This window comes from Erpetoichthys calabaricus, chromosome 6, assembly GCF_900747795.2.
Source record: "Erpetoichthys calabaricus chromosome 6, fErpCal1.3, whole genome shotgun sequence".
Classification (NCBI taxonomy): Eukaryota; Metazoa; Chordata; class Cladistia; order Polypteriformes; family Polypteridae; genus Erpetoichthys; species Erpetoichthys calabaricus.
This window is the reverse complement of record NC_041399.2, coordinates 186595932-186740110: the sequence shown is the minus strand read 5'-3', so window position 1 is coordinate 186740110 and position 144179 is coordinate 186595932. Positions and strand designations below refer to the sequence as shown.

Below are 144179 nucleotides of genomic sequence, written 5' to 3'. Positions count from 1 at the left end.
ACCTTGGGGGGTGGGCACTTGTGAGGTGACCCATGCCTACAATAACGCCAGAGAAGCCCATGAGACATGAAGTAAGGTGATTTATTTATAATGAAAAACAATACACAAGGTTAGGTGCAGTAGAAGGAGCAAGAAAACATAGAATGTGACAAAAATAATAAAACCTAAATTTATTTTGGCCTGACTATCACAAATAAAAGTTTCTGGATAATCCATCTTTCTGACCCTGTCAGGTCCACTTTTCCACTCTAAGAGCTAAGCAATATGTTCCTTTTCACCTCTCTTTATTTTTCCCAGGCCCCTTCTGCAGGGAAGATGTAATACAGATACTGGAGTTACCTGTGTTTATATAGACACTAGGTCAGGTACAGCATTGGAAAACCTTTACGTGAGATATCTTAGGTGCAAAAAATTAGACTTCTCTAGGCTAAGATTCATTTAGCAAGAGAGGAGAACAATGCATGGTCAAGATCTTTTGACAAGAATACTGTCCAACAGTCTTTTGAAGATTTTGGTGAGTTTTCCATGCAATGTGGGTCTGTAGTCAGGTTGTCTGGGCCAGTCAGAAGGATGTACATAGTCCTCATATCTGGTCATAAAACTCTTGTCTCTATTTAAACCATGTTGTAATGTGTTACCTTTTAGCATGAGTTTAACTTCCCATTCTTTTCTCTCTTGCTGTGTTTTGAAGTTGCCCATATGCATTGTGACTTTAAAGTCTTTCTCACAGTGTTCATGGCTGTTGAAGTGGGCTCCTAATGAAGCAGAGATTTCAGTACTTACAAAGGGACTCTCATATTGCCCTGCAAAGCCAATTGACAAAATTAGACTCTGCAGTGATATGGAAGAACTCTTCAGAAAACTCAGACTCAGCATTTGACATGAACTACTTTTCACTACATTGGAGAAATTTGGGTTTGGCCCGAACATTTGTGCATGGATCAAACTACTGTATACCAATCCAGAAGCTTCAGTTTGTATTAACAACATTAATAATTCAGACTACTTTAAACTAGAATGTGGTACCAGACAAGGATGCCCCTTGTCACCACTGCTATTTGCAATCGCCATTGAGCCACTGGCGGTTCACTGTCGAAATGCTTATAAGATAAAGGGGATTATCAGAGAAGGATTTGAACAGAAAATTTCTTTATATGCAGATGATATGGTACTGTATATATCAGACCTACAAAATACTGTGCCTGCAGTCCAAACAGCAGTAACAGAATTTCAAAAGATTTCTGGTCTCAGAATTAATTTGAATAAAAGTGTGCTCTTTCCAGTGAATTCTCAAGCACACAATATTATATTGGACACCTTCCCTTGTATCATCGCAGATCAGTTTAAATATCTAGGGGTAAATGTCAAAACAAAGCATAAAGCTCTTTATCAACAAAATTTTGGCGTTTGTATGGAAAAAATTAAGCAAGACTTACATAGATGGTCAACCCTTCATCTCACTTTAGCTGGAAGAATTAACATTGTTCAGATGAATAACCTCCCTAAGCTTCTCTTTTTATTTCAAAACATTCCAATATACATCAATAAATCATTTTTTAAGAAATTAGATTCAACCATAACCTCATTTATTTGGAATTCAAAACATTCACGTATCCAAAGAGCGACCCTACAAAGACCTAAAGTGGAAAGCTGCATGGCTCTACCTAACTTTCAATTTTATTACTGGGCAGCAAACATACAAACTATAAAAACCTGGACATGAACATACACAGGCTTGGTCCGCAATAGAAATAAAATCCTGCAGTACTTCTTTATATTCTTTGCTTTGTACCCCAATAAATGCAAGTTATCGCCAATATACTAAGAACCCAATTGTGCTTCACTCAATCAGAATATAGAACCAATGTAGGAGGTATTTTAAGCTTTTATCTATGGCACCTCTGCACGAGAAGCACCTTTTTCCACCCTCGCAAACATATGCAGTTTTTAATGTCTGGAAAACATTTGAGTTTAAATCACTTAGAGATCTGTACATAGACAACTTCTTTGCATCCTACGAACAATTACATTCAAAATGTAACTTTCCAGCAATACATTTCTTTCACTACCTCCAAATCAGAAACTTTGTTAAACAGAACCTGCCCAGTTTTCTTCACTTCCCACCTCCCTTTATGCTGGAAAAAATATTGCTCAGTCTCGATGACTCAGGCAGCATTTCTGCAATATATAAAACCATTTTACAGTCCCTCCCTTTCAAAGATTCAAGAAGACAATGGGAAAAGGATCTCTCACTCAATATCTCAGAAAAGGAGTGGAAGGTAGCAATGCAGAGAATTCACTCAAGCTCCATATGTGCAAAGCATACAATTATTCAACTCAAAATTATATATCGAGCACATCTGTCTTGTTTAAAATTGTCCAAAATGTTTCCAGGGCAAGATCTAACCTGTGAACACTGCAATCAAGTTCCAGCCTCACTAGGTCACATGTTTTGGGCCTGCACCAAATTAACATCATTCGGGACCAAAATTTTTGAATGCCTATCAGACAGCTTTAGTGTTGCGGTCCCTCTTAACCCATTAACAGCTGTATTTGGTGTGCTTCCAGATGGACTTGAAGTGGAGAAGGACAAAAAAACTGTAATTGCCTTTACTACACTATTGGCATGTAGACTTATCTTGCTCAACTGGATGAATCCCAACTCTCCTATTCTAAGTCAGTGGGTAACTGATGTTATATACTATTTGAAACTGGAAAAAATCAAATTTGTACTTAGAGGATCTGTACAAAACCTTTTCAAAACCTGGCAGGATCTAATCAATAACATTTTAGAATAAGCTTTTAAAGCACAGAGGAAGCAGATTCTCTCCCCTTTTCTTTTTCTTCTCCATCTTTATTCACTTATTAATTCATCAATCTACTTATTTTTACTAGGTTTAATTTTTACTCTGCCGGCCATGCTCCCTTTCTCAGGGGTGGGGGTTGATTTGTTTTCGATCCTATTTTTGTAAAAATTGATCTATTTGTATTGAATGTTGTATGATTTCAATAAAATCAATAAAATTTAAAAAAAAAAAGAAAACAGTGACACACAGGAACCAAAAATAAGCTGTTACAACAGAAGGGTTCTGAGTTGCCTCGAAAGCTTACATGCTATATTAGACACGGTGGAAAACTGTATGCTATCTTCCACTGGCAAACATAGCTAATAGTCCATGCTAGCAATAATGCTATTTCCTAACTGGCTTAATTATCTTGCCTGAAAAACGGGTCTGAGTTGCCTCAAAAGCTTACGTATTGTAATCTTTTAAGTTAGCCAATAAAAGGTGTCATTTTGCTTGATTTCTCATTACATCCATAATGGCTAACACGGTACAACACCCTTTTTCTCTCTGTCTAAAACAGCATTGATCTTTCTGATGAGGCCCTGCTTTTCACTCATTTCCAGACAGTCCTGTGGTCTTTACAAGTTTGGTTTCCAAAATACATTGAGAGTCACTTCTGATTTGATGTACAACCAGGTCAGAGACATCCATATTAAAATTCTAGGTTTTCTTTTCAGAGTTCTCAAAGTATCCCTGCAGTTTCTTGCCCCAAAAGGTTAGGCAGCCCTATAGGACCCTTAACATAGGTAGCCATCTTGTACTGTCCCCAATTATCCAGGAGGGAAATGTTTGATGTCTTGTCCTTCACTACCAACTGCCCTTCCATTCATACACCGCAGAACCAGGGGGTTTCACCCAGTCCAATTGCTGGGCAATTTATGGCTTATAGTGATGCGCTCGCGATTCTTGCGAAATTGAGTCTGCAGGGAAACTTATAATTTCACTTTGAAACAACAATTAGTAAGCTGTGCCGTTTCTTGACAAGTCAAATTTGTGCAGTTCATTCAGGAACAAAGGTGTTTAATATACGAGGGGGGACCCAAAAATAATGAGAATGTTTTTCTGGAGGCTGGAGGAGCATTAGTTCCAAGATTTGCCGCTTGGTGAATTTCCCATTGGGATTAATAAAGTATCTATCTATCTATCTATCTATCTATCTATCTATCTATCTATCTATCTATCTATCTATCTATCTATCTATCTATCTATCTATCTATCTATCTATCTATCTATCTATCTATCTATCTATCTATCTATCTATCTATCTATCTACTAGACTGCACTCTGCATCATTTGGCAAAGCGGCTTCCTTGAAGTGCTCAAGCAAGTGTGTGATGCAGTGCGGAGAAAGCAACCCAAATTGTGGCGATCAGGCAAGTGGCATCTGTACCATGACAACGCTAACGGCTACACAGCATTAAGTGTGCAGCAATTTCTCTTAAAAAACTAGATGACAATGGTTTCCTACTCCTCCTACTCCCCGGAGCTTTCACTGTGCGATTTTTTCTTGTTTCCAAGAATGAAGAGGGACCTTAAAGAAAAAGCTTTTTCAGGATGTAGAGGAGATCAAGAAACAAACAATGGAGACACTGAAAGCTATCACTTTGCAAGAGGTTCAGAACAGTTTTGAACATTGGAACAAGCGGTGGGACAAGTGTTTTGTGTCTCAGGGAGAGTATTTTGAGGGTGATTAAGTTTTGGAAATGTTCTGAGAAATATACCACTTTTTTTTTTTAATTCTTGTCATTTTTGGGTCCCCCCTCGTATATAACCTTCCCTCCCCAACAACCCCCAATATATTCATCACACCTGCAAACTTGTGGCAATGCCAGCAGTGGTACTACTGTTCCCATTATGTGAATTTCCCCCTGGGATTAATAAAGTATCTATCTTATGTGAATTTCCCCCTGGGATTAATAAAGTATCTATCTATCTATCTATCTATCTATCTATCTATCTATCTATCTATCTATCTATCTATCTATCTATCTATCTATCTATCTATCTATCTATCTATCTATCTATCTATCTATCTATCTATCTATCTATTAGGTGGAAGAAGTGCGCTGCGGCAGATTTATAATACTTCATGGCCTGTTTACTGGCACCTTTACATTGTGCATTTTGAATCATTGGATCAACCATTTTAACTTCAACTTTAGCACTGATTGGTTCACTCATGTTTTACTTTAACATTCTTCTTATTTAAAAATATTCTAGAGTGTGAAATTCATCTTCCTCCAATGATCAATATAGGTTTTAGAGTAGCAAAGGTGGGCAAAGCTGTTGTGTTTTTTTTTTCCTGTAAAAGGCTGAATTTGTTTTTCACTATACATAAAGTTTTTCATTATGAACAAACAACTCAACATTTGGTTTGTCTGTTTCTGAACACCGCTTCAGCAGTCTTATGTTTCATTTCGATTCTGGTTCATAAAGTTAAGCCATGTAGAAATCTTCTTTCTAGTTTCCTCCTGGTAGTATTAAAGTTAAAAGGAAAGCCCAATATGACAATGCTGATGAGTGCCAAATTCAATTTATTTTTATGTTACAAACAGATGGACTTTTTCCACAATAACTTGGGATGCAGAAAACACATACAGTATAACTTGAATAAAGATGTATAGTAGATATTCATGGCCTACTATTTGTTTGCAGGAGGCATTAAGTTAAAATGTTGATAAATTAGATTTTGTTTTGGAGCACAACTTGTGTCATGCTAATCAGAATTGGATTTTTGTATTCTAGAAATGTTAAACTGTATAAATACTCCCTTTCAATCATTTTTACTCTTTTTCAGATTCATTTATTTGTTCGCTCTTTTATGACATAGTGTATCCCACTCTCTTAGCTTGTAGCATGTGATGTGACCAGTGATGAACGTAGGCCCGTTCACACGGTGTCTTAGCCTTTTGCAAGTCTGAGGTATTACATACATGGACAAATGTGTTGGTACAACTCTTTCAAAAAAAGAAGGACTTACAATTGTCTCTGGTGTAACTTCAAAACTGACTAAAGTAATTGGTAACCGTCATTGTTTATTCCGTATTTAACAAAAACAAACTTTACAGTTTTGATTCAACAGAATATTAAGGGCAGAGTGGTGGCTCTGAGGCTAAGGATCTATGCTGGTATCCAGAAGGTTGCCGGTTCGAATCCCCGTCACTGCTGAGGCCTTGAGTAAGACCCTTAACCTGTAATTGCTCCAGGGGCACTGTACAATGGCTGACCCTGTGCTCTGACCCCAAGGGGTATGTGAAAACTAACAAATTCGTAATACAAGAAATTGTATAAGGTGAAATAAAGAACAAAAAAAAATATTTCAAATATAAACACAAATGAAGATGGCATGGACAAAAATTGCAGGATCTTTAACCTAATATTTGCTTACACATCCTTTAGAGTCAATCACTGTAAACAAGTGATTCCTATAGCTCTCCATGAAACTTCAGATCCTGTCAACAGGTAGTTTGGCCCACTCTTCCTAGGAAAACTGCTCCAGCTGTGCCAGGTTTGAAGGGGGTCTTCTCCAGACTGCATATGCCAGTTCTTTCCATAGAGATGTTTGATAGATTTCAAATCAGGGCTCATAGAAGGCCATTTCAGAATAGTCCAGAGTTTTGTGCTTAGCCATTCTTAGGTGCTTTTAGCTGTGTGTTTTGAGTCATTATCACGTTGGAGGATTCATGTCCTGCAACTGAAATGGAGCTTTCTGACACTGGGCAGTACATTTTGCTCCAGAATGTCTTCATAATCAAGAGATTCGTTCCCTGCACAGATTCAAGGCACCCCATGCCAGACATAGCAAAGCAACCCCAAAACCTTAACGAAGCATCTCCCATGTTTCACAGTAGGTATGGTGTTCCTATGGGCGTAGAGCTGATGTGACTTGCCAAAAAGCTTCGAAAGACATTCTCCCAGAAGCACTGTGGCTTATCAATATGCATTTTAGCAAATTCCAGTGTGGCCTTTTTATGTTTTTCTTTCAATAGTATAGTCCCCCTGGGTCTTCTTCCATTGAGCTCATTGTCATCACTCAAAAACGACAGCAGGTGTGATCAGACACTGCTGGACCAGACCTTGGAGCTCAGCTTTTATCTCTTTGGGAGTTGTCCTTGGCTTTTTGTCTACCATTCTCACTATCCTTCTGCCCATTGGCCATTCTGGGGTCGATATTCCTCTTGCTGCCACATCCATGGAGGTTGGCTATGGTCTTAGGGACCTAAAACTTCTTAATAATATTTGTAACCCATTTTCCCAGGAAAATCAGGCTGTTTGCAGATGGTTTTATATCCTTTGCTTTTAACATCCTTATCTATAATGTTCTTTGTGATATCCTCAGACAACTCTCTCCTTTGCTTTCTCTGTTCCATATTCAGTGTGAGACACACGAAGATACCAAACAGCAGAGTGACTACAATGGTTGAATACATTTTTGATACTAATGAAAGAAAACAGCTAGTTTGTAAAATCACTCAAATCCAATTATTTATGATCTTTTCTAGGAGTACCAGCAAATGTGCCTAGGCCATTATAGAATATCTTTGTAGAATGATTAGTACTTTTATCTTTTTTCACACTTGCTTTACTTTACTCAATGACATATCAAAAGCATGCAGGTATACAGGGGACAATTACTTTTCATTTAATTACTTTTCAGGAGGCATGCAGCACTTTTTCAGTAAGCTATAAGAGTACCAACAAATTTATCTACATCTATAAAATGGTTCTTTCTTCAGAATAAATCAAGACTACAAAATAAATACTAAATAACAGACCATTTAGGATTGTGAGTGTATAGTGAAATAGAAACATTCTTCCATTAGTGATGCTATGGCTACTAGTACAGCTGAAATCCTGGCTTACTCACTGTCTTGGTGAAGTATGGACTTGCATATTTTTTTTTCCCTCTGGTTACTCCAGTTTTCTTCCCACATCTATTATTATGATACAGGGATTTTGAACTTTTCACGTATCATTTTTGTACATATTTTGCAATATATTACAATTATTATTTTTATTATTATTATTTGTTTTCCCTATAGCATTTGTATTTTTCTTGGGTGCTACCATTTTGGTATTACTGTCATGGACAATGCTGGCAAAGTATTTCATACCTCAAATTTGTGTACATTGTTGTACCCATTCCAACACATTTCTGTTCTTGATTTACTGTATATCCCATTATTTATTTACTTTGATATATTCAGCATTTAACAGTATTGTTACCGAGAGTAGCAAACATGAGTAGAATTCCAGTGCACTGACTGTAGTACAGAATTTAAGGTAAATAAAAGCTGAGCACACTTCTTTTAGCAGAACATTCTCTCATGTCAGTTTTGTGAAAAGGGTATATTTTTGAGCCATTTTCTCCTTTAAACATGTCCACTTTTAACTGAATACAGGGAGGATTGCTTTACTTTGATAGAATGAGGCAGGGAGTACAATTCTGAAAAAAGTGATTTTTTTAGCAGCAGTTATATTTAAAGAAAATTTACAGACCTCTGCTCCTTCTCTCTCCAGTCCTGGATTAATCTGAGGACGACACAGTGGCACAGTGGTTAGCTTACTGCTCCCGCTCTGATCCCTAATCCATAATGCTGTCTGTAGCAGTGTGCACATTCTCCCTTTGTCCTTATGGGGTTCTATGCCAGCTACTTGGAAATTCCTGACTTAACCTTGTTATGGACTGGCATTCTGTCCAGGACTGGCTCTTGTCTAGCCTTTGATGCTACCTGATAGGTCACGAACATGTAACAGACTCAGAAGATGGACAGATGTGTTTATCTCAAGAACTGAAATGCTTTATTAGCTAGGTAAGGTTGCAGAAAAATATGAGATGTGTATCAATAGTATGAGCTGCAAACATATCAGTAACAGCTGATATGTCACTCTTTGTATTTTCATCTTGCTCTCTTGACAACAGTGCCAAACTAGGCAGCCTTTCTTGAGTTATACGTGTACAGAGAAAAATAAAAGAAATAATTTTAATCCACCAAAAATGATATCTCAACTGTCACCCCAGTCACTGGTATTGTTAGAATTATTCTGTAAGCGACATTCATGTATTCATCCGCTCTGTTTGCACAGCATCAACTACACTGCAGCTATTGGCGCTGTCATTGTCAGTTTCTTTAGTTCCTCAGAGAGTTCTGTTCTGTCAGAAATACAAGTTATCTGATCAATCTAGCAAAGTTAGTGTAGGCTGACACGATTCATTGTAAAATGTTTAATGTTATACAAAACCAACAAAAAAGTCTGAAAACAAGTTTAGTATATTGATCAAATCTTACTTGAATGAGCTATGTGCCAATATCCCAATGTCTTCTGTGGTTGTTTGCATCCTTTCTTAACTCACTGCATTTGTGTAAAATACTGCATCAGTCAATGCCGTAGATACAAGTTGTAATGCTTTGTTTTATTTTATTTTATTCTGTTCTGTTTTGCAAGGTATTTTTAATAACATAATACCGTAGCTTACTGACAATTTCTCCCTAAATACTGTGTCTACTTTCCTGTTTGAAGAATATAAAGAATGCTTAAATTGTGTTAAAATAAGCACAGGCTAGTGCTGCCGCTTCATGGATTCAACAAATCTCTTACCTGGTCATGTGGATTTTGTATGTTTTCCTTGCGTCTGTTTCGATTTTTGCCCAGGTACGCCACTTTTCCTCTCAAGTTCCATAAGATTTGCAGGTTAGGTTAGTTGGCAACACCTTGTCATTTAGAATTGACTTTAAAGTACTGCTTATGGTTTACAAAGCCTTAAATAATCTCGTACCATCCTATGTCTCAGAATGCCTTTCACCTTACACTTTAAATCATAACCTTAGATCATTAAATTAAAGGTCTGCTTATAATTCCAAGAGCTAAACTTAAAAGAAGTGGTGAGGTAGCCTTCTGCTGTTATGCGCCTAAAATCTGGAATAGCTTACCAATAGAAATTGGAGCACTTTAAAAAAACTACTAAAATCCCATTACTTAACTCATAGCTTCATTTTAGTGTAACCCTGATGTTTTGTTTATGCATTTAATTATACTTTTTTATCATGGCTCTAAAATCTGTACTAACCCCTACTTTCTCTGCTGTTCTCTTTATGGTTTTATCGCCACCACCACCTAATCAGAGCACCATGCAGTCCCTACATTGCTGGATTGAAGGCCAGAGGTCCACATGACCATCATCATCTAATTCTTCTATGTGAAGCCTGAAAACCATGAGGACTGATTGAGATCATTTATGCTAGATAGAATGCATAGAGGGGGCTGGATGGTCTTGTGGCCTAGGTACCCCTGCAGATTTTGTTTTTTTTTTGTTTTTGTTTTTTCTGTCCTCCCTGGCCATCGGACTTTACTTTATTCTTTAGTAATTGGTATTGCCTAATTTTTATATATCTTTCTTCATCTTGTAAAGCACTTTGAGCTACATCATTTCTATGAAAACATGCTATAGAAATAAATGTTGTTGTTGTTGTCCAGCAGGGAGTGCTAGTTCCTCAGGTGGACCAGGCTCAGTGCTGGGAATTACACAGTGGAAAGGTTGCACCACTTATAGTGCCAAAGCCACAACAGCAATAAAATAACCACAACAGCAACAATACCATTTAATCATGACACAAATAAAACGTTTACACTTAGCTTGTATTTAAGAATCTTTCAGCATACAAATCCATAAACAGGCTCAGTCAGGAGACCAAATCTAAAAGTCTCCAGAAATGAATGCAGTAGTCGCATGAGGTGCTCTGGGTGCTCCTGTTTCTTCTCCAGGTTTTGTAGGATTGTGCAGAAGTTTGGAGTGTGGAAGGTTACAGAGAGTTGCAGTTCTGATGTCCCAGGGGTTGAACAGGTCAGCAGCTGTGGTGCTCCAGTGTACCGAGGGTCCAACGGTTATGCAGTTTGCATGCCAGGCTGTAGTAACAAGTTTTTTTGTAGCATTAGGATACTATTGTTTAGATACAATAAATCAATTCATGTTTAACTAGGAGTTTTTTGCTGCCGCCTTTTTGTCCTTCTCCTGGTAGAGCTAAAGAAACGCTTTCTCATGGATTTATACAGCACAAGAATGAAAACAAAACCAAGTAATGCTTAACAAAAAGGAAAAGTATATATGAGCAGGTTATTTATATAAGTGCAAATCTTATTAAATACACAGATCACAGTGACTCACTGAAAATCCGTCATCTTCACAGCTGCCTACACATTAAATTGGCCTTGTGTGACTACAGCTAGGGGGGATTTGGTGGTCTGCATGACGGGGCTCTGCAGTGAAGTACACACAGTGTAGCCAAGATGGGCACAGGCCCTTTATAATCTTGAACTGGATTAATCAGATTTAAGACTAGGATGCCATCCATTATGTAATACTGTACCTTTTACTTTGAATACTATCTTAAAGTGCTTAACAATTCAAATAAATTTTGATGCTCAGTATTTTATATACAGTACACTATCTCATAGTGACTAACACTACAAAAAGTTTATTAAGAAATAGCACTCACTCCTTTATATTGTGGAGTTTGTGTAGGGCTATGTCAGCGTGCATCAGCAAATGAAAAAAAGTTGTGACACCTTGAATTTTTAGCCTTTTTTTTTTACAAAAAGCAAAAGTTGGTAAAATAGTGTGCCTTGTTTATGTGGTTTAACACTTACCAAGCAGTGATCACTAAAGGCAGCATAGTGTAGTAGCTAACTTTATATTACAAGGTTTCTGGTTCAATTTTTGCTTTTACTTCAGTTTTTGGCTTTAACTTTCATGTTTGGTCATGGAGTCAAATATTTGTTGTTAAGTCAAGTTCAGATTCTGAATCTGTGATGTTCAAAACATAGGGAAAGTTTGGTTTTAGTATGGTGTCTTCCTGTGTGTGTGTCTGCGGAAAATGTCATGTGATTTTCACGTCTTAAAATTAGAGTTTTCATTAGAAAAATTATGCTTTTTTGCATTAAGTAGAGCACTTGAATGTCTAAATCCCAGCATAGACAGAACGATCATTTTCTGAAATAAATCTCCTTAACACTGTTTTTCAGGTGGCGCAGTGGCAGTGCTGCTGCTTTGCAGTAAGGAGACTGTGGAAGATTGTGGGTTCGGTTCCTCCCTGTGTGGATAGCGCTTTGAGTACTGAGAAAAGCGCTATATAAATGTAATGAATTATTATTATTATTATTATTATATATATATATATATATACAACAATAACTTCCAAAAAAACAATCCCATTTTGTTCAAACAAGCTGTGTTGTGTTTGTCCGATTACAGGTGCCAGGCCTGTTGTGTGTTTTCCAGTACTTAGCCCCATATCCTTCAAAATAAGTTTGATCTATATTTAAAAATAACTGTCGTCGGAATTGATTAATTCAACTGACATATTTGCAGCCTGCTCTGTTTTGTCTTGGGACCAGGCCTGTTGATTTGCAAAATTTCTGAGTGAACAGTTTGGAGATCCATAGTTTCATATAATATATATGTACACAAACACACAAAATTATAAATGAAGATAGAGGACATATTGTACTTCTGTGCCACCAGTTAACCATGCAGGGTGTACTGATATCCACTGGATGTTTTAAAACATTGGAACTTAAAGAGGATTCTTCCAGTTTCCACAATGGAGTCCTCTTTCAAAACAAAAAAATGAGCAAGTGCAGACTCATTTCTGTGCTTCATGCCACTTCTGTCATTACAAAATCCTTACCTGCTGTGCAGCCTGTTCGCAAACATTGTGATTGTTTCTTAAATTGCTTTGCAAAGCAAAGGGTATTTTAATTTTCTATGTAGTAATTTGAATAGTGATCACATTCAGTAAGTGCTTCATGATGCCAACAAATGCCGATCATTTTCATAAAGACCACCATTGCAAAGTACTTAAATAACAAATCATGATCTGTTTACTGTATTTAATGTGTTTCATAATGTACTTTCAAAGTGCTTTACAGTTCCAAACAAAAAGAGCCTTGTATACGCTGCAGTGCTGCATTGCATCCTGGTAGAGCATCTGTTCAGTTCAGCACCTCAAAGCAGTAAAGAGGGTGGTGAAGTCAGCAGCACAGAATGTTATTGGTGCCCATTGCTGGTGTTAAATTGGCTTCCCTAGGATAGAAGTGGTTTGGTAATGAAATAACAGAACAAAGGAGTTGATGGGAAGTGCAGAACTGGTAAATTCAGCCTTTTTAAAGACTGATAATCTGGATTGTCAGTTCAAGGATCTGAAAATGTGTGAGTTTTGACCACAATCAGCATAACTGAGTTCATCTTAAAAGTTACAAGAGAGATCGAGATTGGTTGATTCTTTCTGAATAAGGAGATGATGATGTGACTATTCAGAATTTATTTTCCCAAACCTTATGTTCTGGGTCAAATTATTGTTTTGTTCCCCATATACTGCCTTGGCTCTGCAGATGCCGTTTCAACTGTTTCCTGCTTCTGATCCAGAGATGCTGCTTCATTGATGGCTCTAAATCTACACTTCCAGAGTTGCTGTCTTAACAGACCGTTCTAGATTTGCTGCCAAATTCTGTGTCTATGACTTCAGTTCCTGCTATTTATGTACAGTGCATGATGCTCTCACCAGACAACAGCAGAAAGACTCCTGGCTCTTCTGACAATGCTATAGAAACTGCTTTTGCCTTTGATAATGGCAGCAGGTCTTGTCCAACTGATTTCGGTTTTCTGCACAGTCTGTTTCAGATACCCTCATCTGTATTTTACACACTTTACTGTGATTTGACTCTCTGCTTCCATTCTTACTGTTCTTTTAAATGATGGATATACCGTACACCTGATTATTTTTTATTGAAATAAATTTTGGTTTCTTGCTTTTCTTTTGTTACAGCTTTTCTTTTTAACTTTTCCTAAATCGCCCATTCTAATCCATTTTATAAATTCATCGTTTGTAACCTGCCAACTTAAGGAGGGGGCCAGTTCACTAATCTTTCTTGGAGCTGGCAGGAGTCAGTGTAGCTGTGTGAGGACAAGCAGTCAGCATGCTGTAAATGTTTGGTGAATCAGTGTGAGTCTGACATTTCCTTGTAGTTCATCAGTAAATGAACCATGGTAATTCCAGTGGTTATTCAAATTCTGGCCTTTTCTTTTGTTATTCCTTTTAAACTCTCATATTATGTGCACATAACTTTTATGATACGATGTGGTATAAACAAAGCTATTTATTGAATGAACTGTTTCAACACGCAGTGATGTTGCACTGGTTTGACATCAGCTCATTAGCAGCATAACTCCAGGGTCCGTCTCAACATCTTACATCTTTTGATTTTGTACCATGATGTTTTCATGTGAGCAGTGTCTTCACACATAATTGTACTGACTGCTCTGGGTGGCAACACTTCGGGATTTAAAAGGGAATCAGTAGAAGTTCCAATGGCCAAATAATGCAAGTTCAGTGTTATGTGAATTTTAGGGTACACTAACTGTGTTACCCGTTTTGGCTTGGGAAATTTCGAGTGACAATGGGCCTCACTGATAGTGCTGTCGGTTATTCAGGTACAGTGGACCCTTGACTTACGAACTCAATTCATTCGTGAGGGCTGGTTGTAACTCAAGTTGGTTGTAAGTCAAGACTATTTTTCCCATTAAAAATAATGGAAATGCCCTTAATGTGTTCCGAACCACCCACAGCAACACTTAACTTTTTTTAATAGAAAAGGTTTGTATAATGTGTATAATTTACCAAAAACACCAATAATTTATCTAATGTACTAACCAAAAAGTTATAAAAAGTGCCTAGCCTACCAGAAACAACAATTTCATACTGTACTCACCATTTAAGTTGACATCTTTAGCTTGCAGGAAGGAAGGAGGAGGAGAATGAAATGGAAGGTGGTTGTTTGGAAGGAGTTTCCTTATACAAATCTTTTCTTTGTAAAATTGTCGAGATGGTTGATTTCGACATGCTGTACATATTAGCAAGATCGGTCACACAAACGCCATTCTCATATTTCCACACAATTTCCTTCTTCGTTTCGATTGTGATCGTTTTCTTTACCTTCGTTACCTTCGCTTCCTTCCTTAGCAATTATCGAAATAAATTATATAAATCACTACACTGACCGAAATTACGTCCACAAACACATGTATCTGGGCTCCGACTGACACTTACAAACATTCTCGGCTGTTTGTTTACAGTCGCAAAAGCAGATACATGTGACTGCATTCGGGTCGTAATGCAAGATGTTGGTCGTAATTCAAAACAAAAATTTTGGTCGTAAAGCAAGTTGTTCGCATGTCAGGCCGGTCGTATATCAAGGGTCAACTGTATATCAGAAGTATTATGTAAATAACTAAGTGCTTATCTTTTTTCTTTTTTTTTTTAACTAAACGCTAATATTATTGGCAGGCGGTGTGTTGTAGTGGATAAGGCTTTGGACCTAGAACTTCAAACCCTGAGGTTGTGGGTTCAAATCCTGGTACTGGCACTGGGTGGTCATGAGGATGTCACTTCACCTGTCTGTGCTCCAGATGTAACAACAAAGGAAATGTATAAAATGTTGCAAGTCCCCTTGGATAAAGGTGTCAGTCAAATAATAACTAATAATATTATTATTAGGTTACTGCAGCTGCTTAATCTTGATCATGCTAAATACAATTGTCCAGGAGTAAAACATTCCTGCATTAGACCAATTCCTGCTTTTTTCTGCTTTTCCCAGTGACTTGGCCTTTGTTAATGTTCATTGCAAAACACAATTTTACAGGAAAGTGTATTCTTTTGGATTGGAACAGTTAATCAGTAGGAGTAATGTAAAATTGGAGTATATATTATTATCATTATTAGATGTTAACTGTTTTCATTTGTTTACACCGTTCACTCAACCACAGAATTTCATTTTGTGTTTTTTGTCAGTTTTATGTAGTTACCCTCTAAATCCACAGATGCGAATGAATATGCAAAGCATGAAGTGGATATACATAAGTGCCGGTACTGCATGTGTTACACTGATATATTAATGAGAAGAGTGAGAAGTAAGGAACAGTAGCTTTGAGTGTTGCAACATCATTTCTGTGGTGTGAAGTTAGTACATTATCAGTCAAAAGGGATTCAATTTTAATTGATCAAAACCAATATTTTTACCAGAACTTTCCTCCTTCCTTCCACTTCACAGGCCTTGGCTCCAATAACATGCCTTTTTCCTATCTAAGACACCTCCCCTTCTTCTCTTGTTGTCATTCCACCCTATTGGCCAGTGGTGCTGTTCATCTACACGGCTCATCTGCTGGAGACCTTCATGTGTATACACCAGCATACTTCAAACAAGCCACAGAGCGGCTGCTACTCTTTCTCTTCAGGCTGTGTGGCACATTGGCATAGTTTACTCTGTACAATATTATTATGGACGAATAAAAAGAGGCGGGTTGGCTAATTGTCTTTTTTCTGTAATTGCACCAAATTTCAATCAGATCAAGCAAAGCCTTTCTGTGGAATATTGATGTAATCAGTCAGGAGGTAGAGGTTGTTGTGAGGAAAGGGGTGGAGGAGGAAAGAAAGAGAAGAGGAGTGAATAAAGTTAAGGAAGAACTGACAAGATTGCGTGGTCCATTTATTTCAGCAATATATATAACACTTTCTGAGATTTTGGGGTAGTTTTTATATTGTAGGTGGGGTTTACCCTCAAACATTACTATATCAAAATTCCTTTTCTTAGTGCATACCTGCTGGCCTAGATGTACCATCCTGCCAGATTTCAGCTTTTAACTACTGTAAATGGGAAATAGTGTTTTTGTTGAGGAGTCAATTTTACATGATATATATCTAAATTCTGATGCAGTTCAGGTGCCATTTTATTTTTTGCAATAGTCGTTGCCCTTCTGTTAGGGCAGCTGCTTGCCATTGTTAGGTCTGAGATGTGACCCTTGTATAACAACATGACGGGATTGAAAAGGTGGCCAAGAGGTAATTTCCTTATCTAAGCTGCTGATAACAAACCTATTTGCTACAATCTCTTTTTTTATTTAAATAGTTACTTATGGTTTTGGCTTTTGCTCACATTATTTTTGACTATGCAATTTTGACCTCCCGTTTTGGACTCTTTTCTGTCTAGATGTCTCTTTCCCAGTTGCCTCTCAAACTCTTTTCAGTATGCTAACATAACACATTCTGTACCATCACGATAATGATGTCACACACCACACACTCCTTGTTGTCTGGAGTAGATATGGCAAAGCAACTGTTTACAAAAATGAAAGCGGCCAGAAGAAAAAAACACAGTATTGCAGAAGAGCAAGAACATAAATTGGTAAAAACATGTTGAAATTAAAAATAAACGTAACCAATAGATCCCTTGGTGTTCTAAACCCGGAAAATTATACAGTAATCCCTCACTTATCGCGGGAGATAGGTTCCAAGGCTTACCGCGATAACTGAATTTCCGCGAAGTAGGGACACCATATTTATTTAATTATTTAACGTGTATTTGAACGTTTTTAAACCCTCCCTGTATTGTTTACAACCCACCCTTTACTCTGTTAATAACAGGGACAACTGCTAAGCAATATGAAATCGGTAGATAAGTTTACACTTACTGTATAGCGAAGTACACGTAGCTATATATGACGTGATGATGGTGATAAATATGCTGCACAGTAAAAATGATGACGATGAAGGTGATAATCCCCTGAATGCAGTAGCAAGAGCACGTTAATGCTGAATGAGTGAGATGAGAGTTCCTGGTTAATGCAGCACTCCGTCGCTGAGCCAATCAGCAGCACACAGGAACTTAACTGCATGCCCTGATTGGGTAGCTTCTCAGCCATCCTCCAATAGCATCTCTTGTATGAAATCAACTGGGCAAACCAACTGAGGAAGCAAATACCAGAAGTAAAAAGACCCAATGTCCGCAGAAACCCGCGAAGCAGCGAAAAATCCGCGTTATATATTTAGATATGCTTACATATAAAATTCGCGAAGTCGTGAATCCGCAAAAAGTGAACCGCGAAGTAGCGAGGGATTACTGTAGTCAAAAAAGTTAAAACCAAGGAACCGTTTTGAAAAAATTACAATTGCAAGGCATATTCTGAGAGTAGTGATATTTGTCTGCAATGGCTGCTGTTTGGGTTTGTCATTTCTTAAATATGATCATTTCTTGCTGTTGTTTGTATTTAAAAAATCTGATTACATCAATAAAAATGTGGTACATTAATTCCTGAATAGAGGAGGCCCACTATTTCTTTTAGTCAAGTTTAAGGCAAAAACCTGTTCTTTATCTTCTCAGTTGCAGCCACTGAAAAACATACAAACTATCAGTTAAACATTTCAGAAAATGCAACAAAACGTCCACTGCATTTGATCAGCATTTAAAACGTCATCATTTAAAGTGCATGGGCAGGTCATCATCCTTCTTTAAATTGAAGAAGGAGAGCACTCCTATTGTAGAATGTTAGCATAGCAGGTAACATATTTTCCTTCACTGCATGTTCTCCTGCTTTCTGTAGTTTGAATTTTCTCATCTTTCCAAAGACTTTTCTGTTTTGAAGTGTCCCCGATGAATATTTTTCTCTCGTGTAGTGTACCACCTGTCATTCAGGGATGTTTTTTTCCCTTTTCAGTCTGATACAGACAGCATGAAACATTAAATTCTCAGTGTATTCTGCATGTGCCTTTCTTTTTTCTGTATTTCTTTTTGAAGGCTATACTTGGCAAGGCAGAAGGTTTCATCACTGCTCTAGTATCAGTAAGAAAAAAACACATTTTAATGGAGAAGCTTTTTTTACACTGGTGGTCAATATATGCTGTCTTGTTTTTAAAGTTAAATCTTAAAGTTGGTAATAAATTTGCAGTGCTAATGCTAAAACAAATTGAAACACTTCTGTAACTGAAACTTTTTGAAAAATAGTAATCCTGTTGACTTCATCAGGTGGTGAGTTCAAGTGCGCAATGATCTCAGCCTTAGGCGTAATATGAGGAGGGCAGACCTTTGGGAGGAGATCAGACTAGAGACAATGCTCCTCGTGGTACTGGTACCTGTTGAATGGCATGTGCTGCACAATCTTAACTGGGAGAAGCTCAAACCAGAAGTGCAAATACACAATTAAAAAGAGGATCAAGTGGTCATAATTCTAATGCAAGCAATGACTTCAACACCATTACTAAACCCAAAACTCCATATTACACATTTGCACACACCTAAGGGTATGGAGAACACTGCAGGGCCAATTGATCCAATGCAATCAGCCAGAATCAGGCCACCAGTACCTGGCATGAAGACAGTTTCACATACATTTGAGCATATGGTAGAAAATTACAGAAAAATTGTTTAATTAGACAAACTAATTTTATGTTAAATTATTTAAGGTAGTACTTTACTTATTTTGCTCAACATCTTGTGGGGCTGTGCTCCATTTGTCCTTAATGCAAAAAAAAAGCCTAAAGGGTATCTATCTTTTACTAAGTGACCACCATGATATCACAGATAAAACGATCAGACACACAAAGAACATGCCAATGAAAATCTGAAGCACAAAATGATGACCGGTGGCGCGGTGGTTAGCACTGCTGCCTTGCAGTACGGAACCCCGGGTTCGCTTCCCGGGTCCTCCCTGTGTGGAGTTTGCATGTTCTCTGCATGTCTGCATGGGTTTCCTCCAGGCGCTCCGGTTTCCTCCCACAGTCCAAAGACATGCAGCTTAGGTGTATTGGCAATCCTAAATTGTCCCTAGTGTGTGCTTGGTGTGTGTGTGTGTGTGTGTGTGTGTATGTCCTGTGGTGGGTTGGCACCCTGCCCAGGATTGGTTCCTGCCTTGTGCCCTGTGATGGCTAGGATTGGCTCCAGCAGACCCCCGTAACCCTGTAGTTAGGATATAGCAGGTTGGATAATGGATGGATGGATGGATTGGTTGGAGAATGACTGACTGACAAAATGATGACGACCATACAATAAAATACACAAAATAGAGGCGCCTTTGAAAAATAATCTACAACATGGCACTGAGGATGAGGTCACCATCACAATGACACCAAAGCATGAGAGCCATCATCAGATAGATAGATAGATAGATAGATAGATAGATAGATAGATAGATAGATAGATAGATAGATAGATAGATAGATAGATAGATAGATAGATAGATAGATAGATAGATAGATAGATAGATAGATAGATAGATAGATAGATAGATAGATAGATAGATAGATAGATAGATAGATAGATAGATACTTTATTAATCCCAAGGGGAAATTCACATACTCCAGCAGCAGCATACTGATAAAGAACAATATTAAATTAAAGAGTGATAAAAATGCAGGCATACAGACAGACAATAACTTTGTATAATTTTAATGTTTACTCCCCCGGGTGGAATTGAAGAGTCGCATAGTGTGGGGGAGGAACGATCTCCTCAGTCTGTCGGTGGAGCCGGACAGTGACAGCAGTCTGTCGCTGAAGCTGCTCCTCTGTCTGGAGATGACACTGTTTAGTGGATGCAGTGGATTCTCCATGATTGACAGGAGCCTGCTCAGTGCCCGTCGCTCTGCCACAGATGTCAAACTGTCCAGCTCCGTGCCTACAATAGAGCCTGCCTTCCTCACCAGTTTGTCCAGCCGTGAGGCATCCCTCTTCTTAATGCTGCTTCCCCAGCACACCACTGCGTAGAAGAGGGCGCTCGCCACAACCGTCTGATAGAACATCTGCAGCATCTTATTGCAGATGTTGAAGGACGCCAGCTTTCTAAGGAGGTATAACCGGCTCTGTCCTTTCTTACACAGAGCATTAGTATTGACAGTCTAGTCCAATTTATCATCCAGCTGCATTCCCAGGTATTTATAGGTTTTCACCCTCTGCACACAGTCACCTCTGATGATCATGGGGTCCAGGAGGGGCCTGGTCCTCCTAAAATCCACCACCAGCTCCTTGGTTTTGCTGGTGTTCAGTTGTAGGTGGTTTGAGTCGCACCATTTAACAAAGTCCTTGATTAGGTTCCTATACTCCTCTTCCTGCCCATTCCTGATGCAGCCCACGATAGCAGTGTCATCAGCGAACTTTTGCACGTGGTAGGACTCCGAGTTGTATTGGAAGTCTAGTGTATCAGTGTATATAGCAAAGTACACTCTGTGCTCTGTGGCTTCTGCAACACCTTAGTAGCACTTGAAGTACTTTGGACGTGTATTTATGTGTCACTTTTTTATGTGAATGCTGACAGGGCAATTCCATCACAGCTTTAAAGTGACATTGTTATTTTCCAGAGGAGTCCTTTTGTGTGAGCTCCTAGTTTTCTCCAACAATTCTCCTTCAAGGAAGGTACCATGCAGGTCAGGCTGATTGATAATTATAAAATGGCCTGAAAATAGGGAGAAAGTCTTCAGAACAAGGGATTATAACAGCTTTAAGTCAGTCAAAGTCATAAAAATGTGGAGAATTTCTTAACGTTATAGCAAAGATGTTCATTCAACACAGTTATAGAAGGAAATTGTCCTCATATCGTTCACACTGATAGCTTACCTGCTGTAGCTGTCTGTAGTCAGCATGATAGAAATACCTTGATCCTGATGCTGCCGGGATAGGCTGTAGCTCCCCAAATGCCTATTTTAAATATAATATATGAGTAAATCATTTATTTAAAACCTTCAGTGGTAGTAATTTGTATTCTTAACTTGCGGTTGAAAAGAGCCTGTCTGCTCTCTGTCTTGTTAGTATTCTGCTATTAATTAAATAGTAAACCCTGGACACACTGGAAGCTGTTGTAGAAAACAGAATGGAGGCAAAAGTGGATGCCATCATGAAAAATCCCCTCCATTCCCTCCAGGAGGCGCTCTCTTGGAGCAGTTTTAGCCACAGGCTCATTATACGACGGTGTGCTAAGAAGCGGTCAGGCATTTCAATGCTTCCTCCCATTTATTTTTTAATACCATTTTGAAATATCTGAATAATATTTATTTATATTTTTTAATTTACGTATTGATTGATTGGCTGTATTATTTGTCTTGTGAATCTGTATCCTTGTTTTTATGTTTCTGCTGCTGTATGCATGTGAATTTTCCCTTGGGATTAATAAAGTTTATCTAATCTAAACTAATCTTAATAATATTTGTAAGAGCCTTTAAGATAATGTTAATGGTAAATTTTCTTTGATCTGCTTAGCTTGAACTTGAATATAGCTTAACACAGACAATGGAAGATTCAGTTTAACCTCCTATAAGTTATAGAAAATGGAATGTTCACAATCTTAACTCTGTGTGACAGTAGAATAGCCCATAGATTGAAGTCAGACAGTGTGATAAAAGGCGTTATATTGTACCCGACCTGACACAGACTCACACTGAGGCACTTGTAAAACACAAGAAACACTTTATTTTTCTTCACTTGTGGGGCATGTCTTCCCCGTGAACCCCACAGGCAAAACACAGTCCAAATAAGTACACAACAACACCAAACACTCTTCTGGAACCACCACTCCTCCCGTCTAGCTTCATCCTCCACCTCCTGATTCTGGCTCCTGAGTGGTGGTTGCTGGCCCCTTTTATAGCCCACCCGGCTGTTGAGTCGTCCAGGCCGGCTCAGGGACCCATGCAGCACCCCCTGGCGGCCACCCCAGATCCCAACAGGGCTGTGGAGAACTCCATCTCCCATGGAGCCCTGCAGGAAACTGATGCACCATCATCAGCCAGGGAGGCTGCCACCAAGCGTCCCAGGGGATGTACTGAGAAGCCCATGGTTGCTCCCCTGGAACATATGTAGAAGGGGTGTCCCGGCTGGGCATGGGACCCAGCCGCCCGCCACAACAGCTAGAAAGAAAAGTGAATGTTCAGATAGATATTAAAGGTGTATAGTTTTCTGACCGTCTGCTGCATAGAATAACGCATAGAAACCTTAAGAAATGTAACCCAGATACTTCAGCAGAATATCGTAAGTTTCTATTTTTTTGCAAGTACTATCAACTATTTCCTCTATTTTTTATGTGAACTGTTTGCTTTGAATTTCACTAAAATCCTTAAAAATGAAGACAACTGGACTGTGGAGAATGTTTTATACGACGAGTCATACTGGTGTCAAAATATCTACCTGGTAGTTGCACTTGAACTATTTTGAACTTTGGAACCATTTGAAAATCCTCATCAAATGTAGCTACACTATTAATACAAATCAATACAAATCATTTTTCCCTCAAATGTCTTTTACACAGGAGTCGGACTGCAGCACACAGACTCGTGTACAGCATAAATGATAATGAATACGTATGCCATTACTTGTTATTCTCCCACATGTTAGCCTACTCTTTTAAGAAAAAAACATCCACCCATTTTCTAAGTTGCTTGTCCAGTTCAGGGTTGCAGCCTTGCATGCAAATATGAAATATTAAGACATAAAAACAAATGACATTTATGTGGTACTTACTGTAAATAATCATTCATCCGTGTATTTAGTAGATTGCAATGAAACAGTCCGTTGGGGAAATATATAAACAGAACATACGCACAACACACAGGCAGCATTCTGCCACATCGGTCCTAAATCATTTCAGTAAGGCTTTGCTTTGTTACCCTACAAAAGGATTTTCTTTTAATTATCATTACACTTGGTTTTTGCGGGCATCCATTTAAATCTAGTCAATCATCTTGACCAAATTACAACCAGGCAGGCATGTAAGGGCCAAATGGTCTTGTATCACTTTTATCTTTGTTATGTTTCACTTCAGTTTTTATTGCCTAATTGTCAACATCTTCGAGTTTTTATGTGTACTGTGTAGTACAAGGTCTGGATATTTAAGGCCCAGCTGTGTGTTGATTTATGTGACAAAAGGTACAGACAATTTCTCCCCAGTCAAAAATATGTCACAAGTGATTGGGTGAATGAAGAGCTCCTCTGGTCTGATAAAACAGTTTTGAATGCCAAGAACCTTTGGAGTAGCAATTTGTTTTACTCTCAGCTTGGCAAGTACAGCTTGCAGTATTTAGGCTCATCCCCTAAACTGGAGCAGATCCAAGCTTCTGCAGGCCAGCTGGCAGTGAAGTGCTCAATGCACTGTGAACAAATGGCTTATTTGATACCTGCATTGTTATGCTTCTGGTTAAGTGTGGTATTTACGCTGAAGATTTATTTTTAAGAGGAAAGCCATGACCCAGTAATGCAGATAGCTCTAATTCACTTAGTAGACAGTGTTTCAGGTTATATAAAGTATTCTGAGAAACTGAAATCGTAAGAATTTCAAATAAAAGTTTTAATTATTTGAGCTTTGGAGGAGAAGGCCACATATTCATTTTCTATAGTTACGCCACAGAAGACAGAGTAGAATTTTAGGAGTGCATGTTTATTCATCATAGTAAAAAACAGGCAAAAAGAACCAAATGTTAACATAAACATAATGCATTGATTTCAGCATTTTAGATATTCACTGTACATTGGAGTAAGTGTACTGATGCGTCAATGTGCAGTTGCAAAGGAAATAAAGGTAAAGGTCATTTCCATGCTGAAAAGGAAAGAAGGTTAAAGACACAATATTACTTAAGCTTTTTACCGGAAATGTAGAAAACATTTATCAACGATTGTGCTGGTGGAGCCTCTTGCTCCAAACGCCAACTCTAACAATTCATTAATGATTTTACCAATTTCCATCTCTCAGGTTTTCAGTTGACATTTAACCCACAAGTCAGCCTTTTTAAATATCCGTCTTTCTATCAGCTTTCTAGGACTTAAAACATCTGTCTATTGCAAGCCAACTGACTCACACAGTTAGCTTCTCCACAGCCCCTTCCACCCTTGGCGTACTAAAAAAAGTTCAGGTTGGACAAAACTCCTTCCATGCCTGTCATACTAAAAACTCTTTTCCTCTTTTCACAGTTCCATAGACTCCTCTCAAATCGTGAACAGGGTCCTCAATCAAGCCTGGTGTAGATCTCATAACATCCACTCTAAGAGGAACCCCAGCAATGAAACCTGCATCCCACTGGTCCACGCATCCCACTGGTCCTCCCATTCCACCTTAACTCTTTTTCTCCCACAGTTGTTCGAACAAAATTTCAATAGTACTAGGGTGTTGTACCTTGTTAGCCATTATGGATGTAGTGAGAAGTCAAGCAAAATATCTTGCCTGAAGAAGGGGCCCTGAGTTGGCTCAAAAGCTTGCATATTGTAATCTTTCTAGTTAGCCAATAAAAGGTGTCATTTTGCTTGACTTATCACTGTAAACAAAATTTCATAATTTTGTAGCACTGATCCTTCCACGGGAGCCTTTTTTCTTAACCCTTCCTTGATCTCCTCCCGTCAGTCATCATGCAAAGTTTTCATCCACATCTCACTTCACAGAGGAGGGACACATTCCTTACCACTCACTTGGAACTGTAGCAGGGGCCTCTGTGTCACCTGCAAATATGTCACCAACAATACCCTTGCATCTGGTGCCTCTGGTAAATTCAATATTAAACAACATGACTCTTGCCAGCTAAAAAGTATTTGTTACTACGTTTTTCATGGGATGTCTCCAGCCATCTTCATAGGTGTAACAGGAAGACAGCTTGCCGACAATTTCAGGGAGTGCATTCAAGCTGTTAAAATCAAAGAGCTTACAAAGCCTGCTGTAGAACACTTCACATCCCTTCACTGAAGCTACACTGATCGCTCTGTGTTCTTTCACAGTGCTTCAAAGACATTTTATAAAGAAAAACAAACGAAGCTGAGCTCATTCTCAGCCTCATATCACATATTTCTGCAGGTCTTAATAATAAAGTAACTTTTTAATCTCTCCCTTCATCTTCTCTAATTGCAGCCTTTTCTCCTTTCATTTGCCCTGGCGTTGTTCTCTCTCCTTCCCCCTCCTATATATCTTACCTGCTCTTTCCTTTTCCATTCCATATGTGTTGAAGGCTATACATCTGAAACAACTGTGACTTTAACCATACTTCCTTTTCAGCATGGAAATAACCTTCAACCTTTTTTTATTCACTAAACATTACTGCATAGTTCTATTTGTCAGCAGATTGATTACGGCAATCCACAGACACAAATGAGCAGCTATTGAAGTGGGAACCCCTCTAAGTGATAGATTTCAGGTAGGAGACTTTGGGGCCCCCTTGCTAAAATTCCCAGGAGATACTTGTTAGTTAACATATATTTTCTTATAGTACCTAGAGGTTGTGAGAAGTGCCACTATGGAGTGCAGAAAGAAAAAGTAACCATATTCCCGAAAACTAAAAACAAGATGTGCTGGTACTGCTGAGTACCGGCTCATTTTAAAGACTGTTGGTAGGCAGGAAAATCTACCAGTACTTCTAACAGCAAATGTAGAAATGTCAATACAGACCCACTTCAATCACTGCAGATGAGCACATTAATTATCATTTTTGGTTTTGACTGAATCTCAATTCATTTGCCATACTAGTGACTTCCATTTTTTACTTAAAAATGAATCAAAAAAGTTTTGACATCACCAAGTGTGTACTTACTCACCATTTTCAATCATTTTGTGTTTTCATCACTATATATTTCACACTTGTCATTCACTGGTTCATTCATTCATTTATTTTCCACCATTTATCCGAGACTGGGTACTGGAGATAGTCTTAGCAATCAGGTCCATATGTCCCTTTCCCCATCCACACTTGCCAACACATACTGTGGGATCCCAAGGTGTTCCCAGGCATCTAGGAGATATAAGTCTCCCAGTGAGCCCTGGGTCGTTGCTGGGGTCTCCTCCCAGCTGGTTGTGCCCATAAAACCTCCACAGGGAGGCGTCTGGGATGCATCAACGAACCACCTCAGTTGGCTCCTCTCGTTTCAGTGGGTGAGCGCCTCTACTCCAAGCCTCTCCCGGATGTCTGTGCTTCTCACTTTATTTTTGCCCTTTAGAATTAATAACCTCACTGAATGAATACACAAAACCTAATGCATACAGAAAACGCAACACTATACACTGAATTCTGTTCAAAACAAAGTAAGAGAATGAAGTAATAATGCAATTATACATTTTTGCCATTTTTTTCCTTTAAATGACTTTTCAATATAAGCTCTGATTTAATTTTAGGTACCAGGCTATGAATATTCGTAGAAGTGAAACTTGTTTGTAATCTGAGGCCCACTTGTAATTAGTGCATGCTCTTTGTAGCTGGAACAGGTCCTTGTTCATGCCATGGTAATCATCCAATCCTCCTCTCAGTTTTGGTAATTTTTAATTGAATTACTTTGATCTAATTTAAAATTAAAATAAAAACTTAACAAAGTTTGACAGCACTCTCAAGAATTAAAAGTTCAGATTTTCTGAAGAAATTTCATTTGAAATCCTTCCAGAATCCCATATTTTATTCATCATTTTAATTATTTACATATTCGTAATTATTATTTTTTTAATCCAGCACATTCATAAAATGAATGGTTTAAAACAACAATATAAAAAAAAGTCCCTCCATAGTTACTGTACTCAAGCCTCAGCTCTGTGAGGAGAGAAAAAGAAAATATAAGGGAAGAACCAAGAACAGTCCAGTCTAATGATTGGAACACAATCATAAAAACTAAAAGGAAAGGCCAAAAGGATTCGTAGTTACCCACATCAGCAATCATCAACCACCCACCTAATAATAATAATAAATTTTATTTATATTGCACTTTATATTTTAGCAATCCCAAAGTGCTACAGAGTAAAAATAGAATAATAAAATAAAAAAAAAAAAGAACAGAAGAGTCTATAAAATACTTTAACAAAATGACTTTCTAAAAAGATGAGTTTTTAGGTTTCGCTTAAAGGCCTCAGTCGACTGTGGTGCTCTCAGGTAATCAGGGAGGGCATTCCACAGCCTCGGCGCCACCGATGAAAACGCCCTGTCACCCATGCTGCTGAGCTTAGTTCTGGGGACTTGAAGAGTGTTAGTGAGTACAGAGCGGAGGGAACGTAAGGAGTTATGGGGGGTAAGGAGTTCCTGTAGATAAAGAGGGGCATGTCCATAAATGCACTGATGGGTAAGAAGGGAGACCTTGTACTCTATTCTGAATGAAACAGGGAGCCAGTGAAGGGTTTTCAGGATTGGGGTGATGTGATCATACTTTCGCACCCTCATCAGGATCCTGGCAGCGCTGTTCTGAATATACTGGAGTCTCTGGATACTCTTGCCAGGAATCCCAATGAGGAGTGCATTACAGTAATCCAGCCTGGAAGAGACAAAGGCATGGACGAGCTTCTCTGCATCTGCCAGGGTGAGTAATGGGCGGAGTTTGGCGATGTTCTTGAGATGGTAAAAAGATGACTTACAGAGATATTTGATGTGGGTGTCAAAAGTAAGTTGGGAGTCCATTCTAACACCCAAATTAGTAACAGATGTGGAAAGAGGAATATTTTGGCCAGAGAAAGTAATACTGGTGATGGTAGAAGAGCGAAGATGATGTGATGTACCAACTAAGATGGCTTCTGTTTTGGATCTGTTCAACTGAAGAAAATTGAGCCTCATCCATGCCTCTATCTCCTCCAGGCAGGTAGACAATGTAGATGTTGGCAGAGGAGCAGTAGAGGAGGTGGGAGTAGTCCTGAGGTAAAGCTGAGTGTCATCGGCATAGCAATGGAACGATAAACCATGTCTGCCAATGACAGTTCCAAGGGGGAGCATGTAGATAGTAAAAAGGATAGGGCCCAGCACAGAGCCCTGTGGAACACCACAGGCGACGTTGTGGGTGTGGGACTTTGCGCTGCCAAGGGCGACATGCTCAGTTCTGCCAGTCAGGTATGATGTAAACCAATTTAGAACAATTCCTGAGAGTCCAATAGTGTATTGCAGGCGGTGAAGAAGGATGTTATGGTCTATTGTGTCAAAAGCAGCTGTCAGGTCAAGGAGGATAAGTAGTGAAGGTGAACCAGTATCTGCCGTCATCAGAAGATCATTGGTGACCCTGACCAGGGCTGTTTCGGTGCTATGGCCAGGGCGAAAACCAGACTGAAACTTTTCAAACAGATTGTTCAGTTTGAGATGATCGTGAAGTTGTGCTGCAACTATTTTTTCCAGAACTTTGGAGAGAAATGGAAGATTGGAGATGGGCCAATAATTGGAGAGAACTTCAGGATCCAAGGTGGATTTTTTCAGTAGAGGTCTGATGACAGCAGTTTTTAGTGCAGAAGGAATATGGCCAGCCAGGAGGGACTGATTTATTATCCTGGTGATAAGTGGAGAGATGGCAGAAATGTTGGCCCTCAGCAAGGGTGAGGGGAAAGGGTCCAGGGAACTAGTAGACGGTTTCATTTTCCTGATGACATCCTCCACCTCTTCCCGTGTGGCAACAGAGAAAGAGCAAAGAGGATGGACCTAATGACCAGCTGATGAACAGACAGCCACTTCTTAAGATTAGAACTGGGTGACCCATTAATCTTCAATACAAAACATTCAGGATGGACAAAGTTATGGCAAGAAGAATTCCAGAAATTAGAATGAAGACAATCAGAAGATTTCAAGAGTGAGGCCAATGCTAACTTGGCCTCAGTAGCACCCCAGGAGAAACACCTCTACTGAACAAAAAAGAGAAGAAGAGCAGAAATATGTAGTAGGTCACAGATGAAGAATTAGAGATGGTAATCAGTAGAGAGAAGAAAGCAGAACACACCCAAATAAAATGATATGAAATTATCAAATTTTTAATACTTTTTGGGGAAACGTTTCAGGTAAAGTGCCATTTTATAGCTAAAAAGTTGATAGAAATCTACACTTTGTACCTAATACTTGCATGCAAAATTTGCTTGATCTAAGTCAAAGTTATTGTGTTTACTTACAAACACACGCACACAGACACACAGACATAATTCCAAAAATGCTATTTTCGGACACAGGGAGGTCTAAAACATTGAAATTCATCAAAATCTCAAAATCAAATTTTTGGACAATTCCAATATTTTCCCTATACTTATACATGTACGAGAAAGTAAAAATTAATACAACTATAATTGCTGAAGGGAGGAATAAATGATCTTTATTACATTAGTAAAGTCCACACTAAATCCCACTGACCTTAAAGCCCCAGAGAAAGGTCCAGCTTATATGAATACATGAGTGCATCCTCTGTCTGTAGTGAGCTAGAAGAAGTAAAGTTGGGCCTGAATCAGTAATATGAAGAAGGAATCAGATGTTGTTTTGAACACCTGGCAAAAAGACAGGAATTCAAGGGGGGAATCTGAGTCAAAGAGAAATGGCCTGGGAGCTAGAAGGTAAAAAGAAGCCTGCAGAAATGTTATCTAAGCAAAAACAGAAAATCAGTAACTAATAATCTGTCCAAACCAAATCATAAAACTGAAAACAAAGATAAAATTTGGAAAAGTCCTTTCACTAGTTTGCTTTATCTACCCCTAGCTATCATAAGGGCATCCTGACTTGGTTAGAGTATAACAAGTTGCCCAGCTGGGAGGCCATAATCGAAGGATTACCTGGATGGATATGCATCCCAGCCTTGATGGTTCCCAGTTCCAATCCCAGTTGGGTAAAGGCAATAATGGATGGACATAGGGAGGTTGAATATCAGGGTCATTCTCCTTTCATCACACAAAACAAGAGGTGGTGTTGTTCCTCTGACACAAACTCCCAGTTTGGACATCCGCAGGGTTGCGTGGGATTTGTAGTTCAGAAGGGCAACCCCATCCATGGGTGTTGCCAGGGGTTGCTGCTGGGAAAAAAATGCTCAGTGTTTTACCAAACTTCCATATGACCCAGAAGTGCTTCCATAGTGTACTGCCACGGCACCAGAAGTACTCCTGGGTCCATCATAAAAGGAGGTGTCTCAGTTCTCTCATGGAATCTGAGTTGGGAGGAAGCAGGACAACACTTGCTGAAGAGTGGTGAAAAGGAGAATGAGAGAAAGTGAAGAGTTGTTATTGTCTGGTATGCAGAGGAAATAGATGTGTACAGACTTGTTCAAATAAAACTCACTGAATTTGAACCCAGGGCCGTTTTTGTGTTCTTGTGTTTAGGAAATTGGGGCTATGTGTTCTATATATATATATATATATATATATATATATATATATATATATATATATATATATATATATATATATATATATATATATATATATATATATGTTGCATAGTTTACTGTCAAAGAGTACGTGACACGTGTTTTGCCCTCATTTTGGCTCATCAGGCGTACACACTCTACTGCTCCCCTCTCGGGAATCAAACCTCGGACATCAGCGTCAGAGACAAAGCCCCTTTACGCTGCGCCACAGCATCTGGTTCTTTTATTTGACAGCCTGTAGGTCCGGAGTAATTGCATTCATTGCATTCGTAGTCTGAGTCCCGACCTGAATTGTGTGGGTGGTTACCTACCAAGTAATGCTTGTGGTTGGTCTGCCATTCGGAAAATATCTGCCATGGCGCCATCTTCAGTTGCGAGAAGCAGATCATGGAATGTTGCATAGTTTACTATCAAATAATGCAAAGAGTACACAACACGTATTTCGCCCTCATTTCGTTACCTGGTAGGTAACCACCCACACAATTCAGGTCGGGACTCAGACTACGAATGCAATGAATGCAATTACTCCGTACTACTACTCTGTATATATATATTTGGACTTAATAAAGGGGAAGGTGAAGGGTGGATCTGCAAAGGAAAAAAGAAGGTAATGATTCTTACCTCACTGAAAAGAAAAGATAGCAAAAGGCTTGCAACAAAGGTGTATTCAGTGTATATAGAGAAAGAATTTTTGGTATCTTAAGCTGCATGGCCCTCAGCCAATCTTGCTTTCACATTTCTGTTTATGAATGTGGCCTTTGGGCCAGCAAAACGGGAAATATACTTTGTGACTGACTACCTGATTAGTTTTGAAGTAATTTTATGCTTTTTGTTCTGTGCTAGAAGAGTTCTTTGAAATGTATTATTTTGTGAGAACAAATTAATTGACTTCCTGTGAATTTTGTTTTGTGTAATTTGTGATGTATAAAGGAATTATTCAGCAGACAATTTAATCAAAAGCATTTAACGTCTGATCATTTATCTGATAAGTGGGTGGTGGGGTAATCTCTTTTTTGTTAATGGAAAGGAATTCACAGTATTTCTCTATTATAGTCACAATTGGTTTTAACATTATTGAAAACCCTTAGATCTTTAGGCAACAACATTTGTATGTACTTACTTTATAACTGAATTCTGTTCATAAGAGGTATTAACTTCTGGATTTATCTACGAAATATTAATAGATCAGATATCTTGTGCTTGAGCCTTTGATTTATCCATGTCTGTTTACGCTTTTGTTCTGCTATCTTTTGTTTTCTTTGTAGGTTTACAGGCCTCTGCTGGCAAGATACGCACAACTCGAGGAGAAAGTGTTCTTGGAATCGAAGCAATAAATGAGCTCCCTCTGGCCTTCATCACACTTCGTCTTTTCTTTAAACGCTATCGATTAAGAGAATGCTTTCATTTCAAGCTGAATGACAAGCAGCATTAAAGTTAACTCAATTATATAATTTTTCTACAACCTAACAAAGAAAAGCTACAGCTGGCTACTTAATAAACTTCAGTGTATGACATTACCACATTTGGGTTCTTTTAAATTATACATGCAATTTAGGAAGACCCAAGGAGAATTTTTTTCCACAATGGATATGTTACCAGAATTTCTTTTCTTTAGTGTTCCCAGAATAGTTGTGATCTTTTGTGAAAACCTTTTGTAATTCTTACTTTGATGTTTCACAGTCCTGCTGCAGCCTTCGCATGAATTCAGACAAAATCCTGTGGGCCTTGCTCTCTCCTGGCAAACCATTTAGCAAGCAGGTTGGTGACCTAGAAGTCAGACATCCTGTGGATAATAAAAACGAATCCATGGTGAAGATTTTAAGTATGACCTAAGACAGCATCAGTGTTGCCTAGGGTATCAATCTTTCAGAAGATCAAAGCCATCCAAGGTTTTGAAGAAACGTAAACCTGTCACTGGAATCTGTTTGTCTTTCTGATAAAAGTTGCACTTGTCAGTATTGTGAATGTTCAAAACTTTTACAAACAAGTATCTTCTTGGTGTTGTTGAGGAACTTTCAACTTTAATAACAGTGAACACAAAATGCTAGTAAAAAAGGAAGTATGTCTTTACTATTTTGTGTTGAACCTTTCATCAGTTGGCACTGCCCAGCTCTCACACAGCTGACCAATGACATGTCACATGAGCATTTGTGTGATGCCGTAGGCCCAAAGGTATAGTCCTTCATTCTGCACCTTCTATGATCCAGTCCCCTCCTAATTATCCCAAGCTACTACAGACATGTAGCTCACGGGTGTCTGCCCTTCTTGCATTGAAGCTGGTGATGGCCACCATGACAATCAGTTCTCCTTCCTATTGATAAGTGCAGTTGTGGGGGACAAGAGCCTGTGGTAAAGATTTGAAAGCAAGCTAAGACAAAGTAAGGTCTAAAATGCAGTTTATGTTGAGCAAAATGTGTACCGTATATACTCACGTATAAGTCGGGTCTTGAAACCCGAAAAATTGATCATAAAATTAGAATGAGAGAGAGGTTAAGGAACACGCCCTGATACAGAGCATTGCCGCACCCACATAGAAAAAAAAGGCAGTGTGCTCCGTGTTTATTCTCTCAGGTGGGCGTTAGCATATCATAATCTCTTGGACCAATAGCGTGAGTTTTCCACATTCAACTTATATGACCAACTTTATAAAATACCGGAAATTATACAGTAAAATCAAGTCCCGACTTATCCATGGGAAAACTTATCCGCGAGTATATACGGTAAATGCTTTATTTGCCTTATGGTTGGAAATAGCATAACCTGTAACCCAGGAGATGGCGAGTTAAAGGTCTTACATTGGCCTGATAAAAGTAATTAATTGACTACCCACAAAGTTCTTTGGAACATGTGGCATGAAATGGACACTAAAAACAGTCAAGAGGTCAGTAAGATCTCCATGGCAGTGAAGCTGAGGAAGGCACGTTTAGAGGCAACATCTGCGAATTACAAATTTCAAGTGTTGAGAGGGAATGAAGATTGTGTACTTTTGGTGGGCACGTGGGCTCATTGACAGGATGGAAAGGGCAAAGTTGTTGGGTTATGTGGCACAAAAGAAAATGTCCTAAGTTTTTCATTTTTCAAACGAACAAATGCCAAGTTCAATACATTTGAGTTCATTTTTGTATAGCGCTCATCACTGAGTGCAGGCACAGAAGGCTGTGACAAGTTCTTGGGTAAAATGCAAATGTAAACTTTACTAATTATATAATGAGTGTATAAAGAGACAAAGCAGTTTGAAACTAACGAACATATTTGGAGCCCAGCACTGTTTGCGTATTATTTAATTATTGAACTGTGACCAGGTAACATCAGAGGAGAGGAAAACTCCTGACTTTAGCAGGGATTTCTGGAACAAACAGGGATGGAAGGAGTAAAGTATATGTAGAGGGGACTACACAATGATAAGAGGGGAATTCAGGAATGGTCCATATTCATATACTGTTATTTCAGATGTTCTGTCAACTGTGTCAGAGCTTGGAAAATCAAACTGATGCAATGGTCAATGATGTTACTGGAAAGTAGTGATGAATGAAACGATTTTGTACAAGATTGAATTCATAGTGAAATTCAGTGTTTTGAAAAATTCACTAAACAAACTGTGCTTCGCTTCCTATGAGTTGAATGCCATTGACACAAGAAAAAAGTTGTTTATCTCCTGTCCGGGAGCATTTTGGGGCATTATCTGCCTCTAATTTTGTATTTAGATACAGATCTCTAGTTGAAAAAAAATCCAGACTAATTTTTGTCACATGCAGATATTTTGAAGAGTCAGTAAATGTATTTTGTTTTTATAACCATAAGAGGGCTCTCGCTTTGAGAATATGATGACCATCTTCGCAATCACAATCCTAAAGATGCCTCAGAGACAGAAATGGAACCTCAAACTTCACAGCGTGTGAACCCTCATGTGCAAGAATCAAGAAACAGGAAAGGGTGATTGCTATGTAATTAGGGAATCCATTCCCGGACGGGTTTATCCATTCCTGGGAATTCGGGAATCCCGCATTTCATTCCCGGGAATCCTGGGCTCCCGGGGATGACACAGTGCACGGGCATCTCACATGTGAACGGTTTTAGAACGACCGACACTTATTTTTAATAAAACTTCTGCTATATGTTGACACAAATAAAAGACTAACCTTATCTACAGGCAGTTCATGCTGTCATATAAGTACATGTATCTTTAGTTGTGGTAATAAGAGCATTGAAAGCACAACGTCCTCACAGGTGGCGCAGTGGTAGTGCTGCTGCTTTGCAGTAAGGAGACTGTGGAAGATTGTGGGTTCGGTTGCTCCCTTTGTGAATAGCGCCTTTGAGTACTGAGAAAAGCGCTATATAAATAATGAATTATTATTATTATTATTATTAACGTGTCCGGCATGCGGTTGTCCAGGCAAGAGTGCACCTTCATTCAGAAGTACGCCAGCCGCTGTAAAAGCACGCTCTGCCTCCACTGAAGTAGGCGGCACAGTCATCAGATGCTGATACACTTGTTCTAAACAACACCCGTGCTTGCCGTTGCTCTGAAACACCGCCGTTTCAGCTTTTACTGATGCATCCAGTTTCTTGTCATCATTCTGTGTTGGCAAGTTTCTTGGCACAGATAATGCGGATGCAACAGATTGACGCATTGCAATTTCAAGTTGCTGTTCAAAGCTGTTGTCTGATGAAGTGCAAGCTGCAGCAGTGGCGCCACCTTAAATTATTTTCAACTATAACTCTGTTATTTCTTGATCGATTTTTACACTTTTATACACTATACTAGTCATTTAGCCCGTTACAATAACGGGCGCTAGAACAGTAGTGCATAAACATTTGTAGGAACAGTCTATATTAAATGGCAAGTGACTTTGACTTCATTCTGTTTGTTGGTCGTATTTTTCTTTCTTTCAGCCTTTCTTTTGTTGATGTTTACTTGCTGAGCTGACTGTTCTTCGTGGCCTGCCGCCGTGTATTGTGTGTCTTTAATTTTCTGTGACAGTAATACTGTCTTGTACGTCCGTAATATACCTTTAATTTTCTCTGGCGGTAATACAGGTGTGCGCGTCGGTAATATGCCTTTAATCTCCTCTGAGAGTAATACTGGCTTGTATGTGGCTGTAATATGCGTCACTGTATTGTGTACCTTTAATTTCCTCTCCAGTAATACTGGTTTGTATTTCCGTAAAACACCTCTAACTTTCTCTGACAGTAATATCGCGCATCGCACTGTGCCCCGCGCATGCGCATTTCACCAGAAGACACACACACACGGACACCTGGACGCACAAACGGATTTTATTAAAGAGGATATGCCAGCTTGGCCATTGCCGTTTTCCCAGGAATTACAGTTTCATTCCCGGGAATGCAGGAATGAAAAATGTCTGGGAATCCGAGGACGGGAATGGATTCCCTATATGTAATGGCAGGATGGGAAGCAAGTGGCTTTCTATGTAGTGAGTTATCTTGTGAAGAAAACACAGGGATGTGCGTGATTATGTGTTTTCATGTGTCTTCGTGTGGAAAATATGCAACATGTAACATTAAAAAATAATGCAGTGCACCTCCGCAGTGATGGGACCGAGAGGCATAAATGGAATTTATTTTACTGGCATGCAGGCGATTATTTGAATTAAGCAGCTGTGGAAGGAATATGGCTAAACATGAAAGTGCAAATGAGTCTATAGGGAGTAATAATATTCCTTGTCTTCTATGCTAAAAACAATAAAAAAAAACTTTTTTGTTAGTTTTGAAATTCCAAAATTGCCAGCAAAGCGAATTTTAGTGTATTTTGTCGCAAAACTGTATGCGAATCAAAATGTCCCTGTTTTGTTAATCCATCCATCCATCCATCCATTTTCCAAGCTGCTGAATCCGAACACAGGGTCACGGGGGCCAACTGGAGCCAATCCCAGCCAACACAGGGCACAAGGCAGGAACCAATACCGGGCGGGGCGCCAACCCACCACGGGTTTGGTTAATCACTACTTTTAAATAATTAAATAAGAAAGAAAGAAATCAAAACATTCCTGTTTTGTTAATCACTGCTGGTAAAGAAAGAAAGAAAGAAAGAAAGAAAGAAAGAAAGAAAGAAAGAAAGAAAGAAAGAAAGAAAGAAAGAAAGAAAGAAAGAAAGAAAGAAAGAAAGAAAGAAAGAAAGACTTCTCAGACTTTAGTCATGTGGTTTTTGTTGTGTTTAAGTGTGCAGTATACAGTATTGTATGACATGCCATGCTACATGTTAAAGGTATTCCACTATGAGTCTTGTGATTATAATTCTTAACAAATGAAAATCTCTCTTTATCCAGCTTCTGACAGTAGTGGAAGGTCTTTTGTAAATCACTTTTATGCCTAGAGAGTAATTGCTTTTCACCCAAAGTTTATCAGGATTTAGAATTAGGCGCTGTGATCTAACAGGCAAGAATTGTCCTTCAGTCTGCAAGGATGTTAGGTCAGTCTTCACCATGCATTTACTTTGTCACCCAGATGAGTCCCTTAATGCACTAAAGCTGAAATTAAAAAAAATATATAAATCATTTTAACACAATTATATGGAATTTTTGTTTGAATAAAATCAAATAAGTGAAAATGTGCCAAGTATGTGTATACTTTTATTGTGAAAAGGCGCATTGCTTGCTGAGATCTTCTTTCTTATTGACATTATCTTCAAACCCAATTGGCAGTGGGGCCTTTTTTCTTTTTCTCATACTGTTTAAGCACATCTGTGAATAATAAAAGCACAGCTCAAGCGATTTTCATTGATTTCACTATGAGCTAGGAAACCTCATCGGGACCTGAGCTTTTAAGGGTCATGTAATGTTGCCTTTGTAGAAAAGTTAATAATGTGTTCTGGAGGTAAACATAAAAGTCCACTTCCAAATCTTTTATTACTTGACACTCTGGACAAATAAAACTCAAAGTGATTGGTAAGGGAGTAAAAAAAGGCAGTACATTCACACAACACTGTCAAATTAATGGGGTAAATTAATGCACAGCTTACATTTAGTAGAGAATTTGGAAACCAATCTGGCCATTTCAGTATATACATTGCCAGTAACCCACATGGAAGTTTTTTATGTTTTATTGTTATACAACATAGAGTGGATTTCATTGGCTTTTTTGAAATTGATCAACGGAAAGGTCAGGTTGGGGAGCAGACACTGGTCTAGTGTGTTACTGCACCCACATGACGAAAAAACTCGAGATCCTCGTTGGCAACCCCCCAGGCTGACACGTGGTCCAGTCCCACCCTCCAGAAATGACCATCTGTCTGCCACAGCCAGGTATTACGTGGGCGACCCCTTGGCCTGGTCCAGCCACAGTGAGGATCCTGTGAGTCAGATCACCCTTGGGGAATCACTCCACATGGCCATAGGGCCGTAACTGATGCTCCCTCACAATGAAGGTAATGTGCCTCAGTCAGGACTCCATGAGTAACTGTTCCTTCGACACAAAGTCAAACCAATGGTACCCAAAGAATCTGCAAAGAGACACAGTACCAAAGGAGTCCAGTCTACGTCTCAAGTCACTGGATAGCAGCATCCATATCCCGCAACCATATAGCAAGACAGAAAGCACCAGGACGCTAAAGTCTTGGACCTTCGTCTTTTTGCATAGATATCGAGAGCACCACACACCCCTTTCCAGCGACCTAATGAATCCCCCCCCCGCCACCCCCCAATGCTCTCCCAATCCATCTACTAACTTCAAAGGAAGAGTCACTAGAGACATGAATTCCACTGCCGAGGTAAGTAAACCTCTCGACAAGGTCAACATTCTCTCCACAGATAGACACATTGGCTGTGCCCAAGAGGTCATTAAAGGCCTGGATCTTGGTTTTTATCCATGACACTCGCAAGTCCAGACACTCGGACTCCTCGCTCAGTCTCTCGAGTGCCCCGATCAGATCCTCCATTGACTCCGCGAAGATCACAGCATCGACAGTAAAGTTAAGATCAGTGAATCTCTCTCGCCCACAGATGCCCCACAGCCTCTGGACCCCATGACCCTACCCAACACCCAGTCCATGCAAGCATCGAACAGAGTAGGAGCAAAAACACAAACCCTTGACGAACCCCAGAATCAAGTGGGAAAAACGCAGAGGTTCGGCATTTATGTTTTTTTTCCCAGTTGATTAACAGAAAAAGTCTCTTTAATGTCAAAGTGAAAGCATATTGTATCTGCAAAGTGGTCTAAATTAATTACAAAAATAAAACATAACAATGCACCTGAATCATCACTGGTGGAGCCATGTGGTTTTAGAAGTCACAGAATTGGTTTCATGGAGATCACCTGTCTGGGGTTTCCATTGATTGTAGTATAAATGCACCTTATCTGGAACTTCTAGTGAGTCAGTATGGTGGCTTAACTTAAACAATGAAGACAAGCGAACACTCCACTCAACTCCATGAAAAGGTGATTGAAGAGCAAAAAGTGCATCTACAAAATACTGACTTGAGGGGGCTGGACACTTCAGTGATTAGTTACTTTGTGTTTTAGAATTGTAATTCATTTAAACTACTTTGCAATGATCTGTTTTCACTTTGACATTTACATTACATTCTTAACAGACTCTTATCCAAAGCAATTTGCAAAAAAATATTGAGTAAATGTCCATCTGGGAACTGTTTGGTAATAAATGTTAAAGGAAAAGGTTACAAAAGTGATCACCACAAGTCAAGAGCTCAGAACAAAATACAAGAGAGTTACAATTTCTTGCTTACAAAAACCTTACAAAGCCAATACCAGATTGGCAGAAATTCACCAAAGAAACGCTTCTCAAGCACACTGAAGGAGATGAATGGAGATGGTGGACAGCTCGTTCCACATGCTAGGATTCTGGATTGAGACGTAAAACCACGCAGAGGCCTCAGAGTGGGTGAGATGGAGCATCAAGACTTCACAAGTGGCTCTATATACTGTATATAGCTGCTGACCCACGGACAGCTCTGTAGGCAAACATCAAAGATTTGAACTTAATACATGGTGCTACAATGACCCAATGTAGTGATTTGAAAAGAGAAGCAGCATGTGCCCGCTTTGGCTGGTTGAACACCAGACATGACAATTCATTTTTGAATCATCTGCAGTGGCTTAGTGATACATGCCAGTATTCCTGCCAGCAGAGAGTCACCTTAGTCCAGACATGACAAGACCAAAGCCTGGGCCAGGGGTTGTGCTGCCTACTCTTGCTGGATACATTCTGATCTTGCATGAAACAGCAAGATTGAAAGACAGTTGCAACATGGTCAGTGAACAATAGTTGGTCATCATTCACCGCCCCATGGTTGCGTACAGACTTGGCAAGTGTTAGCAGTAATGAATCAAACTGAACAGAGATGAGGTGATGAATACACAGACAAGCTGGAAAAACTAGAAGGACATGCTTGAGATGCTGCACCTTCTTCCAGGTTGAAATATCAGTGAGACATACAGAAAGTCTAGCTGATACCGTGTGGTCCTAGGGAGGGTATGACAGGCAATGCTGTGTATCATTGGCATATGAGAAACCAAAGGACTGGATGATGGCCCTAGTGAGGAGGTGTATAAAGAGAAGAGGAGAGGGCCCAGCACCAATCCTTGGGGCACCCCTGTACTTGTCTGGTACACCCTTGACATCACTCCATGCAGGACACATGGTAAGATCTGCCCAAGAAGTAGGACTCAAACCAGTTGAGGCCAGTCCCAGTCATACCAAGGTCAGTGAGGCTGGCAAAGGAAGACCTGCTGATAGAAGTTTTACTCCATGGTAAAATTGTTAGGATAGGGAAATTGAAAAAATATAAGCAACTTGTGTGTCCAGTCCATGCCAAATTTGTTGATGTGAGAGGAACCACAGCAGGTGGTAAGAATGAAAATAATTTCCTGAATGAGGGTGTAACACTAGATGGTGCTATACCAGCACTTAACCCGACACACAGACACTGATAACATGTTTTAAAAGCACCAAGAAGTTGTTTAATTTCTTTTCTTTAAATAAAGAGTGCCCAAAGCACCTCCACTACAATAAACAAATAAACACAATAATATCTTCTCGGTAGAATCTTCTCGGTACTCAAATGTGGCACTTGGTGCCACGGCCCACCTGCCAAGTTGTTTTGCCTGCATAAGGTAAAGTCATCCCTGATGGAGGATCACAGGAATCGTGGGAAAGAGGGGTCCTTTCATCGGATTGGCTGGCCCAGCGCTGTTTCAGCTGTGGAATGGTCAAATGGGGGAGGCAGCTTGATGGATGAGGTCTCCAGGACTCTAAAATATATCCAAATCTTATTATGTGATATCATCTACTGTTAAATTGTGCTCCGTACTTCTAAAATTTTTATTTTATATTGTATTGAGGATTTGTTCTGTTCTCTCTATTGTATTGTATTGACCCCCCTTCTTTTGACACCCACTGCACGCCCAACCTACCTGGAAAGGGGTCTCTCTTTGAGCTGCCTTTCCCAAGGTTTCTTCCATTTTTCCCTACAAGGTTTTTTTTTTGGGAGTTTTTCCTTGTCTTCTTAGAGAGTCAAGGCTGGGGGGCCGTCAAGAGGCAGGGCCTGTTAAAGCCCATTGCAGCACTTCTTGTGTGATTTTGGGCTATACAAAAATAAATTGTATTGTATTGTAATATTTCATTCTTGAAATCTCTCCTCCACACCTCCCAGCAAGCTCTGTCCTCTACCTCCCAACTCCGGTTCGCTTGCTGGGTCTTCAGTAATCCTTTATATAATCGTTGACCCGGAAGTGCTTCCGCTCTTCTGTCCTCTTGCCTTGCCAGCACTTCCACATCAGATGGAGGACTTGAAGTTTCCTTCAGCCCGGAAGTACTTTGGGGCTTCCAACCCCGTGACTTGGGAGTACTTCTGGGCTATACGGAAAATAAAAATCCCCAGATTTTCCTGCAGCGTCTCCTGGTGGCACCCACGGTACCCAGCAGGGCTGTGATGTAGAACTACAGATCCCATGATGCCCTGAGGGAATCCGGGGCACCACTATGCTGCAGGGAACTCGCTATCTGGTGTCTTGGAGGAGGCAGTGCCCCTCAGTAGCTGCCGTCCCCCATCCTTCTCTTCTTTGGGTGTACCGGTCGGGTTGAGCAGTCGTCGGTCTGCCACAATGGTTAAAGAAACAGGGACATTCTTCAGTGAATGGTGAACTGAAGTAGGACAGGGTGTGGCATCTAAGTTATCTCTGTTTGGGTCACTTGTGCATTATTCATGAGGTGGGGTGGGGGATATGTGATCTCATCTGTGATGTTACTGTTTATTTTATGTTTATTTTAATAAGACACATTTTTGGTCTACAGCTTTTAAAGTGTTAAAAATAACTCATTGTGGCCACACAGGGCAAATTAGAATCTAGAAGATCTCAAGACCAGCTTACTGTATGCTGTTCCCAGTCTTTCAAAGGCAGCTAGCTCACTTTTCTGAGCATGTTAAATATGCCGTATTTGGGAGTGGGGTGGGAAGGGGTTAACCATGTACTTCTTTCTTCCGTACACTGCATTTAGTCCCCCAGTCCCCCGTAAATCTTTCTTTTAAAAAGGTTTTTTTCCTGAGTTAGCAGTTTGTGTCCTCAGTATACTTTAGTGGAGTGGTTCCAAAAGCAATTAAAAAGTCAAGCAGCCTTAATATTTTGTGTTGAATGTCCCTGGTGTTAAAGTGGCAAACTAAGTGCTTATATTCCTAAGTAAATTTGTGCAACTGCCATATGGTGTGATAGCAAATGTGCCCATCAAGCCCGCTGAAGCCTCTTGGAAGAACAGTCTGTACTTCGTAAAGCCTCATGTTCAACTTAGTCAGAAAACACAGAGCCTTCTGTGACTCTGAGGATATTATCATTATTATTGTTATTATTTTGTTTTTACCACACTACAGCAAGTCACAAACTCTCTGGATTCAACTTTTGGACAAGCTGTAGATTTAAATATTTTGGCTGTTAATCAGTGAACTAAGGGTGGCATGGTGGTGCAGTGATAAGCACTGCTGCTTCACAGATTCCACATCCTTGATTCAAATCCTATGTATGATTGTCATCTATGAGGAGTTTGCACTTTCTCCCTGTGTCTGTTTCTCTGGCTACTCCAACTTTCCTCCCACATCCCAAAAATTTTTTTAGTTGGTCTCATACAGTCATGGCCGAAATTATCGGCACCCCTGGAATTTTCCCAGAAAATGCACCATTTCACCCAGAAACGTATTGCAATTACAAATGTTTTTGTATATACTTGTTTATTTCCTTTATGTTCATTAGAACAACACAAAAAAAACAGAGAAAAAAAGGCAAATCTGACATCATGTCACACAGAACTCCAAAAATGGGCCAGACAAAATTATTGGCACCTTTTCAAAATTGTGGGTAAATCGTTTTATTTCAAGCATATGATGGTCATTTGAAATTACCTGTGGCAAGAAACAGGTGCTAGCAATATAGCAGTCACACCTGAAGCCAGTTAAAATGGAGAAAAGTTGACACAACCTTTCTGTTGTGTGTCTGAGTGTGCCACACTAAGCATGGAGAACAGAAAGAAGAGCAGAGAATTGTCTGAGGACTTGAGAACAAAAATTGTGGAAAAGTATCAACAATCTCAAGGCTACAAGTCCATCTCCAGAGATCTTCATGTTCCTTTGTCCACTGTGCGCAACATAATCAAGAAGTTCACAACACATGGCGCTGTAGCTAATCTCCCTGGACGTGGACGGAAGAGAAAATTTGATAAAAGACTGCAACGAAGGATAGTCCGAATGGTGCATAAACAACCCCAATCAACTTCAAAACATATTCAAGCTGTTCTGCAGACTCAGGGTGCAACAGTGTCAGCTCAAACTATCCGTTGACATCTGAACGAAATGAAACGCTATGGCAGGAGAGCCACGAGGACCCCACTGCTGACACAGAAGCATAAAAAAGCCAGACTGGAGTTTGACAAAATGTACTTGAGGAAGCCAAAATCCTTCTGAGCTAACGTCTTGTGGACAGATGAGACCAAGGTAGAGCTTTTTGGTAAAACTCATCATTCTACTGTTTACAGAAAACGGAATGAGGCCTACAAAGAAAAGAACACAGTACCTACAGTCAAACATGGTGGAGGTTCTAAGATGTTTTGGGGATGTTTTGCTGCCTCTCGCACTGGATCCCTTGACTGTGTGCAAGGCATCATGAAATCTGAAGACTACCAAAAGATATTGGGGCGCAATGTAAGGCCCAGTGTCAGAAAGCTGGGTGTGCGTCAGAGGTCATGGGTGTTCCAGCAAGACAATGACCCCAAAACATACCTCTAAAAGCACCCAGAAATGGTTGAAGACAAAGCGCTGGAGAGTTCTGAAGTGGCCAGCAATGAGTCCGGATCTAAATCCGATTGAACACTTATGGAGAGATCTCAAAATTGATGTTGAGAGAAGGCGCCCTTCAAATCTGAGAGACCTTGAGCAGTTTGCAAAAGACGAGTGGTCGGAAATTCCAGTTGAGAGGTGTAACAAGCTTGTTGATGGTTATAGGAAGCGCTTGATTTCAGTTATTTTTTCCAAAGGGCGTGCGACCAAATATTAAGTTGAGGGTGCCAATAATTTTGTCCAGCCCGGTTTTTGAGTTTTGTGTGAAATGATGTCAGATTTGGCTTTTTTTTCTCAGTTTTTTTGTGTTGTTCCAATGCACATAAAGAAAATAAACGTGTATACCAAAACATTTGTAATTGCAACAATTTTCTGGGAAAATTCCTGGGGTGCTGATAATTTCGGCCATGACTGTAGGTGGTTGATTGACTTGATTGGCACTCATCCACTGTTCATTTATACTTCACCTCAGTGCCACTGGGAAAGACTGTAGCCCCCTAGTACTGGCAGCAAACCCATTGCCAAAGTCAGCAGAGCTAGCAATGAGGTTTTTCTTGTCATTGCTGTGTTACTCAGATTTTAAGTGTCAACATTAGACTGTTTTGTAGTTAGGGTTAGGATTGCCTAACATTGTTTGTTAGACATCTGTCTATTATATAAAAAAATGCTGGGATGAGACAAGACTTTTTCAGAGAGGTAATGTCAAGTCCCGCGAGACGAGACTTTGTGCCAAGAGATTTAAACTCGCCCGGGGCTGGAAATAAAAGACAAAAAATAGATGACAGTAGATGACATGAGTAGATGAAGTAGAACGTCGTAAAGAATTCAAAAACGTTGGTGCGATGCACATGCAGAGTAGGTTGAAGATAATGAAAGTACTAAAATTCGGAAGTCTCAAAAAAATGATAGTAAAGATCACATTAGCGCAAACAAATGGAAATTATTACTCGGTGAAATAATGGAACAGCGAAAAGAGATTAAATATATTGTTCGGATTTAAACTTTAAGTTGGAGACTTTTAGATCATCTAATTCGTGTTGCCATCAGGGAAAAGTAGTGTTTCTTCCCAATGAAGAGGCATATCCGCAAGAATTAAAAGATTTGTTGTTTGGTGAAAGTGAAATCCACGTACGCGAGCGGCAGAGACGTGAAGTTGCTGGTGTGTAGCGCAGGCCGGGGGGTTGGTGAGTAAAACGAGAAGGGGACAAAGCCCCTTAGTATTCCATAAAATCGCTATCCATGTATATGCTTTTCAAACACTTTTAACAGTTAAATTAACTCTTATGTTTTTAGCATTCCGATTTTTGCTTGTGTTTTTTTTTTATTTCAATTTTATGATTTGCTTTTTGGGTTTTGTCATTTGTTCGCTCTTATAGTCTTTTGACCACCTGCCCATCCTCTGTCCTTTCTTTGCCATCCATCCTCTCTAGATGTTCACAATAATTCCATCTCACACACTGCACACTGACTAGATGTACCTACAGAAACAGGCACAATTACACATGGGATGTCATCACTAGCTTTCCATTTACAAGCTCTTTGGGCTGCAGTACAGTGTGGTGCCTGTAAACAAAGCCATGTTGGAGTGCAGCACAGGGTGCAACCACTTAAAAAGAGGCAGGAAGGGCTGGTAAAAGACAACACAACAGGGAGATTAGAAAGTAGAGGACGAAAGCGAGACACAATGGCGAAGCCACAAATATCATCCAAAGACCATGCAAAGGGTTAGAACACCAATGGTCACTAAAACATCAAGCACTTGACTAAAAAATGCGAGGTGAAAAAGCTCAAAAATAAGAAAACTCCAACATACAGTAGGACAAACATAGAAATGTGGAGAGGCCTATACACAAATGCCCGTGCGACGCTGTCATCTTTCAGACAGGGCGTCTTCCCTGGCTTACGTTTTCTTCTTTTGTTTATTAGGTTGCATTCTTTTTCTGATGTTTATGTATTTTTTGTTTATTAATTTAATATATGGGTGATGTGTTCTCTTTTGATCCTTGTGTTTTGTGGGAGGAATCCCAAGAAGGACCGCCCTCAGCCTGTATATCTGAACCTGAACGGTGCCAGGTAGTGATGCCAGGCCCTCAGACCACCATCATGAAGTCTGTTTTTGATTGTTTGACCGGAGACATTCACACCAGTGGCCTGCTGGAGATTCATTTTATAGGGCTCTGGCAGTGCTCATCCTGTTCCTTCTTGCCCAAAGGAGCAGATACCGGTCCTGCTGATGGGTTAAGGACCTTTTATGGCCCTGTCCAGCTCTCCTAGAGTAACTTCCTGTCTCCTGGAATCTCCTCCATGCCCTTGAGACTGTCCTGGGAGACCCAGCAAACATTCTGGTAACGGGACGTATTGATGTGCTATCCTGGAGAAGTTGGACTACCTGTGCAACCTCTGTAGGGTCCAGGTATCGACTCATGCTACCAGTAGTGACACTGACCGTAGCCAAATGCAAAACTAGTGAAAAAACAGATGAGGAGGGAAAAATGCTTCCACCTGTTAAGCCATTCCTGTTTTGGGGGTCATCTCATTGTTGCCCCTCTAGTGCACCTGTTGTTAATGTCAATAACACCAAAGCAGCTGAAACTGATTAACAACCCCCTCTGCTACTTAACTGACCAGATCAATAGCCCAGATGTTTCATTGACTTGATGCTATGCTCTGATTAAAAAGTGTTCCTTTAATTTTTTTCAGCATTATACTTGGCTGAGGACACCAATGGGTCAGTGTGTTTTTTAAGGCAGTTCTAGAGAAATCTCTGTAACTAACATTGAACAGAAACTGTCCTTTCGTCATTTCAAAGTGTCATGATTTGGTATCTGCGGTGGGTTGGCACCCTGCCCAGGATTGTTTCCTGCCTTGTGCCCTGTGTTGGCTGGGATTGGCTCCAGCAGACCCCCGTGACCCTGTGTTCAGATTCAGCGGGTTGGAAACTGGATGGATGGATGATTTGGTATGATTTTGGGTCCTTGAAGGCCATCAGTGTTTTTTCCCCTCATTAGGTCCGTTTCTAGCATCGGTAGGACCGTGAGGTGCATAACTGATGCGGTGGGATTAAAGGACGGATATGGGTGTAAATCCTTATCTGATCTGGGGGTACAAAATCTATGAAATACTCAAAGTTTGCGTTTGTACTCTTTTCTCGAGTGAACTTTCAGTTTTGACCCTCTTGTTCTCTCGACCTTGATGATTGTCTCTTCAGTACCATTTAATTTTAGATTTTTTGTTTTGTTTTTTACACGCATCTCCCGGTTTTCGCTCAGTTGTTTATCTGTCAATTCACTGACAGAACAACAAAAATATTATCCAAAGAAATTAGTTTTTTGGAGTTTTTGAAAGCTTGGGAATATGGACATGATGATTGGTCTGTCCAGGTAGTGTTGGCAATGGCAATGGGGTTGTCAGGTGTCTTGATGTTTGTGTATTCTTTATTCCCCTTCTTAGTTTTGAAATCAACAATTTAATCATTTCTGCTTGATCACATTTTACCAATACAGGGTGCTCTGATTCATTGTGTCAAAATTATGCTAATCTTTTGAGGAACCTTTTGTATTTTTTTTTTTGTTGTTGTTTTAATAAAACATTGTTTTTTGGTACATGTGAGGTCTGTAGCACAAAGAAATGTTGCCCAGTACCCTGAAAAAAATAGACTGCATCTGCCACTGCTCACTTTTTACTCTGATATCCCACCTCATCCTCTCCCCTCATGAGTCATACACAACCTTTACAGGCTTATCTGTTTTTTAAACACATGCCAATATGCCACATTTGGGAATTTCAGTCCTTGCTTCTCAAGTATCACTATGGCTGTATTCTTTCTTTTTAGCCAGTTTATTTATCTGAGGCAGGCTGCTGCTGCTAACCACACTCTTTCTTAATCCCATTCCGTAGTTTTGCTGCCTGTCTGATAAGGATATACAGTACACCACAGCTCCTTATGTAAGTATCCCATTCAGTTATTTACATTTGCTTAAACTTCAGTGCTTATGAAAGGTATTCACCCGCTTGAACATTTTCACATTTTATTGTTATACTGTACTAGATGAAATACCCAGCATTGCCCAGGAGGAAAATAAAGTGTTTTTTTTAATTGTTTAAGAAAAATATAATTTAAAAAACCCACAACTTTAAAAATAAAAATAAATTAACAAACAATGAAAACTCACTAATGTGCTTGTCTTGCGGTCTTGTATGCATGTTATCAGCCAGCTAACACTCTTAACCGGCCAACTCAAAAGCAACAGGGGTGCAGTGAGGCTCAAATATAAAGAACGCTGGCAGTCACCTCCAGTTCTCCCTCTGGTGGTCGTTCCGAGTGTCAATTGGATGATAACAGGCATACAAGACCGCAAGATTACCCCCCACCCTACCCAGAAGGGGGTGGGTTAGAGTCGATTTCACCCTACAGTATTTTTAGTCAACCAATGAGGAACATGTGTACCAAGTTTCATGAAAATCGCTCCAGCCGTTCGGAAGTGATGCTGGAACATACATACATACACACACACACACATGCATTGACTTTTATACTGTATATATAGATTCAATCATAATAGATGTAATTTGGCTTTTTGATTCTCATCAATAGAAAAATATACAATATTAAAAATATAAAAAATGTAACATTTTTCAATAATTATTGTGGTCAACATAAACACTTGAAATTGGCTTTGTTTTCTTACCAATTGTTTCTAATTATTTTGAAGTAACATCATGTTGATAACATGTTATGCTCTGGTGATACTGAAGTTTAACGGTGCAGCAGTCCAGTAGAAATGGCAACTTTTAGTGAGGTTGTCTCAGTTTTTATTTTTTTCTAGATATTTATACATAGAAAATCGAAAATTGTATTAGCACTATATTCTAAGTAAAACTATACTTTATCTGCAAAGTGTTGTAGAAATAGGTGTGATGGTTTTCATGTGATGCCAGAAGGGGCAGACAGACAGGCAGAAATTCAATTTTATATTCAGTACACGAGTGACTCTCCATGCCAGTGTTTAGATCTGCACGGTGTACCTGTATGTGCCCAAAAAAGAAGTTTGACTGCATTCTCTTACCATTGTTCACATACTGAAGTGTCAGCAGGCATTTTTCTTGGCATTACACGTGTAATTTGTGAGCATGCCCTTGTCAATCAAACAGATGAAGCTCTGCAGTCTACTTGTGACTTTATCCTGTAGTAAGATAAGTAAATAAATCAAGGCAAATAACATTTGATCTGGCTTTTATATAAGTAACATATAAATGTTTTTTTATGTAAAGACCATCACAAACAGGACTTTGCATGAACGTTGGTAAGCTCTGTTCTGTAAGCCGTGCTGTTTCGTTTGAGGACAGGTGTGGGGCAGACTGACTGACAGGATGACACCGGACCTCTTGCTTCATCCAAACGGTGCCATCTTTCGCCTTTACGCCTGGTGCAGTTGCGTTGTTCTTATGTGTGAGTGGACATTTCTTGCGGGGAGGGCTTCTGTTCTTTTTCTCTGATGTAGAACCCTCGTCCTCATCTGAGTTCATCTCTGTTACAGCACGTCTTTATTTGAAAACTAACAGTGTCAGATCAGGGGGAGTGTGAATGCGACTGAGAGAATAAAACTAAATTAAAATTAAAAAAAAAACGCTAACCTTTACAAGTACCATGCATTTAAACCAGCTGTTGCAGACTCAAATCAAATGTATGTTTTTATTGTATAATAGTAACAATAAGAGCAGCTCACTACTCAAAACGTTTATTTTGGGATGTGTGAAGGCTCGAACTCGTGACCTTTTGAATAGGAGTCAGCAGTTCTTATCACTGTACTACCAAAGAAGTCACGACAACAAGCCACACTAACCCAATTTCTTTTTCTTCAGTTAGAGTCTTGAATAAAAGCACACTTGTTCTGTTATACTTGTACCTTTTGTGAAAGTACTTATTTGATATTTGGATTTCAGTCTTCACACATTATACACTTCATGTCAAAATTTTGTCGTTACTACTAAAACATGTATGTGTTCAACATTTCTTGCATTTCCTGTCATCCTACACCTACATAGATCTTTGTAGACATGGAACACAAATGAAATGCATGTGTTCCAAATAACAATTTATTTTTTAGCCTATACAGCTCTAGGTACCTTGCTCCCTGATAAGCAAGGGTTGAGCGGGGAGAGGTTTTTGCCATTTCTGCAGCGGCAGGGGGATGTTATAGCAGGCTGCTTGCTGCTTGGGCTTATCGACACATTTACAAGACAAAAGACGCTGTCGGAGAGGTGCAAGCAGATTTAAAGTGGGCCGGATTTACGTGTTTTTTCATAAGTTTTGGTAATTGTAGTGTTAAAGAGTGTAAGGTGTGATACAAAAAATAGTTCCACAACTAAGAAAAAGAGTTGGGGACCATCCCCGTATAATGTCCAATGGACAATAAAGGCAAAAAGTCAAAAATTGTGATCAAAGTACTTTACAGTAGTTGGTAAAGGTAGATGACAAAGATGGCGTTTTTATACAGTTGAAAAATGGCTGACAGAAATGAGTGGGCATGAGATGACGTTATAGCTGTCAGACGGAAGTGATGCCATCATTGGGAGTTGGAAGTGGGGTGATGCCGGAAATGACGTCACCGAGGTGGAGCCGGAAGTGACGTCATGTCAAAGGTGCCGGAAGTAGTGTTATGGTGAGGGTGCTGGAAGTGACGTCATCATCAGGAGTCTGAAGTGAAAGTGACGATTGGAAGACATCTTGGGAACCCGGAATTATGGAAGGTGAGTTATATTTCTTCTTTTTGTCTGGCGAAAGAGAGAGAGGGGCGTTAGTACCGTATATCAACTCCTTGTCTTGCAATATTTCACTCACCTCAGGGCTTGTTGACTGCCTCCTAAGCGCATGTGTGTGACAAAGGAATAGTCTTTAGTTATAAACCGGAGGTGAGGGACATAAATGGAATCAGCACCATGCCCATGCAAAGGCTTATATTGAAAAGAGGTACAGATTCAGGAAACTGGCTGTGGTGGAGAAGAAAGAGGATGACAAGAAGACCTTTTTAAGGACTGTATCACTTTAGAAACAACAGGAGAGCCATGAAATGGCATGTAAAGGACACAGCAGTGGCAGATGATGTAGGGATGTCCCTTCCACTTTCAAAGGTGTGTTTAATGTGGATGCAGCAAGCGTCTGTCTAATGCTCTGCATTCTCCAAGGGTTTTGTCAGCATTATTCTCTCTTAGTAATGGAAGCCTGCAGTAAATCTCTCTCTCTCTCAGAAAATCTTTAATTAAAATGCCTAACAAGGCTGAATCATTGCAATCTACAGATAAGTGATCTTCTGTCCCCTGACAAAATTAAATACCACTTTAAACTAGCAGAAATTCCTCTTGGAATCAAGTTAAAGCTGATTGGTGCAGTTGGAAAATAAATCTTAGACCTGCAAATGAGAGGAAGCATACCACTTTACACTTTTCAGATGGAAGGATTCAGCTATGTGATCTCAGGATGATTATGGTGGCCGAATAAACTGGACAAGAAACTAAATCTTTTTCAGATACCCAGTGGATAACATCTATGGGTACTGGACATTAGAGCTTTGCCCAGAAGAAGCTACCCAATATCCTAGTAAAGCACATAGCTTTTGTTCTAGATTGATAAATAAGGACATGCTTCAGATAAAAACATAATTTTTAGATTAACTTAATATCTAATTTCAGGCTACAGAGGCTGGTGCCTATCTCTGCAGGGTCCAAAGTTCAGCAGAACTCCAGTCCATTGTGGAACATAGTTGCCCACACAAATATACACATCCACATGGGGCTAGATTAGACTTGCGAATGAAAGTTAAATATGCATCTTGCTATAGAAGACTGGCCTTCATCATCATCATCATCTATATCATCTGATGCTCATCAGTCCTTTTCCTGCCACCTCATGACTCTCCTGCTCTTAGAGGAACAATCCTTGCATTGCAGAGGCCTTCTCATCACTCCATTTATTCCTCACCACAAGTATTTTATCATGGAAGGGTTTTGTGGTGACCTTATTCTAATTGTTTTATGCAGACCCACAGATATGTCCTCCATCCCAGCTCTTGCTGTAAAGATTGATAGAACATTTCCAGCAACTTGCTGCACACATCAAAAGACCTGAGTCTCCTTGGAAGTACAGTCTGCTCTGGCCATCCTTGTAAAGCGCCAAAATGTTGTCATGCCATTCCAGTTTGCTGTTTATGTGGACGCCCAGGTACTTGTAGCTCTGCATCACTTCCACGTCCTCTCCCTGGATGGTGATTGCATTGCACTGCTGCCCCATGATTGGCTGATTAGATAATTGGATTAGTAAGCAGGTGTACAAGTGTTCCTAATAATTTATCAGGGAGAAGAATTCTCAATTATACTAACACATTTAAAGGTTTTTTAATAATGAAAACTTAAACAAGTAACTTTAACATCATTTAAGTGACAGATATTATTTTAGTTTTCTACTTATTTTGTAATTGTGGCAAAAGTTTGAAAATTGCTTAACAATCAGGTGTGCTCTGGGATTGGGATTACTGTTTTGAAAGTTGGAACATTTTACATTTTTGTTTCCTTCATTAAAAAGTCACTCTTCTTTATTACTTTTTTTGTGTCAGAGCTGTGTGTGACGTGTGATGGAGATTTGCTCAGACTGCTGCACTGCTGGTTGAACAGGCAGGACATTCAGGCAGAAGCCACCAGCACACACATGAATGTTTCTGGCCATTTCAATAGTTATGACTACTGAGGATTGATTTGCTGGCTTTTTGACAAGAGGAAAATACTGAATGCAAAATATACAAGTAGAAGTGACCTCTCTCCCTCAGTCTAAATTTGAAATAGTCAGCTATTCCATAAGTGAAGTCGTACAGAATGTTTACTTATTTTAATTACAGGTGACATGCAAGAGAGTAGATCTGGATGGATTTAATTATCATATTTGTTAATTATTATTATATATACATTAGCTATGGCCTAAAAAAACAACTTAAGTAAAAAAGTACCCTTTTTTGGAGATTTATTTTAGTGACATTATGTCCTGTTTCGGCAAGAAAACAGGATAAAGAACTTCTGAGTAAACCAGGAGAAGTGGGCAAAAAGGCAAAACAAAAGAAAATAAAAATAAACAGAAATGACCGAAACCTAGATGAAAAGCAAAATACAAGCAATGAGTCCAAAACTAGGCAAAACTAGAAGATTAAATACACAATGAATCAAAAGGAAGAGAGGCTTTATCTTCAGATCGGATAAGGCTGAGCTTTTGTGCTGGTTGTGATTCAGTCAAGGTCACAACCCCGGAGACTCCGCCCCTAGAACCGAGGGTCCTGACGATAGTACACAATATGGTCTCTCTTAAAGGAAAAGCATCAGTTTCTAGCCTAAATCATGACACATTATGCATCCATTGTGTGGAATTCAGCAACCCCTTAAACTTCTCCAATGTACACATGCTTTTACCTCCTGCTACTTCTGCACATTCCAGCTGGCACAATTCTGCTTCTTGAACTTGAAATTGTGTTTCAGGTATTGGGACGCGCAGGAGGGCAGAGCCCTTACTGTTGGACTCTTCTCTGCCATCTTGTTCTTTACATGACACTCCAGACATTCTTATGCATGATGACATGTCATTTGGATGTCAGCAAGGCGGGGTAATCCTTAAAACATCTTAGGATGTTCTTCTTCTTCTTTTTTTTTACATTGTTCTTTATGTGTAATTGAAATACTTTTATTGGCCCCAGGCTGTTCCCTTTCATATCCTCATTCTGCTTCAAAGCGTTCATTCCTGATGCACTGCCTCTTCATCCTCAAGTTCTGGCGACAGTTCCCCATTTTCAATTTACAGTGTAGAATATTCATGTCCAATATGCCTATTCCAGTTCTTGAAGAATACATTGGTATGCAGGTTGACATGACTTTCTTATCATGCCCCCTGCTTGATAGTAGTTGCCCTAGATTATAAAACGCACGTTTAATTTTCTGAACCCTCTTTTCCTAGCTGTAATGCTTGGGGGACGGAGACTAATCCTAGAAGCAATGGGAACAATCCAGGAACTAATCATAAAGTACAACTCCACCCAAAAATTATGTTTTTTTTATATATATTACTTACCCCAGGAAGTTTTTAGTCATTGGTTAGAAAAATGTTTAATCTCATGTTTTCATGCAGAGTAAAGATAAAAAAAGTTTCTAATCAAGCAGATGTGTATGGCAACCAACAGTGAACAATAGCAAACAATCTCAGACGCCTGTGAAAAAAATCTCAGGTTAGTCGTGTTTCATAATCCACAACTGAAGTCATCCAGTCGTATGCTCACAACGTTCCAAACATTTGTTTTTTTTTATTAAAATGTTGTTAAACAAACCATCTTTGGATAACGCTCTTGTGATACATGTTGAGATGTGTCCAAGCATTTGAACTGAAGATCCACAGCCCCCTTCATTCATTGGTCAGCCATCCAGCCCAGTTAGAGCTTATTCATTGACTAGCATTGTGTTTCATGTCATATCAATGGTGTAATGTGCACTGAGAAATGGGTACAACTGAAGATTAAAGGTTAATGAAGACATCATTAGGAAGAGAATATGCCTTGTAGTTGTGCATGCTTGAGATGTTTCAAAGAGCAGAAGGTCAGTTCGCTTGTGCAGTTTCATAGCCTACTGCTGCAAATTCCCGAGGTACTCCAGTTGTGGATATCAACAGAAATGTAATGACAGAAGGCAAGTCTACAAGTCAAATGCTCATTCATGTCTTAGCACATTCAGTTTTAGTTCACAAGAATCTATTCTGGAGGTGACTTATTTGATAATATTTTAGGGAAAGTACACATATTTAACTCATTGTGAGCATATGACTAGATGACATTTTTCCATGGATTTTTTGATATAGTTTGCTGTTGTCCAATGTTGGTCGCCATAGACTCCTATTATATCAGAAGCTTTGTTATCTCCTTTCTGCATGAAAACACAAGGTTAAAAATTTTTCTCGGTTATCACTACAAACATCATTAATTTTTGAGTGGAATGTTCTATTAAAAGGGATTCCAATTTGTTATGCTAGACTTTTTACTAACCAATTAGCTTGACATGACCTCTAGAGGTTAGAACCCGATTACTTGGAATTGCAACTCATTACCAAAAATGTAAAACTCTGGAACTTTTATGCCAATAACCCTAACGACTGGTTCAAGAAAGTGTGGATGATGTTTCAGTACACAGGCTAGAAATTGTGCTTTCATTCCACAATACAATCCACATAAGTTTTAATTGCATGGCTCTTTGTGCCATGCTGTTCTTTTGATTTCCCAATTTCATGTTTGATTAGACTTATTAGCCCCTCCTGACTTGTTAGGTGAATAGGTTCAAGGGTCACCAGTAATTTACGCTATCATCATTACACCAATTTGGGAGTTTCCTAAAACAATAATATGAAAAGAACTAGCTGTGGTGACATCTAGTACTGGATGATGGTGCTCCTCATTGTGCTTCCATTGTACTGATTACTGGGGTTAAACTGCTTACTTTCAGAACTTATCTCATGCCTCTTTTTTCTGTTACTTTTTGAGTGATGATAAAAACCAAAAATGGTGTATTTTTTCAATGGGAGACTTGGAAGGGTCTCAAGTGGCAGATGACAGCAAAGATGAGAGCAGCTTCTACTACTTGTTCTAATGACAGAGAACCAGCAGGTGGAATGGCCAAGAGATTATGTGACAGTCTGTAAAGTGTGAGTGGTGTTTAATTCAGACTCTTGGTCATGCTTCACATCAGGAAGAATGAAAGAGCATCTGTTGTGGTTGGAATGCAGGTTTGAGTGAAGTACAGTGAAAAAGAGGAGAGACAGACAGCCTTGGAAATTGTAAAGAAGTGCTAGGGCCATAGTGATTGTGTATGCTGTCAGAAGTAGGGAACACAAAGAAAAGATCACATACTTCTTTTGCTTTCTCATTTGTCAGCCATAGGGGACTTTTATCTAATTCTCTAAATTAATTTAATTTGTTTTCCATTGGTAAGGTCTAGTTTGCCTACAGTGTCCCATCTGTTTCAGTCGTCTCACTGACTTCACACTTAAACCATGCCCTTGTTCCTACTGATGGTAAGCCCATGAGGTGTCTCCATGCAGCATTCTTGATCTGTGCTTGACTGATCCATGTCGGTTGATCTGTCTCCAGGTATTCAGAGGCATACACAACCCTAGATCTTGTTCCAGGTGTGGGTCCTGGTCACCCTGTCCCAAGTAAGATTTGCATAGATGTATTTCAAACCATCATAGAAGTATTATTTTTGGATTCTTCTTTGTCTGACCATTACTTTCAGACCGATTTTCTATGAGTATCCCTGACAGGAACTCAAGATTCCCAGTAGCACAGTCCTAATGATCATTGAGATACATGGGGCCTGCCCCCCACACCAAGGTTACAATCCAAGGACCTGATTTCTCTTGGTTGGCCTGGGGAGTCCCTAAGATTAGTAGAAGATCTTTCCTGACTATTTGATGACCTGGTCCTTTCAGCTTGTGTAAAATGGATACTGTAACCCTCAAAAAGACAAACAGATAGTGATATGAGTCAATATAATTAGGACTTTATGCTGTCTCTTTGCCTAACTGTAACCATTTGTTACATCCAAGATTATAAATCATCTTCTTGAGTCTTTATGCATTTAACATAGGTCTCCAAAGGGTTGTGAACAAAAGGTCTTCAGTGGATCATCCTAACAGATTGGTGTTTTGGACTCTGTAGGTTGAGCAGATGAAGTCCTGCATTGATGCAAATTAAAATAGTTGAACTGCATACACTCTCTGTGGTGGCCTGGCACCCTGCCCGGTGTTTGTTCCTGCCTTGCACCCTGTGTTGGCTGGGATTGGCTCCAGCAGACCCCCGTGAGCCTGTGTTTGAATTTAGCGGGTTGGAAAATGGATGGATGGATGAATGTATACACTCTCTTTGCCCATGTTTTACTAGCGTTTACCTTCCAAGCTCATAAATCATTTTCTTTAGTCTTTATGTGCTTAATATAGGTCTCCGATGGGTGGTGTACAAAAGGTCTTCAGTGGATCATCCTTTGAGACTTATCCTTTGAGCTTTGTAGGCTGAGGTGTGAAGTCTCCTACTGGTATGAATTAATATAATTAGGACTGTATGCGCTCTCTTCACACAGGTTTTTACCAGCACTTACCCTCCAAGCTCGTAAATCATCTTCTTGAGTCTTTAGGCGTTTAATGTAGGTCTCTATTGGTGTGTAACTAAAAGTTTTTTAGTTAGTCATCCTCCGAGATTCATCTTTTGAACTCTGTAGGTTGAGGAGTGAAGTCATGTAATGAAGCTCTGGAGAAGCAGCAACTTAACTTCTGGCATTGGAAATTCTAACTTGTTTCCCTTTTGCTTTCTTCACCAGCCTCAAGATGCGGCGATGCAAACTTTGATCACAAATGTGTATATTATGCTTGTGTTAACGATGAGAGGGAGAATGTGTGTGTGTTATAAACTTTATTCTTTGTGTTTAGTAGTGGCACATTGTCGACATGTATTTGTCCCCAATGTGGATTCACTGTTCAGTGGTAAGTTTCAACCGGCAACTGTGCCAAAATCTTTGATGCGCTCCAGAAAAATCACTTTTTTAATCTTTGCACAAAGATGAATAAATCATTCTTCAGGAAATCCAAGCAGATATTAATCCCCACTTGGGGGATCAGAACATAACTCAATAAGATGTTGCACATACTAAGGAGATCACTGTGGTAATGCTCTAACGTTGTGTAATATGCCAAATGACATCTAGAGCAACCACAAGCATCACCAGCAATCAGACGAGTTAGAGGGTTTGACTGGATTAATGTTACTGTGTGTCCCTAGGCTAACATCTTGCCGTGGTTAGCTGATGAAGTATGAATTCTCTCCGCAGCCTTTGGTCTTTTCTTTGATCTACTAATTGAAGGCAACACTGGCACAGCTGTTCTGCCCCTCCTATGGCTGAATGATATCACTCCAGCTGGCTTACCCTGATTTCACAGGATACCTCACGTCACATACGCAGTATATGCAGATACACCTAATATAAAAGACAGTGGATCAAATTTCCCTACTCATTTTCTTTTCTTTTCTTTTTAGCCATGTAAATTAGACTCTCTTGTTTTCTTACCAGTTAAAAGGGTGAACATAAAACAATACATACTGTAAATAAGAAGAGTGTTTTATAATGAGCTCTTTTCTTTTCTTTTTTTGCCTTCTCTATTAGATCTGACTACATGTCACATATGGCATATGGGATTTTGGACCTCAAGAAATATGATTTTTGTATCTATTTTGTGCTTTATGCAATGTTATCACGGTGCCTTTTTGTTTATGAGTTGGGTATCGACATATTGTTGTTGGTATAAAGGAGACCCCATAATGTTTCTTGACAGATTCTGCTGAATAATTTGTTGGCTGAAATAATAATAATAGTATGTATAATAAAAATCTGATCTATTATAAGCACACCATTTCCTGATTAATTCAGGCAAACACTATTTCAAATTGTCTTGTGCCCCATATCTAGCTCTAGGCATCAGTAGCCTAATGATGATGCATTCAGTGAAATGTCTAACTGTTAGATGAGACTTGGCATTGGCACAGTGTACTTACACAAAGGTGGAAATTGTTTCTCATTTTGTCTTTAGATGTGAAGCTCCAGCTGCTCCAGTCTATCCAAAGCCTGGTGCAGTGGAGGACCCTGAGTTTTGAAAGGTGTTTTATCACACTATAATATCAAATGATTCAACCTACTCTATCGCAGTGATAGATGTTTTAGTGTGGGAAAGGCTTTTGGGGACACCTCTCCTTAAAACAGAAGTCTCCTTTTATTAAATGTATGAATTTTTTTCCTGTAGACTCCCAGTTATATGTTACACCTCTGTCACTTCTCCCATATTTCTACTTACACTTACCAACCCTTAGGGATATTCAGTTCACAGTTGCAATGCATTGGCACCCAGGACTACAATCCACAACTTTCAGGCTTCACCCAGGTATGATCTTTATGGTAGCTTTTTCTTAGGAATGCCTCATTCACTCTCGATTGACCTTGATATTTCAACCAGGGTTCCACCCCTGGCTGGGGTTTAAATTCTGTTTTAATGTTTTTTTTTGTTTATTTTTGTGTTGTCAGTTTAGGTTCTATGTATCTTCTTTAAAATTCAGTGCATTCTGTGGGTTGTCCCTCAAGAGGTGGGGACACCTGCCCATCACCATCAAGGCACTGCCTTCAATCCTATAAAGGCTGAGAAAAACCCACAGTCCCCTGCGGTTCATTCTGAATGTGCTTGTGGTGGTGGTGTGTTTCTCTCGTGATTATTGTTATTGAGCCTTTTTTGATTTACTGGATTTTTGACCTCTGTGCTTTGTTTTTACAAGTATTCTTCATATTCGTGTTTGTCTTGGTCTGCCTTTGTAGTCAAATCCTTATGCCTTTTGTGTCCTGAGGGTATGACGTTAAACTGCATCCGGCCCTGCAGTCCTCCAACTTGTAGGGAAATCATGGGGGTTGGTGGCAGGATTGGCACTCCAGCCACTGTAAAAAAAACTTCACACAGCTCCGAGACGACAGAAAGGACTCCTTTTGCTATCCGCGGGAGTAGCTCTGCTGCAGCGGCCCATAGGAAGGCTGCTTGCATCATGAAGGGGATGGTGGAAAGCCCTCGGGAGCCCCATCCCCAGAAGAATCGAAACTGTTGGAGAGCCAATAGGGTCAGGTCTGTTGGGGATCGAAACTGGTGTGGTGCTGAGGTGTCGCCCATTGCACAGCAGCACTCGGGTCCCAATTTGAGGCAGCCCATGCAGGTGGGCGCATGGAACGTCTTGTCTTTCCAGCAAGATGATCATCTTCCTCTGCTGTCGGAGGAGCTGCGTAAACTCTGCATTTCAGTGGTGCAACTCTCTGAGGTGCGCAGACCGTTGGACTGGCCAGATCTCTGTAGGCGGATACACCTTTTATTGGTCTGGTCACTCTGATGGCTGTCATACTCCGGGAGAAGCTGTTGCTGTAGTGGATTGGCTTCTTCAGATGGTGTCTGATGTCACTCTTTTCAACGAGCGTATTATGAAACTCAGATTACAGCACTCCCTGGGTGCCTTGTCTGTTGTCTCAGTGTATGCTCCGACCGCGGTGAGTGATGTCTCGTCAAGGGAGACATTTTATTCGCAGCTTTGCTCGGTAGTTGATGGGTGCCCACGAGGTGACACTCGTCTGGTCATGGGTGACTTCAATGCAGCCACTGGCACTAACAGGGCTAGCTACGAGGATTGTCTCTGTCCCCATGGGTCTGGTGACTGTGGTGAAAGTAGCTCCATGTTCCTTGACTTTGCAAAAGGTCAGGGGCTGCGAATCGCTGGATCCTGGTTCCAGCGCCAATGAACTGCATCATTGGACTTGGTACTCCAATACTGGTGGTGCGGCGAAGGGGATCAATCACATTCTTGTGGGCAGACGCTGGCGGCTCTTGCAAAACTGCAGGGTCTACAGAAGTGCCCAGTTTGTGAATTCTGACCACAGACTTGTTGTTGCTACTCTTAGGATCTAGCTTAGGTCCAGTAGGTTACCACCTACTAGGAAAATGAGCATGGACTTGGCCAGACTCCAAGATCAGGCTGTTTCTAATGAGTTTGCACGCAGATTGTGTGAGGAACTTGCAGATTTGGGTACGACTGCTGATCCTAATGTGATGTGGGAGACCTTCTGTGACAAGACCCTGAAGGTTGCTGAGGGTTGTGTTGGTGTTTCTAGAAGGAGGTGTTTCATCTCACAGGGCACCCTGGAAATCATCGACAGGAGTCACAGTGCACGGCTCAATGGAAACTCTGGTCTGTACTGGGAACTGAGAAGGATAGCTGCGATGGCCATGAGGACAGATAAAGAGGCATTTGTTAGAGGAATCTGTGAGCAAGTGACACATCACCTGTGGTCTAGCAACCCACGTCCTGCTTACAGAGGAATCAAAGCATTGTGCACATCCGAATCTGTTCCTTGGAGACTCGCACACAGGGCTGCTGATGGAACGGTCCTTACGGTTGACATTGCAGTTGTGACCCGCTGGGCTGGCTACTTTGAGCAGTTGCTCAAAGCTGATCCTCCGGCTAGGACGCTGGATATCTCTGGGTCCACGGTCCTTGAGACTGATCCTCCAATTAACTGTGAACCACCCAATCTCACTGAGATTGCACAGGTGGTGAACCAGCTGAGGGGAGGAAAGGCTGCAGGGATCTGTGGTACCCGGGGTGAACTTCTCCAGGCTGGTGGTAAGGCTGTCCTCCTGGCATTCCAAGCAATCTTTGCTTCTATTTGGGAGACTGGCATCCCAACTGACTGGAAAACTTGTTGTCCCTATCTGGAAAGGGAAGGGTGATCACCTGGATTGCACCAACTACAGGGGGATAACACTGCTCTCGGTGCCACTGACACAACTTGCAAACTATGAGTGAAGGTTGAAGGTGAGTGGAGATTAATCATAAAGAATTCAAAAATGTCTCTTTATTTCATACATCCTACTGTTTTGTTATTCCTTTCTCTCAGAAGGGGTAAACAAGTGATTGTTTGTGACACTTACATAAGCCATGTTTTATTTACAGCACAGCAGAATTCTCCTAATTGTGTCATCTGATGTAACATATTGAAGAGCAAGTTTATGTTGGCATGATAGGCAAAGGCAGCTCCATACCAGCTTTAATGAAGGCAGTCGTTTATACCTCTACAGCGGCCATAAGTAAAATTCTCAAGTACGAAACATTACAGAGCTCCATCCACCAAGGACAAAGATCCAGTGCTTCAGCATGCCCTACCTGGCATTAGGATCAAATGAAACCATGTGCCCATTGACACTGTTTAATGTAATTAATAAGACGATAAATGATTGAAGTGACTTTTTATTTCAAGGAGAAATTGTGTTTGCTTTCATCCTGAATGCATAAAGAGTGTCTTTAATAATTAAAATATTCAGAAAACAGAACAGACTGGAATTGTTTTAGTTCCTACAGGATGGAAGAAATTTGGCAGGATGTCCCTTCACCGAATGTGGTAGCAATGCCTAGGGAGGTCAGCAGAGGTCAGCCTGCCAAGGATGCAGGAACATTTCTCATAGCTGCTCTTACAATTAATTCTTTCTTATTAGGCAACCTACACGATCAGGAAATGCTGCTCTAAGCAAGGCTCTTGAGACTCAGTATAACTGTGAGATTGTGTGTTGGATAGATGGGAATCACACAGTCGCAATGTATTCTGCTGTTGCGTGAAAATAATGCAAACATGCTGTGCAGGAAGTGGTTTCCAAAATGGTACTTGCCTACTTGAACATCATATTCATGCCCTTTGATACATTTACAAAATTATTTATTTGGAAGCATATGTGTGTCAAGTGATGAAATCTAGTTTCATCAATAATTAATAAGGTATCTATCTATCTATCTATCTATCTATCTATCTATCTATCTATCTATCTATCTATCTATCTATCTATCTATCTATCTATCTATCTATCTATCTATCTATCTATCTATCTTCACCACCTGAGGCCACAGGTCCAACACGCCCTCGACCCTCTGCAGTTCGCATACCAGAAGAAGGTGGGAGCGGAAGATGCCATCATCTATATGCTACATCGATCCCTCTCCCACTTGGACAGAGGCAGTGGCGCTGTAAGAATTATGTTTCTAGACTTCTCTAGCGCCTTCAACACCATCCAACCTCTGCTCCTTAGGGACAAGCTGACAGAGATGGGAGTAGATTCATACCTGGTGGCATGGATCGTGGACTATCTTACAAACAGACCTCAGTATGTGCGTCTCGGGAATTGCAGATCTGACATTGTGGTCAGCAACACAGGAGCGCCGCAGGGGACTGTACTTTCTCCGGTCCTGTTCAGCCTATATACATCGGACTTCCAATACAACTCGGAGTCCTGCCACGTGCAAAAGTTTGCTGACGACACTGCTATCGTGGGCTGCATCAGGAGTGGGCAGGAGGAGGAGTATAGAAACCTCATCAAGGACTTTGTTAAATGGTGCGACTTAAACCACCTACAACTGAACACCAGCAAAACCAAGGAACTGGTGGTGGATTTTATGAGACCCAGGCCCCTCATGGACCCCGTGATCATCAGAGGTGACTGTGTGCAGAGGGTGCAGACCTATAAATACCTGGGAGTGCAGCTGGACGATAAATTGGACTGGACTGCCAATACTGATTCTCTGTGCAAAAAAGGACAGAGCCGCCTGTACTTCCTTAGAAGACTGGCATCCTTCAACATCTGCAGTAAGATGCTGCAGATGTTCTATCAGATGGTTGTGGCGAGTGCCCTCTTCTATGCAGTGGTGTGCTGGGGAGGCAGCATTAAGAAGAAGGATGCCTCACGCCTGGACAAACTGGTGAGGAAGGCAGACTCTATTGTTGGCATAGAGCTGGACGGTTTGACATCCGTAGCAGAGCAACGGGCACTCAGCAGGCTCCTATCAATTATGGAGAATCCACTACATCCATTAAACTGTGTCATCTCCAGACAGAGGAGCAGTTTCAGTGACAGACTGAACTACCCCTACTCTCTCTTCTGTTTCCTTTTCCGGTGTCCTGTTGGTGGTGGCGTGCGCCATCACCATCTACCCAAAGCACCATGATGTCCCAACAATGATGGATGGATTAAAAGCCAGAAGTCTGTATGACCATCAGCATCAAGTGACTCCGTGAAAAACCCGAACTACAAAGAGGACTATTTCATTTATGTTAGGTAGAATGCCCAGAGGGGACTGGGCGGTCTCGTGGCCTGGAACCCCTACAGATTTTATTTTTTTCTCCAGCCTTCTGGAGTTTTTTTTTGTTTTTTCTGTCCACCCTGGCCATCGGACCTTACTCCTTTCTATGTTAACTAATGTTGTGTTATTTTAATTTCTTATTTTGTCTTTTATTTTTCTTCTCTTCATTATGTAAAGGACTTTGAGCTACTTTTTGTCTGTTTTTACCTACATTTTGATTACTCTTTAATATTGTTTTTTTTTGCATCAGTATGCTGCTGCTGGAGTATGTGAATTTCCCCTTGGGATTAATAAAGTATCTATCTATCTATCTATCTATCTATCTATCTATCTATCTATCTATCTATCTATCTATCTATCTATCTATCTATCTATCTATCTATCTATCTATCTATCTATCTATCTATCTATCTATCTATCTATCTATCTATCTATCTATCTATCTATCTATCTATCTATTACACCACTCTGCTACTGGGATATGTTATTAGATTGCAATAATGCACTACTTTATACCATGTTACCTCCAACTTTTCTATCTTGTCTTCCTATGGAAGAGATGCCACCTCAGCTGTTATACTGGCACCTCTGCTGAGTCATTTTTGTCCACAGAGATTGGAATAACCTTGCTTTCCCTTGAACTGTAACAAGCCTCTATCTTTGGTTGGACATTCAAGATGCCTCACTGTCAGGTTCAGAACACTCTGCTTCTTGGCTACAGGTGCAGCTTCACCTTCTCTTAACTGTCAAGCCTCGCTCTGTGTTAGCAGTGACATGCTGTGCTCCATTTCTTTAGTTGCATTTCAGTTTCCTCTGACTAGAGTGCAGTCTCTGTGTTCATCAACTGTGAAGCTGCAAAGAGGCTCTGTGAGGGATATGACCTCCCATCACATCTGTACAGCTTTCTTCAATGTCTGCTGGATGCATGTGGATACATTTTTCTATTCTCTTCTTATGTAATGCTTGGTGTGGCCTGTTTCCTGAGTCCTCTGTTAGTGTATTCTTACTACCAGTACACCCCAGCTATATCACAAAACCTATAGCAGTTACAGGGAACCAGAAATCTGAATTATGAATCTGTGTGATTTGGTATTCCAAGAATAATCACTGTCTTTATTCTTGGCTCTCTATTATATTGTTCAATGAACCTTCACATTTTCATGTAATATTCCCAGGGCCTGTCTGATAGTGATATTTGTATTGTAAAGGAACGTGGTGGCTGCATAGCAGCAGGGGGTGTTGTTTTTTGGCTGAGTATGTTTTGTTGTTGTGTCATTCATTTAAAGTTCATCTTAATATAATTTCTTCTGAGTGGATATTCTGTATTTTGATATGACAGGTCCAGCTGCTGTCATATAGGAAGTGTCCGGTATTGCTCTGCTCATCTTGAAATACTTAATAACCAGTAACGGTACACTGCACAATAACGTGCAGTGAATACACTTGACTTGAGCATTCATAGTATTCTTACTCTTTCTCTGTACGTTTAGCATTCATTTGCTCAGAGGTTGATGTGCTTGCTGCTTCCTGAGCAGCTCTTCTTCTCTCCACCCTAGCAGTCCTCTTCTTCTCTTCTTTTGTCGGCATCTTTTTGCATTAAAACTGATTAAGTAAGTGTTTATGTTGCAATTACTTAGTACGTTTTCTTTAATTTTTCACTTAAGCTGGCACTTAAGTCTTCAATCTTCCTTAAGAATGATTTAAGATATGAAGAGGTAGGGGAAGTGATGGCGAAGATAGTAGGGAATGAGAATGCGCCGCATGGCCGCCCTGCTGGCCGCTGCCGAGAGTTGATTCTACAATAAAATAACATAAAAATAAAAAAAGGAATAACCTTGGAGGTCAATCATAACCCCGAAAGCGGATAGTAGACGTCACATAGTATAGCTATCCATCCATCCATTTTCCAACCCGCTGAATCCGAACACAGGGTCATGGGGGTTTGCTGGAGCCAATCCCAGCCAACACAGGGCACAAGGCAGGAACCAATCCCGGGCAGGGTGCCAACCCACCGCAGTACACACACAAACACACCCCAAGCATACACTAGGGCCAATTTAGAATCGCCAATCCACCTAACCTGCATGTCTTTGGACTGTGGGAGGAAACCGGAGCGCCCGGAGGAAACCCATGCAGACATGGGGAGAACATGCAAACTCCACGCAGGGAGGACCCGGGAAGTGAACCCAGGTCCCCAGGTCTCCCAACTGCGAGGCAGCAGCACTACCCACTGCGCCACCGTGCCACCGTCACATAGTATATGTGTACCAAATTTCAGGTCAATAGGTCAAACGGTTTGTGAGCTGCAGGTGATTTAAAATCCTGGACAGACAAATGAACAGCCACAGCAGTATATTATATATAAAGATATGTCAAAGTCCATCTATGGAAGAAAGCGATGTTCCATGCATTTTTGTAGGAGTCATGGTATCGAGATTGTTGCACACACTGGGTAAGACTTTAAAAGTCTGCTTCATGGTGATTATTTCTCTACTGTCTTTGATGAGATCTGAGGCAGGATTCATTTTGTTGAATTTTTATCAACAGTCCCTCTCTTTATTGTTGTCTGCTTCAGCCATCAATGTCAGCTCACATATTCCAAGCTCTATCCAGCTCTATCCAGCTTCCACACTTAGGAGCTCTAAAGGGAAGTCTCTCAGTCTGTCTGGACTGCTGACTCTTTAACTGCCTGATGTGCTGTATAAGCTGAGGTAATTACTAACTGTAGGCAGAGAGAGATAAGATACACAACATAAGATTCACAACTTCCAGTTGAGCGAATGCTGGCATGACTGGTCACCACTGCTCTATGGTAACTTTTTAACTTTTTATCTTTTTTAACTTTTTTATGATTAACATACAATCTAATGGACTAAGCAACTGTTTTCATTTTCATTTCGGGCAGATTTATTCGTTGAGTTTTATTTTTCAATCATTTAACGCTAGACTGATTTCTAGCTTGACTGCTGATTTGGCTGTGTATGGACTATTCTTAGGCCTATCCCTGCTTTGAAACCTACCTGGCTTTGCCCTCCAGACATCTGAGTTGTCTGCATCTTCGCTTAACATGTGGACCGGTAGGATATTTATTTGGTTCATGTTTGTTTGGTCCCTCCTGACGCTCGCTATCCTACCTGCGACAGGCCTACTTCAGTACTCAGCTGCTGAGCTCCTCCAACTCCGCTTTCACCTGTCCAAGCCTCCACTGACTGGCCTGCATCTTCACCGAGACATTGTATTCCTCCCCCGTCAGAGATACATCCACCGCAGGTCCTGCCTGAGTATCCAAGCTGACAGTTCGAAAATAATAAACTCCATCTGGTCCAGTTCTCGACGTCCTTCACATAATTTAGGCAGAGTCACTGACCACAGTGTGTTAGCCACCCTAGCCTAGTCGGCAAACACTGTTGTTAAATGTGATAACGCCGTTGTCAACTTCGTTCTGCTAAACATCTGCTCACTCACAAGCAAGGGGCCTCTCATCCACGATCTGCTCACTGATCATAAGTTTGACTTTTTCTGTCTAACTGAGTCATGGCAACAACCTCATGACTTTTCCCAACTTAATGAATCCACTCCCCCGGGGTTTGTTCACACCTTTCAACCCGGTGGCTCTGGCCGGGGAGGAGGTCTTGCGTTAATGTATCGTGAGAAATGGAAAGTCTTGCCATTGTCTGTTCCTGCCTTCAGTTCTTTTGAATCTCTTGTGTGTCAATTAAATTGACCTATTCTTACTATTATTGCAACTGTTTACCAATCCCCTAAACCAAATAATGACTTTCTGAATGACTTTGTTGTTTTCCTTACACACTTATCTACGGTTTCATCAAACATAATACTGTACTTCTGGGGGATTTCAATATACATATGGATAATATCAATATCCCTATTACTAGAGACTTTACATCCTGCCTTGAGAGTTTTGGATTCCAGCAGCATCCTGACATTCCCACCCACTCTATAGGACATATCGAATTTGATTTGCTGTTCTGGAGTTACCCCGCTTGATTGTACTGCAGATGAACTCCCCATAACTGATCATTTTCTTATTTCATTCAATGTTAAACTTGCACTTTCCAACACTAAGCTTTCCTGTCTCATGTCTTTCCGTAATATTAAGAATATTAACTTAGACTCTCTTTCCTCTAGTATTGATTCCCTTATGGACATTCATAATTTATCCACTCCTGAAGAACTGGTCTCACACTATAACACAAACAAGTGGTGTTTGTGTCATTTGTGCCATCGGCACAAGAAGAAAGTTGTTGGACTTAATAATAATTTTTTGCATTTATATAGCTCTTTTCTCACTACTCAAAGCACTCAGCAATTGCTGGTTAAGGGCCTTGCTAAAGGGCCCAACAGAGCAGAGTCCCTTTTGGCATTTACAGGATTCGAACCGGCAACCATCCAATTGCCAGTGCATATCCCTAGCTTCAGAGCCACCACTCCGCCTTAATGGTATTCTTAACTCTGTTGCTCCATTAAAAACTAGATCTGTTTCTTTCTCCTTTTCTGCTCCCTGGTTCACGCCTGAACTTCGGCTTTTGAAAGCCAAAGGCCGGCAACTTGAACGGTTATATAAAAAAACTGGACTCTTTGTTCACAAAGAGATGTACATAAACCATATACTTTATTACAAGGACTGTATTGCCCAAACTAAATCTAACTATTATACTCTCATTATTTCTTCCAATGAAGGAAACACCAAGTTATTGTTTTCACTATTTAACAATATCACACAACCCCCAGATTCTTTACCTTCTCACCTTTACTCAACTGAATTTTGCAGTTCCCTTTTGCCCTTTTTTAATGAAAAAATCCAGAAGATTCATTAGTCTCCCTGTACGGATTCCTCCAGTACTTCATTTGAATTTCACCCACCAACTCACTTATTTTCCTCTTTTCAGCTTCCTACTTTCTCAGAAATCTCAGATCTTGTCTGTAAGTCTAAGCCATCCACCCGTCAACTGGACCCCCTCCCTACAGTTCTGGTTAAAGCCTGACTCCCCTCTCTGGTCCCCATTATTTCTGCTATAATCCACTCTTCTCTCACTACTGGAACTGTTTCTTCATCTTTTAAAACTGCTGCAATAACCCCAATACTGAAAAAACCTGGTGCAGATCCGACTAATTTCAGTAATTTTTGTCCTATTTCTAATCTACCCTTCATTTCCAAAATTTTTGAAAAAATAGTGGCTATTCAACTTCATTGTCATTTATCTCAAAATAATCTGTATGAACAGTTTCAGTCTGGTTTTCGTCCCCTCCACAGTACAGAAACGGCACTTATAAAAATTACTGAAGACCTCCTTATGGCAGCTGATTCTGGATTAATTATGTTTCTTATCCTCCTTGATCTGAGTGCAGCCTTTGATACTATTTGTCATGCTACTCTTCTCAATAGATTATCTCTGATTGGCATTACCTACACTCCACTAGATTGGTTCAGATCCTACCTCTCAGGTAGCACTCAGTTTGTTCAGCTTAAAACTTTCACATCCCAACCCACCGCTGTTACTTCAAGTGTGCCCCAAGGCTCTGTCCTGGGGCCCCTCCTTTTCATTATTTACCTCCTTCCCCTTGGTAATATCTTTTATAAATATAACATTAGCTTCCACTGTTATGCTGATGACACCCAGCTCTATCTCACCAGCAAACCTACTGTTTCCTCTCCACCCTCCTCGCTTATTGATTGCATAGCAGAAACCAAATCCTTGTTTTCTTCAAATTTTCTTAAATTAAATAGTGACAAAACTGAGGTTCTCCTCATTGCTACAAAATCAACATGATCCAAAACTGATCATTTTTCATTTGTTATTGATAATTCCTCTGTCTCCCCTTCCCCACAGGTTAAGAGTCTGGGTGTCATCCTTGACAGTACTTTATCCTTTCAGTCCCACATCAGTAACATCTCCTGGTCTGCATACAGTGCATCCGGAAAGTATTCACAGCGAATCACTTTTTCCACATTTTGTTATGTTACAGCCTTATTCCAAAATGGATTAAATTAATTTTATTCCTCAGAATTCTACACACAACACCCCATAATGACAACATGAAAAAGTTTACTTGAGGTTTTTGCAAATTCATTAAAAATAAAAAAACTGAGAAATCACATGTACATAAGTATTCACAGCCTTTGCTCAATACTTTGTCGATGGACCTTTGGCAGCAATTACAGCCTCAAGTCTTTTTGAATATGATGCCACAAGCTTGGCACACCTATCCTTGGCCAGTTTCGCCCATTCCTCTTTGTAGCACCTCTCAAGCTCCATCAGGTTGGATGGGAAGCATCAGTGCACAGCCATTTTAAGATCTCTCCAGAGATGGTTCAATCGGATTCAAGTCTGGGCTCTGGCTGGGCCACTCAAGGACATTCACAGAGTTGTCCTGAAGCCACTCCTTTAATATCTTGACTGTGTGCTTAGGGTCGTTGTCCTGCTGAAAGATGAACCGTCGCCCCAGTCTGAGGTCAGGACCACTCTGGAGCAGGTTTTCATCCAGGATGTCTCTGTAAATTGCTACAGTCATCTTTCCCTTTATCCTGACTAGTCTCCCAGTCCCTGCCGCTGAAAAACATCCCCACAGCATGATGCTGCCACCACCATGCTTCACTATAGGGATGGTATTGGCCTGGTGATGAGCGGTGCCTGGTTTCCTCCAAACGTGACGCCCGGCATTCACACCAAAGAGTTCAATCTTTGTCTCATCAGACCAGAGAATTTTCTTTCTCATGGTCCGAGAGTCCTTCAACTGCCTTTTGGCAAACTCCAGGCAGGCTACCATGTACCTTTTACTAAGGAGTGGCTTCCGTCTGGCCACTCTACCATACAGACCTGATTGGTGGATTGCTGCAGAGATGGTCGTCCATCTGGAAAGTTCTCCTCTCTCCACAGAGGACCTCTGGAGCTCTGACAGAGTGACCATCGGGTTCTTGGTCACCTCCATGACTAAGGCCCTTGTCCCCCGATCACTCAGTTTAGATGGCCGGCCAGCTCTAGGAAGAGTCCTGGTGGTTTCGAACTTCTTCCACTTACGGATGATGGAGGCCACTGTGCTCATTGGGACCTTCAAAGCAGCAGAAATTTTTCTGTAACCTTCTCCAGATTTGTGCCTCGAGACAATCCTGTCTCGGAGGTCTACAGACAATTCCTTTGACTTCATGCTTGGTTTGTGCTCTGACATGAACTGTCAACTGTGGGACCTTATATAGACAGGTGTGTGCCTTTCCAAATCATGTCCAATCAACTGAATTTACCACAGGTGGACTCCAAGTAAGCTGCTGAAACATCTCAAGGATGATCAGGGGAAACAGGATGCACCTGAGCTCAATTTTGAGCTTCATGGCAAAAGCTGTGAATACTTATGTACATGTGCTTTCTCAATTTTTTTATTTTTAATAAATTTGCAAAAACTCAAGTAAACTTTTTTCACATTGTCATTATGGGGTGATGTGTGTAGAATTCTGAGGAAAAAAATTAATTTAATCCATTTTGGAATAAGGCTGTAACATAACAAAATGTGGAAAAAGTGATGCGCTGTGAATACTTTCCGGATGCACTGTATTTCCACCTGTGTAACATTAATCATATCCGCCCCTCCCTCACTCCACACACCACTGCTATTCTTGTTCATAGCCTTGTCACTTCTCGTCTGGATTATTGCAGTTCCCTTTTCTTTGGTCTTTCTCACAAATCTCTTTATAAGCTTCAACTGGTCCAGAATTCAGCTGCCCACATCATTACTAGAACCCCCTCTATTCACCATATCATTCCCGTTTTGCAGCAGCTTCATTGGCTTCCAGTTCAGTTCCGAATTCAATTCAAAATTCTTCTGTTAACTTTTAAGGCTATCCACAACCTTGCCCCTCCATATCTGTCAGACCTCCTCCATGTTGCCATTCCCTCCCGTACCCTTAGATCCTCTTCCTCCATCCACTTGACTGTCCCTTTGTTTGTCTTACCAACATGGGGATCAGATCATTCAGTTGCTCTGCTCTCCAGCTTTGGAACTCACTACCATCTGAGCTTTGAAATATTGAATCATTCTCACTTTCAAATCTAAACTTAAAACTCATTTGTTTAAGACTGCTTTTTCTCTTTGATTACAATTGCTCTGTCTGATACCTTTGTATTTTACTTTTGTGTATAATCCGTGTTTTTTCTATTGTTCGGTGTCCTTGAATGTTTAGAAAGGCGCCTACAAATAAATAAAATAAAATGTATTATTACAAGTGCAAAGCTTAATTTCATTGTCACTTAGTATATATGAGAAGTACCAATGAGCAAAGCGATTTGCATTAAATTAAATTTGTAGCAAAATGTAGTGTTCTGCTTTGCATTAAATTGTGGAAACAAGTGGTGTTTGTGTCATTTGTGCCATTGACACAAGAAGAAAGTTGTTTAGACACATTTGAAAAGTTGGGAAGTGAGCCATTCAGTCCAACAAGCTTATCCATCCTATTCACCTAGATTGTCTAAAAATAACACCAAGTCAAGATCTGAAGGTCTCTAAAGCCCTAGTCTTCCTCACACTTCTTGGTAATTTATTTCATGTGTCTGTGATTCTTTGTATGAAGAAAAACTTTCTAACATTTGTGTGAAATCTACCCTTTACAAGTTTCCAATCCAGTCCTCATGTTCTTGTTGCAGAGTTTATTTTAAAGTAACAGCTGGGATCTACTCTATTAATTCCTTTAATTTTAAACACTTCAAGCAGGTCACCTCTCAATATATGTTTGCTAAACTTATTAAGGTTCAGCACCTCTCAGTTACCTCTCATTTCTGAAATCAGCCTAGACACACTTCTCTGGACTTTTTCTACAACTGCAATATCTTTTTTGTAATATGGGGACTGAAACTGTACACAGTACTCTAGGTGAGGCCTCACTAGTGTGTTATATAACTTAAACTCCCTTAACTAGTACTCTACACATCGTGATATATAACCTTGCATCCTATTTGCTTTCTTGATCACTTCAGTACACTTCCTGGATGAAGTCCACTAGTGAGGAGTCTACTATGACTCCTGGGTCGTTCTCAAGTTTGTCACCTCTCATTGTGTATTCAGATCTAACATTTTTTACATCTTACATGTAGTGAAAAGTCAAGCAAAATGACACCTTTTATTGGCTAACTAAAAAGATTATAATATGCAAGCTTTCGAGGCAACTCAGGCCCCTTCTTCAGGCAAGATGTAAACATTACACCTTACATGTAATTCTTTACATTTTCTTATATTAAATTTCATCTCCTGCAAATGATCACAATTTCTTCTGTGACAAATACCTGTATGGTGCCTTTCTGTAACAGTTTTGCTGATTCAGCATTATTTACCCTAGTGTGGTATCTTCTGCAAACTTCATATTCTTGTCCAGATTGTTTATGTAATGTGACTGGCGGCCAGGAAGCAGACAACACAGCATGAAAACCTGGGGTACCACCCCATTAACCTTCATTTACTTCTTAACTCAAAAGAAAGGAAAAAAGTTAACAGAAACAATCCCCACAATAATGAAAATAGACTTCAAAAGAACTGAAATGGTCATAACAGAAATCTGTTATATAACACATAATCACTCATCCAAGCTCCTTTTTCCTCCACTTAAGATGCCGGTAAATGCCAAAAGGGACTCTGCTCAGTTGGGCCCTTGAGCACGGCCCTTAACCTGCAATTGCTCCGTCCTGGGTAAGACATTAATCTGCATCTAGCCCTGCATGTAGGCCCTCCACTCTGCAGGGAAAAACCTGGGGGTTGGTAGCAGGATTGGCACTCCAGCCACCATAAAAAAACCTCACACTGTTCCATTCCATCTGAACTAGTATGGTGCTGAGGTATCACCTGTTGCATGGCTGCACTTGGGTCCGAATCTGGATCCTGAGCTTGTTTGTCGTGTCTTTCAAGATGACACCACCTTGCCAGGGTACCGCTTTCTATATCCCCAGGATTGCAAGGGACGGGACTTTCTTCTGACCTTACTGTTGGACTTGGTTGCCCTCACTGGACGGGTTTCCTGGGCTGAGGAGAAAGGAGAGAAGACTGTTAGCGACAGTGCCCCCTCTCATCCAGGAGTGGAACTGCTTACCTCGGCTGAGCTGATCAGGGGAGCTCTCTGGTGGGCATACATGCCACTGTATTAAAATGGGCAGTAGCACCAGCTGAGATCCCTGAGAATCACCACTTTTAATATTGTTTACTTCCTGACTAGAAGCATTTTAATGCATTAATTCTGCATTGGTCTGTCTGTCTTTAGTATTTAAATAAAGATCTCTTGTAGGGTTTACCAGACTTAATTTTTATACTGTGACGTTTAGTCATTTTGTTAAGTCATCAGATGTGTGTTGTTTGTACTGGTTAGAGGATGCCCACTTTTCCAATTATGATGAAAATTCCAAAGATGCATTGAAGACAGAAATGAAATTCAAGGCTCCACGTTAAACCCTCATCTGCAGAAATTAAGGAATAGAAAAATGTGGTTGGGCGATGTCGTGATTTGATGTATCTTCATTTGGTCAGGTAAGTGAAGAAAAATTGAAAATGCCTGATCTTTCAAAACAGTGGAAAGAAAAATAAAAGAGTATGGAAAAATCATTAAAGGGTGGGAGCTTCATCAGGAAAATCCCCCGTATAAGCCAGAAGGCTAAAGATAACAGCTGTTCAAGTTAAAGGGTCAGAATATCTCAAAAGACTGAGACATCTACCCTTTCTGTTGTCAGTCTTACCAAAGGTGCTCTTGTCCTCTTTGGAGGTTGACAGGGTGGAAGCAGAGGAGGCAGATGAAGAGTCACCTCTCTTTGCCAAGGATGAAAAGGTAAGCCAATGCGTTGCTCCCAAATCCTCTCCTCTTCTATATAAAAGGCAGGTAACTAAGCTCTGAGTGCAGCTTCATGCTTAAATTTGTTGATTTTTAAATAGGCTATGCTGGACGAGTTAATCAGCTGCTGTGCCTGTGGTGCCGCCATCCAAAGGTAGCCACCATTCTGAGACTCTTGTGCTCCATGAAAACCCCATGGCCAATTCACATACTAAGGCATATTTTTTCTATTTTTCTTAGGCAGTGAAACCTGCATGGTGGATATTATTGGTCACACTTTGACTTGTAAGCTTCATCCACTAGAAGCTGTAATATGGAAATTTCAGATTTGATTTCCTTTATGTTAGGGCATAAACATTTGCTCTCTGTGACATTTTGTGCCTCTTAGATTTAAAACATAAAAATCTGACTTTTTGCTTGCAGATCTATTAAAATCTTTTTACCGATGTACACACCTTGCAAAACCTCCAGTAGAAGGTCAGTCCGGCAATAAATCTTCTTCATTTACTGTTAACAGCTGCTACTGCCTTAGGTTCATTTCAGTTTCAGTAGAATTTGTTCATTTAGGCAAAGAAAACAGCTGGTCAGCAGCACCGCTCTGTGAGATAAACTGCCCAGAAGCTTTTTTATTGCAAATGTCAAATGCTTTTAGGCCTTTTGTCTTTTTATCCCTTGCTTTACAATGACAGCGCTTAAATTATATAAAGGACAAAAGAAAAAAATAAGAGCTGGTACTCAATCTACAAAAGCAAATTCCCAGCATCGTTGCGTCCAGCCTCTATATTTGGAAATCCTAAAAGACTTCTCCGTTTAACTAAAATCATAACTTCAGTCTTTGTTTGCAAATTGAGTTTGATAATTGATGTGTTGCATGATCAGACATGCAAGTAGGAATTTCCCTTTACTCTGCACAGTGACACACTTGGATTATTATCACTACAGGGGATGCTGTTATACATGTCAGTGACCAGCAACTGTACTAAATGGACCCCTAAACTGCCTCAGACTCACAACATATTAGCCATTTAACAACACCATTACTAAAAGAACGTTATCAATGTATATTCAATAACACACACAATTCTTCAGATCCTGTTCTTCCTTTTCCTGAATTTCAAGAAGCTTTTGTTTGGTCCCAGTGTCAACGTAATTGCATTGCAGTGATCCCAAGGACTTCAGACCAGTTGCTGTTTCTTGCTACATTATGAAGACCTTTGAGAGGCTGGTCCTAAAACAGCTATGACCCCTGGGTTCAGACCATATGGATCCTCTGCAGTATGCCTATCAGACACATGTAGATGTGGAGGGCACTCTCATGTACATGCTCCACAAAGACAAAAGTGGTACCACAGTAAGATTAATGTTCTTTCACTTTTCCAGTGCTTCCAACGCCATTCTACCTCAATGACTGGGGAAAAAGCTCAAGGCTTTGAATCATGATGCTCTCACAATCACCTGGACCATGGACTACCTGACCTACAGAGAGCAGTTGGTGAAGCTGTGTCAGAAATGGTGGTGTATAATACTGGAGCACCTCAGGGAACTGTCCTGTCTCCCTTGCTGTTTACCTTCTACACAACAGACTTCCAACACTACAAAAATTTCAAATGACTTGTTCATCATGGAGACATGTCAGAGTGTAGGAATGTTGTGGAGGACTTTGTCTTTGTCCAAACTACAACTCAACATCGATAAGACAAAAGAGCTATTGGTGGACTTCTGACATGCCAAGAAGCCTTTGAGACCAGTCACTATTCAAAGGGAGGACAATGGAAGTGGTACACAGCTACATGTACCTGGGGGTTCACATAAACAGCAAACTGGAATGGCCTGACAACCTCGTGGCACAGTACAAGAAGGGCCAGAACAGATTGTAATTATAAGAAGACTCAGGTTTTTTGATGTATGCAGCACGTTGCTGGAAATGTTCCACCAGTCCATAGTAGCCAGTGTGGTGTTCTACACTGCAGTCTCCTTGTATATGCCATTGCAGCAGACCTTGAATCCAAATCTGTAATGGAGGTGCAAAGAAGATTTTGAATTAAGTTTATAATGACTTAATTAGGATGAATTCTTTTTTGTAACACTGTTTTAAACCGGTTGAAAAAATTTAAATCTTCTGGTCGTGTTTTTTGGGCCACTGAGGACTGTAAGAACACCAGAAAATATAAAAAGACTATTGGGAATGACCCTGTATAATGTCCAACGGATGTAGCAAAGAATAAATCTTGAAAAGTGATCATAAACCAAAGCAACTGACAATTGACAACTGGAACATGGCGTTATTTATACAAAAATATGGCTGACGGGAGTGATGTGGCAGGAGATGACACCAGAACAGGTGGATAGAAGTGACATCATCATCAGGAGACCAGAAATGATGTCATCGTGGTTGCGACGGAAGTGACCTCATCATCAAGAGACCGGAGGTCACATCATTATCAGGAGCCGGAAGTGACGTCATTATTGGGAGACTGGAAAGTGATGTTGTCATCTGGAGTCGGAGGTGGAAGTGATGTTGGGCGGCCATCTTGTGAATCTGGAAGTTTGAGTGCTGAGTAAATGGAATTATTTTTCTTCTTTTGGTCTGACGAGAAAGAGAGAGGTGTTAGTACCATAAATCAACCCTTCATCTTGCAATGTTTCACTCACCTCAGGGCTTGTTGACTGCCTCCTAAGCGCGCGTGTGTGACAATATATATATATATATATCCATCCATCCATTTTCCAACCCGCTGAATCCGAACACAGGGTCACGGGGGTCTGCTGGAGCCAATCCCAGCCAACACAGGGCACAAGGCAGGAACCAATCCTGGGCAGGGTGCCAACCCACTGCAGGACACACACAAACACACCCACACACCAAGCACACACTAGGGCTAATTTAGAATCGCCAATCCACCTAACCTGCATGTCTTTGGACTGTGGGAGGAAACCGGAGCGCCCGGAGGAAACCCACGCAGACACGGGGAGAACATGCAAACTCCACGCAGGGAGGACCCGGGAAGCGAACCCAGGTCCCCAGATCACCCAACTGCGAGGCAGCAGCGCTACCCACTGCGCCACCGTGCCGCCCTATATATATATATATATATATATATATATATATATATATATATATACATACAGTATATATATATATATATATATATATATATATACAGTATATATATACAGTATGCATATATATATATATATATATATACAGTATATATATACAGTATGCATATATATATATATATATATATATATATATACAGTAATCCCTCCTCCATCGCGGGGGTTGCATTCCAGAGCCACCCGCGAAATAAGAAAATCCGCGAAGTAGAAACCATATGTTTATATGGTTATTTTTATATTGTCATGCTTGGGTCACAGATTTGCGCAGAAACACAGGAGGTTGTAGAGAGACAGGAACGTTATTCAAACACTGCAAACAAACATTTGTCTCTTTTTCAAAAGTTTAAACTGTGCTCCATGACAAGACAGAGATGACAGTTCTGTCTCACAATTAAAAGAATGCAAACATATCTTCCTTTTCAAAGGAGTGTGCGTCAGGAGAGAGAGAGAGAGAGATAACAAAGCAAGCAGTCAAAAATCAATAGGGCTGTTTGGCTTTTAAGTATGCGAAGCACCACCGGTACAAAGCTGTTGAAGGCGGCAGCTCACGCCCCCTCCGTCAGGAGCAGGGAGAGAGAGAGAGACAGAGAAAAACAAAGTCAAAAATCAATACGTGCCCTTTGAGCTTTTAAGTATGCGAAGCACCGTGCAGCATGTCCTTCAGGAAGCAGCTGCACACAGAAGGTAGCAACGTCCCTATCGTCTAGGTGTGCGAACAGCCCCCCTGCTCACACCCCCCTACGTCAGCGCAAGAGAGAGAGAGAGAGAAAGTAAGCTGGGTAGCTTCTCAGCCATCTGCCAATAGCGTCCCTTGTATGAAATCAACTGGGCAAACCAACTGAGGAAGCATGTACCAGAAATTAAAAGTCCCATTGTCCACAGAAACCCGCGAAGCAGCGAAAAATCCGCGATATATATTTAAATATGCTTACATATAAAATCCGCGATGGAGTGAAGCCGCGAAAGGCGAAGCGCGATATAGCGAGGGATCACTGTATATATATATATATTGTCACACACGTGCGCTTATTATATATATATATATATACAGTAATCCCTCCTCCATCGCGGGGGTTGCGTTCCAGAGCCACCCGCGAAATAGGAAAATCCGCGAAGTAGAAACCATATGTTTATATGGTTATTTTTAGAATGTCATGCTTGGGTCACAGATTTGCGCAGAAACACAGGAGGTTGTAGAGAGACAGGAACGTTATTCAAACACTGCAAACAAACATTTGTCTCTTTTTCAAAAGTTTAAACTGTGCTCCATGACAAGACAGAGATGACAGTTCTGTCTCACAATTAAAAGAATGCAAACATATCTTCCTTTTCAAAGGAGTGCAAAGCAAGCAGTCAAAAAAAAATCAATAGGGCTTTTTGGCTTTTAAGTATGCGAAGCACCGCCGGTACAAAGCTGTTGAAGGCGGCAGCTCGCACCCCCTCTGTCAGGAGCAGGAAGAGAGAGGAAGAGAGAGAGAGAGAGAGAGATAGCGAGAGACAGATAAAAAAAATCAATACGTGCCCTTTGAGCTTTTAAGTATGCGAAGCTCCGTGCAGCATGTCCTTTCAGGAAGCAGCTGCACACAGCCCCCCTGCTCACACCCCCCTACGTCAGCGCAAGAGAGAGAGAGAGAGAGAGAAAGTAAGCTGGATAGCTTCTCAGCCATCTGCCAATAGCGTCCCTTGTATGAAATCAACTGGGCAAACCAACTGAGGAAGCATGCACCAGAAATTAAAAGACCTATTGTCCGCAGAAACCCGCGAAGCAGCGAAAAATCCGCGATATATATTTAAATATGCTTACATATAAAATCCGCGATGGAGTGAAGCCGCGAAAGGCGAAGCGCGATATAGCGAGGGATCACTGTATAATGAAAAAAGAGAACAGTATGGGTACCAGGGATGACTCTGTTTAATGTCTGAGTTGAAGTATGGAAAAAAATCAGGTTCAAGTTAAAAATACGTAAGTGCTGACATGAGGCACTTTTCTTTAGCCGATAGGTTCTTACTCAAGCTTGTTTCTTGTTCAGGAGCTAGGTCTTGACTGACTCTGAAAGGCGATCGCACGTGGTTTATGTCGAGGAGGTACCAGATGGGGTGGAGCTTTGGCCATTCAGCGAGGAAGTGATGTAAGCAGTCATCCAGAATATTCTCCTCCCTTCTAAAGCAAACAGAAATTGGGTTATTGGTTGTGTCACATCAAAATCCATCCCAGTATTTAAAGACACAAAACTGTGAGACATGCCAGTGGCTCTTGTGCATGACTGTTTATATATGAGTTCAGTGTCAGAGTAAGAGAGACACAGATGAATAGCAGTAGACTGTAAATTAAAAGTTATGTATGTATTCAATGAAGCAAACCATAAACTAACTTGTACTAAACTTCTGCTTTTTTGTGTCTGTGCCATATCACCAGATGTGTTGAAATTGAACATGTGACTCTGATATTATTAATATTTACCTTTTAAGAAACCATCTAAATCATATGTATAGTTGTATGTATATGCTGTATGCATATTTTGAGCATATATTCTAAAATTAGATAATTATTCACATTTATAGTATAATTGTTAATTTCTATATTTAGCATTCAGGCTCTTATCTTATAAATAAGACATGCACATCTTATTACAATGTCTATTTTAATTAACAACTTTCATACTTACAAAAATGATGATTTATCAACTGGTTCCAAATGTGGCAAATGTGTTTTTTTTTTGTAATATACATTATATGTATCTCTTAAAGTTAACTTTTATTTTTTAAGTTTCTCTGGATGGCACAGTAGCACAGTGATTATGTACCCTGAGCCAGGGTTTGAATCTTCTGCCCAGTGATCTGGGTCGAGTCTGCTTGCTCTCTTCATATCCGAGTGGCCTTTTTCCTCAAATGCTTTTGTTTTCCTCTCACATCCACAAAGATTTGCAGTTAAGTTAATAATGGTAACTCTGAATGTGCCCCCATGTGCACAAGGAGGGGCCATTGATGCATTGCCACGCTGTCCAGGGCTATTCAGTGACTTGTGCCCGTGCTGGTTTAAAAGTACCATGTTGAGCTGTTCTCATTTGGGAGCTGGTTGCTGCCTTTTTATCATTAGTATAATCAAAGCTCTTAAAGATGAAAAACACAACTCTGTATTTAAAAAATGCAATAAGCCATTTATCTAAACAGAAATTAAATGACTAAAATTTAAAATGATAGCCTAGCAAAATTGAAGCCGAATAAAGAAATAATATTCAAATGAGTTAGACATATGTGCAGCCATAATTTTAATGGCAGTATTCATTCAATATAATAAAGTATCTTTTGGGGATCTGAAACACAAGACATCAAGACTGAGGAGATTAGTAGGCCAATACACATCTATTAATATCCTGGTTGTCCTAAAATGAAAAACAACAAAGGAAAGCTTTTCCATAAGGTGAATTTTTACATCTATGAAAGCTGTACCTTTTCAAATTTGAAATATTTTTTTATGTATAAATTAATATTTGAATGAATCCTTTTGTAGGAGATACCGTACATGGAGGATATTTAGAAGTGGTCTTTTATTGGGCTTTCAAATCCATGCTCCAAAACTGTGTAGACCCTTATTATGGATGACAGATTTCATAATAAGAGTCATACATTTTGGCGGTGTAAAGTACTGTACATCGTTGTTAGCTTCTTACAGAATGTGCCTCCTGTGGAGCTAACATCTATGACCTCTATTCTTACAGAATATCTTATGAAGGCTACAACTAAGAAAAGCCTCCATTTGTCTGTACCTGGAGACACAGCATGTTATTAGTAGGGCTTCTCTCTGATCATGTCCCACTCCAGTAATAATAGCAAAACATACCAGCATTACAAGAACATTCCGATTAGCCATTCCTCAAAATAAAAGTGATGACTGTCACTGGTATTAGAATCATAATTTGTATTGGAACATTAGAACATTACAGGCCATTCAGCCCAATAAGCACATCCATCCTATACGCCTAGATTGTCCAAAATACAATCAAGTTGAAGTCTGAAGGTACCCAAGGTTCTGCTTTCCACCACACTACTTGGTAATTTATTCCATGTGTCAATAAATCTTTGCATTGTTAGGTTTCTAAACTCTTTTGGGACTCCCCCCAACAGGATGACATGCCAAGGAGCGTCCCGAAGCACAATCACCATGTCTGTGGAAGACTGTTTATCTGTTGCCAGGGCAACCACAGGCTCACAGCGCTGTAGCGGCTCACCTACGAAACAGCTCCGAGCTGATTGCGGTCGCACTATAAGCAGCTGTCGTTGATGGGTGATACAAGGAACATTATAAACACAGGAAACAGTATTACTTGGCCACTAACCTGGTAACGACCCTGTCTGACTGCTGTGTCAGTGCATAGGAGAGTGGTAGATCTCGCTACAATAAATAACTGTGCTGTACCTGTTTCAAGCTGAATAAAGCTGGTTTTGTTAAAGTACTGAGACTCAGCCTCGTGTTCTGGGGTGCAAGACAATGACTCACACATCACAGCATGAAGAAAAAGGCTCAAACATATGTGTGAAATTACCCCTTAATGTGTTTCCAATTATGTCCCCGTATTCTTGGCTGCATGCTCTGATACAGTGTGTTGCCACACCCGCCACACGATGAACCACCTCAGGATTGCAATTAGGACCTGAGTGCAGCCATGCAATGTGACACCTCAGCACCATACTAGTTCGGATGGAATGAAACAGTATGAGGTTTTTTTCCAGTGGCCGGAGTGCCATTGATGAAGATTTCATTAAAGTAACACCTAGGATCCACTGTACTAATTCTTTTCATAAATTTAAACACTTATCACCTCTTAATATCAATTTGCTTAAACTGGAAAAGTGCAACGTCTTTAATTATCTCATAGCTCATACCTCTCAGTCCCAAAGTAACGGTAGTTGCTCTCCGCTGGACTTTCTCTAGTGCTACTATGTATTTTGTGTAATACGGAGATCAAAACTAAACACAGTACTCCAGGTGAGGCCTCATTGGTGTGCTATATAACTTCAGAATAACCTCCCATGATTTGTTCTCTGCACCTCGTGATACATAATTTAACATCCTGTTACGTTTCTTGATTGCTTCTGTTCATTGTTTTGATGTTGATAGAGATGAGTTAACTATGACTCCTAGGTCCTTCTTATAGTATGTACTTTCAAGTTTCAGTTCTCCCAATGTGTTTTCAAATCTAATATTTGGTATCACTTTAAAGTAGGTGTCCCTAATTACACTGTACTTACCATTTAATTACCTGTATAATCACAGAGTAAATATGTGTTATTACCTTGTATTTACTGTGTAACACAATATAACGATGTGGTTAAGCACTCAATCGTAATTTTTATTCCACAAGTTATATACATAGGTACTTATTAAAAATTTGTACCCAAGTGCTGCCATGCAGACCTGACCCTATTGACTCTCCAGCAGTTTCGACTCTTCCGGGGATGGGGCTCCTGAGGGCTTTCCCCCATTCCCTTCATGATGCAGAGCTACTCCAGCGGAGAGCAAAAAGGAGTCTTTTCTGTCGTCTCGGAGCTGTGTGAAGTTTTTTTTACGATGGCTGGAGTGCCAATCCTGCCACCATCCCCCATGATTTCCCTGCAAGTTGGGGGACCGCTTGCAGGGCTGGATGCAGTTTGACGTCATACCCAGGACAGGTCTGCCTGTTTGCCTGGGGGGTTGCAAACCGGGATCCCAAGTTGTTTCGTCGTGTAGTGGGTGAGGCAACACACTGCACCAGTGCATGCTACCCAACTTGACTTGACTTGACTTGTACTTATAAAAATTGTTGAATAAATTGAGTACTTAATTATAGCCTTATACTGTATTACACAATAAGTACAAGCTAATAACACCTAGTTACTCTGTAACTATATAGCTAATTATAAGGTAAGTACAGCGTATTAGGGACACCTAAACTAAAGTGATACTGCCTTTATGTTGTCCCAGCCCATCTGTAAAACTTTAGCTGATTCTGTAAAATCTGTCATTCCGCTACTTTGGTATCATCTGCAAACTTCACAATCTTTTTTTATAGTCTTATGCAGATCGTTTATGTATATTAAATGGAGTAGCAGCCTCAGTACTGATCTCTAAGAGACATTACTTTTAACATAACCCAGTTTGTACCCATCCACAGACTGCACCCAAATACCTACTTCTTTTAGCTTGATCATGAATCTTTCATGTGATGAATTCTGAAAAGCAAGATAAGTAAAATCATATGCACCTCTCTGATTGTATTCTTTTGTTGCTTCCTAGAGAAACACAGCTTTTCTAGTCTGAATCCATGGTGAATATGTGCTTATCCTTCTTTTCTAGACATGTGTGACTTGATCTTTTCCTTGATAATTCAATCCATTAATTTACTTGTGATATACATTAAGCTTACTGGCCTACAGTTTCTTAGATCAGCCCAATTACCTTTTTTAAACAACAGGATATTTGCTAGCCTCCAGTCTTGTGGAATTTCCCCAATGTGCAGAGATTTTTGAAAAATATTTGCCAGAGGTTTATATATGCTCAGTAACGTCCCTAAACACTCAAGGATAAAGGTTATCTGGCCCTGGTGATTTGGTAGATTTCAGCCTTTTTAATCCAAGCAGTACCCTCTAAAGTTTCCAAGTCATTAAATGTATCCTAAGTAGTCCCCTTTTACTTCTGCAAGGTTACTTCTTCACATATATCAACTTTAATAAACTGCAAAACATTTACTATTTCACTATATGTCTATTCACGTTCACTATTACCATATATCATACTGTTCAGCTCTTCGTTGAGTGTTCTTCTACTATTAAAATATTTAAAGAATCTATTTGGGTAATTTTTCACCTATTCTGCAATTTTTCTCTCCAACTGTCTTTTAATCTTCCTGATAACTGCTGCGTGCTCTTATATTCCCTATGGTTAGCTCTGGACTTACTGGTCTAGTGGTCTATAATGATGGTAGTAATGGGTCTAATAGTTTACCTAGATAAATTATCACACTGTGAACACTGGGAGTGTATATGAAGGTTACAAGAATAACATAAGGATCAAGACAAAATATACTAGACTCATTATGTTTGGAGTGAGCTGTGAGAATGTTTGAAGAAAATTCTTTAGATTGTAATCAAATGCCAATTAAGAGCATATTCATGATCATTAATGTGAATTACGTAGCACCTTTACAACAAAGGACTTTACAAATCATTATATAACACAATGCTACACTTTTTGTTTACAGTGAATCTGTAAAGTGTTGTGGACACCAACATATACTTTCAGATTTTAACAAAATCACATGGACACATAACAGAATTGGATTGAGCTTCACTAGGAATGCAGATAATAGGGCAATCATAGGGTCCACAAACAAGTGCACAACATTTTTTTGGACAAAATAGATCTTGACTATCACATGTGAATTCTGCACATTCCCCTGGTGTATAAGTGGGTCTTTCTCCATGTACTATACTTTTACTCCCACATACTACAAGTATGTGTGCTGAACAGATGGACAGTTCTGAGTCAGCTCTGGTCTGCTGGTCTGCAGTCGTAACTGTAGTAGTAGTAGTAGTCATCGTGGTCAAGTGCTCCATTATATACAGCGTGTGAGGAGCTACTCTAATGAGCCCCTCCGCAACCTTAGTCTCATATTAGCCATTTACTAACAGAACATTTTCAAAGTGTTCTTTATAACAATACAAACCAAATACAAAGCATTATCAATGTGTTCTTTTTTTTTTTTTTTTTTTGCATTTCAAGCAAAATCTAAAAGGTTATCAGCTCATTTTTCTAACACTACAAAGCAAATGCAACTCAATATTAATAAAAAAGACAAGGTTTTTGACTGATAGAAGAAAGAGAGAGCAATGTATCGTATATACTCGTGTTTAAGTTCTCCCCCAGATAAATTGGAAGTTGATTTTAGAATATAATTTCTGGTATTTTATTATGTCTGTCATATAAGTTGAATGTGGAAACCTCACGTTATTGGTCCAAGAGATTATAATATATTAACGCCCACCTTAGAGAATAACCACCGAGCACACTGCCTTTTTTTCTATATATTGTGCCTACGTGACCACACGGTAATACCCAAAATATTCTGAAGCGATGTTTGCATTGATTTGTGTTTTTTGCATCTCATACCCTCATACACCTTTATCATAAGAGCATCTGTTATCTACGATGGAGCGTTCGATCAGAAGAAAATATGAAGCTGGTTTTAAATTAAAAGACGTTGAAGTGGAGAAAGAAATTGGTAACTGCACTGCTGCAGCAAAATTCAATGTATCTGAGAAACTGGTGAGAGACTGGAGGAAGCAAGAAGATGTTAAAAAAAAATGAATTATCACATTTTTGAACGGCCATATAAGTTGGCCTCTGATTTTATGACTGATTTTTCGGGTTTCAAGACTCGACTTATACACAAGTATATACGGTACTCAGACATCTTGGTGAGGTGAAAAGAAGGAGTCCTTGTTAGCAGCACAAAGGCTTGGGCATATGTACCAGCCATACTGCTGATCATGAGGGGACTGACCCAGTTAGTTAGGCCCAGAGTGGCTGCTGGCTTTTTAAAAATGTTTCATGCAGTGTTTTCTACTTTGTCATACTCTTAATATTCATCAGTTCTCATTTTGATTTTATAATGAATTACCTTTTCTTCATCCTTTGGCCTCAGTTGCACTTTTCCGAGTTTGGGAAAGGCTCACCTGTTCCACGTATCGAAGGGTTTTGAGTTAAGAAGAATGATGAACACATAAACTACTCCTGTGCGAGCATCAAGCTGGACAGGTAAGTAAATAAATAAACGGCCTCTCTTGATCACAGAGCAGAGTATGCAGTAGGGTTTGTTTCAAATTACACTTGGCTGCAAGCATATGAGGATGAAGCCCACCTGATAAAATGATAAAAATGAAACATGCAAGTGGCCCTGAATGATTTTTCCTGATTTTGCACCTATTTTGTCATTTAAAGGTGCCCTGTGGCAGGGAGCATTTTTGTCCTAGACAAATGGCAACTGTACCCTTGAACGTGTCTTATCTCTCAGACAAAACTGCTTTAATTCTCTTCCTTTTTACAAGTATTGTGTATTCTACATTTAATTGTGGCAGATGCACAGATTTTAGAATGTAATGTGACAGTCTAGCAGAGTTCTGGCAATAGTTTGCTGCATATTCTCAACAAATGTGTCCTCTTTGGCACTTGGCATGCCAAAACTAAATGCAGGACCCTTGGATTTCTCCTCAAAGGGTAAACATTTCTCTTCTGTCTTTAGCAAATGTGAAATGAAATGCACAGGCCAGCTGCCTGCCGCAAGCAGCTTGAGAGTGGGCAGATGAGACAGATGGGCCCAGTGGGGGTGAAGGAAAAGCGTCTTGAGCAGGCCATGGGCAGCTCTGAAGAATAAAGTGCCTCTTCCCAACACCCTGTGTGCCTGAGGTCCGCCATCACTGTGCATTAGCTCTTGAGAGAGAGAGATGGCACAAGACACTAGGAGACAAGAAGCCAAGTGAGAGTCCACAGAGCACAGGGATAGGAAAGCGTCTCCCTGACAAGCCCGGGAGCCCCGGTATATTCAGATTAGCACAAAGTCGGCTGTCCATATTGGTTTACTTTCGACTTGGCATTCACACATTAGCTGGAAGGTGGGATATTTGTTTTTTTCTTTGAAAGCCCCTTCTTTCAGAATAGCATGCTAAAAAGGGAATGAGCGGATTCTGCTATTTCTTATTTTCCTCTCCTTTAATTCCTGAATCATCTTATAACCTTCACAGGGGCAAGGGCGTTCAGAAAACGTGTGGATGGATAATTCACAAAGCAATCTGTATACAGCAAAGAGATGCCTCGATAGACATTTTCCAGAAATGGTGCTGTGTACTGCAAATTCAGTATGGGAGAAATGTAAGTATGATTCTTATCCTTCTTCAACATTGCACCATGACAAAAGGGCAGATTTGAACTGATGGAAAGACAACCACCTTATGGTAAGGAGATGTTCTAGGACTAGCAACAAGAGCTAATGCTAAGAATTATACACTTGGGCTGAGGTCTGAGGTTTACAGCATATGTGTATGTTTTCTCAGTTGGTTAAACACACCTCCTGCGATGTTTGTGTGTGTTTCTTAACAGTTATTATTTTATTTTACCGACTGACAGTTACTTGTCTTCCTGGATTCTAGATAGTTGTACTGTTTTGATGTCATGGTGATCAATATGCTCAGTGTTATTATGGGGCATAGACATATTTGTGTTGTGACATGAGGCTAAAACCATAGGATGAGTGAAGGCCTCTGAAATGCTCCTCAAAACATGCCAAAACCTCCACTGTCCTGCAAGATAAGGCCCATCCCAAGTTCACGTTTCCTGCAGACAGAGGCCCATACAGGCCTCTAAGTTAAATGATGGTTTTAAAAGTCTTTAAATGTGATAAATTCCCAGAATTTACAAAAATGCTTACAAGGGACAGGGGTATCTGCAAGCCTCTGTCTTATTTAGACAACTCAAAATGAGTATCTTTATAAATGAAGACATTTATTTACAAAAATCAGTAAACATAAAAAAACTGAAAAAAAAAACAGGGAAAGAGGACAAAAATGATTTGCCTAAAAAAGCAATCCAAAGTCAAATAACCAGAGAAACCAAATAAAAAAGCAATACTTACAAACTCAATAACCCGCTGTTGAGATCTTCTCTCTGACTCAGTGGTCCCAGCAGCAGTGACATCAGGGTTGCCTCGCCTGTTGGGGTTCTATCTATAAAAAAGAAGGAATATAAGAACATTTAAAGAGACAATACATAATTATTAAATAATAAAAATCGACATAACAAAATGAACATATACATATGAAGAATAATGAGATAAAATTAAAATATATATAAACCCAGGCTGACACATAACAGTTTGCCCTTAGCACTTGTATTTCTTTTCAACAGAGTTCAGACACATTTAACAACTGACTTGTTTCTTTACCCACGGAGGCAGCCAGGTGCAGTCTATGTGACATTTATATTGTACTTTTTAGAACTTCTTTTTCAGATTGTTTTCTAAAAGTTAATTATGAAGTGAACAATAGTGAACGTTTTCTTCTTAAAGTACCTCTGAAGATGATGGTGATTAGTCTCTCCCACTTATTTCAATAGGTGGTTCCTCTGAACAATCCATGGGGTGATAAATCCAAACCAGTGGTAAAGGGTTTCCATCCACAATGTTCTGCTCCTTCCTGATTGCCTTGTCCTTTTCATCATTTCCTGCATTATCAGTCATACAAGATGGTGCTTAGTTCTGCACACTATATGGCCAAAATAATCCATCTTCCTTTCTTTAACACATTTTAATAAATTACATATCTATGCCCATTCTCTGACTACATTCTACATTACTGGATTGATAAACCCATGAAACCCTGAGCATCATCTGGTAACATGATAACTCAAAAGCTTTCTGCTTCGTAGTGGTAATGGTTGATAATGTTCATGCTGCAAAACTCGAATATACACCATGACAGACAAATTGTAATTGCTATATTTAATTTCAAGCCACATAAAACTATTACTTTCCCAATGCTACTTAAAGTCTTTTCTCTATACATCTTAAAAACACTCGCACACAGTTCTGTCTTTAATTTAAAACACACACTAGGTATCTAATCAAAGGCATTTGCTCCAGTTGTCTTCTTTGTACAAATATCTGTTCATCCATTTTTGTCTGTTTCTCTAATGACCATTACCTTCAGTTTCGTTTAATTTCATACCATCCAGGCTAATCTCAAAAGTCTCTAGGCCAGCTACACCATGCTCAAAGTCTATTAATGAATTGTCCATTCATTGTTATTCCATGAACAACTACATAGCACTTCTTTGGAATAAGAATTGAAGAATGTTGTGGATAATATATATCTCTGCTTCTCTCTTGATAAGGACTTCTGGAGAGACTTGTCCCTCTAGTCTGATTATTGCTGTTTGGAGCCAGACATAATTGCCAGTGATTCTAATATCATTATCATTTAACCCAGAAGGTTGATGATTTTTGATTAGTTTTCCAGGCCATATATTTATAAAGACTTTCTCATACACATCACATCCAATATCTCAACTCCTTTCTATCAAAGGTTATAACCAAAATATCACGTCCCTTGTTCCCATACCCCTTCTTAAACCAAACTGATTCTAGCACAAACTTTCCTCCATTTTTCGTAAAGTCGACAATCTATCGGGCAGTGACATATTATGGTAATCATTCTATGATACACTTTTTTGGAATGGGCACAAATATTAATATCAGCCCTTCCTCTGATAGATAGATAGATAGATAGATAGATAGATAGATAGATAGATAGATAGATAGATAGATAGATAGATAGATAGATAGATAGATAGATAGATAGATAGATAGATAGATAGATAGATAGATAGATAGATACTTTATTAATCCCAAGGGGAAATTCACATACTCCAGCAGCAGCATACTGATACAAAAAAAACAATATTAAATTAAAGAGTAATAAAAATGTAGGTAAAAACAGACAATAACTTTGAATAATGTTAACGTTTACCCCCCTGGGTGGAATTGAAGAGTCGCATAGTGTGGGGGAGGAACGATCTCCTCAGTCTGTCAGTGGAGCAGGACAGTGACAGCAGTCTGTCACTGAAGCTGCTCCTCTGTCTGGACATGACACTGTTTAGTGGATGCAGTGGATTCTCCATTATTGACAGGAGCCTGCTCAGCGCCCGTCGCTCTGCCACAGATGTCAAACTGTCCAGCTCCGTGCCTACAATAGAGCCTGCCTTCCTCACCAGTTTATCCAGGCGTGAGGCGTCCTTCTTCTTTATGCTGCCTCCCCAGCACACCACTGCGTAGAAGAGGGCGCTTGCCACAACCGTCTGATAGAAACATCTGCAGCATCTTATTGCAGATTGTGAAGGATGCCAGTCTTCTAAGGAAGTATAGCCGGCTCTGTCCTCTCTTGCACAGAGAATCAGTATTGGCAGTCCAGTCCAATTCATCATCCAGCTGCACTCCCAAGTATTTATAGGTCTGTACCCTCTGCACACAGTCACCTCTGATGATCATGGGGTCCAGAGTGAATGTGCAGTCATTTGATTCAGCAAAGAAAAGATTGTTAGGGCTAAACTGCATGGAAGGAGTTGTGGAAATTGGAGCAGCAGCGTTGGAAGGAGGCCGAGCAAGGAGATGGGCTCTGATAAATCTTGTTGGATAGTGTGAGACAGAGACACCACATTTTACATTCTATTAGGCTACCAGCACCAGTGGTGATTAAATGTCAACCAAGTAAAACCATAAAAATCACACAAAATTAAGATCAATCAACATAAAATTTTTTCAAACAGCACAACTGCCCAAGTGTTTTTTCTTTCACTTTTTATGAGTTTGTTCATCATTTAGATCCTGTTCTTTGAGTCTAGTTTGGAATTTTAGAATATGGAAGATCCACATTTAGGGTTTATTCTGTTAAAATATTTAACATCTTATTGCAATGCCATCTTGTTTTTTCTTGGGTGCTGCCATTTTGAACTTATTTTGTCTACTGTTGCTACCCACATTAAACCTGGAGGTTATAAGCCATAATTTTACTATAGTCTGGGTCATGCAATTCCTTGCTTTTGAGATTGTGGAAACTACCTCAAACTTTCCCAGAGTTTATATTACTTCATTTAGTCTTCTTGGTTTCAGAAATGTATGGAATAATAACTTAACTAAATCTTTGTTTAGTGATTTGGCTGCTATGAAAGACAAGACTGACTCCCATTTTGACTCTAACACATTTTTTGACTTACGTTTTATCTCCAATTCTAAATTACATATTCTTTTTTCTCAGAAAGCATTACACCAAACACATTATTTAAAAATATCTGAACATCAGCACTGAAAACAGAAATGCAATTGAAAATTAATAAATATCCAATTTTTGTTCAATGGACAGAGTGCTAAATCATGGCTTACATAAGTAATTGATGTGATTCATGATAATGATGACAGCAAAATGTATACTGTAAGCTCACACACCCTTTTAGATTGCATCACAAAAAGTCAACGAATGGGTCACTTGAAACTGAAACTGAAAAGTTCATGCTGTACATGAGCAACATATACCTAGAACATGGCAGGGTGCCTGCCCAAATATCCTGAAAACAAGCTAGCAGAGCTGGGCACAAGAAGATTTAACATATTCCAAAAATATATATTTTTCTGGATAAAAAAAGTCTATTTAGTATATCATGAAAAATTGAAAAAATTTGATTTTGGCTGTAAACATTTTAACAATAAATTGAGTTGAATTTACTACTTACATAATTTTGGCAGAATAATACTCTGCTAATACTCTAATAATAACCTGCTGGGGAGTGTGAGGTAGTGTTCCACTTTCCCTTAAAGCAGAGGCACCACTAATTTGACATACACTATATAAACGAAAGACCAGTGTGTGTATGATGCAGTCCGTTCTGCTCATACTCCACCACAGCCACTAGATGGCACATGCATGCACTTTTACATTTTTCCAGTGCTTGCATGCACATCACTTCTCCACTACGAAAGACCTGTGTGCAGCAAACGCCATCGCGCAACAACAACATCGTACTAATGTCACAGATGAAGAGACACAATGTCGAAATGAAGCAAATGCGACGGCTCAACAACATGTAAGTGAAACATCTCAGCAACAGAGGGCAGGCTTGAAGTTTTCACTAAAAACATTGTCTATCTGGAGGTATTTTCTCAAGACAAAGATTAATAGGATTCTTATGCCAGCGATATGGCTAAGATACGGTATCACCAGTGTCATCTTATGAAAGCCAGTGGGGCAGCAAGCACAGGTACGTCCTCTGCACTGGGTAATTCTTAAGAGTCAGCTGACGCCTCTGTTTCCTTAGGAGGCACTAGCTCTCCAGAAATGTGTTCTTATGAAATTGCGGCGTGTTAAGTAACCGAAAAATATAGAGATGATATTAAAAGGCGATATCCCTCGTGCTACGGCGATACAAAATCACATCAAAGAAAAAAATATACTTTAGCTTTCTTTACTGATGACTTTATGCAGCATTACAGAACAGGAAGCTTATGACAAACTTTTATCAAGGTGGGATCTTGATCTATGCAGTTTTTCTGGACAGATGACATAATCCTCCATCCATCAGCTTCAAAGTGTATTGGCAGCAGTTCAAGCCTTATATACTGGTTTCTCCACGTGCAGGCTTTCTCTCTGGTCTCCAAACAAGGACAGGAAAGGACAATCCCACCTCCAAAAATACAGGAATAGCACAATGCCTACTTGCAGTTGTCTCATTCTCCAAACAAGGAAAGAAGATTTTGTGCTGATAGAGGACAGATGTATAGTATTCTGTCTTTAGGCTGACTATACATTCCTGCAGCTGTCTTTGGCTATTTAGTCCTATGTTTGGCTTGGCAATTCTAAATGCTGAGCCCCTTTGTATTAAATCTGGCTCAGCTATGCATGTACAAAGAAAAGCAAAACAGATTTTAAAAATGTCTGCACAGAGACAGTGACATTAAACTTAATATTATAACAAACCTATAACAAACCACCCTTTGTCAATGGATTTGTGACAAAAATAAAACTTGAAAGTCATATCCACAAAGCAAAAGGTACTCGATCCCCCTTCACAGTGTAGACATTTCAAGATCATTTGTGGAAATGAGAGATGTAATACCACTATAGCTTCTGTACCATTCATCTAATACCAGCGTAAATATTAACAATGACAAGTTACAGTACATTTGGACAAAGAGTTACATTTAACATGGTGTTACTAAATAGTGATCATTATATCTCATCAGTGGTGTAGATGGAGATCTCCTGTAATGTCTTACATAATCAGTGTTGTATCTAAATACCACTGAACCCATGCAGTTGGTATCATAGCATCAGATTATATTATAATTCTATATAGCATCTATTCTTTGGCACTCATAACATTTCTAAATTCAGTATGTTGCTATATGTACCCCACCCTTTGGTGTCTGATCCCTTTTATGAGTTATAATAGTTGTAACATAACTCAGATGCTATTCTAGATCTATTGCTATGATTATTAATTGTTCTTAACTAGTATTATTGCATAATTGTACATTATTTATATCCTTCCCAACTTCACTATCAGATGTTCTATTCCCTTTCAGTTTACAATTTAACATTATTGGTGGTAAATTATGCATATCCTTATACCTTTGAGCCCCTCTTATAAGTTTCCTCTTTTCAAGTATATTCCTAAGCTTTCTATATACATGCCTTATCCAACCCAGTGGTTTGTAGACAAAGTCTTTTGCTTAGTGGCTTTGCAGATCCTTCTGTACAAATGTGTGACTGCTTCAGGAAACTAAAGTCTTTGCCATTTACTGGAATAGAAAGTTAAACAGTCCTGTTGCCATTAGAGAGCTCATGAGATGTACACATGGTGACTGTCCATTTTTAGCAGAGGAACACCTCCCTCTAGGCTTGCACTGGATTCAGCATTCATTCATGGGAACCTTCAACAGATGTCATCTCACTTCAGTGGCATGTTCACAGCCTGTTTCTGTTAGAGTCCATAAAAACTTTGTTTATTTGCAGCACAAATGTCTGCCCATATCATGGCTTCAGATTTACTCAGCTGGACTTACAATCTTTCTTTGATTCTGAACTTCTTCCATTCTGGAAAAGCAAGTCGTTTCTTCACCAGCTATTATCAGGTATGTGCAGCAGATCAAGAATCATTAGTGCAGTATAGTCTCTTTAAATCTGCATTTGTAGTACACCACCTTCTCTTCATTGATAAAACTTTACCACTGACTTGGAGAGGGCCTTGGCCACCACTAAATTGAGTGGCCAAAACTAAAATACTTGCTAGGCTAATTAAAGAAGGGTGAAAGGGTAGAGCAAATACATAACATAAAACAATTCTTTATCAATCATATGTATAATACAATGCAGCACTATTAATGACAATTCTAGACCCACAGTTCTCAGTCTCATATCATAAATAACAGTTGGAGAAAAATTAAATACAGCAAATTATTACATTTAAACTAGGCTAATGAAAATGTTTCTTCAGTAGGATAATACACTAAACAAAATTAACACATTGCATCAGTTATACATCACAGTTGTCTTAAATTATAACAAGATGTGACTTATTTGAACTTGAGTTTTCATAGAACAAAAATCTTATAATATCTATACCATATACCAAACTGCACCTTATCTGATCAAGAGACAAATCTTTTAAATGTCTTTAAGATACAGTAATCCCTCGCTACTTCGCGGTTCACTTTTCGCGGATTCACGACTTCGCGGGTTTTTAAATACAAGTGATTCCAGACCCATCAGCAACAGGAGAAAATCCGCGATATAGAAAGACCATATAAATAAACATTTTTATAGTTTAAGCCTTAAAATACCCATCCCACATGCTTTAAACACATGTAAACTTATAAAACACACTTTGTTAACACATATGGTATGTGGATGTCGGGCTAAGGATATGAGTAACATCTCACTATTATAAAACATTTTAACTTCATGCAAGACAAGACAGTGAGACAGGAAAATACAAGGCTTTAAAATTATTGACACGCAGAGCGACAAGCAGCACAAAGCCAGCTTCTCCTTAGCGTTCATTCAGCTCCCCACCCCCTTGACAATGCGAAGTAGCAGGAGCGTACTGCGCCTCCGGGGTGGGGGGGTTTGAGCGAAAGTGCGTTCAGCCCTCACACACACACACACTCCTCCTCCTCCTTCTGAACGCGCAGAGCGACAAGCAGGCATTTTGGCAGAAGCAGCACAAAGTCCATTTCTGCTCAGCGTGAGTTCAGCTGCCCCCCTTCACAAAGCGAGTGCAGACACATTGACATCTGATCGCTGCGTGCAGTGTGCAGTGTGCAGTGTTGGTCTGCGGTGTTTAAGAATGTAGAAAGTGTTTAAGAGCATAGGAAGTGTTTATAAGAGCGTGGGAAAGGTTAACAAGAGAGTGAGAAAGGTTTATAAGAGTGTGGGAAGGGTTTATAAAGCCTTAAAATATGTATAAATAATAAAATAAATATAGGTCGCTACTTCGCAGATTTTCACCTATCGCGGGGGGCTCTGGAACGTAACCCCCGCGATAGGTGAGGGATGACTGTATTACAATAGCACAATGTATATAGACTAATGGTTCTAATGTATAACTGAACAATCCATTCAACTATGTGCATTATAACTGAGCATTAACCTTAATACATTGATGTAATAACAAATCTTCATAAAATTAATCACTTACAGATGCAAATCAATACATGCATTCAATTCTAATACATTTCGTAATTACTGAAGTGATAATAATAATCATTTGCTATACATCAAAATATGTAAACCCTCTATACTGTTTTTTATATGAAGACTAGAGAAAGAAATTAGTCTAGTTTAAATATGGCAACATTTAACTTTTTTGCATTTTTCATTTAAACATTTTTATTATACAGGATGTTATACCCTTACACTTGCACTAATCAGCATGCAAGGAAATAATTCCAATAACTGCTGTTCATTAATTTATGACTGATAATCAAACATTCACCACCCTTTGATCAGATTATTTCTAATTTCTCTGCCCATACTTGCTGTTAAGCTATTTCTTGCAGCTTGTATAGAAAAAAAGTTTGTGTGTTTCATCCATTAGCCACAGGTTTTGCTGAATCTGTAGAAAAAGAACATCTATAGTTCTGAAGTTATATACTGTATATAACTTTATGCTTATAAAACTTTATTCAGATTTAAAAAATTTTTAAATTCCTAACTCTTTAATTGACCATGCGAATGGCTTTCTTTTTGCCTTGCAAGGTCATAGGTCAGTTATTTTAGCTCTGCATCTGCTTGTAGGCTTCAAAAACATTCCAGGCTTCACTACCTAAGCACAGTCTGCATTACAAATATTCTTATGATCACTTTTTTCTTTTACAGATATTCACATGTATTACTAGTACAATTAAATTTGAATATGATCCCCTATTACTATAACAATTATATTAATATATTATTATATGGGACGTCTCCCATCTTTTAGGGTTTTACTTAACATTCTTAATTAGTCAGCTGACAAACACAGAAACACAGACTTACAAATGACATAAAAGAGCATCTGCCACCTCAGACTCTGAATAAGAATAATTAATCTTCTTTTATTTTTTCTTTGCTAGATTCTATCCCACTTCATGCCCAAGCAGATTACTTGGCTAAGGCAGAAGTTCTTTAAACAACATTCAGCACAATGGAGAAAGCAACTGTTCACAAACAATCAGCCTTCACTCATTTCAGTCCTTTCAACATACAGTATTTGGCAATTGCTTCATTCTTTCAAATATCTTCACATATTCTCATACTCACGTTCTCTTTTACAATTGCACTTCATTCACAGAATAAAGTTTTCTTTCAATTGTATTTCATTCACAAAGATTTCTATCACATGTGCTATAAACTCACTCGAGGTTGTGCTTTTGTTTATTTATAAGGTTTCACTGTACAACGTGAAAAACATTAAACGTGTCTTTTCCTTCATGCTTATTATTACAATCAAACAACTTCTCAGGTCGCAAGCTGGTATCACTTTCATTAAATTAGGAGTACATCTTACCTTAGTTTCATACGAGCTAGTCTCCAGATCATTAAAAGTCCGTAGCGAAACCGGGTTCAGCGACAATCAAGGAAAACTTATTTCCATGGCGATCCTGGTTTTAGCGACAATCAAGGAAAATCAACTCATTGGGAAATCACGCAGCACAATTCCACAACAAGAAAGCATTCCCATCAAAAGTTATGCGGTCACAAAGAATATCCTGACTTAACAAGGAAAACATACATGCTTGAATCTTTATAGTTCCAAAAATACACAACCTCCATTCACGCACATTCTGCTAATCACAAGAACTTGTCTCCCTTCTCATTTAGTATTATTAAAAGAGCATTTTTCCTTTAAACCTGATCAGGGTGTGAAAGGAAAAATGTTTTGCACGTTTACAAGATTTTTCTTTCTTTGTCATTTTTCAATCCACACTTATCCAATTAATACCTTCTTATAAGTATGGCCAGTACTCACAGGAAGGTCACAGAGGCATGTTTCTCATTGCAAAGTTTAAAAAACCAAATGTATTTATTCTTTTTTCCAATTTTAAGTTAGAGCTCTTTTGCATTACAGTTTCTTTTTAAACATTAGCTTATAACGTAGGTTCGTAATTTAAACTATATTTATAAGACGATTTCAATAATTTCTGTGTGTTTAAGCACACGGCATGATACTTTTAGCAGTACAATATAGGTGGGAGTTGCCAAAACCTTTAACCTTTAATCTTTTGAGGCAAAGTGGTAGGGACAGCTGCACAGCTCACTGACTGCGTTTTAACAGGCGGACGAACCGTGTACATTGGATTTCTATTATGCCATTAAAGATTTCTACAATTTATTTTAGCGAGCGCGATCGAGCCGTTATGGATTTTATCAGCATTTAAATTGTTCATCTGTAAGTAACTGACTTCCAGACCCGCTGGATGTGTGACTGACTCGTCAAACGACAAGGTAAGTGCCGGCATGCCTGCCTACCTGCATCAAATCTTAATAACGCGCAGTTCTTTGTTTTTACAAAATATTGTTTCTAATGGCTAAACGATGCAGCTTATTTTAATAACAGTGTTCCCCAACACAGCATTTTTACTTCTCAGGCAGATTTTGGACTTCGTACGGCAGCTGATTAATCTGTGTTGTCCACTCCGTGCCGTTTCACTTTATCCTGGACAACCAGTCTCATGCTATAAGTTTAAAACTGTTGTTTTCAATTTATTTTGTCCAGTTTAGTTTCGTCGTTTATTCCCACATTTATATTCATGCTTTGGACTTAAAAGTCCAACCTGCATAATGTAGTTAGCAGACGCTACCACGAGTCGCCGGCAGCTGTCTGTTTTTTTTCTAGCCCCATGCACTATGGCCCGTTACAAGACCACCTCATGTACTTTCACTGGATTAATTAATATCCCTATTCTAGTTAGGGCCAGGCATTTTAAGGCAGTTTTACTCAGTCATGGGAGTTCATGACAGTGCGTGCAACCATCCCAATATACTCTGTATTTTGACTGAGACCCTTCATTTCGTCATTATCAGAAGCATATTTTATATATATTACATTATAACTAATATACAGTTATTAATTTAGCCACAATCCTGCCGACTACGCCAATTTTGTTTCCTTAGGAGGCACTAGCTCTCCGGAAATGTGTTCTTTTGAAATTGCGGTATGTTAAGAGATAAAATATAGAGATATGATATTAAAAGGCGATATCCCTCCCATAGTGCTACGGCAGTACAAAATCACTGACGACTTTATGCGGCATTACAGAACAGGAAGCTTATGACAAACTTTTATCAAGGTGGAATCTTGATCTATGCAGTCTGCCATCTTTCGTTCACTGCGCTGAAAGGATTTTCCGGACGGATGACATAATCTTCCGTCCATCAGTTTCAAAGTGTATTGGCAGCAGTTCAAGCCTTATATACTGGTTTCTCCACGTGCAGGCTTTCTCTCTGGTCTCCAAACAAGGACAGGAAAGGACTCAACCCCACCTCCAAAAATACAGGAATAACACAATGCCTACTTGCAGGTGTCTCATTCTCCAAACAAGGAAAGAAGATTTTGTGCTGATAGAGGACAGATGTATAGTATTCTGTCTTTAGGCTGACTATACATTCCTGCAGCTGTCTTTGGCTATCTAGTCCTACGCTTGGCTTGGCAATTCTAAATGCTGAGCCCGTTTGTACTATATCTGGCTCAGCTATGCATGTACAAAGAAAAGCAAAACATATTTTAAAAATGTCTGCACAGAGACAGTGACATTAAACTTAATATTATAACAAACTTATAACAGTCTCTCCATGTTCATGAATAAAGTAAAACTGCTAGCTTGTTATTGTCCCAAAGACCACACGCAGCTAGTATTAACATAAGTGGATTCTTATAAGTGTGGGAAAGCTCTTGAGATCAAAAACCATTATGGTGTGGATCATCTTTTCAGACTTTACCCTATCCTAGATATGTTGGTGACTCTTTGTTGGTAGCACTCATTACTACGTCATTCTAACATTCACAGACGTGACTGGTGTGTGTAACCCTGTGTCTGTGTGTGTGTGTAAGTTTCTCCTTCGTACTGGAGCTCTATGGGATACAGAGTTGTTTTGCGTCTTATGCCCAATGCCTGCCAGAGTAGACCTCAGCTACTTATGACACTACACTGTTAAAAGTGGATAGCGAAATGGGATGGATAAGTATTAGTGACAGCAGTACAATTATAATTAGCAAAGGTGACTTTATAACCCTTCTTTGCAGTATTTTGTTAAGAACAGTTCTATAATTTAACATCCTTAAAATGAGTTTTTGCACTATCCTTGCAGCTGCCCTTCGGTTATGACAGGGGTGGGACGCTAAGTCTTGTCCTAAAGCATAGTGGCATTCTGACAAGTCAGTTCAAGCATGAAGACAATCACAATACTGCTCTCCCTCAGCACTTCTGATTCAGAATTACTTGTCGAAAGGAATCAGCTAATCCAAAGTATAAACTTAAAAGTCAATTAATTTGCCTCTTGGGCAGCAACTATTGCTGGTGACAAAAGTGAACAAATCTAAAAGCTTTTCTGTGTTTTGTCTGGGAGTATGAGGGGCAAAAGCAGTCTGAGAGAGAATTCTAACATTGGCTTGGCTGTCCCCCAGCGCCAAATGAGACCACTACGGCCACAGTCTTCTGTTGTAATAAATGTGTTCCTGGCATTCAAAGACCAAAATAAATTTCTGTACGCCTCATTTAATTCTCGTCCTAAGAAGTGCTGCCCTTGGCATGATTACTACTCACAAGAGTAGGTCAGTTGAAACTGAGCCCAGTGTTGCTTGTAGCTACAGTTTATCTGAGCAAAGCAACTGACCTAGAGAGCAAAATATTGCATTATGCAACAGAGTAAATGTACACGCTTCTGTGAATTTTGGAAATGGCAACATTTAGGCAGCATTCAATATCTACTGCCTGAGCCGTGTTTTGGAATGTGAGAGAAAATCATGGCAGAAAGGATTTTTTGACCTCACACAATCCCTTGACAATAACACTAATTAGGAATCACCATTGTTAGTAAAACCAGGAGGCACTCATTATGAAAAGTGCCACGGGGAAGGGCAGCACAGTGTCCAAGCGGTCATCGCTGCTGCCTCTCTGCTCAGAGGAATTCCTCCCTCTGTTTGTGGGGGGTTTCAGTGTGCCCTCCATGTCAATCCCTACATACTTGGTTTTCCTCCTAAATCCTAATAGGTAGGCTTATGACATGAAAATGGCAAACATGCATGTGTGTGACTGTGTGTATGATCGTGCCCTGCAGTGGACTGATTACCAACCCAGCTAAAGCTGGTTCACATCCAGACAGCCATTCCAGTTAAGGGATAAGAGATATGCAGGTGGATGAGCTTTTGGTGTCCTGGATAATAAATAGTGTGAGGGATGGCCGGGACACACAAAGGAGGGAAGGATGAGGGAAGGCAGATATTTTTAGACACTGCCTCCCCCAAAACTCTAGATGGCAGCTCCCCTGGAGTGTAGCGGTGCCCCAGATTCCTGCAGGGCATCCTGGGACTTGGAGTTCAGCTTCTCAGCCATGGGTGCCACCAGGGGGAGCTGTCAAAGGACCTGGGGACTCATCCTTTCCCTATAGCCTGGAAGTGCAAGGTAATAATAATAATAATAATTCATTACATTTATATAGCGCTTTTCTCAGTACTCAAAGCGCTATAGTCGTGAGGATGATGAAAAAAGCCAGTTCTTCATTACACCCGGAAGTGCTAGCCAATCATGTGGTTGGAAGGACTATATAAAGGACTGATGGGAACCCAGCAGGCGATTCAGAGTCAGAGGGAGGTTGACAACGCTTGCTGGGAGGTGTGGAGGAGAGAATTGAGATTATTGTGATTAATATTTGTTTGTTTATTGGCGGCTGTGGTGCTTGCAGGCACTATTCAAAAAAGAAGAAGCATTAAAATACTTATGAGTGCTTTTAACCTGTGTCCTGAGCGTCTGTCTGTTGGGATTAAAGGGGCAACAGCGACCCCTAGCGTTCACAATAGATTATATCTCTGGCAGACTGCAGTTTCTGAGGGTGGAGGACTGTGTCTCTGATATGGATGCATACAGCACTGGAGCTCCACAAGGAGCAGTTCTGTCTCCTTTTCTCTTCACTCTTAGTCCAGGTTTATACTTCACGCGATACAACGCTACTGCTACGCAAGCGTTTTACTGTTCATACTTGCGTGCATACTTCACAAAAATCTGGAAAATTCCACCAGGTGGCATTGCGAGATATCATCACAGTGAGAAAACTGTGAATTGCCTGAAACATCCATTAAATTCAGAGAACACCTTGCCTCAATATCTCTGAAAAGGATGTTTAATGATTAATTCCATCAATCTAGAGATGCGCCCATTCCAGCAAGCATCAGGCGTGAGACAGAAACAATCCCTGGACAGGGCATCACCTCATCACAAGGTGAATACAAGCACTCACATACACACGTCATTTTAGCGTCATCAGATCACAAAATCTGCATATCTTTGGGAGGAAACTGGAGCACACCATGGAAACCCAGCAGGAAAACATGCAAACTCCAGCAGGGAACAGAAGCGACGTGACTCCCTGCGAAACAGCAGCACTACCCCTGCACCGCCGTGTCACCCCCATGCATGTAATATTAACAGTATTCATTATTTAAACGAAATTAAAGATTTATCTGTAAAATGTAACATACATTCTTGAATGCATTTCATCATGAAAGTGATATCAAGTATAAATCTAAGGATGCTAAATGTGCAGAGAGTTGAAATATCATTCATTTAATGTGTTCTGTGTGGTGATCTATTGCTGCTTGTCGCTGCTGTCAGGTCAGGAGGAAGCCCCAGAAGCACGTAGTGATTAACAACTTGGTTGGTTTTAAGATGACGTATACGACGGTCTGCTTTAAAGATACAGTAAACTGTGAGGTTAAAGTGAACATTTTGAGATTAAAGCCGAAATTTCTACTTCAATCACAAAATACACCTTTTCACTGTGTCCTTAATTTTTTTTCTCTGTGGCTCTAATACAGCCCTGTACATTCTGTTGCTGTTGTGAAGGTACAAAAAAAAAAAAAAAAGACGGCACAGCAGATGGTATGTGAGACTTTCAAAATGTATTGTGTCATTATGATGGGGAATATGTGACACTTGAATATTGAAACACCACAAATGGATTTGTATGTCGGCATTTTGCTTCACCACAATGAACCATTCTTCAAACATCGAAGCGTGCACATCCATCCCGGAGGATTCTCAAAGTGGCTTTCTGTCACATGTAGATAGTAAATCAGAGACTTTTATCATAATGTGACCCCCGACTTTTTGCTGGGGCTGCAACTAGCGCACACGTTGCGTTAATTTCTGAGGACCTGTGTCAAATGAATGCTGGGAACGTGTGGCAGCCATGATACGTGCATGTATGCGTTCTGAGCGTGAAGTATAAACAAGCCCTTACAGTACACCTCAGACTATAAATATAATACCAGGTCACATCACTTGCAAAAATTCTCAGATGATTCAGCAGTTATGGGGGTGTATCAATAAGGAGGGTGAGAAGGAGTATAGTAGTCAGGTGGAGAACTTTGCTTATTAGTGCAAAGAGAATCTTCTGCTTCTTAACATCAGCAAACACAACTGGTTACTGACTCTTGCTGTACCAAAGAGCCTCTAAGTCCGGTGACTATTCAGGGAGTGGATGTAGAGGTGGAACATTACTACAGATACTTGGGGGTCCACATCAATGACAGGCTGGATTGGTCTCGTAATATGAAAGAACTATATAAGAAAGGGCAGAGCAGCAGTGTGATTTCCTTATGCTATGGTTTGCTGGGCCGGTAACATCGCTTTAAGAGTGGCCAACCATATTGACAAACTAGTTTAAAGGGTAGGATCAGTGTAGGGGAGAATGAAAACAAAACTGAGTGCCATTCTGACAAACATTGCACATCCCCTCACACTTTTAGTAAATGAATTATTCAGCAGTAGTGCATCAAGTAACATTACTGGGGTTTCTTTATACCAACAGCAATACACTTGCATAATGTCTCACTGTGACTGTGACAGCCTGGTCAGTTGTTTTCTTTTTATTCAGATCTCTTTCTTCTTAGTCATTTTGGCATATATTTGAAAATGGTGTGTTGTTTATCATAATATAATGATATTATTTATTTAATGATTGAGCTTCTGTAAAAAGCCAGCTTTTTAAACAAATTTCTATCTATCTATCTATCTATCTATCTATCTATCTATCTATCTATCTATCTATCTATCTATCTATCTATCTATCTATCTATCTATCTATCTATCTATCTACGAGGGCAATCCCAAAAGTAAGGTCTCCTATTCTTTTGGAAATACAAACAAACGTTTATTTTCTATAATGTTTACATCATTTTAAAGGTTAAAGACTTATTTATTTTTCTACATAATCGCCATTTCGGTCGATGCATTTTTGTAGACGCTGTGGTAGTTTTAGAATGCCCATGTCATACCAGCTCACCGCCATGTCCTTCAGGAAACGGTGAACCTCATCTTTCACCTCTTCATCAGAGCAGAATCGCCTTCCGGACAAATGTTCTTTCAACTTAGGGAATGGGTGGTAGTCACTGGGTGCTAAGTCCGGACTATAGGGTGGGTGGGTGATGAAGTTCCAACCGCCGATCTTTATGCATGTTTTCCTCAACCTTAACGACTGTCTCATCGGAAATTGACGGTCTCTTGCGCGAACTTCGCACTTGGCGGTAGCGTTCAATGGGACCTCCATTTTCAAGGGCTGCCAAGCCAAGATTGAGCATCCCAGCGAGGCCACAATGCTTCTTTGGGAATGGAGGAAGCACCAATCACAACAGTGTGGCCAACAGCCGTACGAACAGTTTCTCTACGTCCCCACCGCTTTGGAGACCTTACTTTTGGGATTGCCCTCGTATCTATCTATCTATCTATCTATCTATCTATCTATCTATCTATCTATCTATCTATCTATCTATCTATCTATCTATCTATCTATCTATCTATCTATCTATCTATCTATCTATCTATCTATCTATCTATCTATCTATCTATCTATCTATCTATCTATCTATCTATCCTGGCACCCTATGCTTCTGGCTTTCCATGTCTTAATATCAGACAAATCATGTTAAAACACAATGCATGAAAAATGAGAAGCAGTAAAAAGAGGAGATACACTACACAAAGATTGATCAAACAAACCACTACCACCGCCTAATACGGTTAGCAGGATGCCTTTTTGACAGAGTACACAGTTGCATTGCCTTCTGCTTAGACACTCCAGTTTTCTCTCTGTCTCTCACTCATAACACACCTTTCAACCCTTTACAGTGATCCATTGTCTATATTTTGCCAACTACGATTTCAATGCACTTTGTTGGCATTCCTTGTGCCATATAGAGGTTTGAGAAGTAATCTAAGGGATCTCGTCTCAATGCATGCTCAATAATCCAGATAAGGAAATTCTAGAAAATTGATTCAGTTCATCTGGACATAGTTATTTTCCAAGGAGATATGTTACATCACTCATCCAAGTGACTTCCTCAGTCTCAGTTGACTGCAGGTTTCTCCAACCTTATAAACAGTACCTTTGCATAATGACCAAAACTAAAACCTTTGGTGATCCCTTATGTGTCAGGAGTATCGGAACAGCTGAAATGCATTTTTTTCAAAACACCAGGTCTCGGTGGCTTTCAAACCCCAAAACACGCTACAGCAAAAATTGGTCCACCCCAAGGACCGGGTGCTCTGGCACAGACAGAGTAATATAGTTTATGTGGTTAAGTGCCAAGAGGATTGCCATGAATTATACATCGGGGAAACCAAACAACCACTGGCGAAGCGGATGGCACAACACAGAAGAGCTACCTCGTCAGACCAGGACTCTGCAGTCTATTTACACCTACAGGACAGTGGTCACTCTTTCAGTGATGAAGATGTGCACATCTTAGACAGGGAGGAACGCTGGTTTGAGCGAGGAGTCAAGGAGGCCATTTACGTGAAAAAGGAATGACCATCTCTGAACTGAGGAGAGGGCCTAAGGGTACATCTTTCACCATCTTACAATGCGGTGATTGTAGCCATTCCCCAACTCTCTGTGAATGGTACTCATGGCCATCAATCAATGGACAATTTGCATATCATTGATCACACGGTTCATTGTTAGTCAATGGTGCTAGTTTCAGTCATTATGCAAAGGTACTGTTTATAAGGTTGGAGAAACCTGCAGTCAACTGAGACTGAGTAAGTCACTTGGATGAGTGATGTAACGTATCTCCCTGGAAAAGAACTATGTCCAGATGAACTGAATCAACTTTCTACAACTAAGGAATCCCGGTTTTGCCCCCATTGTGCAACCTACTGTATGTCATCATATCTATAGAGCAGTGAATCACAGTTAATTTAATTTAAATTTTTTGACTCTGAGCAACAGAAAATGAATCTTTAATTTCAAGGTGAAAACAGATCTCTGTAAAGTGATCTTAATTAATAGTAAATATAAACACACAAAAAATTGATTTCATAAGTATTATACACCATCGTGTCAGTATTTAGTTGATGCACCTTTGGGAGCCATGGAAGCCTTGAGTCTGTATGCACAGGTCTCTGTCAGCTTTGCACATCTGGGCACTGTAATTTACCACTAATCCTCTGCAAAACTGCAAAGGCTCTGTCAGGACACATGGGGATCGTGAGTGAGCTGCCTTTCTTCAAGTCCAGAAACAGATTCTCACTTGAATTGAGATCTGGACTCTGACTTGGCCACTCCAGGACATTAACGTTGTTGTTTTTAAGCCATTCCTGTGTAACTTTGGCTTTGTGTTTGCGCTCGATGTCTTGCTGGAAAAAAAAATCTTCCAATGCACAAGCTTCTTACAGACTTCATCAGGCTTTTCTCCAGAATTTCCATGTATTTTGTCTCATTTGTTTTACCCTCTGCCTTCACCAGCCTCCCAGGAATATGATGCTGCCACCACCATGCTTCAACGTGGTACTGGTGTGTTTTTCATAATTTGCAGTGTTTGGTTTCCACCTGTGGTTCCCAAACTCGATCCTGGAGACCCACTGTTGCTACAGGTTTTTGCTCCAACCAACTTCTGTTTTTTATTGGACTCTTAGCCTGATTAAGTGAATCATTTCTGTGTTTTGGAGTCAATGTAGAAATTACAAACTAAGTTTGGCAGATTTTTTATTAAAATGTAATAAGCAGTTATATGGGGAAGGTGTAGGTTTTTTTTTAAGTCGTTATCAGTATTTTCAAGCTAGTTGTCATTCGGCTTTTCCAGGTGTTCTGGTTAGTTAATTGATTATTTACTAATTAATAATAATAATAATAATAATAACTCTTTCCATTTGTATAGCGCTTTTCTCACTACTCAAAGTGCTCAGCAATTGCAGGTTAAGGGCCTTGCTCAAGGGCCCTACAGAGCAGAGTCTCTTTTGAGATTTACAGGATTCGAACCGGCAACCTTCCGACACTGACACTGAAGCTGCTTTCATCATCCCGGGTGTCTGCTGTGCTGGTTGTTAATTGTCACTATTAGGGTTAAATGAAGGGAGCAAACTACACAGGAAAAGGGGAAAATAATAGGAAAAGAACAAAAGAGAGTTAAGCATTTATAGCTTTAGAAAAAAATAGAAACATTTCTAAATGTCTTATAAATGTAAAAACCATACTGATGTGTTTTTCTGAATGCAGAATAAGAGAAGAGTAAAACAAACCAGCTAATTAAATGAGATCAGTTGTTATTGATTATTATCATTAATTCTGAATATGGTTGGAACAAAAACCTGCAGCCATAGGGGGTCCCCAGGATCGAGTTTGGAAACCACTGGTTTACACCAAAAATGGTGTTTACTCAGATAGCCTAAATGCTCAAATCTGGTTTCATCATGCCACGGAGCCTTCTTCCATCTGATTTCAGATTCTCCGATGTCCTTCTGTCAAACTCTCTGCATTTTTTTTTCAACGCCTTTCTCCCATAAAGATAAGGAAAAGCACACAGGCACCAGTTGATGTCTACACAGTCTCTGCAGCCTCATCCACTGTAGCTTGTAACTCTTTAAGAGATTTGGTGGTATCCCTAACTAGTCCTCTTCTTGTACAATCACTCAGTTTTTGCGGATGGTCTGTTCTGGGTAGATTTACAGCTGTGCAGCTCTTTGTATTTTTTAATCATTGATTTAACTGGAAGCCAAGGGAGACTCAGTGACTTGGATATTTTCTTTTTATCATTCCATGACTTATGAATTTTAATCAACTTTTCATGGAGTTGCTTGGAGTGTTCTTTTGTCTTCATTGTGTAGGTTAGGCCACCATACTGATTCACCAGAAGTTGGACCTTTCAGATACAGGAGCATTTAAAATACAATCAATCGAAACTTTTTGACTATAGACAGATGATCTCTGATGAACTAATTATATGATTTCTAAAACCAACTGGCTGAATCAGTGATTGTTCAGTCCTGTCAAATTAAATTGCTTCATTATTTTTGTTTTGTACCTGTAGTTAGCTTAGAAGTCAAATTAAACCCACTAGGATTCAATGTTGTATAACAATAAAACTATAGGGAGATAGATGCACACTTGTATAGATAGATACACAACATTCATAGTGAATATTCAATGTTTAGTATCCTTAATGAAATATTGTCCCTATACCAATGCCACTGTTAAAGCCACCAAGGGTTAAGATGGCCACGATTGAGGGAAGCATTATACAGATGGATGGCTGTGAACCATTAATCGTCTCCATATCACCTTTAAGCACACTGGAGTGGAATGAGCCTGTGAATAAATGGGCAACATTAGTCATGGTGACCTCTAATTTTGCCATCATCTTCATTTCTGCCACTGCCTTTAGTGAGACCAGGGTCAGTCCTGCAATACAACCGGGATTTCAAATTTATTTATTGAGACATTTGGCATTCACTGAGCTGGTTCTGCTTCCCCAACACAGAACAGTATGCAAAACATAAGTACTCTTTCTGGAGAGAATTAAATTTCCAGACAGAGATTAAGATTATTATGTGCTGCTCCAAAATTATTGAGACAGTAAGAGAGACTTTCAGAGATCCTTGTGTTTGAATTACCACACAAACACACTGATTCAAACATTCAGACATAAAAACGAACTGAATCAAGCTGCTTTCAAATGAGTCCCAAAATTTGGCAGCAAGGGTGTAGCTGGCAGATGTGACTGAAGTTAGTAGATGTTTATTTTGTTAAAATGAAACTACAGTTCACCTATCTGACAACGATTGGAGTGGAGGATGCAATTTTCTGCTCCACAAGGCTTATTCTCACCTGGACAAAGCAGGCAGCAATATAACGATTATGTCTTTTGATTTCTACAGTGACTTCAGCACCATCTGCCATCCCTGTTAAGGGATAAGGTCAAAGATATGAAGGTGGATGAGCGTATGGTGTCCTTGATAATGGACTACCTATCAGGCAGACTGAAGTTTGTGAGAATCAAGGACTTCTATCCTTGTATGGACGTGAGTAACATTGAAGCACAAGGAACAGTCCTGTCTCTCTTCCCCTCACTCTGTACACCACCGACTGCAAATATAACAGCAGGTCATGTCACTTGCAGAATTTCTCAGATGATTCTGCAGTTATTAGGTGTATTGATAGGAGGGATGAGACAGAGTTTAAGAGTCAGGTGGAGAGCTTTGTTTCGTGGAGTAGAAAGAATTGTGTGCAACTAAACAACAGCAAACACAAGGAACTGGTTATTGACTTTCGCTGCACCAAAATGCACTATGTCTGTCCACTATTATTCAGAGAGTGGATGTAGAGGTGGTGCATTCCTATAAGTACTTGAGGGTCAACATCAATGACAGGCTGGACTAACACAGTGGAACTATATATGAAAGGTGACATCTTTCACATCTTCTACACCTCTGTGATGGCCAGTGTGATTTTCTATGGTGTGGTGTGCTGGGCACTTAAAGAGAGGCCCGCCAAATTAACAAGATGATTCAAATGGCAGGGTCAGCTATCTGATGTACGCTAGACTTCCCGGAGGTAGTAGCAAAGAGGAGAACTGAAACAAAATTGAGTGTCATTATGAACAATGCTGCACATCCTCAGCATTGAGGACTTTCAGCCAATGAATTTTTCAGCAGAATTGTGTCAGAAAACTCCGTGGGGAGTCCTTTATACCAACAGCAATATGCCTGCATAATACCCCACTGTGACTGTGACAGAAGTCAGATTTTTAATTTTCTTTTAAATTTTCTTACTTTTTAGTTATTCTGGTGTGTGTTCAGGCTGTAGTCTATCTATCTATCTATCTATCTATCTATCTATCTATCTATCTATCTATCTATCTATCTATCTATCTATCTATCTATCTATCTATCTATCTATCTATCTATCTATCTATCTATCTATCTATCTATCTATTGTGGTAAGTCAGCCCCCGGACACAGACAGACTGACACTGAATGTCCAAAACACACACGTTTATTACAGTTTCCTTTAGTGCCACCCGACACAATGTTTTACTCAGCCCACACTCAGTCCCTTCTTTCCTTCAGTCTTCTTATTCCTGCCACCTTTCCTCCTCTCCTCCCAAGCTTTGTCTTCTTCCTCCCGACTGAGGCCCTCGACTGGAGAAGGGCGGCCTCTTTTATAATCACCTGAATGCATTCCTGGTGCTCCTTGACGATCTTCTGGTGGAACTTCCTGTGGGGGCCCCCCATGTGGTGTCCACGAGCCCCAATAGGGCTGAGCTTCTATGCTCCGTTCCTGTGGCCCCCATACAAACCAGGGCAGCTGCCCTCTAGTGGCCCAGGAGAGGTATAGTCCCTCTCCCTGTCCTTCCAGGCCCCAAACCGTCTGCCACAGTATCTATCTATCTATCTATCTATCTATCTATCTATCTATCTATCTATCTATCTATCTATCTATCTATCTATCTATCTATCTATCTATCTATCTATCTATCTATCTATCTAAGGGGCTTCTGTAAAAAAACATATTTCCACCTGAGATCAAATAAAATTCAATCTAATCTAATCTAATGTAATCTAATCTAATCTAATACAAAATGAGATTCACTATTCTCAATTAATGTGGCAGGGGAAGTAACTATGGGTATGTAATACTGCTCAAGAAAACAGAACATTCACTGCCATGGATTTTTAACTCGATTTCAAAATTGTTTATAAAAGCTACCAGTACCAAACTAAGCATCTCTCAATTTAAGTGTTTTCAGTATAGCCTCCTATACACGACTTCAATGGTGCATTTTACCGTGGAAATCATGTTAAAAAATTCAAAAAAAGAGCAGGTCCCATGTAGAAAAAGATGAATAATTTGCAAAGTGAAGGAAGTCATACTAGAGGTATGACCTTATATTTTTTTTTACTATTGTTTTGTAACTTTTTTTGGCACATGAAGCTGCATGAACTTAGATAATTCAATTTTCACGCAAGTTGTTTTTCAGTAGTTCCACCTTTATCTGCCTAAAGACAATATGAGATTCTGTTTCAAAATGTTAAACTTCTATATTCATTAAAGGTCACTTTCAGTGGCAGAAATAGAATTATTTTATGGCACTGCTAGATAACTTATACATGAATTTGCATAAAAAGCAAGAAATTTCCATAAACAAAATGAGACCACATGACCTTTTCAGAGCAAACAGCCTAACTCTACCCACCTATACCCAAGCTGTATTGCTCTTTTTTCAAGCCTCTGACTAGTTTGTTGATCTGTTAGTTGTTGGTGATATCAGACTTGAAATATTTATTAAGGAGTAGTTGTGATGGCTCAGCTGAAATAAATCCGCTCTTGCCTCGTTTAATTTCCTGCAGAGTGCAGAGTTCCTGGGCTGCTGTGTGCCATTTGGTCCTGAGTGTATGGAGCACGAGTTTCATTTGTGTACTTGCCATAAAACTGAGACTGTTCAATCCACCAAGGATTCATCTTGTCTCCTTTTCTGTTCATGATTTTTGTGAACCACATGCTCATGAGTAACCAATTAGGGAATGTAAGATTAGTATTTCTAGGAGGGGTGAAAAGAGAGTGGGAGCCTCCCGCTGTGTGACGTGACACCATTGTGGTTGCAATTTAGACGTCAGCAGCCTGCTTACTCATTGGGGAGGAGGATTTCTCTTTAGACCAGCTGGGTAAGCAGCTACTTACTGACCCCAGATTTATGCCCAACCTCTCTCTGTGACGCAGTGTTCTCTGGAACAGTTCACAATTGAATGTGATGTAATGAAGGTGGGATTTAGCAATTTGATTCTGAGGTTATGACACCTCCTGATGTTCAGATACCTTGGGGTCTTGCTTGTAAGTGAGAATATATGTGGTCATGAGACTGGCCAGTGAATCAATGCAAAAGAGGGAGTTTTTCTGTCCATGGTGAAATGTATTGCATGAGATAAAATATATTTTGAATTGCTCTGTGTGTGAGTCATAATGTGTCCTATTAGGCTGCACTTTATAGTTGTTTGTCTTTTAGTTGTCATTGTAGTTCTGCTCTGTGACTAATTCAATAAACAAGGTCCTTCTTATATCCTCTGTTGTCAGCTGCATTATTTAACATTTACACTCACCGAGAAAAATATTAGGAACATCTGTGCACCTGCTTCTCCATTCAGTTATCTAATCAGCCAATCATATGGCAGCAGCACAATGCATAGAATCATACAAATACAGGTCGGAAGCTTCAAATTATATCAAACACCAGATAACGGTGTAAATAATACAACTGTTTACTTCATAGGAAAGGACCCTTGCTAGGGTCATCCTCAATAGGATCTGTGATCTCTTGCTCACCTACCAGCAAACGGAGCAGTCTGGTTTTACTCCTAAGAAGCCTATCATTGACTGCATCCTTGAACTGAGGGTTCTCATGGAACGCAAACGTGAATATCGGCAGAGTTTCTTTTCAGCATTTGTTAATTTTTGTAAAGCATTTAATTCAGTTGATCGCACTGCCCTTTGGGACATCCTGAGACTTTGAGGGATCCCCCCGAATTTTCTGGATGTCATGGCTGGCCTGTACACTGGCACTATGAGTGCTGTGTAGAGTGGAGGTAGAACTGCTGTGTTTTTCCCAGTTGATTCTGGAGTTCGTCAGGGGTGTGTTCTTGATCCTACTCTGTTCAATGCTTGCATGGACTGGGTGTTGGGCATGATCATGGGGTCCAGTGGCTGTGGGGCATCTGTTGGTGAAAAGAGATTCACTGATCTCGACTGGCTGTGATGTTTGGAGAGTCAATGGAGGCTCTGATCGTGGCTCACGAGAGACTGAATGAGGAGTCTGTGTGTCTGGACTTACGAGTGTCCTGAATAAAAAACCATGATCTATGCATTTAATGACTTCTTGGGCACAGCCATCAGCAGTGTGTCTGTTTGTGGAGAGAGTGTTGACCGCTTTGAGAGGTTTAATTACAACAGCAGCAACATTCATGTCTCTGTTGACTCTTACTCTGAAGTTATTAGATGAATTAGGAGAGCATGGGTGGTCATGAGGTCACTGGAAAGGGGTATGTGGTGCTCCAGGTATCTCTGCAAACGGACAAAGGTCCAAGTCTTTAGTGTCCCAGTGCTTCCTCATGTTGCTATATGGTTGCGAAACATGAACACTATCCAGTGAACCTGAGGTAAAGACTGGACTCCTTCAGTACCATGTCTCTTCTGAGAATCCTTGGGTACCACTGGTTTGACTTTGTGTCGAATGGTCGAAGGCTCACTGCATGCATTGTGAGGGACAATCAGTTATGGCACTATGGCTATGTGGCGCGATTCCCGGAGGGTGAGCTGGATCTCAGGATTCTCATTAGGCTAGGCTAGGGGATGCCCATGTAACACCTGGCTGTGGCAGATAGATGGTCATTTCCGTGGGGCGGGACTGTAAAATATGTTTACCTGGGGGGTTGCAAACTGTTTCATTGTGTGGTGGATGAGGCAACACCCTGTACCAGTGCATGCTCCCCTACCTGACCTAGCCTGGTAGGAAAGGACTCAGTCCTTTGGGGACCTTAAACCTGCATTTTGTTGTAAATTATGTAAAAACTATAACCTTTGTTCACTAAATATGTATTATTTCTCACATACATTTAGTAATTTTTGCATTTTTTATATAGATACATTTATTTTGCTCTGTAAAAATTATAATATTTACTTAATATAAGTTTTAATTGCGTATTTGGCAGTATGTTAGAACCTAAGCATTAAAAATAAAGCATAAACTCTATTTGGACGGGATTAGTTTTACACCAAAAGGTGGGGAAAAGTGCTTATTACTAGAAGACCTCTGTAATTTTGTTCTTGTTCGAATCTCTCATGTCGGTATCTTTTCACGGACTGCATGTTCACATTTCAGGAAACATTACAGAGCCTTTCACCTTCTATTAAAAAATCGACAGGTTGGTGAAATTCCATCATTTCCTGTGAAAACATATTTTACCCAGGGATTTTAGAGTTTTTTGTAGAAAAAATGAAGGCAGTTGAAGAACTTGTCAACCCTCTGTGCTCTGGGTTTGGTAACGCCACCCACCCCAAATTGAGATGAGGCACAGAGTTTCAGTCCCGCTCCAGTTGCAGCCTGCCTTACCCCTCCATGATTCTGTTCTTGCTATGGGGAGGAGCAACAGCTACATAGCTGCAATATGTATTTTAAAGTGACGACACTGCAGAAGACATGCATATCTCTTTAGTTTTTCCAGACATATTTTATCTTGTGTGAATCACAGGGGACTGCTACGAGACTACAAGAGAACCTCTGCCTCCTTTAAAATGTCGTGAAAAAACTTGTCAAATATGTACTGTTGTATTTACATTGCTATTACAAAGAGCGTACTAGAACGTATTCAACTTCATGACTGGCTCATTCAGCATCAGCAATAAGTTCTTGCAGGTTATCTAATGTGATTTATTTTTTCTTACACTCCCGTGGCATCACGATCCATTAGAACCCACTGAAGTGCAGCTTCACTGAACTTCAGTGGCACTTCAGAATACACTTTGCTTTTAGTGCAGCAAAGCTAAACGTTTATTGGACAAATGCTTCAAAACGTAATTTCCAGGGAAATTCAGCTGTGAGTAAATGGGGCAGTGGGCTGGCCAGGATGCTGGGCTGCTGCATGATAAGTGGAGGAACTATCAAAGTGGCTTGGCCTCTTTTAGATTGACAGCGTCTTGGCATCGGAGCATTTCAAGTTCAGAACCGTGTGCATTTTTGGCAAGTAAAGTGATAAAGCTGCGGCTTATAGTCTGTTATTTGCTAGCTTATATAGCCCATTTTTATTTGCACAAATCATACTGTAAGTAAAAGCAAAGATAAAGCATTCTTGAGTTGGCTCCCTGTTTGTTAAAGTTTATTAATTTATTTTAAACTAGGTTGCGGGTGGGAGGACTAGCTGTGCATAATGGCAGACAGCAGTAATATTGTTGGATAGTGCAGTGCCTCAGCTATACAAGCTATTGTCTTTAGTGGCAACAACTGAAGCTATATGAGCAAGCGTAGAGAGGATTATAACAAGTCAAGTCGCACAGCCACAACACAATGGAAAAAAACAATCAAGTAACCTTGTTCTGCATGCCACTGAGAGGATACCTGTCAAGTCTCTGGAAAAGACTCCCAGTTGGTATGACAGGGCCACAGACCAATCAATATAAAAAGAAGGGAGGGCTGAAATTACATATAAATAACATGATGCAATAATTGACTAATTTTATGATGTAGGCCTAAAATGTTCTTCCCCTATTGAAACTACCGGCAGCCGCCAATGGTATGGATCCATAGTAAAAACTACAGACCTTGTGTGGTAACAGTGACTTTACAGACATACTGTATGTCCTGAAAGCTTACTCTATCTAGTGGGAGGCTTTAGATGCTGCATACAGTACAGCAAAAACCTGCAGGTTTTCGACCAACTACACTGTTTGTTAGAATGTACAGTAAATGTTAAATAACTGTTCTCTTGTTTGAATTTCCTTGTCTTAAATTATTTGTAAGACATTGAAATGAGGTACCTAATTTTTCATATTTTAAACATAATCTTTCAGCATATCTTATGACACACATATTACGATGTCCAGGGGCGATGATAACTAAACACTTTAAAAAGAAAAACTGGCATTTTTGAACCAGGGCTTTTTTTAGAAAGTATCATTAATTTATTTTTATCAATTTAAAAGTGTTAAATTATCGCTTTATTGATTTAAGGTCATATCATCCTGACCTATCTGCTGAAGGGATCTCCTTGTTTATAATATTATTACAATTCTAGTAAAATGTGGTCCTACAGTCTTGAAGTAAAAGAAATACTAAGTTAAAGATAAGGAGTTGGTGATACTTGTATGCTTTTCTAAACAGGCATTTCTTTCACTTCTCCTAGAATTCATAATGTATTTTATTTTATCATTTCTTGCGGTTCATGAAGAGCAAGCTGAACGTTTCTATTTAGTCTGCGCACTCTTTTGCTTTCAACTTGAAAAAATACAGCTTGACGTTGATCACATCACTAATGTAACTTTGCTAAGTAGTGGTCTTCAAAGAAACATCCATGTGAAGAAGTAAAAGCAATGCATTCCTATAATCAGAGGTTTTGACTAGGTGTGAACCTTCTCGATTGTCACCATGCATCTCTACGTCTGGGCCATTCCTGCATTTTGTATCTTGGACCTCGTTTTGCCTATGAGCCACCATGTTTGTCTGTTCTGTATTGAGGATTGCCTCTTGTTTGTCATTGCAGTTCAGCATCTTGTGTTCTTTTTCTCTTTCATTCTTTGTCACTTTATAACTTTCTGCAATTTGCTTGATGCTCAACAGATATCTCTGCTCTTCTTTTTTCTTTCTGCCATTATGGTGGTTATCACTCTGCTGGTAAACACATGACCACAGGTCATTTTGCCATTATACTTGATTTATCTTTAATAAAGTCTGATGTTTACCTGTCAATGAACACAATACTTACGCTTGATTGTGAATCCTGAACATCTTTGTATAGTGCCCTGGGGGATTATCAATAAATGTGCTTGTGGGGACTGCGCTTTTATTATAATAATCTTTTGTGGCTACCAGTAAAGTGGCCAACAGAATGCCACAATTTAATTTTTTTCAATACCCAGAACATATCAGGCCATAGTCATGATTACTTCTAGCTTGTCTATGTGCTTCAACGTCTTTTCATCTTATTTTTAATTGTTACTCTTCACTTAATTGCCTTCTGTGACATTCTTGCTGCTCACCAAATCCCAAAGCTCTTCTTTTTCTTTCTGCTGTCATGGTGGTTATCAGTTGATTTCTTGATCATTTTGTCATAAATCCACAACCACAGGTCATGGCCACAAGGTTGCTAGTACCTCATTTTTTAAAATTTCCAGATCATATCTGGTTATAATCGTTTGATTAAGACCAATATTAAGGTTCTGGCCCCAGTAGTTTGTGAGTAATTGTGTGACAAACAGACTTTAGCATTTTATACACAACATTAAAACCACTGACAGACAGGTGAAGTGAATAACATTGATGAACTTTGTTACAATGGCACCTCTCAAGGGGTGGGATATACAGTATTAGGCAGCAAGTGAGCAGTCAGTTCTTGAAGGTGATTGGAAGTAGGAAAATCGGCCAAGTGTAAGAATCTGAGCGACTCTTGACAAGGGTCAAAGTGTGATGGCTAGATGACTGAGTCAGAGCATCTCCAGAATTGCAGGTCTTGAGGGGTGCTCCTGGTCTGCAGTGGTTAGTACCTCCTAAATGTAGTCCAAGGAAGAACAACTGGTGAACCAGTGACAGAGTCATTGGCACACAAGGCTCATAATGCACATTGGGAGTGAAGACCAGCTTGTCTGGTCCAATCCTACAGAAGAGCTGCTGTAGCACAAATTGCTGAAAAACTTAATTCTGAAATTAAGAAAGAGGTCAGAACACACAGTGCATCGCAGATGTCAGGGGTCACTGTGTCAGGATGTGGCCGACACTCAGATGGCAAATTGACTCCCCAGTGGTTTGTTAAACCGAGGATGAACACCTTGGCAAGTGATAGACACAAAACAGGTCTGTTTGTAAAAGGTGCAAAACCAGGTACAAAGTTTATTGTGCAAATTTCACTAGTGAATAAATTAAACATGTCAAAATGTTCCAAACAGTTTAAAAGAATAAGAAAGAATTAAAATCACAAAAAGTCTTCTATAAAATGATTCTCTTTTTTTACAACAAACAATGCAAGGGAGAGCCAAACCTCCAGCTTCACTGATACCAGATGAGGCGACCCATAATGCACTTCACTAGGACTTGGTCCGCACCACATTATTAAAGGTAAGATCACTTCTGTGCTCAAGTTGTTTTCAAAATTGCACTTCGGCACATCCAAGGTATTCCCAGCAGATCTCTTGGACTCTGCTCTTTGCGGACTCCATGCTTGCATGGGTCACAGCTATTTGGGTGACATGAGGGGGACCTAAACAATAATAAGCAGGTAGTTTTAATGTTGTGGCTGATCGGTGTATAGATAGCATCCATCCATCCATTTTCCAACCCGCTGAATCTGAACACAGGGTCACGGGGGTCTGCTGGAGCCAATCCCAGCCAACACAGGGCACAAGGCAGGAACCAATCCCAGGCAGGGTGCCAACCCACTGCAGGACACACACAAACACACCCACACTAGGGCCAATTTAGAATCGCCAATCCACCTAACCTGCATGTCTTTGGACTGTGGGAGGAAACCGGAGCGCCCGGAGGAAACCCACGCAGACATGGGGAGAACATGCAAACTCCACGTAGGGAGGACCCGGAAAGTGAACCCAGGTCCCCAGGTCTCCCAACTGCGAGGCAGCAGCGCTACCCACTACACCACCGTGCCACCCTATAGATAGCATTTCAATGTTCATTTAGAAAGTGTTAGCAGACTTTATTAAACAGTTACTGTAATCACAGAGCAGATCCTTGGCAGATGCTTTTGGTAATGAGGAACAACAGCCTACCCTGATAGTAACAGGCACAAGGCCTGAACCATCTCTGGATAAGAAACTATAGCCCATTGCAGAGTTTGGTATACCAAAAAAAATGTGTACAGGGAGAAAGGGTAAACTTCACATAATCCGTGTCTGGGACCCAAATACAAACTCAGTCTCCTGGAGCTGTCATGCTAAATATGTTACATCTTAGTACTAAATAAAATTAAAACATAAATATCAAGATAACTTCTTAACAATTCTTTATGTTGAGTATTAAAATTACTTTAATATCCTTCAAGATGCACTGGTCTCAAGGCACATAGACTGAGAAGCATAAACAAATAGCAAGAAAATTTAGAAAAGAAGCTGAACAACAAAAAGAACAAGAAATGAGATAAGAAAGGAAAAGTAACGCCTGAATCAATGCTTTGTTTTTGTGCTGTGATTTACAGTATGGCCCTTTGATGTACAGTAAAATAGGTGCCATAGCAATAAAGGCCATTAAACATGTCGAGGATGCCACAAGTACAAACCTGCTTTGAATGTAAGATGAATATAGAAATGGGTGTTGCTGACAGAACACTAAAATTAACAAACAAAAAAACAAAACAAAATAGTTTAAACACAGTTTCCTTTCAGATGTGTCATATTACAGTACAGAAAGACCCAAAGGGGAGATCATATAAAGCATTTTCTTTTCCAACAGTTTTTCTTGCAAAGTATGACATATTTACTGCTGCCATCTTTTTCTACTGCATAATAGGACTAACCTCTTACACTCTGTGTAATTAATATTTCTAGAATTATGTCTCATCTTTTATATAACTAACATTTTCTCACAGCAGTAAGTGACAATACATTGAGTGAGAATTAAGCCATTGCTTTCAAGTGAGAGTTTACAGCTCTGGTCTTCAAGTGAGCCTGTGGCTGCTGTTTTCATTTTAACTAATTTTATTAATTATAGGTCTATGGTATCCCTGCTGTTAATTAAACTTCTTGGTTAAATGGACGAATTATGTTTGCCCTCAGGGAATGTATAGTAGTATTTTTTTGGACTTCTAAATCGAATCCTGATCAAGTTGTGCCTTCATATTGTATGTTAGTTGTTAGTATAGTTCAGTTCCCCCTTGTATCACCAAAACAGCTCTCGCCCATCAGGGCATGGATTCCACAAGACCATTGTAGGTGCCCTGTGGTACCTGGCACCACAACGTTACCAATAAATCCTTTAAATCCTGTGATTTGCAAGCTGGGGCCTCCATGGATCAAATTTGTTCTACCGACACATCCCACAGATACTTGAATGGAATGAGAACTCGAAAACTAGGTGGCCAAATCAACACCTTGAACAATTTGTGCAGTGTGGTAGGGTTCATTATTCTGCTAAAAGAGGCCACTGCCATTAGGGAATACCACTGTCATGAAGGGTTATGCGTGGTCTGCAATAATCTTTATGTAGGTGGTACATGTCAAGGTAACACCCACATGAATAGCAGAACACAAGGTTTCCCAGTACAACATTGCCCAAAGCTTGCTTGCCATCTCCTCATAATGCATCCTGGTGCCTTCTCTTCTCCATTTCAACAGTATAAACACATCTGGCTGTCCACACATTCTAAAAGAAAACGCAATTCTTCAGACCAGGCCTAACTTCTTTCATTGCTCAGTGGTGCTGTTGTGATGCTAGACTCTAGTCAACACTAGAAAGAAAAAAGATTTTTAAAAAAGTAAAAAATCATTCCTGCATAACATTGAAGGGGGTGTTTAAAGAGAACCGGGTCTTTTATGAGAGATATGAAAAATGTGTTATTGGACCACTAGTGCCAACTAAGAAACTTTGATGTGTTGTTTGGTTATTTTAGGCAAATCAAGAAGAGTGACTAATGCTTTTCTTAAATCAACATTACATTTAAAGTGTAAATAATTATTGTCTTATATTTTTTGCTGATGACTTTGCTGGCACACACTCCAAACTACCAGTGCTTGCTGTTCTGATGCTTGTCTACATATTGTGGGTGCTTTTGCCATTGGTCAGGGGTTAGCATTGGCACTCTGACCAGTCTGTGGCTACACAGCAAGCTGCAATACACTGTGTGTCCTGACACCTTTCTCTCGTGGCCAGCGGGTACGTTTTTTTTTTTAGCAATTTGTGCTACAGTAGGTCTTCTGTGGGATCAGATATTTTGGGCTAGCCTTCACTCTCCATCCACATCAATGAGCCTTGGGCACCCATGACCCTATCACAGGTTTACTGGTTGTCTTTCCTTAGACCACTTTTGATAGGTACTAACCACTGTACAGCAGGAACACTCCAGAAAACCTCCTGTCAGTTGTCTAGCCATCACATTTTGGTCCTTATCAAAATCACTCAGATCCTTATGCTTTCCCATTTCTCGTGCTTCCAACACTCCACCTTCAAGAACTGACTCTTCACTTGCTGCCTAATACAACCCACCCCTTGACAGGTGCCATTGTAGTGATATACTCAAAGTTATTCACTTCACATGTCAGTGGTTTTAATGTTGTGGCTGATCGGTGTACATTAACAGTCGCTGGCAAAGGGCATCCCACTACTGACACTAGTCTAACCACAACTGGAAACCTACAAGGTGTGATTAGAAATAATAGAGTCAAAACTGCAAATAAGAGTTGTGGAATTGCCCCGTACAATATCTGCTATTTTCAGTCAAAATAACCAAACAGTTGACAGTTTACAGTAGTGGATTGATCGTTTAAATACAAAATGGCTACAAGATACGAGTTGTCAGGAAATGATGGTAAATCCGGAAGTGATGTTAATGGGCACCGGAAGTGACGTCATCTTGAATAGCCGGAAGTGACGTCATCAGTGAAGGACTTGAAGTGACGTCATCCTGAGGGGCTGGAAGTGATGTCATCAGCGAGAGACAGGAAGTGACGTCAATGCCATGCACCGAAAGTGACATCATCAGCAAGGGACTGGAAAGCGACGTCATCCAAATGTGCCAGAAGTGACGTCATCACAGAAGGAGTGGTTTGTATGGAGCCACTTTCAGGTATCAGAAGTGTTGGTAGTGAGTGGGTGTTATTACTATTTTTCTTCTTTTGTTCTGTAGATACAGAGAGAGAGACATCAGTACCCCAATTCAACCCCCCGTCTGATATTATATTGCTCACCTCAGGGCTTGTTGACTGCCTCCTAAGCGCTCGTGTGTGACAAAGGATTCATCTAAGGCAGGGGTCCTCAATCACAGTCCTGGAGGTCCACAGTGGCTGCAGGTTTTTGTTCTAACCCGGTTGCTTAATTAGAAGGCAATTCTTGCCAATAAATTCATTTCATGGCTGGTTAGTGCTTTAACTTTGCTGTGTCAGGTAATTCTCATATCCTAGATTGTTGTCCCCTTTCTAAGGATATCATCCAAATTATTTGAAGGCTAAAATGGATGACTAATTCTCAGTCCTTCACTTTATTCTCTTCACTTTCCTTCCAAGTATTTAATTAAACCCAATAGTGCATGATAAATACGCACAGGTGTAAATTGTAACAAACTTAATGGAGAAATGCTGCTCTCTTTTGTCATTTGCATGTTATTGCTAATTAGGAGCAATTAAAAACCAAGAATACAGCTGTTTAAGACTAAAATAAGCGATAAGGCTTCAAAATCTTAACGAGCGAGACAACTAAAATGAAGCAGAAATGTTACTTGAACAATAAGCGCTTCTTATTAAGCAACTGGGTTGGAGCAAAAACCTGCAGCCACTGCGGCCCTCCAGGACCATGATTGAGGACCCCTGATCTAAGGTATTCAGCCTTTTAACTTTGTCACACATTAGACAAAAATAAGAGTTTGAAATAGGTGAGCTGCGGTGGGTTGGCACCCTGCCCGGGATTGGTTCCCTGCCTTGTGCCCTGTGTTGGCTGGGATTGGCTCCAGCAGACCCCCGTGACCCTGTGTTCAGATTCAGCAGGTTGGAAAATGGATGGATGGATGGAAATAGGTGAGTTCAAAAACACTTTGAGACCAAACAGCTTTCATTGCAGTCTGAAGGGTTAGTGCCATCACTGCGCCAAACATCTTGCATGACAAATGCTGTTAGCCTGAATTATAAATTTTAGATATTTTCAATGCTTTCATATGGTATGGAAGAATGGAACATAAAAAAAGATGTTAGGAAACTCAAAGGTTTTTAAAGTTTGGGGCTACAGTTCCCACAGATTTGTGCTTTGTGAATGAGGACAATTGAACTCAGCAAGGTTTGTTCTTCACTTCTCACCACAGTATATGTGCACATCCATCAGAATCGTCTCTGTTACTTAATGATTTATATACTGTAGCTAATAACTGGTCATTTTAATTATTCATGTGACTTTTTATATAGTTTGTTAATATTACTATTGTAAGGATTGTGTGATGCTTGACCCCTTCACTTCACTTTTAAAGGAACTTTGGACAAATTAAGAATTCTTCTATGACTCTAAAAGTTGCATCTTTTCATCAGTAACGCAGCAAAACCCAGAGCAGTCACATTACTCTGCAGCCATCCAACTTCAACTTTCTCCCTCGAGAACTCTAATCAAGTCTAGAAAGAAAAATGATTTTTAAAAAAGTAAAAAATCGTTCCTGCATAACATTGAAGGTGGTGTTTAAAGAGAACCGGGTCTTTTATGAAAGATATGAAGAATGTGTTATCGGACCACTAGATAGATAGATAGATAGATAGATAGATAGATAGATAGATAGATAGATAGATAGATAGATAGATAGATAGATAGATAGATAGATAGATAGATAGATAGATACTTTATTAATCCCAATGGGAAATTCACATTCTCCAGCAGCAGCATACTGATACAATAAATAATATTAAATTAAAGAAAGATAATAATGCAGGTGAAAAACAGACAATAACTTTGTATAATGTTAAATGTTAACGTTTACCCCCCCGGGTGGAATTGAAGAGTCGCATAGTTTGGGGGAGGAACGATCTCCTCAATCTGTCAGTGGAGCAGGACAGTGACAGCAGTCTGTCGCTGAAGCTGCTCTTCTGTCTGGAGATGATACTATTTAGTGGATGCAGTGGATTCTCCATAATTGATAGGAGCCTGCTGAGCGCCCGTCGCTCTGCCACAGATGTTAAACTGTCCAGCTCCATGCCAACAATAGAGCCTGCCTTCCTCACCAGTTTGTCCAGGCGTGAGGCGTCTTTCCTCTTAATGCTGCCTCCGCAGCACACCACTGCGTAGAAGAGGGCGCTCGCCACAACTGTCTGATAGAACATCTGCAGCATCTTATTGCAGATGTTGAAGGACGCCAGCCTTCTAAGGAAGTATAGTCGGCTCTGTCCTTTCTTGCACAGAGCATCAGTATTGGCAGTCCAGTCCAAGTTATCATCCAGCTACACTCCAAGATATTTATAGGTCTGCACCATCTGCACACAGTCACCTTTGATGATCACTGGGTCTATGAGGGGTCTGGGCCTCCTAAAATCCACCACCAGCTCCTTGGTTTTGCTGGTGTTCAGTTGTAGGTGGTTTGAGTCGCACCATTTAACAAAGTCATTGATTAGGTCCCTATACTCATCCTCCAGCCCATTCCTGATGCAGCCCACGATAGCAGTGTCATCAGTGAACTTTTGCACATGGCAGGACTCCGAGTTGTATTGGAACTTAGTGCCAACTAAGAAACTTTGATGTGTTGTTTGGTTATTTTAGGCAAATCAAGAAGAGCGACTAATGCTTTTCCTACATCAACATTACATTTAAATCCACAAAGTGTAAATAATTATCCATCCATCCATTATCCAACCCACTATATCCTAACTACAGGGTAACGGGGGTCTGCTGGAGCCAATCCCAGCCAACACAGGGCGCAAGGCAGGAACAAACCCCAGGCAGGGCGCCAGCCCACCGCAGGATGCACACACACACACCAAGCACACACTAGGGGCAATTTAGGATCGCCAATGCACCTATACTGCATGTCTTTGGACTGTCTGAGGAAACCGGAGCACCCAGAGGAAATGCACGCAGACACGGGGAGAACATGCAAACTCCACGCAGGGAGGACCTGGGAAGCGAACCTGGGTCTCCTAACTGCAAGGCAGAGCTAATTATTTATTTCATTTTTTTTGTCCCAGGACTGAATCTTCTTCTTCTTCTTCTTTCAGCGACTCTCATTAGGGGTTGCCACAGCGGATCATCTTTTTCCATATCCTCCTGTCTTCTGCATCTTACTCTGTTACACCCATTACCTGAATATTTTTCCAAAAAACTCAGTTTTCTGAAAGCACACAAAGCAATGGTTTCACAAATAAATCACTCTGTTTTATGTTCTATGAGCCCCTACAGTATGTAAATTCACATACTTATTACATACCTGTTTGTCTCATCACTCATAAGCTTAAAGGCACTTTCTGGGAAAAAAAAAACAGCTTGAAGTAGTCGAGTGGCTGGTAATACTTAGTATCCACTAGCACACCATGTCGTTTGATGAAGTTCAGTTGCCAGTTTACCTCCCAAGGATCTATATCTGTGTAGCCCTCCCAGGGTGAACATTGCCATAGGTGCGTCAGGTACACAAGCATGTCCAGCACTACGATCAGCTGGAGACTGATTAGCTGATACAGGTACCTGTCTTTCATTTTCAGTTTCCAGAATGTCTGCATCAAAATTGGAGTTCACTGAGTTTATGTGTAGTCCTCCCAGGCAAACATTGCCATATGCGGGTCAGCTACACGATCAGCTGTGGACTGATCAGCTGATGCAGGTACCTGTCTTTCATTTTCGATCTCCAGATCACGTTCATCAAAATTGGAGTTTGATAAGTCAGAGTCTTTTTAAGTAATAAATAGATAAATAAATAATACACCATTTTTTTGCTTCGTGCATTCGTGCCACTCTCTCCTCTGACGTCAGTGCCATTCTAGATGTTGTTTACTCTATGCTACTCACACACATGCAGGGATTTGACGTCATGTCAATGAGTGTAACAGTCCTCCTAGCAAAGAGGGTCTACTTATAAAGTAGAGGTGAGTTTTATCGACATTTAGAGCTTGTTTTCTCCTTCTGTCCCTGAATGTTGACTTTAGTCAATATCAGCCCTCAACCCCTTGTGTTGACAAAATTTGACATATGCCCTAAAAGATTTAATTACTCTGGTAAATATTACCAGCAATATTTTCTGAGGTGAACTGTCTTTGTTATCAAATGTAACATTACAGCTGAAAGGCTCTTCCCAGCTACCCAAACTAGGTAAGCAGGTTAGAATGTGAAATGCATTGTCTATAGCAGTCACAAAAAGTATGTGAAATAACTGTATTTAACTATACATTGCTCTGAAAATATGGACTGAACTTCATCTAAGTTTCAATAATGAACAAACACACTCTGGTTTAAGTAATATACAAATTATTGCATTGGTCTTATACAGTACATAATGAATACATCATTCAAACTTTCAAAGATGTAGGTTGGAAGAGTATGTGAAACCCCAGGTCTGTTGGCAAACCTGCAGTCCAACCAATAAAACAACATTAGAGAGCTACTTTGACCAATAAAAAAGATTTTCCGTTTGCTAGTCACAAGAATCATTCATTGATATGGAACATGCATTGCACAAAACAGATCTTTGAAGATCTACAATCACAAATTATTGACTTGTATAAAGCTGGAAAGGGTTACAACATAATTTCAAAGAGTTAAGTTATGTATTAGTCCACAGTTAGTCAAACTGTGTATAAATGGAGATGATTTAGTACTGTGGATGCTCTCCCTAGAAGTGGGTGCCCAGCCAGATGATTTGAAAAGCACCATGCAGAATGCTCAGTGAGGTAAAAAAAAAAGGAACCATATAATAAGAATTTATTGGAGCAGGTTAACATGTCTGTACTTAAAAATAAACATTGCTCCACACCTAAAGTTTAGCAAAGAGCATCTTGACTCTTCGTAACACTATTGGGGAAATATTTTGTGGTCTGATGAAGCTATGGTTGAGGAAAAATGCACAGCAGTACATCTGGAGGTGGTTGCTATGTGGTGGGTAGGCATCACACTGTAACAATACATACTCTCTGTGCATATGACACAAAAAGGGCACTGCATACTAACGTTAAAACATCATCATGACTAACCCAAATTACAACTGTGAAGTTACAAAATATTCTTCACTGCAATTGTAATTTCTTATTATAGCTCTACCAACCTAGAGGAGAAGAACAAACTAAAGATATCCCCATACATGACATTCAGCCATTTCCATAACTCATGTCCATAGCTGAGTTTGACCTGGAGAAAGAGCACCACAATATCCTAATAAATTTGTGACATTTTGCACCCATCTTTCTCTAGTTTTCAAGCTTGTTCCATCCTTTTATCTAGCTTTCTGCTGCTGTTGTTACCTGTCTATTGCCTGAAGCCAAAAATCTGAACACAAAATTAAGGAGGCATTTCTGGGAAAGGTCAGAGGTCATGCATATTATGGATGCACCAAGTTGGGAAATAACTGGAGTTACAACACTATGCAAATGATATATCTTACAATAGTTTGGGTACAAATTATTCTTCTTGAAAGTATTAAAGCAAGCATATTTTTCCCTAATTTACGATGAACTGAAATGACTTAAAGACTTGAACATTCTATACTGTTGCAGACCATATTTATTCTGTAAATGATTCTTTCACTGTATTTATTAGAATGTTATTAAGTGCATTTTAAACGGCCATTGACGGCGTCTCATTCTGTCACTTATCACTTTTATAATGTGGCTGCTCCCCCCAGACTCCAGCTCTGACAGATCAGCACTATGTGGTTTATCCTCTTGGGAGGTTTGGCTTAGTAGACTCTAAAGAGAAACTACAGAGCCGAGAAGTTCTGACAAGAACAGAGTGACAAGAATAAGCATGCATTGTCTTATTTTTTTAAGGCATCTCTAAATGAAAATAACAGGTCAAAACACAAGATTATTTTAATGATTTGTTTTCTCTAATTGAATGTCTACATTTATATGCATTGGTTAGCAATTATTTGTACATTTCTATGTATTTGACTGTTAAGTTTTTTCTTAGATTTGAAATATACTGGCATTGTAGAATCCTGGTTAGAAAAAATTAAAAACAAAACAAAACATTACTCTGTACATCTCAGGTTTATATTGAACAGGATAAATTTGCATATTAATGCTGGATGCTGTCAATTTTCTGAATGTAAGAATTTTTTTACATTTGATATCTAATTTTATAGGGATATTTTTCTCATGATACACATGGAGGAAAATTTCAGACAAAAATTAAATAAATACACAAATAAATAAATACGAAATGTGAATATAAGAGCCAATCTTGGAAAGTTAATGCTTAAAGTTAAATCCATATAGTGTTTGCTTAACTTCTATAGAAGAACAGCTATTAGAATATGGTAAAGTCTTTTACCCTGTGACAGTAGGGGGGTGCTGTCGCACCTCCAAACCCGCAGACAATATGCCAAAACACCAGGTAAAAAGACCCAATAATCAATTTATTATTATAATAATGTGCACAAAGCACCTCCACTCCCACAATACACAATAATCAATCAATAAATCAACAATAAACATTAATCAATCCTCCTCTCCACCCAGCAGCTCTGTCACACTTCCGCCCAACTCCGACTCAGTCTGCTGGGTTTCCCACAATCTTTTTTATAGTCCTTGACCCAGAATTGCTTCTGTCCTTCAGTCCATGTGTTTCCATAGCACTGCCGGGTCAGATGAAAACTCTTCTTTTTCTTCAGCCCGGAAGTACTTCATTTTTTCCGTCACCGTGACGAGGTAGTACTTCCGGGCTATAATAGAAACACTTGTGCCTCCCTGCAACGTCCCCTGGCGTCCTCCACGGTATCCAGCAGGGCTGTGCAGCCAAACTCCATTGTCCATAACGCCCTGCAGGAATAAGGGGCACCTCCATGTTGCAGGGAGGACTCCCTCTAGTGGCCTGGGGGTGTTGGCCGTGATAAACTGCCGGCCATCCCTCACAACTCCCTGTAAGTTAATATGAGACCTTTCTTGCTATATCTGAAGCACAGTGTGTTCAGTGTGTCAGCGTGTGTTTGGCTAGCATGGACTGTAACATCCATTTCGCAGTTTGCAAATGGGATATGCATACAGTTTTCTGAACGTTTAGAAATGGTTCAGCTGTATAACAAACTTAAAGAATGAAACAAGATATATAAGCTTTAAACCGAACTTTTCTTAGACAAGAACCCTTTTTTTTCGCGATATCAATTTTTTCTCTATTTTTGTGCGAACTATTTTACTTTGAATTTTCACTAAAGCTTTTAAAAACGAAGATGTTTTGTCTGTGGAATCATTTCAATGCGTCAAGCTACTGTATTGCTGAATCCCATGAAGCAAACTAAAGCTGCAGAACTTTGGTAATTTTGAATAAACACAGCTACAGTGACAATAAATAAGTAATAATAACACAATGATAAGTGATCATAAAAAATAAAATGTGCTATGAAATGCTTTTATTTTTTCATATACGTAATTTTTTCTTCATTTATTTGTTTGAGTGACACCTCAAGCAACATGGATACTGTCATGTTCACCTATCAAATTTGAGAGGGTGGCCTCTACCTAGTACTGTTTTTTGATTACTGATTTGTTGGTAGAACAGTGTGGTAGAAATCAACATCATAATTAAAGAAAGAAACATCCTCTAACAGGACAAATCAGTAATCAGGCAGGAGAAAAAGCTGTTCACTATATCTTTTAATTATTCCTCAGCAAAATGCCTTACGGAGAGCATTCTTCAAAAGCAGCCTGCTACAGCATGGTCAGAATGATCAGAGAAACAAAGCATAGAGGTTCATTTTATAAACTATTGAATGTACATACACTGTCAATCAATGCATACATTCACTCTTGTTGATTCATTGGTTTACACCCAAATGACTTGTCTTATATATAAACGTTGTGACAGATAGGAGACGCTATCGCTCCCTTGAACCCTCGGATCAGATGCCAGACACCAGATAAAATTCCAAATATAATATTTATTTGAACTATACAGTGCACAAAGCACCTTCCTCTCCACAATACTCATATAAAGATAGATAGATAGATAGATAGATAGATAGATAGATAGATAGATAGATAGATAGATAGATAGATAGATAGATAGATAGATAGATAGATAGATAGATACTGTAGATAATTTATTAATCCCAAGGGGAAATTCACTTACTCCAGCAGTACCTTACTGATACAAAAAAACAATATTAAATTAAAGATTGATAATAATGCAGGTAAAAACAGACAATAAATTTGTATAATGTTAAATGTTAATGTTTAGCCCCCCCCGGGTGGAATTGAAGAGTCGCATAGTGTGGGGGAGGAACAATCTCCTCAGTCTGTCAGTGGAGCAGGACAATGACAGCAATCTGTCGCTGAAGCTGCTCCTCTGTCTAAAGATGACACTGTTTAGTGGATGCAGTGGATTCTCCATAATTGATAGGAGCCTGCTGAGCGCCCTTCGCTCTGCCACGGATGTCAAACTGTCTAGCTCCATGCCAACAATAGAGCTTGCCTTCCTCACCAGTTTGTCCAGGCGTGAGGCGTCCTTCTTCTTTATGCTGCCTCCCCAGCACACCACCGCGTAGAAGAGGGCGCTCGCCACAACCGTCTGATAGAACATCTGCAGCATCTTATTGCAGATGTTGAAGGATGCCAGCCTTCTAAGGAAGTATAACCGGCTCTGTCCTTTCTTACACAGAGCATCAGTATTGGCAGTCCAGTCTAATTTATCATCCAGCTACACTCCCAGGTATTTATAGGTCTGCACCATCTGCACACAGTCACCTCTGATGATCACGGGGTCCATGAGGGGTCTGGGCCTCCTAAAATCCACCACCAGCTCCTTGGTTTTGCTGGTGTTCAGGTGTAGGTGGTTTGAGTCGCACCATTTAACAAAGTCATTGATTAGGTCCCTATACTCCTCCTCCTGCCCACTCCTGATGCAGCCCACGATAGCAGTGTCATTAGCGAACTTTTGCATGTGGCAGGACTCCGGGAGTTGTGTTGGAAGTCCGAGATTTATATAGGCTGAACAGGATCGGAGAAAGTACAGTCCCTTGTGGCGCTCCTGTGTTGCTGACCACAATTTCAGACGTTCAATTCCCAAGACGCACATACTGAGGTCTGTCTTTAAGATAGTCCACGATCCATGCCACAATAACATAATAAATACACAATAATAATCAATCCTGCACTCTCCCAGACGCGTTGCCACCCTTCCACCCAGCTCAGCTCAACTCTGGGATCTCCCACAGTCTTTTATATAGTCCGTGACCCGGAAGTGCTCCTGAACCCCTGTCCATGTGACTTCTTAGCACTTCCGGGTCAGATCCAAAAGTCTTCTTTTCATCCCGGAAGTACGTCATTCCCTCTGTCGCCGCGTCCCCTGGAGGCTCCCATGGTATCCAGCAGGGCTGTGATGAAAAACTCCACTGTCCATGATGCCCTGCTGGAACTCGGGGCACCTCTATGTTGCAGGCAGGTCTCCACCTGGCAGCCTTGGGGCATTGGCCGGGATAAAAGGCCAGCCATGTCCCACAATGTCTACGCATGGAAATGTGTGTGTCTGTCCATCCAGTAAGTGAGAGGTAGAATTGGGGTAAGGGCTCCACCTCGGAGGAAACAGAAAACTCACTTAGCCGCTAATAGCACAAGCAGGGCCAGCATGTCAGCAAAACAAAACCTACAAGAAGCACAAAGTCGCTTAGCCACTAACATTGACAAAATGATATCCCTTTTACTTTTCCTCCCGCTGCTATATACAAGCAATGCAAGCACATTGGCAAAACAAATCCACCTAGGAGAGAGACACACAGAGTAGTTCCTTTCAATTACCTGACATCTCTACATTTCAGTTTTTTTCTGACAATTTCAATAGTTTCTAGGAGCACAGGCTTATATGGCTAGTATAAAATAAAAGTCTATTATATTATATTCTTGTTCTTCTTTATACCATTTAGTTGAGCCACCACCCTTGAAATTCCTGTGCATATAACAACTCTCCATTCTGGTTGTTTACAGGACATCTGCTGACTTCTTAGTCATCTCTTAGTCATATTTCAGTACATTTAGTTGTTCACTTGTCTTTTATCTGGTTCCCTGATATGCCTGCAAAGGTTTCTGACATTTATTAACGCTTTATGCTATTTCTTTAAGATGAAAGCTATGTTACCCTAAAATTATTCTTCCACATGAGTACAATAAAAGGTTGAGCAGAATTAGTTCACAAAGCAAACGCTTTAATTCAAGAAGCACTGAATTCATCATTCTCTTAGCAGTCTTCATGTGATGTGTGGTATCTGCCTATACATGCAGCACTTGATGGGCAAAGATTTATGCACACTCGACTGACAATTGCTCAGCCTTTCAACTTTGACAAACAAAAACTACAATTTTCATTTCAAGTCATATTTAATGCTACATGAAATGTTACTGAAAAAAATAAATGAAGTACTAAGTAAATAAATGCATAACGAAATAAGCAACAGAAAACATTTCATGACATGTTTATCATTGTGTTTTTATTCAATGAGACATTTCACAATACATTTATTTATCTGGATGTTTACTTGTTTGTTTTGTGTTGTCTAAATATAAATATCTCCATTATTTCAAATGGTCAATACATATATGGCTTTTTGAAATTGTTATACATTTTCAGGCGTTCTCCACTGTGTCCTGTATTCTTACGTCTGGTACAGTTTGCACAGAAAAACCTGTTTTATTATTAATTTTGTAAGCATAAAGATTGTTTCTTCCACTTCAGAATTTTGCCATAGATATAATATTCATGAATATAACCCATTAAATTTGTAAAATGCACAATTATGATGTCATTCTATGCCTGTTTAATAAACTAATATTCATGTGTGCATATATTCATGAAGCCATATAAATACTAAGAAACAATTATTTATTAACTAGCTGTGTAAGTCCGTGCTGTAAAAAGCATGGGGTCCTAGAAACTATTGAAATCGTCAGAAAAAAAATTGAAATGTAGTGATGTCAGGTAATTGAAAGGAACTACTCTGGGCATGTCTCTCCTAGGAGGTTTTGTTTTGCTGATGTGCTCTCCTCGCTTGTGTATTAGCGGTGGGAGGAAAAGTAAAAGAGATACCGTTTTGCCAATGTGTTCGCCTCACTTCTGTATTAGCCACTAAGCGAGTGACTCTTTCTTCAGAGGTTTTGTTTTGCCAACATGCTGGCCTCGCTTGTGTATCCTTGGAGGTGGGGCCCTTACCCTGAATCCACCTCTCACAGACACACACACTTCCACGTGTAGACTTTATATATAAGAAGTGTGTCTTGGAATCATTTCTGTGTCTGAAAATTCCATGATGAAAGCACTGGAGCCAAGAAGAGCCCTGGCTATTCAGTAATTAATTGCTTACCACTCTGTTTTATATCACACGAAGAATACAGTTCTTGTGTCAAGGAGTTGTTATACCATCTGTCCAAAGGCAATCATATCAGTAACTCTTCATGATTTACAGCCAACATGGGTTTAATCTCATCACCATTCATGCAATATTGCATAAGAAACTGGGGTAACCTGCAGCCTAATACATTATAGACAAAACAACTGTGAGCAGAGAAAGCAGTACAAAAGTCTCAAAGAACATTTCATAAGAATTGTCAGACACAAGTGAAGTGGAATCAAATAAACATTCTGTGGTGGACAGTGTTGGGATCCTCTACGAAGACAATGCTTGGATAAGCAGGGGCTGCTCTTGGCTACATATTGTAGAAAGTTAACAAACTTCAATTTGTTTTCCATATCTACTTGTCTTTGTTTGGCTCATGTGGGTGGTTGTAGATAGTTAGATAGCTTCTTCAGGTAAAAATGGGTTCAAAACTGGGATCAGTCTTGGACATGGCACCAGTTAAATGCCAGTCATGAGGTGCAGGGGCAAAAACTCCCAGAATCAGTCAATAGTATGGGAATAGGGTGTAGTTATCGAACATACCGCTAGGTACCGTATAACTACAGTCTAGATAATCTGTCTGCCAAGTGGCTTGTGCTGATTTGACTGAGTGCATATTTCTGATGTTTATATAGATAGATAGATAGATAGATAGATAGATAGATAGATAGATAGATAGATAGATAGATAGATAGATAGATAGATAGATAGATAGATAGATAGATAGATAGATAGATAGATAGATAGATAGATAGATAGTCCCAAGGATAAATGAAAACTTTACGGAACTTCAAGAAAAATATGAACATTACAACAACCAGAACCCTCCAAACACACATAAGAACTTCTCACTAAGGATGATAAGAGGGCTGCTGCTGTCTGATGACAGCCCTGTATGTGGAAGTAAGATGTAATCATATAGGCCCATTTTTTACTACAGATTTACATTTAGAGGAGTTAATATTTGTATAGAGCAGGTCCAGCTTGTTGGGCTAGGGTTAGGACATAGAATGTACAGACAGAAGTTTGTTCCTTCCAATGTTCCATTGGTTGAAGTCACCAGCATTTAGAATGGTTCATCATTACTGTTGATAACATGAGTGAATCTTTTCTGTTGCTGAGTTAACAAACATTACCAAGGATGATATATCGTATCTCCATAGGCAGTAATGTGGACAAATTAAGTTAGTATTTCAAGGTCTTGATTACAGATTTAAGTCCTAATTGTAACATGGTCACTTTTTTACCACTGCTCATTCACCTAGAGTTTCTCATTTGATTTCTACTGTTCAGCCTCACTTTTCTGGTAGTTACTGCTTTTGAAATTTTTTCTTCCTTTTAGTTTGTTCAGAAAGTAGAATCTGGTGTGTCTTGTATGTTCAGTTATTACAAAAGGTTTTACTTCTAAATTGATTTTTTTTTCAAACCAGAAAAACATTGATGCCTAGTAAGCTAGGTAACTGCTTTATTTCATGAGCACACTGCTTTACAGAAAGAGAACAACAGATGTGACTGGTTTATAATATCCTCTCACAGACAGCATTAGAGCATTGCTTTCTTGCAGAAACATTTGAGAGGTACACTCTGTGCAGGTTCTTTTTAAAAGTGAACTCAACAAAAATAGTTTGAGGCAAAAAGAGCAAACAGTTAAACAAGCAAGAAGGAAACTTAATTAGAAAAATTGAAGAGCTGAACCTCTAAAGTATTGTTTTCTTTTGAAAGATTTTTTGCAAGTAAATGTAAAAGTTTTTTCATTGGTTGATATAATGCTTCTTTTTAGTGGCCTTTATTGTAATCGGGTTTAATAAGACTTAATAAAGCAGCAGGTCCATTGAACTGAATAAAGTTCCGAAGCAGAAATCCTGAATCACAACCAGGAATGTGTGGTTAGGGGAGGCATCATGAAAAATAAAAAAAAAACTAATAATGATAACATAAAGTAAATTTGTCCACTGGTCTGTGCTATAAATTTGTTTTCTGTATGATTCCAATATTTTTGATCATTTATATAGTCAAAATCGCTGAATTGGCACATTTCCTGTTCGAATACAGGGGGAAAAAGGCAAGATGCGGTAGCGACAAGCCTCACCTCACCTCGGACTGCGCTCTACCTCACACACTGTGTTGATGCATGCATGTGAGTGTCTGTTGCTGTCTCACTGTATGTCGCCAATATATTGTTTGCACACACGTTTATTATACACCCTGACTTTCCACAGTTTGGTTAATATCTTTAATGAATGTGTGTGAGATATTTAGTCTTGCTGATCAGACATAAAACCGCAGTGAACAGGCACAAGGTGAGGCAGACAGTACCGTGCCACACTGAAGGGGGCGCATGTGAGCACAACAGGTGCTCGTTGCTGCTGTTCTTCTACACTGGGGCACTAGGCACCAGTAAGTTAGTGATATCAGAAAGCTAAGTGCACTGCAACGGTCCGTTTATTTTTATTTTTTTGTTGCGACTAACTGCCAAAATGGAAGATTAAGAGTTTTAAAACTAAAGGAAAATAAAGAGGAATTTTACAAGAAAGTGACAGAGATTTTCGTAGAGAAGAATAAGCGCATGTACTTCATTTACAAATAAAGATAAGGCCATAAACAGTTTTCAATTTTAGAAAAAATGGGATCAGACTAAGAAAAAAACAATCCAATATTTAAAAACTAAATTTTAACCTTAAATAAAATATTCTTGTTTTTTCTTGTTATCCTTTTATTGAACAGTCTGTATTAAAATTGACTGAAGCATCAGAATTGAAAACTTTTAAAAACTACTAAATACTTCAATTAAGGTCAAAATTGAAATCCATTTTTTTGTACACCACTCTATACTTTCATTTTTATTGAATTGTGGAATTGCAACGGCAAATTTCAAACACATGGAGGGTGCAGAGGAAATGCGCTCTCGCCACTCTGTCTTGCCGCTATAAATGTAATGTTCTTTCTTAGCCAATATGTACTTTAGCTATATGTATGTGTAAAGAATGCTGATGAGATATGAGACATAACCAGTAGTCAATGTGCATGCTGCCAATTGAATAGTGAATAAGCTACTCTTTTGGGTTCATATATTTGTAAATCTGACTCTGAAGGAATCAGTGTCTCACCAGCCATGAACCTCACCACACATCACTGATCACAACCCAAGTGTCAGTGGGATAAGCAGCACAAGGAAGTGGTTGGAGTGTTCATGTGTGAGCAGCAGGACCCTTAAGGTGACTTGAAACAAAGTGTAATGCTGTGAACTTAGGGTCACGTTAACATTGATCCATACATGAAATGAATTCAATAGGAATTTGCAAATGTAACTTATGAATCTGATCTTTCTTCACACAAATGCTTCTGATTCTGCAGATACCATGTGGTCAAGTTTAGAGAAGAACTACAAAAAGGCATTAAATAAACGGAATAAACATAATAATTTATGTTTAGGCATAAATAAATAGAAAGTGCATGTTTCTTTCAAGATAATTCCTACCTCTAAGAAGAGACAGAGGATTTGTATTTAACTCAGACATTCAAAGCTGAAGACACTGAAATTATCGAGATAGTAGTCCAATGGCAATGACATCTGGCTGAATGCATTTCCAGGTTGCTTTGTGCATTTCTCATATTTTTTCTGTTTTTTGTTTAAATTGTGCAGTAAGACTTTTATTATTTTCAGGTTCCAACATGGCCACAACAGTGTGTCCATGTTTACATGAATCATTGTCATTTTTCTCAGTAAAAGAAGACCTGAAAAATAAAAAAATCCCATTTAAATTTGAAAAGCAAGTCCCAATCATTTCGAGTTCAATTTGTTCACTCTTTCCATACTAATTATTTCTTTTTGTGCTTTTGCATTATGTACTTTTACACTTTTGCGTGCGTCTTTTGTAATTCATCCATGTCTTTTTTAGCACTATGGTGTTTGTTTGCCCTCATCAACAGCTAGTTGCTGTAAGCAGGTGTTCATATCTCATATGTTGAGTGAAGTAAACCCTTGTTGTTATGGACACCTTGGAAATGTCATGAATTTTAGTGAGAAAAAGGGATCAGGGGATGAAAAATGAGCAATGTTGTAGTCCAAGACCAAAGGGAACCTGAAATGACCAACAGTAATTGCCCCTAACTACAAGCACAAACAACTTCTTTTGACATTTCCTCATTTCTTGCAAAAGACAGTGAAGATGCAGGGCAGTGCCATTTTTTACCAGAAGCCCAATGAGTCACCGATCACTGAGGGTCATGTGAAAGCAATGGGTCCATATTCTCTATGTAAGTCCAAAAGATGACTGCAAAAAAAAAAAAAAAAACTTTAGATAAAGAAATAATACTGAAATTACTTCAAAAAGCACAATATAACCCCAAATCAAAAACTGGATCACTTGTGGTTTCAGTGTGGGTTTCATTTTGAAGTCCTTTATATCAAGCTAGGGCCTGTTAGGTTCTTAGCATCATATGCTGTTTCCTCTCTTGTGGTCTTCATGTCACTGCTGAAATTCAAGTGACTTACCATATATACTTGCGGATAAGTTCTCCCGCGGATGATTTTACCGTATGATTTCTGGCATTTTATAATGTCGGTTGTATAAGTTGAATGTGGAAAACTCACGCTATTGGTCCAAGAGATTATGATATGTTAACGCCCGCCTGAGAGAGTAACCACAGAGCACACTGCCTTTTTTTTATGTATTGTGCATTCGTGACCACACGGTAATACTCAAACTATTCCAAAGTGACGTTTGCACTGTTTTGTGTTTTTTTGTATCTCACACCCTCATACACCTTTATTGTAAGAGCATACCTTATCTACGATGGAGTGTTCGATCAAAAGAAAATATGAAGCTGGTTTTAAATTAAAAGTCGTTGAGGTGGCGAAAGAAATTGGTAACTGCGCTGCTGCAACAAAATTCGATGCGTCTGAGAAACTGGTGTGAGATTGGAGGAGGCAAGAAGATGTAAAAAAAAAATGTAAGTGTCGTATTTTTGAACAGGCATATTACTCGGGGTCTGATTTTATGATCAATTTTTCAGGTTTCAAGACCGGACTTATACGTGAGTATATACATAATTACATGGCTTCTTACGCCAGAAAATAATATTTTATTGTTTTGTGCAGCTGAGTAGTAGTATGTATTAACATTCTATTACATTGCATTTTGTCAGATTGATGGATTTTGTGTTCAATGGGTGTTTCATTTCACAGACTCTTCTACTCCACCTCCATTTCTGCTGATGCCTCCTATTTTGTTTTGAATGGACAACCAGGAACTCATGTAACTTCACTCTCATATCGCTGGCTCCTGGTAAACCAGAATTATTGCTCAGTATTGATGTAGATGTAGCCTGTATATTGGGGTGCAGTGTCCTTCTTATCTAGTTTGAACCTACTTCCAGACCTTGGTAGCGCAGGATTTAAATCTGTAAAAATGTCCCTCCTTTCAGGTGCTTCAATATTAACTAACGGGTTTTGAGGTTCTAATTTTGTCACAGTGCAACCAATATGTCCCTATTACTCTTGGATTAATGCACATTCTGAGATTTGTCTGGTAATGTTCAAAATCATAGTGCAGCCCCGTAGTCAAATGGTCACATTTAGTCAGCTATAGGATATGCCTATTCTACAGATGTTGCCAGACGTGAGAGCTGAGGGAGCACCTCATGGACTCTAAACAGCTAGGAGCTAAGAGGAAGAGTAAATATTTACCCCCAGTCCTTAAATCCCTGCTGTTCTTTACATCTACATTGGAGGGGGACGCCCCAGAGGATCACTCATGTCATTTCCACCCAGCCCCTGAAAGTCCTGCCTCTTACGGTTCTTCTACTTCCAAGATACAAGAAGCTAGCATTCATTTAGGAACCAGCTTCTCAAAAGGAGAGACGTCCCATATGACAGAAGCTTACAGACTGGCACTAGGCTTGCCTAACAGGAGGTATCAGTCTTCACAGACTATACTCAATTCTTGTCTCGCTCTTTTCTGCAGTTGAGTTGACTGCTACCTGTTAAACAGAGTTTTGTATGTCTGGACCCCAACTCTTTTCCTGATTTCCTCTCCTTTTATTACTTTGTTTACTCTAAACAACAACATTTATTTATATAGCACATTTTCATACAAATAATGTAGCACAAAGTGCTTTACATGATGAAGAAATAGAAAAAAAAAGACAAAATAAGAATTAAAATTAGTGAACAATAATTAACATAGAATAAAAGTAAGGTCCGATGGCCAGGGAGGACAGAAAAAACAAATAAAAAACTCCAGACGGCTGGAGAAAAAATAAAATCTGCAGGGGTTCCAGGCCATGAGACCACCCAGCCTCCTCTAGGCATTCGACCCAACATAAATGACATCAATCAGTCCTCATTATATTCAGGGTTCTCATGGAAGGACTTGATGATGACGGTCACGTGGACTTCTGGTCTTTAATCCATCAATGTAGGGACATCACGGTGCTTTGATTAGGTGGTGGTGGTGCAGATCGCCACCATAGAAAACCAGAAAAAGAACAGAAGAGAGAGTAGGGGTTAATACGGATTTTGGAGCCACCATGAATAATAATAATAATTAATTGAATATACAGAGCATCAGAATTAAACTAAAATGAAGCTATGAGAAAGGCATGTTAAAGTAATGTGTTTTCAGCAGTGTTTTAAAGTGCTCCACTGTATTAGCCTGGCGAATTCCTATTGGCATGCTATTCAAGATTTTAGGTGCCTAACAGCAGAAGGCCTCCTCACCAGTTCTTTTAAGTTTAGCTCTTGGAATTCTAAGCAGACACTCATTTGACGATCTAAGGTTACGATTTGGAGTGTAAGGTGTCAGACATTCTGAAATATAAGATGGAGTGAGATTATTTAAGGCTTTATAAACCATAAGCAGTATTTTAAAGTCAATACTGAATGACACAGGTAACTAATGTAGTGACATCAAAACTGGAGAAATGTGCTCAGATTTTCTTTTCCTAATTAAGATATATTCCTAAAGATATATTTTGATTACTTTGAAAGCCTAATGTAATAATATTATTTGAATCTCAACCAAACCTTAATAATGAAAGTTTACTATACAATAATTTTCATATTTCATGTATAAAAGATCCAATTCAATTCAGGAGATCTTTATGAGAAAGGCTGCTTTGGAGCTGCCTAGTAGAAATGTGTGCAGGCTGGAGACTTTGTCAGCTTTGACATGGAGGCATGTAATAGCTGAGATGAAGATATTTCTTTTTTATGTGGACAAGTGAAAAGGTCAAAGAATCTCATGAGTGTCATCTGTGTAGTCTTCTTTTGTTTGTGTTTGTGCGATATCAAATCAGGGAACAGTCATGAAAGGAGGCTGATGAGATTTTCCTGTGACAGCTAGTTGCGAAAATAAAATAACTCAAAACTATTTCAAGAGTCTAAGGCCACTACATTATTTCCTGATTCCATTTTTAAAGAACACATTTTTTTCTCATATTTTCTTATTGCTTTAAAGATTCACAAAAGAAGAAAATGTCTTTGAAAATCATGTCACAGATGGCATCCTGTCCTCCTCTTCTCAGTGCAATAAAGCATAAATTAATATTAAGGTTAAGTTAGAAGGAATTTATTCTGTATGTCTTTTTACATTTTCTCATGTCATTTCCTAACCCGCTTAATGCAGATCAGGGTTCACTGGGGGAGCATAGGGATGTGGCAGGAGCCTATACTGGCAAGCACAGGACGCAAGTCAGGACCAAATGCTGGGCAGAGCACCACCCCTTGGCAAGGTGAACCCACACACATGCAAATACACACTAAACACACACTAGGGCCAATTTAGTGTCTCAGGTTCATTTAACATGCATGCCTTTGGACAATGGGAGGATACTGTAGCACCCAGAGGAAACCCACGCAAACACTTTGTAATATTATTTAACGTTGCTGTATGAAATGACTCTGCATCCTCCCAACTGCAATGCTGTATTTTTCTCGCAAATTTTATTCTTGTATCCTTTAAATGCTCTAAACATTATTGTACCTTCTGAATTTTCAAGCTACAAAAGGCTGCTGTCAAAATTCTATCTCCTATAAAATGCAATGATCTGGTCAGCACTTCACTGGCTCAACGATATTGGTTTTATGTTGTAGGAGAACGGGCATCCCAGATGGGAGGCTAGTGCGATGAAACAAGCAAATTGGCAGGCGGGATGAGGAAATAAATTTTTACCCGGCCAGAATGGCTTAATGGACGGATTGTTCCAACACCCATATGCTAGGTGGCAGTGGTCCTCATATGGTAACCCAGTATGGAAACCTGTAGGGTGCTTAGGACTTGGTGTCTGGATGTGCAGCTCTGTCGGGGTCCCTGGGGGTCGATAGAGAGCACTGCCGGGGAAGGACCTCCCTACATTTTCTATGGCCCGGAATTGCTTCCAGGGAGACACATCATAACACTGAAAGCATTCTCGTTGCCTCACATCAATGAGTTAGAGTTGGAAGGTGGCAGGCAACACTCAGCAGAGGTAGAGAAGAAGGAAGAATTGTGCATTTTTGTGATTGATTTGATTGTGTACTTCTTATTGTGGCTGATTTCTGAAATGAAAATTGTGAAGAAGTGCTGTTGTGGAATGAATATCATATGTGTTGGAGGTTACTAGGTCTTGGGTTTGGGGTCCACTAGTGCCCCCTTGTGCTCACATTGTTCTATATCAAGTCATTTTCAAAATGTAGCTAATGTGAAACCTAAAACCGATTGGCATTTCTTGCCTCTTTCAAGTCCTTCAGAGAGATGAGCTCCCATCACAGAGGCCTTCTCATCATCCCAAAATGTAATGATACAGAGTACTAGACGTGGAAGAAAGGGGGTTGGGCCTTAAAAATGACCCCAAAAACTAGGCTGAGCCTTCCCTAGACTAACCAGAATAGACCACACTGCTGTCAGCCTGACCCCAGTATCTACTGACTGGCTTTAGCCTGCAAGGGCCTAAAGGGGCTATGGGTTGTAAAGTTTTTGAAATGCCTTTAAAGTCCCAAAATTTCTTAGAATCCTCTCAAGGGAGAGAAACCATTATAAACCTCTGGTTTGAAGAGACAGATTTCACCAAAAGAATATTTAGTGGTTATTCACAATAGAAAATATAACAAAAAAGGTAAAAAGTAGTTATACAATCTAAAGATCAAAAACCAGGAACAGAAGCAAATAATTCTAATAAAACAGAAAAATCCAGCACTTATATTTATTCATCAGTGGACCACAGAAAGATCTGCTCTCAGTTTCATAATGTAAAGACAGAGTGCAATCCTTCAGCAGAAATCGCTTCTAACATGTCTATGTCAAATCACTAACAGAGGTCAAAGTCAGAAAACTGGCCATGATATTCATAAAGCAGATCGTCTATAGAAATAGTGTCACACTAATGTCATCATTTGACACAACTTTCAGGGACATGGCCTAGCAACCAAGACCAACGTCCTATCAACCCCTGTCCAAAATGGTGTCACCTGTAGAAAATAAAAATCCAGAAATTCACAGGAACTGCAAAACATAACTCTAAAATAAAACAATTCTCAGTACCATTAGCTTCCCTGTATTTCAAAACCAAAATAGAAATGTATTTAGCCAAAACAAAATAAAGAATCAAAAGCTTATTCTAACAACAGCAATAACAAAAAGAAGCTTTCTGACTCTCCGAGGGCCTCATTTATAAAGCTTGCATATGCATATGCAAAAAAAGAGGCTTGAAATGTGCATAGGCATGTTCCCACACAAATGTCTGGATTTATAAAAGAAAATTTCATGGGGAAACATGTATATTTATGGCAACTCTGGCTTACATGTATGCAACATTTTGGAGAAAATAGGAAATAACCAGTAAACCCCCGATTCTCTAAAGAATCGCAAATGCAAGAATGGCAATCAGTTTCTATTCTCTCCGATATTTGGAGGAATGACAAATGATGGAGGGTGGGAGCATCCTGGTAAAGTTTTCATTGAATTAAATACATATATTTGTACTAAAATTAATCAATTTATTAAAACAAAAATTGAATTTTAATTGTTACATCATTTAAGTCCAAAATGTCTTTGAGTTGTTGCACTTATAAATAAAAACAATATCGGAGTGGAAAGGTTTAAATCAAGTTTAAAGGTTTAAATGGTCAGCAACACAGGAGCGCCGCAGGGGACTGTACTTTCTCCGGTCCTGTTCAGCCTATATACATCGGACTTCCAATATAAGTTGGAGTCCTGCCACGTGCAAAAGTTTGCTGACGACACTGCTATCGTGGGCTGCATCAGGAGTGGGCAGGAGGAGGAGTATAGAAACATCATCAAGGACTTTGTTAAATGGTGCGACTTAAACCACCTACAACTGAACACCAGCAAAACCAAGGAACTGGTGGTGGATTTTAGGAGACCCAGGCCCCTCACGGACCCCGTGATCATCAGAGGTGACTGTGTGCAGAGGGTACAGACCTATAAATACCTGGGAGTGCAGCTGGACGATAAATTGGACTGGACTGCCAATACTGATTCTCTGTGCAAGAAAGGACAGAGCCGCCTGTACTTCCTTAGAAGACTGACATCCTTCAACATCTGCAGTAAGATGCTGCAGATGTTCTATCAGATGGTTGTGGCGTGTGCCCTCTTCTACGCAGTGGTGTGCTGGGGAGGCAGCATTAAGAAGAAGGATGCCTCACGCCTGGACAAACTGGTGAGGAAGGCAGGCTCTATTGTTGGCATAGAGCTGGACGGTTTGACATCCGTAGCAGAGCAACGGGCACTCAGCAGGCTCCTATCAATTATGGAGAATCCACTACATCCATTAAACAGTGTCATCTCCAGACAGAGGAGCAGCTTCAGCGACAGACTGCTGTCACCGTCCTGCTCCACTGACAGACTGAGAAGATCATTCCTCCCCCAAACTATGCGACTCTTCAATTCCACCAGAGGGGGTAAACGTTGAACATTATT

At 39.8% G+C, this 144179-nt stretch overlaps 1 protein-coding gene and 1 long non-coding RNA gene across 3 annotated transcripts in view; both read left to right on the top strand.

Moving 5' to 3' along the window:
- The window catches only part of xylb (xylulokinase homolog (H. influenzae)), a 353065-nt gene extending 320967 nt beyond the window's left edge, over positions 1-32098 (top strand). For both annotated transcript variants that reach the window (XR_007935308.1, XM_028804172.2), the window contains one exon: positions 32015-32098. Coding sequence is in view for 1 of the 2 variants with exons in the window: in XM_028804172.2 (XP_028660005.1) it covers positions 32015-32083 (69 nt within the window). In the remaining variant the exon portion in view is untranslated. The remainder of the gene's footprint in view (positions 1-32014) is intronic.
- Positions 32099-85826: 53728 nt separating this feature from the next.
- LOC127528413 (uncharacterized) lies at positions 85827-138181 on the top strand. Its single transcript, XR_007935311.1, has 2 exons — positions 85827-85988; positions 138114-138181. It is a non-coding gene; the product is annotated as an uncharacterized LOC127528413 (long non-coding RNA).
- Positions 138182-144179: the final 5998 nt, after the last annotated feature.